The following is a 144179-nucleotide window of genomic DNA, read 5'->3' on the forward strand; positions in this document are numbered from 1 at the left end:
GGCATAGCATATGAATGGACGGTCCTGATTGATTCCCTGAGGATAACATTGAACATCTAGCTCAATTTGCTTGTACTGCCAATGCAAGACTTGTGGGGCAAGAGTAAAATCAATGCACGTTGATTGATAAAACAGAGGGGCAAGGAGCCAAAGTCACAAGATGTTTAATGATTAATTTTTAACCTCTTTTACCAATTGGTGAAAAGTTTTCAAAGCTCTAAATGGAATTTGAGGATTATAAAAGTATTATTAGAGTTGAATGGTGTAGTTGATATCATAGAGTGAACGACCAAGTTTCAAAATGCGCTATTTTCAAGGTACACTCATTTAACGTCTCTCACCCATTAAAGTAATGTTTTGAAGTTCAATAATTTCCCTTTATTTTTGGGTTTGACCATAATCCTTAATGTCCATGAACAGTAAAAAATTCAAGATCACCAAAGAAAAGGAGAATTATATAACTAACGGGAAAATAGTGAACAAGAGCAGTGATTTAAAAAATGTCGGATCGATACGGAATCGCTTGGTCCGCCCCGTGCCGATTATGACCATGTATAGGAAATCGTCTGGATCTAGAAGAGAACCAGCGATTTGCTATAGTAAAAATGTAGATCCATCAATTCAAACCAGTTTTTGGCCAGTTCGAGCTTTTTTTTACAGGTTCACTATTTTTTTCTCACAGTAAAATAGCGATCTGGACCGCCGATTCATACGGTTTTTTTGATGCCCGATCCAGTTTTTAAATTATCGGACAGGAGTAATAATGTGATGATTGTCCGAGAGCTCAAGGAATAAAGGAAAAAGGAGAGGTTTGTATAAGGTTGTTGCCTTGCACACCATGAATTGATGCCAAAAGATGCTATTTAAGTCCTAAAAATCCCTATGGTTCTCATATCTGTTTTCATATCTAATTATATCTAAGTATGAAATTTAAAGCTTTAAATATTTTACAGATTAAGCATATCTATAAACACTTGAAAATTTTAAAAATAGACGATCTTGATAATACATTACAAGATACACTGTTCGAGGACTTGAAATCTTTTTTTTTACATAGCATTAGGACAGCCTTTTCTACTAAGATTTTGAGGTGCGCCTTATTTCTATAGTAAAATGTTGACACCTCATATAAACTTTTCCCCAAGAAAACATATGGAGAAAAGATAGGCATTGAGATGGTATTACCCCATCACTGGAACAGGCTTTTCAGCTTGCCTGGCAGCTCTCTCTTAAGAGAGAAATTTATAAGGGAAATAAATTGCATTAGTAGCCGATGATACATATTTTCAACCATAGATACTAATTGCACTTATAAGTTAACCAGCCAAAATGTTAAAAAATGATATATTTAGGTAATTCAAAAGTGGCACTTGGAAAGTTCAACTCTCAAACCGCCAAAAATACAACAAAGATATATTTAAGTAATTCAAAAGTTGGACTTTAGAAACACCTATAACACACACAAAAGACACTAAATGTTGGGCCATTCAAAAGTAGGTGCAATTCAAAAGTCAAAATTTCAAACCGCCAAAAAAACAAAAAAAGCGTTAGACGGAAGTTCAATTTTCAACCACCTATTACATTCATTTTTTCTTTTTCTTTTTTTTTCTTGTCTTTTCATGGCTTTAAAATTGGACTTTCAAAATGTACAATACATATTTGGGGCAATCAAATATTTGAGCCACTACATTTATAACCCATTCCAAGTTAGTGGGCTATCACCAGAACTTGCACAAGCAAAGCTTTCTCCAAAAATTTGGAGATGGATTCTGCCTAAACAAAATTAAGAGAAAAAGAAAATTAATTCTCAGGCCCATTAAATTTCCATACTCAGCTTCATGGTTTTTAGATGAATACTGTTCAGGTAATGGCAATGCAGATTCACCTCAATAATTTTTAATGGCAAATACACTTGGTTTCAGACAGTTCGGTTCCCCTCTTGTTGTAAACTTCAAGCCTTAGCAATTCAGATTACAAAACTTAGAGAGATCAGCAAACGTGGACTCCCCTCAATAAAAATGAACTAGGGTTACATTTGGTGCAGTCTGTATGATGTAGTTTCTCACTGTAGCCAGTTTGAAATACCAAACAAAGTCATCAATCTCATTTCCGAATGGTTGCATCTCTCCAAGCAAATTCTCCACATCTTCAAAGCCCGAGTCCTGGTTCTTTTTCATAATGAGTTCATTCACCGCAGTTTCCAAATCTCTATCCAAGTGTAAAGCTTACTCTTATTCATTCTTCTGTGAGAGAAGGGGGTGTGATCAGACCAGTTGGATCTCTCTCTGTTTGTCTTGTTTCCAGTTTGAAATGACTAAATTAAATCATCAATCCCATGCCCAATCAGCATCATCTCGCCAAGCAATCCCTCCAAGACTTCATAGATTGAGTTAGAGTCTGGGTGTCTTCTATCTTCCATAATGAACTCATGAACACAAGAGTTCACCTCTATCCAACTGCAACCACGATTTTTCCTCACTCCCCGTTCCCTTCTCATTGCTCTCAATTTAGATACATTCTCCCATTGGTTCTTGGCTGCATAGACATTGGATAAAAGCACATAGTTCCCTGAGTTATCAGGCTCAATCTTAAAGAGATGCTTTGCTGCAACTTCAGCCAATTCCACATTGCAATGAACTCGACAGGCAGCTAGCATGGCCCCCCAAATACTCGAACCAGGCTCAAAAGGCATGGTTTCTATAAGCTCCAGAACTTCACGAAGGCAACCAGCTCTACCAAGAAGATCAACCATACAAGCATAGTGCCTCTCTGATGGCCTGATGCCATAGTCTTTGCTCATAGATTCAAACTGCTTCTTTCCTTCTTCTATGAGGGCAGAATGACTACAAGCACTCAAAACGCCCATAAAAGTAACACCATCTGGTCTGAACCCATTCTCCAACATCCTATAAAATAACCCTAGAGCTTCCTCACCCTTGCCATGGTTAGCGAAAGCTGTAATCATGGCACTGTAACAAACAACATCTTTATCCCGAGCTTCTTTGAATATTCTATAAGCTTTATCCACAGCCCCACACTTTGCGTACATATCTATCATGCTAGTAACCATCTGAGGAGAAAGTTCTGTTTTAGCTATTTGATTTATGTGTTTTTGTATGATCTTCTCACCTGTTTCAAGAATTCCAAGCTGTGAACACGCAGAGATGGCCCCCAAAATGCAGGTCTCATCTGGTTCAATACCCATTTGCTCAAATCTCCAAAACAAATCCAAAGCCTGAATTGGTGCGCCATTGTGTGCAAAACCAGAGATCATGACTGTCCATGAAATCAAATTCTTTTCAGGCATTTGCTCAAAAAACAACACTGCAGAACCTAAGTCCCCAATCTTCATGAAACCATCAACCATCATGGTCCACGAGGCCACATTCTTCTTAGGCATCTGATCAAAGAGCACTCGAGCTCGACACATCTCTCCAAACTGACAAAGCCCACGAATCATGAGATTCCATGACCCAATATCCTTTTGGGGCATCAGTTCAAATAGATATTGAGCGGCCACGATCTCTCCATAAGCCAAATACCCCTCAATCATGACCCTCCATGATGCTGGGTCCCTCTCCCCCATCCGATCAAACAAAGTCCGTGCCTCCACCAAGTCTCCAACCCTCAAATACCCACCAATTATAGATGTCCAAGAGATTGAATTCCTCTCTGGCATCTCCTCGAAGAGCTTCCGAGCAATCCCTACCTCCCCTTGACCACTGTACCCAGCTATAATGGAATTCCATGAAACCAAATCTCTTTCATCCATTTCATCAAACACTTCTCTAGCCAAATCCAAACGCCCACACTTGGCATACGCATCAACGAGCCCATTTTGCAAGAGGATCCAAGACTCAAAACCCAATTTCTCAACATGGGTGTGGAGGGACAGGCACGATCGAGGGTCCAAATTTAGGGCAGAGGCCTTTAGCAGAGATGAAAGGGTAAATTCAAGGGGTCGGGCTTGGTGGGCCAGCATTGATTGAAAGAGGACAAAGGCATGTTTAGGTAGGTTGGAGCAGACTTGGGCATGGATTGCAGAGGTCCAAAGGAAGGCATTAGGATTTGGGTCATGGCTGAGGGCCCTTTCGGCATGTTGGGCTAGACCAAGGCGAGCACAGGTGCGAATTAGGGCATTAAGAAGGTGAGGAAGAGAGAGTAGCCCTGAGATAAGGAGGTGGGCATGGGCTTGGTGGAGTTGTTTGGGGTGGCAGCAATGGTGGAGAAGGTCAAGGCAACGGTTGACTACCATTGGAGGGAGAACCCAACGGCTAGTTACTTTGGGTTTGAAAACTGTGAAGGGTCAGTTCTAGAAATGCCCGGAGTTTTCTTGGAAGTATCTAAAATGTCCTTTGGCCAAGAGGACTTCCGTGTGGGGGAGATATTTGGAGGGAGATCACAGTGGGAGCTTTTCTAGTTTGAATCAAATATTTTAGTGGTGGGAGATCCCAACGGCTAGTCATTTTCAGTTTGAATTTCGAAAAGGGACACCTTTGGAAATGCCCTTGTTGTTTAGGAAGTATCTGAAATGCCCCTGGACTGAAGCACCTGACCAAAGTTTGTGGCAATAGAGAAGAGAGATGCGTGTGAAGGGGGTGGTTTGAAGATAAGGTAGTTTTGGAAATGACACTCTTTTCCATGAATTTTCTGAAATGTCCTCTAAAGAGGTGGTTTTGGAAATGCCACTGGTTTTTGCAAAAAAATTGTAAATAACGTGACATGTGATGTGTACGAAAGCACAGCTCTAGGCTTGGTGGTTAGAGTGGTTGAAACCACAACATCACGCCAAGGGTTCCAAACCACCGTTCCTTTCCTTTTTTTGGGAAAAAAAAGAAAGGTAAAAAACAGTAACATGTAAGACAGTCAAACAGCCAGAATCAGAACCATCATATACATTAAGGTAAATTGATCTTAAATAAACAATCTCAACTTAAAATTGGTGTGCAAAGCGTTGAATAACCAAGAATAGATGAAGTATGGGAGAGAAATTAAGGGTCACTGGTCTCCCTTGCTTTTTAGAAGGATGAATGACATTTATTCACGATAAAACATTTCCGAGCATCTTTAACCCCACCTTTGGTCCCCATTTTGCTCGCTGTTCATACTGAAGCGAAGATACATAAAACCTCATTGGCACAGTTCAATAATCCCCAAATTGTGAACTGACGTAGAAAAGACAAATCTTTCCTTCTGATGCTGCTCAAAATAAAGTCGGTATCACAATTGAAGTCAAGAAAATAAATATATAAAGAGCATCTCAACAAAAGAAAAGCAACTAAAGTGTAAACTCATGAAACATATGATAAGAAACATGACACCATCAAATATAAAGTATTTTGATGAAGTGAAATGTATGCCATCAATTTGTACGTATCAGTAACTTAATTAAATGTTTGACAGTGTCATCCATGATATAAGAAAAACGCATAACCACATAAGAGAGAAGTACAGTAACTTATGAGTAAATGCAGCTGGATCTAATGGTTCTTGAAATGTCACGTACATCTTCATCTCTCCAAAAAATTGGTAAGGCCTCCATTACCCACACCATAAGAATATTCAGCAATTCCTCGTTTTATTGAACGCAAACAAATATAGGGCCATTTGAAGTTTATTTACTTAAAATAAAAATCAATTAAGTAATTTAGGTAAACATATGCACATGGGCAATGTTACATAGACATGCACATTGGTGTCTGACATGGACAAAGGCCCCCCAAAAGGAAATCATGCATCCACTATGAGCACTTCCTCAAGATATATATATATATATATATATATATATATATATATATATATATATATATATATATATAACACACACACACACATACATACACACTAAAATTCATTGACAATTCTATAGATGATTCCAATGTCTGTGTGCACGCATCTAAATTTTAGATCAACCTGAATGTACAGCTAATGACCACTCTTCACCCCATAAATTACATCAGTTAACCTTGTGCAGGCTTCATCCATGAGGAGGTGTACACTCATTCTTACCACTAAAGCAATGGACAATCATAGAACAAGGATTCATGAAGACTCAATTCCCAAAGACTCAATTCCCAAAGACATCAACAAATCCTCAAGCATTTAAGTAAGAAATAAACAATAACTTTTAAAAGAGGATTTTGTACTGGAAATTCAACCTGGAGAAGAAACACATAGTCACATAGAAAAAGGTGATGCTTAGACCTCATAAGGCACTGCAGATAAAAGCTCAGTTGGTTCGAAGGTCTCGGTTCAATATTACTCTATTGACCAAATTCTTAAACTTCGTTAAGCTGTTCTTCTTCTTCTTCTTCTATTTTTTTTTTTTTTTTATCAGTTACGTGTTTATTTTTAGGGGAATGTTTTCATGCAACGATTGTATAATAATATAATGCAACCACACTTCTAAACAACCATGTTTGTAGTATTTGTATCACCCCAAAAATTGCATATACCATCTCTTCATCCCAATAGTCAATTTCCAAAAAAAAAAAAATTGAATTTGCATCATAGATATGGTTAAAATGAGTCTCCTCCAATAATGAATCTAGACCATCCATTTGATCAATTTCAAAATCTAGGCCTTTACGAACTCAAAGCCTTTTTTTTTCTTTTTCAACATTGTTCATCTAATGATAACAAAGCTATTTAAAAAATCTGAAAAGAAAAAAAATCCTTCTAAGGCCTAGATCTAACCACCTTAACAAAATGGACGGCTTATGCTGAATGGGCTAAACTAACACTTTCTAGGGAGCATTTTCGAATTTTTTTTTTTTGGTGATTGTTCAATGGAATGAAAAGAGTGTATATTTAAAAATTGGGATCAAACAAATGGCACTAAGATGGGTTTTGAAGGTCGTTGCATTATATTACTATACAACCGTTGCATGAAATCACTCCCCTTATTTTTATAACTTAAAAGAGTAAAAGTGGTAACAATATTGAGGACATGATCGGGATGTCACAAAATTTCTGTGGACAAAATATTCAAGCTTTCCTGATTAAGAAATGCTTAAGAAAGGTATGACTTCCCTTGGGAAGTTAAAGGTTGCATTGTCAATTTATCTTAGTGGCCACCAAAAAACCCTTGTAAAGATAAGGCTAATATTTTGTCTTCACACTATAAATCGAGAATAATTGTTCAAAATATCTAAGGGGATTACAATGCCAGTCCTCCAACCCTCCACCCCCAAAAAATAACAAGAACGAAAAATGATGAAATCACAAAACAGATCAAAATGCTTCTTTGTCAGGATATGTGTTGATCTGTGAATGGAAAGAAAAAAGTAACTTTGTTAAATGGATAGATACTCAGAGGGCATAATCAAGCGCTTCCACACTTGATTAACAACTAAACATCATATCCTTGCACCTTATTGTTGTCTTAAATAGCAAAACCAGAACATATTGTTACTTCTCAAGTTTGTCATAAAGATTTCTTACTCTTTGTCAACCAACGTCACCCATGGTTCTCTATGTTAATATGCCGTTTATAGCTCCCAATGTCCATGAGTGAAGCCCCAAAAAGGTTCAGTCCAATTAAGTCAATCTAACATCAACAATTTGATCATGTGGAAAAAAAGTAAAAGATAACATTTCACAATTCGAACAAAATAAAGATGAAAGGCAAATGCACCAATTGAATTAAATTCAATAGCTCCCTTTGAAGAAAACTAGATCGAAGCCAACAATTCAATTAAAGTAAATAGTGATACGAAATGTGAGTTCCATTAAACCGAGTTGAAATCTAATTCAGTAATTCCAGAATATGTAACGATCCCATGTGGGTTAAGGGCCTAACTTTCCTCGTTCCCATCACCCAAGGTTTTTGGGGCATATTAGTTAGGTACCTAAAATCGCAATAAAGACTAAAAAGATATCGACAAATTTAATTTGTCTGAGAGTAAAATAATTCATGTCAATATCTGGATACAACCCCATATCAAGCCAAAAGTATCCAAAATCAAAATGAAGTTGGGGTGTTTAAGGGGTGAGGCTCAAGTACAAATACTAAGTAAGAGGCTCAAGTATAAATACAAGGTAAATACAAATAATGAGAACAAATGCTAACTAAAAGGTGGGTTTAAAATAAATAAGAGGATTTACAGCATGAGGAAACAAAAAGGAGAACGGGAACACTTGCCTCTCCTCCATTGCCAAAATCACCGGGCCGTATCCTTTTGATCTACTTCACATCTTCTAAGCGCAAACAATGACAAATTTTGCACGCAATAGGTACAATACAGTACCTGAGAATTAGGGTTATCGATCAGAACAAACATTTTGTTCTCAAAAGGGCTTTTTGAATAGAAATACAGATTAAATGACCTGAAACTAACTTCATAATAAAACATTGAGATTTTAGGGCTAATTCAGAGAACAAACTCACCATGATATGCAGAACCAACCTTCTGTATACCGAAAACCCTAATGTCTTGTTTCCAACTTGATATTCTATTCAAAGACTAGTAAAACCCCAGAGTTTGGCCTGCAAAACCAAATAAAGGAGTTCATGGAAAACAAACCTGGAAATCCATTTGGTAGGCAAAAACCATAAAATTATGAGAGCAGAAACGCAAGCATTTAAATTTTAGAAGGCGCCACGAAGCGCAGGTGCGCGCCCGCCCATGTCACGCTCCAGACTGTAGCGAGATGCGTTAGTAAAGCCAATGTCCAATATGTACCCGCGGGAGCATATAAACTTTAATGTAGAGATGATGGCGGGATCATAGAGCGAGAGATGGATGGCGTGGCAGAAACAAAAGGAAGTTCCATACGAAATCTTTTCTTAAAAAAAAAAAAAAAAAAAAAACTGTTAATCTTATACTATTGTACCAACTTGTACCTCAAAACTATGTCGAAAATAAAGTTTTCGAGTCATAAAGCCTTAGGATAATATGGAAATCTATTGTTGTTTGTAATTATGAATTTTAAAGTAATAAAAATAGTGCCAATCAAGCAGACCTACACACTTGAAGATCTTGAAAATGAATAATCTAGATAATGTATTAGAAGACGAAATATTTTTAAGATTAAAAATTCTATTTTTTCATGTCTATGAATCTCAAAGTCGAGATGATCGATTTGAGAGTTTTTTAACATAAAAACAACCTTTTCTAGTGGCTTTTTTAGGTGCACCATACCGTGTTGACTGACACCTTATGTAAACTTTTTGTTTTGTTTAAGGGTAACAAATATGCCTACATTGTAAACTATTTAATATTTTACTCTTTAGTAACCGTTCCAATTTTCAAGTGATGAGCATGGGTACGAGTATTTCGAAGTCAAATGAAAATAGACCTCTTTATAATAGAGATGAATGGTGTACAATGCCATAACATAAGCCCTAGGTTGGGGTTATTATGTGGAAGTCTTTCCAACAATTCGGACCTTCATAAAAAAACAAAAGCCCTAGGTTGGGGTTATTATCCGTGTTTTTTTTATAATTTTTTTCATAATAAAATATATATGTTTTGAGTACAAGAACACGAAGATTTAAATGGTACCAGTGCAATCCTTAGGCCTGATTTCTTTCGTGAAGTTCTAGAGTATGTGCCAAAGATTTCTTCTTTTCTAGGTAGGTCTTTAAGATGGGTAGGTCATGTCCCCAAAATTTCAAACCCTAACAACGCCAACAGCTAGGGCTTTGCCTGATGGAGCTAATGCACATTTTGCTCATGTGAGAGCACTCTAACATTTGAGTTTATGGAAGTAGAGACATGCCGGCGAATAATTTTCTTAAAAACTACCTCGTAATTAAATTTGGAAAGAGGGGCAAAATTGAAAAGTACTCCTCATAAATTCTAAGTGACATTCGATAGAATTTCTCAAATGAATATGAACCCTTTGAAATTAAATTTAAATAGTGACTAAATGTTGGGTAGTTCATCATTTAGGTGGGTTTGGATAAAATTCGCTTCTTTTTTCTTTGTTTATTAGTTGCAAAGATTTTAAGGGAATTTTTATTCATAGTATTATGTTTGGTACTTTGTGATCATGAATTTTAATGAGAAGATGCCATCTCCTTTCTCAATTTCTTTCACTTTTTTCTTTTCATTTTTTGAAGATATATCCACCCCAACAATTGATTAATGGTGAAAATTCAAACCTAGAATCAATTTACACTCCCATCCCATTGCTTTTATTTGAGTACCTTAAATTTGGTATTTGAAACTCCTTTGAAGTTTCAAATTAGCATTCAATTTAAGGGTCCTTTTGGTCGACTCCAAGATGTGATTATGGAAATGCTACTTTTATCTTCTTTACATATTAGGATTCAAATGTGCAACCCTATGCTTAATTGGTTAGCGTTTGATGATTTGCAACACTACGTCCTGGCTTCCTACAAAAGGTAAAGGCCCTCTCCCCACTAACTCACCTAAAAAACAGGAATATGTTTCATCGAGAAAGGGGTTGGGGCATGGTGGTACCAACCACACACACTAGTCTAACACCTTAAAAAGAATTAACTCTTAAATTATTTGAAAAAATGGGTAAACGTCGGTATTCCTCATTGAATTACCCAAAAAAAAAAATATGCATGATCGATCTCAAAGGAATTTCAGATATTTATATTTCCATTTCTGTTCAAGTGAAAACCCAACTCGTAATGCAAATGTCTAATAAAAATTTGTGTTCCCCAAATTGAGTAATCCAATTGATCGAACATAATCTTTGTATTCTAAAATAACGGTAAGAGAGGTAAACAATGAAGGTAATAAACAAACAACGAAATTTATGGCCATGATTTCCTGAACACTAGTTTCTCACACATCAAAATGGGGATTGTCATTTTGCCAATAGGGCAGGTCCGGGCCACACTTTAAGGCTTGCATGTTGAGTTCGAGCCGGATTCAAGAGGCCTAAATAGTTAGGTCCGGGCTGGACTAGCAATTGCCCGAGCCCAAAAATAATTTGCGTATTATATTATAGGAAAACCATACATCTTTGGCACAAGATCATCAAACCACCTTTGCAAAATCATCACGCCTGTATAATAATCTCATTTACTAGTAGAATGTTTAGTTATGAAATCTCATTTCTTAAACAATCATGGGCACTTGAGCAAATTTTCAAGTGTAAAGGAGCATACATGGCTAAACCATCAATCTTTCAGCTTTTCTCTGCAAATTCTGGCTCCCGCTTTTCTCTGCAAATTCTTGCTTTCAAATTGTTTGATCTCCCAAATTGAATCTAACTTTAATTCCTTCTTTCAAATATTTTCTGTCTTCTTTCAAATTGTATGCCTTTCGTTAGGGCGCATAGGTTTTTAAATGAACCAGAGAGGGAGAGATGGTAGCAAATTGTATGATTTTGGTAGTGGTAGAGAGAGAGGGGCGTACATTAGAATACGCAGACGATCCACAGGAGAGAAATTTTATGCTCTTGAAAAAAATGAAAATTTAAAATATTTTTTTCTTTGAAAATAGAAAATTTTAAATTTTTAGTTTTTCAAAAGCTTAAATTGGCCTCATTTCGATTGTTGAAAAACCGAAAATGGGTAGTTTTTTTTTTTTTAAAAAAAAAATGTTATGAAGTCCAAAAAACAGACATAATAGTAATAATATAAAGTATTAAGTATTTTGGTAATAGCGGAAACTAAAACATATATTTATGTAATTTTTTCAAAAATATATTTTCATATTTATTAATAAAGTTAAAGCATAAAAAATAATGTAGATCGGCATATCTATGATAACTTTATAATCTTGAAAATTAATGGTCCAAAAATGCATTACAAAATACACTATTTTCAAAACTTGAAATCTATTTTTTTTCATGTCTACACTTTTTGATGTCGAGATAATCAATTTGAAGATATTTGGGCATCAAAACAACCTCTTCTAGTGAAATTTATGAGGTAGGCTCAAATTTGATTGTTTAGAGCATTGACTCTGTATAAACTTTTCCCTTTAAGTTATACTTTCCCTTGGGGTTGAGAGTTTACCTGGTTTGGACCCGAAAGCTGAGTTTTGGATCCTATCTAGATTCGGATTTGAATCCAAGATTTAGACCCAAATAGTAATTCAGATTGGATAGATATAGGTGGATTCGATATGGATCCAACCTAGTTATTAATATGCTAGATATTATTTTATATATACATCTATGTTGTACAGAATTTGTTTTGTTATATATTATTTCATAAATATAAAATAATTTTATTGATCCGATCGGTTTGTACCTCGATCCAAATCTCATGTACTTATTGATTTTGGATCTAGATCCAAATATTCTAGATCCAAATCCGAATATCGATCCTATGTACACTTTACGAATCCAAATCCAAATCCTAGTGGATCCAGACCTGATCCGATCCATTCTCTGCTCAAAAGCGCTAGCTTGGTGGTTAGTCTTCTTATGCCTAACCATTCATAGGCTCCGATGGTGAGTTGCAAGGAATCCCAAAATGGAAAGGATTATCAAAGAAGCTTTTGTGTATTTTCCAATGGCTGTAATGTTTTTCAATTAGAAAGTCTTTGTTCAGCATTATCATCATTAGAGCCTTTTTTCAACTCTCAACCCTAGTAGTACGACTTTATTTCGGATAAGTTGGTCGGGGTCTAGGGTCGATTTGCATATGGCTTTACCCATTTGCACCTCTCCCATTTATCTTGTCCTTGGAGATATACAGAGAAAGAGACATGGGGAGAGAGGTGGATTATTTCAGAAACCTACTCTCTAGGGTGTCTTGACTCCAAAACATTATTAAACCTGTGTCTGGGAAAAAGAGTGAAGGTGCCAAATATCCTTCTCATGGAACTGGATTTTATGAACCCAACTGAAAAACTCACCCCATTCCCTCATGGTAGACAGAGTATTACACTACACGCATCGAGGGCATTTCCGGATTTTTATAGTAGATATATAAGGTGTCGATGGCATACTGTAGAAGCAAGGTGTACCTCAAAAGATCATTAAAATAGTTGTTATGGAGCTAAAAAATTTCATCAATTGATCATTTTGACCTCGACATATATAAATATTATTTTTGAAATTTTTAATTTCATACTCAAAAAATAATTTTTTTAAAAAAGCTCATACTTACAGATAAAAATAGATTTCTAAGTTATCACAATAATTATTAATATTGAAATAACACCTTGGAAGATCGTTTGTAGCCTTTTACAAACTTCACCCAAAAATTTTCTTGCTCTAAAAAACAATGGCCACAAAGGGGTTATTGCATTTCAACAAAGATGCGGATTGATCATAATTTTTAGAGAATATATAATCTATTACATGAAGATCATGACTATAAAAAAAAAAAACAATTTAAAAAATTAAAAATAGTAACTATATTAAAAAAAAATTTAAATAGTTAATTACAAATGTATTTAGATAGACCACCTATTTGCATCCATCTTTAAAATCGGTGCTTTAGACCTCTTGACCGCATATTGTACAAATACGGTCCAGCCGTTCTTTCGGTGAAATTTTAAAGGGATCGAATGGGAAGAGCATGTTGTCCTAGTCAATAAACCCTTATAAAAAGGGTCCCTTTCACTGCATTGAGCAGAAAGAGAAAGAGGAGAGAGCAAACCGACTCCAACGAGAAAACCCAACCCCACAGAGATCCTCTCTCTCTACAAATTCTTCGAACCCTGACCTCACCTCTCATTTCCCGCGATTCCTCTTGTTTTCCGTCATGATTACGGCCAAATAGAATCGAGCCGTCACCGGGAAAGCAATACTTTGCCGGAAATGGCTGATTTAGGGCAACAGACCGTTGAGTTCTCAGCCGTAGTTCGAAGAGCGGCTGAGGAGTCGTTTCTCTCTCTAAAAGAGCTTGTTGAGAAATCACCAAACCAGAATGATTCTGAGAAAAAGATACGTCTCCTCAAATATATACTCAACACAAGGCAGCGAATGCTTCGCCTCCATGTTCTTGCCAAGTGGTGCCGCCAGGTCTGTAGCTTCGGAGGCCCTTTTATTGGATTCAAATTGCTTGGAAATTATTGGAATTGTTGTTTCTGACAGTGTTACGGTTTCCTGTTCTACCCACTTGAGGTATTGGTAAGGGATTTTATGAGGTTGGGCGTTGTGGATTTGGTGTTTCTGAAATTAGGGTTCAAAACTTTCCCGAGAGAGAGAAATCGGGGCTTGCATTGTGTTTGGTGACTGCGAATTTTAGTGCAATATAATTTGGGTCTTGAAAGAATGGAGGTAGCCTTTAAAAGAGAAGGGAGTTTGGTTCTATGTGTTGGTTCAGCAATTGTTAATGTGGGATATGGAATTCATCTAATCTTGTTATGCCATTTTATGCTATTAAACTAGATACAGTTAGTATAGTGTTGACTAATAAATGTTATTTTCGAGCTAGGCACTCATTGAGAAATGAATTTTGAGCTAGGGCACATACGAAGTATCTGCTGAGCTAATAAGTGGTATTGATGAGCTGGGCACTCAATAAGAAATGAATTTTGAGCTAGGGCATGCATATATTAGGTCTCTGTTGAATCTTTTGAGAGGAGCTTATTTATTTATTTATTTTTTCTTCTCCAACTTCAGAACTTTGAATTGTTAAATTTAGTCTTCTTGGTAATTATTATTATTATTATTATTATTGATTCTTTGTTGATACTTTGGAGGAATCTACATGGGGCGTTATTTAACCTTGCTGTGTCATTATGCTGTTCAAATTAGATACGGTTAGTGGACTGCTGACTAAGAGTTGGGGATTTTCAAGCTAGGGCCTCAAGAAAAATGAATGTTAAAGCTAGGGCCCAAATGAATTCTATGTTGATACTTTTGAGCAGTCTTTCCTCTCTCTTATTTTTCTTTATCAGAGCTTCGATGGATTTAGTTGAGTGTATTTCTATATGTTTCGTCTAATCTTGGGGCGTCATTTTGCCGTTAAAATTTGACACAGTCAGTGTAGCACTGACTATCAATTGGGAATTTTCGAGTGAGAACTGAATGCTGGATGGTACAGTATAATTCTCTGCTGAGCAGTTTTTTTTTTCCTTTTCTTTCTCAGAACTTTGAAAGAACTACGTAAATGTCTGTTGATAGTTTGGAGGAATCTACTTTTCACAAAAACAAAAAAAAAAGGAAAGAAAGAAAGAAATAAATAAATAAAGAAACTGTGGAGGAATCTACATGCCTGAAGATATTGTAGTTATTCTGTGAGAAAGAATGTCTCATCTGAGCATCTCAATTCATATGCTTGATTATCCTTTGACTAAGTTGCTTGAACACGTTATTTTTCTTTATCAGAGCTTCGATGAATTCATATAAGAATATTTCTATATGTTTCGTCTAATCTTGGAGTGCCATTTTGCGGTTAAAATTTGATACAGTCAGTGCAGCATTGATTATCAATTGGGAATTTTCGAGTGAGAACTGAATGCTGGACTAGGGTACAGTAGAATTCTCTGCTGAGCAGTTTTTTTTTTCTTTTTCTCTCTCAGAACTTTGAAAGAACTATGTTAATGTCTGTTGATAGTTTGGAGGAATCTACATGTCCCAAAAAAAAAAAAAAAAAAAGAAAGAAAGAAAGATACTGTGGAGGAATCTACATTCTTGAAGATTTTATAGTTATTCTGTGAGAAAGAATGTCTCATCTGATCATCTCAATTCGCATTCTTATTGTACTTTGGCTAAGTTGCTTGAACACATTAGACCCGAATATTTGAATTTTCCTCTTTTTTTTTTTTGACAAGAGTAGTGATGATGAGCATGACTGGTTGTTGTTGATGTCACTACTCTCTCTCTCTCTCTCTCTCTCTCTCAAATGCTCAAATTCTTTTTCTTGTTAAAATCCCAAAGGTCTAGATTAGTCTGAAAGAGTAAAGTTTATATTAAAAGAAGTAGATAATATGAAAGAGTAACTAGATCAGTAAATTGCACTTCCACCTTGTCATAGTGATCTTTACAATTCTTTCGTTGATAGTATCATAATTGTGTCATTAGATTTGACGAGGAACGAATGTTGGGTTGCAAAAAAATAATTAGTTTGAAGGGATTTCATTTCTCGGAAGAATCTCAGATACAGTATCTTATCAGAAAAAGCAAGAGAATTTGGAGTGCACTAGAAATAGCCATTCTTTCTGCTACCAATTTCCATTAATTTATGCTGCATTTAATTTCATGCTCTTTTAGTTTTCTGCTAAAAATACTTTGCATCAAATTGCTCTGTTTTTACTTTTTTGCAGTAATTGTCTTTGAAGATTCTTTTTACAATAATTTATGAGTTTTGTTCTTTGATAAGTGTACTGTATTTCAGACTATTCTCTGTTTTCTTTTTTTATTTTTTAAGTAATTACTGAACTTTTGGTTTTTACAGAATCCCCTGGTTCAGTACTGTCAGCAACTTTCAGGAACTCTGTCAAGCCATGATACTTGTTTCAGCCAAGCTGCAGATTCTCTATTCTTCTCCCATGAAGGACTACAACAAGCACGTGCACCCATCTATGATGTGCCCTCTGCTATTGAAATTCTTCAGACTGGAACTTATAAGCGCCTACCGAAGTGTATAGAAGACATGGGTTTGCTGTCCTTGCTTTCTGAAGATGAGAGGAAGGAAGCTTTTGAAAAATTAAACCCACTTATGTGGTCAAGGCTTCTCGAAGTGGTGGATCAAAAAGAATTTAGTCATGTTGATGTATCAGAGGGCACTGCAAGGTTCAGTGTAGATGGTGAATTCAGGGTTCAGCTCACTCTGGGCTATCGAGGACATCTATCCATGTGGAGGATACTCCATTTGGAGTTACTTGTGGGTGAAAAGAATGGGCCTGTGAAGTTAGAGGAAATGCGAAGGCATGCTCTTGGGGAGGAGCTAGAACGCAGAATGGCTGCTGCAGAGAAACCATTTGTAATTCTGAAATCGGTTCTCCATGAATTTTGCATTGCCCTTGTCGTGGACACTGTGATAAGACAGCTTAAAACATTACAACAAGGCAGGTGGAAAGATGCCATACGTTTTGAGGTTATAGCAGATGGCAGTGCAGGGCAAGGAGTTCATACTCAGTTACCTCAAGATGGGGACAGTGATCCATCTTCATCAAGAACTCCTGGAATAAAGCTTATGTATTGGTTGGAAGGTGACAAGAACATGGGAGGGTCTGATTTGGGTTCGGTTCCTTTTATCAAAATTGAGCGAGGACCTGACCAACAAATAACGTGTTCCCATAGCACATTCATAATTGACCCATTAACCGGCAATGAGGCCGAACTTTCCCTAGATCTGAGTTGTATTGATGTTGAGAAATTGCTGTTGAGGGTTATTGCCTGCAATAGGCATACTCGCCTGCTTGAAGTTCATCGTGAGCTGCGCAGTAATAGCCAAATATGTCAAGCTGCAGGTGATGTTGTTCTCAGATGCCACATACTAGATAAAAGTGAAGCAGCTTCAGGGAAGGTTGGTTCTGGTTTAGTACTGCTTCAGAAGTTCATAACAATTTATTTGATGTAATAAGATTCATTACTCTATTGATTTTATTTTCCTATTGTGCTAATTTACATGATCTGAACTAGAAAAACACGTGTATTACCACATATTATGCTGTAGATTTATGGAATATACTCTTTGGACTGTCTACATGTTTTTTTACTAACATTTGGTAAATAGTGTAAAGGTGGAAATTTTGTTCTATTTACGGGGAATTTTTGTTGCAGATTTCTGGCAAATTGCATGAAAGTGATTTTTCATCACTTCTTGCCCTCCCAAAAGAAATGAAATATAGATAAAAGAAGACAGGTTTTTGGGTTTCTTATATTGCATCTGATGCCATGTAAATTGCCTTCTGTTTCATATAGAGAGTGAAGCAACTGGCACTCTGGATATTACTCATACATGGTTTTTTATTACAGTTTTTTTTGAAATGTTGACGAGGTATTTGTGTTATCACGTCTTGTTCTGATGAATATCCATTTATTTTCTGCAGGAAAGTTTCTTTGGGGGTTTCGACGGACAATGGGAAGAAGCATTATCTGTCCGGGCTTTTAGTACATCATACATATCTCTTGGGATCAATATCAGGTTTCCTTGTTTTTTTTGAAGATGTTAACATTGTATTAAATAAAGATAGATTACATAATTACAAGAACTTCAGGTCAAAGCAGAGGGATGGTTTGCATATTCCTTGTTCTGTATTCAGTTTATCAATATGTCTTTTGTGATGATAATCTATGCTTGCTCTTGGCTGTTCTCTCTGACATGTTATTGATGTCACATTTTCATAGACACTTTTCTTCCTTTGGTAAATTATCATATATTGAAGTGATCAGCATAATACTTTATGTTCTATTCTAAGAGTACTTCTATTTTTGGTTCTAAGTATTTGATGTATGTATGCTAATCTTAAAATATGTTACGCATTAGGAAGTGACTAAGTATGCTGGGAAGGGAAAATGGGAAAGAAAATGTATGTAGCTCTATTATACAAGTTCCTGAGCAAATCTTCTCTTATGCTTTTTTCCATAGTATCCAGCGTATTTCATTTTTAGTTTCTTTGCAGAATATATATATCTTTAAAATAAATTTTGTTTTAAACATGAATTTTGTGGAACTTGCCGTCCCCTCACTTTGGGATTTCCTGCTCCCTTACTCTCTTTCTCTCGTGCTAATTTTTGTTACTTTTCTTATATAATCTTCACATATCAGACTAAAGGAAAATAACTTTTTATATCCTGAAGTCTTGTGAATTTTAACCTGCTCGATACATTTGTATACTGAATTGCATGCAAGAACATGACGTAATGTGCTATGAGTTGATATTTTTTCATTCCATAATAAACACATGCTAAGCTTAGGATATTTGCTTCTGATTTCTCTTACATGAGCATAATAGTATTTAATATGAAGATCTGAATGTTTATCCCTTATGAGCCTTGAGATCTTGTTATGGTCCACTGGGGCTTTGGTTGGGGTTGGCAATGATTTTTTGTCCAATCCAGCCCTCGAAATCTTGTTTACTGTCTAAACTGTTTATTATAAACTATCTGTATTCTGGGCAGTTTTAGATATTTTCTTTTGAATTGCAGGAATGGACGTTTTCTTTTCCAGTCATCCAGGAATGTGGTTGTGCCATCGGCATTAGCGGAATGTGAAGAAGCATTGAATCAGGGAACCATGACAGCAGCTGAAGTATTTATAAGTTTACGAAACAAAAGTTTATTGCACTTGTTTTCATCAATTGGAAGATTTTTTGGTTTAAAGGTGAATGATTTAAATGATATATTGGGTTTATTGAGATTTGACTTCTGTTTCTAATGCTATTTGACTGGTTATTACATCAGCGTCGGAAAACTCGGTGGAGTCCAATCAGAATTGCTCAGGTCTCTCAGGCTTGGCAGTCTGCCAAACCCGGAATTAAACATGGGAACCTGTATTTCAAATAATCTGTGCAGTGTGTAATTAGTTATCAGGTCTCTTTTTAATGGTTTTGGTACCAAATTGGCCGAGTTTGGCCTGTTCGCTATATTTTATTTTATTTTCTCAGTTTTTTATTTTGGTCTGGACTCGGCCGAGTCTTTGACATACTCAGTTGAGTCTGTCAGACCTGAGCTGTCAAAAGTGACTTAGGATTGGGACCCCAGCGAGTTTCGACCCATGTCCTTGTTATCCAATGTCGTTCCAAATCAATGAATGTGCATTTGGTACGTGTTCAAGATTTCCTAGTTATTAAACCAAGGAAATTCGTCTTTAGGGTGTGTCTGCAAACAAGGTCAGGATGGGATGAATTCCATTGATTTGTAATATGTGCATCGCAGATTGAATGTGGCCTGGGATTTGGTCAGACCCAATTCCAAGTCTTACCTAAAAAGGTGGGAATCTTTATGGGCGATTTATATATAGTAGGATCTATCCAAGTGCTATAAAAAGCTATCTTCCTTTTACTGTTGGGTGTGTTGTTATATTGGGGGAAACCTGGTTTGACCCCAATACAGCAAGCCATTCAAAGAGGCCCTTAGATGGTCCATTTATATGGATGCATTTCTCTTATCATCCCAGTGCTTCCTTCGTGTATTGCTTATATTAGGAAATGTTTATGCGCGTACATGTATACATGCATGTACATATGCATCATGAATGCACATGTAAGAAACAGTCACTTGTACATATGAACTGTTTGTGTTAACGTATATACACCATGAGTTTGGTCTCTTATCTGATCTCTGAGTCCAATGTTCCATTTTTGCATAGAAAGTGGGAAAATATCAGGAGAACACCTGGAACACCTGCAAAAATCATGGCGATTGTCCAGAAATTTGAAATATTAGTCCAACACTTGGACCTTTTAATTTTCTTAGAAATGATCATTTTATTTTTGGTTTCACACATGGTTGTTCGATATTTTAAATACCAGACCAATGCCCAAATTTTTCATGTTTCCGGACTGCCTATATGATCTTTGCAGTTGTCCTAAGTACTGTCCTGATATTTTTCCGAGAAAATGCAACCGCATTTGTGTGCGTGCATGTCTGGGGTCTCTTTACTGATGTGAATTTTTCTAATGTTGAGTAAACAGTTTGAGCAACTGAGGGCTGACAAATGATCTGTTGTAGGTCTATGACCAAGATAGTACTGCACTCAAGATTCCTAAAGAGCTTATGAATGGATCAGATCTGTTGCTTATGGGGTTTCCTCAGTGTGGGAACTCCTATTATTTGCTGATGCAGCTGGACAGGGATTTCAAACCTCTTTTTACACTACTGGAATCAGAAGCAGATCCAAATGGAAAATCCAGCTTGCTTGGCGATGCCAACCATGTGATACGCATCAATAAGATTGATATTGGGGAGATGCAAATGGTTGAAGATGAAGTGAACTTGAGTGTTCTTGACCTTAAAAAGTTGCTCTCTCCATTAAAAGAAAGTGGTTCTGCTAATCAAATTTTAGAATCAGGATTGCATTCTAGCCTTAACAATGATGCTTCTGTACAGTTTCCTGGTTGCCCCCAATCCTGTTTTTCATCTCTTGCTGACGATGTTTTTGATTTTGAGAAGGCAGCATCATTACCTCAGCACCTATCCGTTAACAACCATGTCCCTTTGCTGGTAGACAGTGCTCCTCTTTCGCATCTTAGTTCTCCTCAAACAAGTCATCAACGAATAACTGCAGGATTTATCTCTCCTCGATGGGAGGCCAATTCACAGTTTTCTCAGAACAGTAAAATTTCAAAAGTTACCATCAGTGGCCCCCAATTTAGTAATAATCCATCATTTTCCTCACATAGTTCCAAAGGTCTACTTGAAACTTGTCCGAACAATTCTCTCTCTCCCTTTGGCACTGTGAGGAGTCCATCCATGCAAAGGCTGTCTATTTCCAAATCTGATCAGGATCTGACTTCTCTTAAATCTGTTCCACATCCGGTTCAGGTAAGTTCAGCTTCTGGAATTGATGAGTCTTCTGAAGAGGCACATGTGATGGTTTCTGGAAATAGGCCTACTCACCCACTTCGAACAAATGACCCTCGAGTTCTTTCGTCATCTTCAAGGACTGGTCTACTCAGAAGTTCACCTACTAGGCATATTGGTTGTCCTTTGAGAAATCCAATGTCTAGCGTGTGGGCTACCTCTCCCGTATGTAAGATTCATATTTAAAATGCCGGCATTGGTTTGAGTGGGTTTGTATGAAATTGTTCAATCATTCTTAAAAAAGTAATATTCAAAGGAATATGATATAGCCATAGGCCATTGGAGTGTCATCGCCCATCAAATTAAATGATGGATAGGGATGGACAGTAGCTAGGACCAACCATCAGTCAGTATCGACTCTCTCTCCATCACTGTCCTTTCATTTGATTGTGATGATCGCGGTGATCACAGTTTCCACAATGCATTGGATAATACTATCTATTTCCCTTACATTATATCTTTAATTTCTTACTTCAATAAGCTGGCCCCAATTAATTGGGAAAAGGCTAAAATGATGATGATGATCTCTTACTTCAATATTGGTTAATGTTTTTATTCAGGTCAAACTTCGGAAACTGGGATTCCTGATAGCATGTCGGATGCAGTTAAAAAACCTGAGAAAACTCAAAGGAAGCGTTCCCTTTCTGATATAATTAAATTAGTTCCCTCTTTGCAAGAAATAGAGGCTACTACAGCAATGCGAAAGAGAAGGAAAATGTCAGAATCAGAAATAGTTCCTTTTCGTATTGCAGAAGCATCTACTCTGCCGGCATCAATATGTAAAACTAGGGTTCTCACATATGGGGATATCTTGGATGAAGCAAATCATGGGCTAGCACCTTCCAGTATATATGCTACAGTCCTCCTCCATGTTGTTAGGCACTGTTCCCTCTGTATTAAGCACGCTAGGCTAACCAGCCAGATGGATGCCCTTGACATTCCTTATGTTGAAGAAGTGGGTTTACGAAAACCATCCTCAAACTTGTGGTTTCGCCTGCCAAGGTCTGGAAATGATTCTTGGCAACATATATGTTTGCGTCTTGGTCGTCCAGGAAGCATGTATTGGGATGTCAAAGTAAGTGACCAGCATTTTAGGGACCTTTGGGAGCTTCAAAGGGAAAGTAACAATACCCAATGGGGCCCCGGTGTTCGAATTGCAAATACCTCTGATGTTGATTCTCATATACGATATGACCCAGATGGAGTAGTCCTAAGTTATAGGACAGTGGAGGTAAATAGCATTGTAAAACTGGTGGCTGATTTACAGAGGCTTTCAAATGCTCTGACATTTGCTCTTGGAATGCGAAAATTGCTGGGTGCAAGAGCAGAGGATGGACCCCATGAAAGCAGAGGAAGTAATGAAAGTAGAGCAGTGGTTGGTGCCAAAAGTGTTGGCGAGGTTGGAGATAAGGTGGCAGAACAGATGAGGAAGACATTCAGGATAGAAGCTGTTGGTCTCATGAGTCTGTGGTTTAGTTATCTTGGTTCAATGCCTGGAATTATGGCTCGCTTTGTTGTTGAGTGGGAGGCGGGCAAAGAGGGCTGCACCATGCATATTTCCCCAGATCAACTATGGCCTCATTCTAAGGTTCTCTTTTCTTATACCAGTTTGATGTGCTTCTTATTATGATTTCAAGTGTGATATGCATTCAATGCTATAGTTTCAACTTGGAATCATTCTACAATGTTCTGTCCTGTGTCTCCTGGCCTTAAAATGAGATGCCTTTAAATTTTCTTCAGGCTAGAAATTAGTATGCATTAGTGTACCAATGTTTGAAAACCTGGATGGGTGGAGTGGATTGGCCGTCTTGTAAACCGGTCTGGATTGGCGAATCAGCACTCCAGATCGGCTGTCTTGGAAACCTGGATTGGCCGTCTTGCTAAAATTTCTTCTAGTTTCTTAGGTTTCCAAACATAATTTGGGCATTGCATTATGGTTTTTCATTATTTTACCGAAAATAAGTAAATACTAAGAACCTATTTTATGTCTTAAGTATTTGTTGACCATTACATTCATTTCACAAGTATTAATTCATCTTTCTCTCTTTGTTATTGTAGGCTTTTCCCTAATCTTCCTATATTACACAGTTGGATAAAAAGCAATCTCTCTTTCTCCCTCTTTTAATAGGATTTGTTGTAATCTCTAGCGTGATTTAAAGATTTGGAATGAAAATTGAGCTGACTATATGTGATGATACATATAACTTTTTTGTTGAATTTATGGATTACCAAAACAATCACATTTATTGTTGGATTTCTGGTGTATGGTTACTCATCTTTGCTTGTTTTTTAGGTTTTGAATTTAGATAATGGCCTTTCAAGTTAATTTTTTGTGAATTTTATTGAATTGCAGCTACCCAGAAAGCTCTATTCTTGGTCGCTGTTGTTGGATTCTCTAATTTAATTGGCTTGATTTCATTTTCTTTTGTTAATAGGACGACTTTCCTTTGCAATCATTTCTAATTTACTCGTTCTCACTCTCTCTCTAGCAACTTTACATCAATCTACCAAATATATATTAATGGAAAATTTACATACTATTCCCCAAGGTGAACTCACTCCACATTAAGCCCCCGACCGAAGCAGCACTCTCATTCAATATCTTATTACTCTAGTAAACACTTCATGTTTTTGTGTATTTTTTAGGATAAAAATACCCCTGCTCTGCCCCCTCTCTCTTTCTAGTCTCTTTCCCTAGTACTTACCCATTTTCTCTCCTGATCTTCTCTCTTTTCACTCAAATCTGTTTCCTCAACCCCTTCTCGGATACTTACGTCCTTCCTCTTCCCTGGAATCTCTCCCTCTCTTTCTCTCTCTCTCTCTCTCTAGAAGTTAGGTTTCTGTTTCGCTAAGGCCCATCAATCTCTCACACAGATCTCACTCCTCTCACTCTGAACTTTTACTCCTTCCTCTGTGGACTCTCTATGTTAAAAGGTAATAATAATGCTCATTTGTTTTTTTTTTTTCTCAAACTTTCAAACTTTTATGAAATGGGAATGGATTTGCTTTTGCAATGAAGGATTTCTTCTCAATACACCAACTTGAACCAGAAGACGATGATGATGAGAGTCATTCAAAATGAGTATCAAGCTTCTCAATACGCTAACTTGAACCAGAAGAAGAAGATTATTAGTGTCCTTCAAGATGAGTATCAAGTTCTGCATAGAGTTCCTCTTCACGAAAATTGGTTAAAGAGTTTTCTTCTCTAATTGCCAAGAAGCTTGGGGACGTTTAATGGCGCATTTCTTCCTCTTCTTTCTTCTTCCCAATGGGCAACTGAAAATGGGAGTTTTGATAAAGGCTGTGATTTCAGTTGGGAAATGAAAGAGGGTACAGCGAATAGAGATGAATGAGAAGAGGTTCTTTGAAGGAGCTTGTACTTTCAGCTTGTCTTTGAGAAAGAGAAACTTTTGCCCCTTGGAGGAGTAAGATATGTGAGAGAGAGAGAGAGAGAGAGAGAGAGAGAGAGAGAGAGAGAGAAACCCTTGCTTCTTGAGGAGAGAGAGAGAGTAGGAGAAAGAGAGGGGAAAGAGATTTACAGGCAGAGAGAAGACGAGAGAGAATAGTTTCAAAAAGTACAATTGCAAAGAGCAGTCTAAGGGACCCACAAGATGGGTGCCCTGTACAAAAACCCCAACAGGTCCAAAAAAATGGTATCGATCCCCCTACAGGTTGTCAAAAATATCTGAATCTGGAAATACAAGTGTACAGAAAGTTCAAGCACAATAAGTTGCTAAATAGGTCCGCCTAGGATATTTCTCAAAAAAAAAAAATAGGTCCCCCTAGGATACTTCCGTTCACGAGGCACCCTTCCTAGCGAGGGAGTCGGCTGCCACATTGGCCTCCCTCCAGGTGTCTCCGAGAGACGAGTAAATCCTTACAAATGTGAAAGTTTTCGTTGAAAACATTGTCTCCAAGGGCAAGGTGAGGCTTTAGAAGCCCACGAGAGAACATTTCTTGAGTCCCCCTCTACAATGGGAGTAGTGTTCCAGGCAGGGTTGATGTTTCTGAGTCCTTCGAGTAGGACTAAGGCCTCTGCCATGTTAGAGTCGGCATGGCCAATAGGCCACGAATAATAGAAAAGGATGGTACCTGTCTAATTGCTTAAAATTTTGTTTTAATAAGCAGTTTTTAGAAGATTTTTGGTTCATGTGTTAATTTTTGTGTATTTTCTCTGTAGTTCTTGGAAGATTTTATCAATGGGGGAGAAGTGGCATCACTCTTGGACTGTATCCGTCTCACTGCAGGGCCATTGCTTGCTCTGGCTGGTGCGATTCGCCCTGCTCGGATGTCTGGCCCTGGCTCTGCAATGCCAAACATCACCATGGGTGGGAGTGTTCAAGCAGGTAATAAACCCAACACTTTTGTTGCATCTCAGGGCCAAGTCCAAAGCAATAATACATCACATCCCCATCAAAACCCATTGAATATCACAACTGGAAACGCCACTGCTTTGGGTCCTATCGGGAATCATATTACACAAAGTGCTGCTATGCTATCGGTTGCAGGTAGAGGAGGGCCTGGTATTGTTCCTAGCACCTTGCTACCTATTGATGTCTCTGTTGTTCTTAGGAGCCCCTACTGGATTCGCATAATTTATCGTAAAAATTTTGCGGTTGATATGAGATGCTTTGCGGGAGACCATGTTTGGCTACAACCAGCTACACCCCCAAAGGGTGGGCCAGAGGCAGGGGGCTCATTACCTTGCCCTCAGTTTAGGCCCTTTATAATGGAGCATGTAGCTCAGGGTTTGAACACTTTGGATGCTAATCTCATTGGTGGTGCCGCTTCAAGTACTTCTGTAAACTCAAGCAGTGGAAACCCTACTTTGACTTCGATTACTTCACAAGCTCCACCACCAACAACTGGGGCTCGACCCAACCCTGCAAGTTCGGCTGGAATACCTAGAGCAATTGGGCCAAGTGGGGCTGTTTTAAATAGAGTGAACCCAAATTTGGTGGGGCCTTCGGGTTCAGGTGCTGTGAATCCAGGGCTTCCTATGCGTATATCTCCAGGTTCGGGCCTTCCTGTTCATGTGAGAGGAGAACTGAACACTGCTTTTATTGGACTCGGTGATGATGGAGGTTATGGGGGGGGATGGGTGCCCCTTGCTGCTCTTAAGAAGGTCCTTCGTGGTATTCTCAAGTACCTCGGAGTGTTGTGGCTGTTTGCACAGTTACCCAATCTGTTGAAAGATATCCTTGGTTCGATTTTGAAGGATAATGAAGGGGCGCTTTTGAACTTGGACCAGGAGCAGCCTGCACTGCGCTTCTTTGTTGGGTACAGTACCATCTCTTGAAATTTTATGAACCAATAGGTTTATGCATTGGCCTTATTTGTTGGGTATGGTACCATCTCCTGATTTTCATATGAACGAATAGGTCTACATGAACCAAAAAGCTATACATCACCAAAAAGATATGCTTGCTGGACCCACTTTCTATTGTTTTGGAGTGATTATTGGTTTTGAGGAATTGGGCTTCTTAAGATTTTTAAATTAAAAAATATAGTTACTTCTATATTTTACGTTAAGGTGGCCTATTAAGCTTTACTTTTTTTAAAAAAAATCTAAACTAAGGATATTGATGATACAAATTTAAATATCTTAGTCTTTTTCAAAAATGCCTATTCAAGTCAACATTTTAGCCATGACTCTTTTTGTGGAATTGTTTAGAAAGTTTTGGTTACCTTATTTTTTGCTTAAAATTTGATTAGGGGCTGCCCCTTACAAGTCCATGTGATATAATATATGTATTCCGTCTTAAAGCTGATTCTGTTTGTGTTTTTTATAAATTTTGTATTAGTTATGACATTTGAGAGGTTTTGTACATGCAATGGAGGGAAAGGATTTATATCATATTAGCCAGTATATCTGTTTTGACAGGATCTGTTTTGTGTGGTTTTATTATGTTTCACTTTTCCTTTTCATAGAAGGGTTAGGTGACTTCTTGAATTACTGAAAATTTGTAGAGGGAACTGAGGGGGGGATGGCTTTGCATATTCTTATTCTCCCTGTCTGATGAATGCACACTATGCCCTTTGATTATTGTTTTGCAGTGGCTACGTCTTTGCAGTGAGTGTGCACAGGGTTCAGCTCTTACTTCAAGTCTTGAGTGTGAAACGCTTCCACCAGCAGCCTCAACAGCAACAACAGCAACAACCAAACCAGAACCAAACTGTCTCAACACAGGAGGAGCTCACGCAATCCGAAATCGCTGAGATATGTGACTACTTCAGTCGACGAGTAGCTTCCGAACCCTACGACGCCTCTCGAGTTGCATCTTTCATCACTTTGCTCACTCTGCCCATACCTGTTCTCCGAGAATTCCTCAAGCTCATAGCTTGGAAGAAAGGGTTATTATCTCAAGCACAGGGGCAGCAACAACCGGGTGGTGGGGCTGGAGGTGAAGCTGCAGGTCCCACACAGAGGCCTCGGGTCGAGCTCTGCCTTGAAAACCATGGAAGTTGGTCACCTGAAGAAGTTCCAGGTTCGAACGAAAAGCCTCTGAATTCACGATTGGGCACCTCCAAAAGCAACATAAGGTACAATCGCCTTAACAATTCTGTTGACTTCGGCCTCACCATTGTGCTTGATCCAACCCATATCCCTCACGTGAATGCGGCTGGAGGGGCAGCCTGGCTTCCCCATTGTGTTTTGGTGAGGTTGAGATATTCGTTTGGAGAGAGTAATCATGTTACTTTGATTGGTGTTGAGGGGAGCCATGGGGGAAGGGCCTGTTGGCCTAGGGTTGAGGATTGGGACAGGTGTAGGCAAAGGGTGGTTAGGGCTGTGGACTTATATGGGAGTGGGGCTGCTCCTCCCGGTGCTGACTTGAGCCAAGGGAGGTTGAGAATGGTGGCTGAGACCCTTCAGCGTGCACTCTTGGCCTCGCTGCAGCAGCCTAGGGATGGAGGATCTTAGGGTGCTTCTTCGGCCACAGCTGGGTTTAGAACTTCATGATAGGTCATTTAAAGCATAAGGTGATTGAGATTTGTTTTGGTTAGTATTTCGAAGTTTTCTGAAGCTTGTGACAAGAAGAATGGCCCCTCATGTTTCAGTGCTCCAATTGTGATTCCATTGAGGCATTTGCATAGTGGAGATTGATTGTTTGGAGATCTTGAAATTTTTATGGATATTGTGGATTGTTTGTCTATGAGGGCAGGTGGAGAGTTTGTGCAGGAAATGAAAGGAGAGGAAGTTGGACCTAAAGGAGCTGTACTTTCAATTGATTTCCAGGGGTGGGGCATTGGTGTATTTTGGTGTGAATGGGGGTGGGGCTCCTGTAAAATGGTTGTAGTGGAAGGTTATCTCTTGTACAGATTGTAGTGCTAATTGAGCTTTGGTTTATTGGTGGGGCAGTGCGGGGTATCTGCACGATAGGTTTGGTTTATTCTCACAATTGAGTGTAACTGCTTTGACTCCTTTGAGAGAGAATCAGGGTCTGGGCTGACAAATTTTCTTCAATTTGACCTTCAGCTTTGTGAAAATTTTGTTTCTTATTGTGATTGACGATAATGTGTACTGCAGCAAGGGTAAAGTTACTGAAACTGCCGTCATGTGGCATTGGCCTCTATGTCTGAACTTTTGAGTTTTGGTTTCATGTGTCAGCTCAACGTGTCGTAAGACATTAATAAATAAGCAATCAATGGAACGCACTTTGGTCACTGATTACATAATAAGGGACTTCATTCATTTTTTCCATAATCAATGGAACGCATTTTGGTCACTGAATTCAGAAAAAGGGACTTTTTATTCATTTTTTCCATAATCAGGGTACTTGGTTATTATTTTTTATTTTTTTTAAGAGATTTGAACCCATTTGTGATGCATGCAGCATCTTGTAACATAGCACAGGATTGCATCTGAACCGTCCATTCAAACGCATGCCAATTTGATGAATTATTTGAACATGGAGAAATGGAACAAAAGAATGGAAGGGTGGCATCTCGGTCTCAATGATGAAGAGAAAATCGAGGGTGATGAGTCTCTGACATAATTGGCTGCCCGCCCTCCCTCCCTCCTCCCTCCCTCCCTCCCTCTGCGCCCTACAAGGCTATAGGAGCTCTTGAAAAATACCTATTTTCATTCGGCTTTGGCTTGTTAAGGACTGCTCCTGCCTGATTTGGAAAAAGGCTGCCTCACCCTTGAAATTTTGCCCATTTTCCTTATGGTTGCAGAAGCTGAGTACAACTCACCAGAAGTCCTTGCATGAGCATGAACCATCTTTGAAGTGGTGGAATCGAGTCCGATCCCTCACAACAATCTCTCTACCAAATGCCCTCGAAACTGCCTTTGAAAACTCATGACAATCCTCACACACCCTTAAATTCTTCACCATTCGAATAACCTCCCCTTTTACAGTATTGATCAGCCCAAAAGCTATTGCCAGCTTCTCGCTGTGCACCCCTAGTGCTCGTTCCTTCTCTTCCTCATCCAAGTCAAGCACCACAACCGAGGTGTTGGGTATGTAGCCCAACTCATCTAGTCGGTTCCTTATCTCACCCAACATCTCATGTATTTCCTTGGCGTTCTTGTGCACATAATCTCCAGCAACAAACTCATGAACCAAGCCGCCCATTTCTATTATAGTGCACCCTGGTGGCTTCTTGACCCCAATCTCCCTCATCTTCTTCCTTAGTTTGGCTGCCAAATCCCATTGACCAACTTCTGAGTACATATTGGAGCCCAAAACATAAACCCCACCATTATGTGGATTAAGGGTCACAAGTTGAGCCATGGCTTCTTCGGCTAAAGCTATGTTCCCATGAATCCTACACCCACCTAAGAGAGCACCCCACACAAACTCGTCTGGCTCTACTGGCATGCTTTCTATTAGAGCTCTTGCTTCATCGAGCCGACCCACTCGTCCAAGAAGGTCCACCATGCATGCATAGTGTTCCACTTTGGGCTTGATTCCATAGTCTTGAGCCATAGCCTTGAATAGATAGCGTGCCTCATTTACAAGTCCAGAGTGGGTGCATGCACACAAGACTCCCACAAATGTGACCGCATTTGGTTTTACACCCTCTCTTTGCATCTCCTCAAAGAGGTCAAGGGCCTCTCTCCCCTGACCATGAGTGGCAAGACCCTGGATCATGGCCGTCCACACTGACACATCCCTACGCTCGGCTCTCTTGAAAACCGACCTTGCATTCTCTATGCTCCCACACTTTGCGTACATGTCTATCAAAGCCGTCATCACAAACTCATCCAAAACCACTCCATACCTCTCTATATATTTGTGGACCCACTGTCCTTGTTTGAGAGCACCAAGATTAGCACAAGCTGAGAGTACACTAAGCATGGTAATTGCATTAGGCCAGACCTCATTTGAACCCAGTAAGCTTTCAAATAGGCTCAATGTCTCCTTGCTCTCTCGACCCCGAGCGTAACCAGCCATTATTGTGTTCCAGGTGACTACAGTTTTCTGAGGCATTGAATCAAAGAGCTTCCTGCTAAGCCTTAATTGCCCACATTTCGCATACATATCGATGAGTGCAGTGTTCAATACAACCCCAATTTTGAGGTCTTGACGTATGACATGTGCGTGCAACGCCCTGCCTATTGTTAGGGCGCCCATCTGACCACATGCCGAGAGCAAACCTACCATTGTTACTTCATCAGCCTGGAAGTTCTCCAACCCCATCTTACTAAATTGCTGGAAGGCTTCTCTAAATTGCGCATTTTCTACATACCCATTTATCAATGCATTCCAAGAAACCATATCTCTCATAGGCATCTCATCAAACACCTTATTGGCATCATCTACTTCACCAAAGCTGGCATAAGCATGCACCAGGGCATTCCCGATGTAAAGGTCAGATTCCAGCCCCGTCTTGACTGCTCTCCCATGTATCGCATGGCCAAGCGTGGCAGACCCCATGCGTGAACATGCCTTCAACAGAAAGGTAGGGGCATGATGGTCGGTTTCGAGGCCCTCAGCCTGTAAATTTCGGTAGAATTCGAGGGCAAGATGGGGATTTGAGGAGTTGGAGAGGCCTCTGATCATGGTGTTGGTTATGAAGGAGTTGATGAGAGAGAAAGGGAGTTGAGAGAAGAGGAGGCGAGCGTAGTCGAGACTGCCTTTGGGAGAGAGAGCGCAAAAGGCAACGAGGCGGCTTACGCAGAAGGTATCAGATACGAGATGGAGGCGAAGCATATGGGCATGGATTTGTTTGAGGGTCCTCATGTTTGGGCATGTTTGTAGCATGGTGAGGCAGGGGTGGACGGACATGGAGGCTGCTTTGGCGTGCCATTTTGGGGTGAGCTCAGGCGGGGGTGGAGGGAGGTTGGTGTGGTGTATGGTGGGTGAGGTGGGAAGCATGGTGTATGTGTGTGTCATGTATGGTTTGAGGATTGGTCTAGGAGGAAGGGAGGGAGAAAGATGGTACGCTGGCTTGAAATTTAGGAGCTCTCTTGGGGTGGGTTTGGTGCTTTTGCTCTCTCTCCCCCACACCCACACCCCTTGCTACAAAATAATAATTTTGGTTAGACCTACACTCTTTTTTCTTTTTATTTATTTTTTAACAGACCCTACACTGTTTTAGGTGATAAATTTGTTCGCTTAGCAGCAGTTGTTAAACAGGGCTCCCCTCCCCTTGGGCGAATCCTTTTAGGTGTTAGCCGAACTTTTCCACATTGAAAGCCTTAGGGACAGCCTTTTATTAAAGAATTTCCTCCGACCCTCAGGATTTTGTGGCGTTATAATAAGCATTTTTTAACAATATAAATGTCACTAACTGTTGTATAAGTTTATACATACTCCAAATAAGATAATTTGACAATTTGTAGGGTGAGGGTCACCTAAAAAGCATTTACGCCTTAAAGGGAGGCAGAGCTATTGTAAAGACGCTAGCTGCGTTATCAGGAAAGACGCACATAAACAAGCGCTTCAAAGACAGAGAGAGAGAGAGAGAGAGAGAGAGAGAGAGAGAGATCATAAAATACTACTCTAAGGCAAGGCATACATTGCAAATTGAAGCAACAGGCCTCATTCCAAAATTGTCTCCATCCATAGCTCTTGGAACCCACAAACATATACAGCAGACTTCATCTCTCTACTAATATCAAGCAAAACACTATATATCTCATCACTCAATGGATGCCTCTTATCTGAAGCAATAAAATTATGAACGACCCCATCAACAATTATGCTACTAAACCCAGCCACCTTCCTCACCCCTCTTCTATCCATGGCTTCTCTGACTCTACGAGCTTCTCCCCATCTCTGAGAAGCTGAGTACACATTCGACAAAAGCACATAAGCCCCTTCTCTCTCTGGCTCAAGCTTAACCAGCTCCCTCATAGAAACCTCTGCAAATTCCACCTCTCCATGCACTCTGCATGCACTAAGAATGGTACCCCAAATTGAGCTGCTTGGCTTCATAGGCATCTTCTCAATCAAAGCACTTGCCTCTTTTAACATTCCTGCTCGACCAAGAAGGTCTACAACACATCCATAGTGTGCAACCCCCGGTTCAATGCCATAAAGTTGGCTCATATCAGCAAAAAGCCCAAGGCCTTCAGATACCATTCCACTGTGACTGCAAGCTGCAAGGACTCCAATAAATGTCACCTCATTAGGTTTTAAACCCACATTCTGCATTTGTGAGAATAGTCCAAGAGCATCAGTTCCATATCCATGAAATGCGAGGCCTGAAATCATGGCGGTCCATATTAAAACATCCCTCTCTCTAGCAAGTTTGAACACTTTTTTGGCATGTTCTACACTACCGCATTTACAATACATGGTTATAAGAGCTGAACATAGAAATGGGTCCATGTCAATATGGGCTCGTTGCACCCACCCATGAACCCATCTCCCTTGGTCCAAAGCTCCTGCCTCCCCTGCTGCAGCGACAAGGCTCAGGATTGTGGCTCTGTCCGGTACTGCATTTTGAGCCAGCATTTCAACAAAGAGTTCCATAACAACCCCAAAATTCCCTTTCTGTGCATACCCATCAATGATCGAGTTCCAGGAGACTTGATCCCGACTTGGCATCTCATAAAAGAGCCTCAGAGCAAGACCTAATTCTCCAATTTTTGCATAACCTGCAATCATGGTGTTCCACGAGAATATGTCCTTCTCCATAAGCCCATTGAACACCCTTTTGGCAAAACCCAATTCTCCACACTTCACATACATATCAATGAAGGCATTGCTCATAGTCATGTTGATATTACTTGGACCCCAATGACATATGGTCCATGCATGGATGGACTTCCCCATGGATGCATCCTCAATACGCCCACATGCTACGAGTGAACCCACCAAGGTGAACTCATCAGCTATGATGCCAGCAACTCCCATGTCATGAAATAGCCACAGAGCCTTGTAAGGGCATCCATGGCGTGCATGACCCATGATCATGGAATTCCATGAGACAACATCTTGAGAATCATGCATCTGATTGAATACCTGGCTTGCCAAATCTACCCTTTGGCGATCCGAATAGACCTTGATGAAAGCGTTCTGGAGATAGGGATACGAGGGGAAAAAGCCGGTCGCTATGGCATGGCTGTGTATCTGCCTCACCTCAGATAGGCATGGGGAGGCCTTGAGTAGGGCAAGGAGTGTGTGCTTATCAGGAGCGATGTCTGCCAAAAGCATGGACTTGTAGAGAGATAGGGAGGGATTATAGGTTTTGTAGAGAGGGTGGGACAGACTACAAGATTTGTAAAAAGAGAGGGAGGGTTGAGAAGTTCTGTAGAGAGAGAGGAAGCTGTGAGAGGAGAGAGAGGAGATCATGGTGTTATAGATGAAGAGGTTGGGTTGGGGAGTGAGGTGTTGGAAGAGGAGGAAAGCCATGTCTTGGTTCTCAGGGTGAGAGACAGCAGAGAAGAAGAGGAGCCTACTCATCGGGAAAGTTTGGAAGGCTAGATGGAGCCTAATCATATGGGCAAGGATTTGCTTAAACTGTTTCCTTGTTCTGCATTTCTCTAGAAATACAAGGGCAGGGTGTTTTAGGGAAAGGGAAGTGAATGGGTCCCAGGTGCTGCTCGTTGAAGCTGAGGCAGCAACGGTGGGAGGTCCAAAATAGTGACTGCAAGATGACATGGGTGCTCACAAGTAGCACTATCATCAATTTGGAATTCCTGTATACATTAAAAGCCAGCATAATATGGTGTTTACATTTAAAGGATGAGAAGCTAAATAATATGGTGTCTACAGCAAGTCACAACCTTGAACTAATGGAGCATGCAAAACTACTGCAGCCTTGTTCTTGATGCGAAAGGATAGAAACACCCCAATTTTCATTAAAATTTACCTTATACAAAACCACACAGAGTATAAGTAACAATCTCATGTGGTGACACACAAGTAAAACCTCGCTGTACCAAAAATAAGAGAGCCTCGCTTACAAAATCCACAAGTGCCCACCTTGCATCTGAGACTCGACAAAAAGCTCTAAAAGGGAGACCCTCAGAGAACTGGGAAACTCATCAATGGAAGATCAACAAGTAATAACCAGGAACCCAAAATTTCTTTCAAACTAGATACATGGCAGCCCTTTCTAAGTAAAAGGTATAGTGAACAGATTCAGAAAGGCCTCGCATCATCACCAGAAATGAAGGACGAAGCCATGGTTGCCTCATTGGCACGGAGCATTTCCATCCTTGAGTCCAGTATGGCTAGCTGTGATTTCACCCATGAGGGATTGTATTTTCCCTCAACCCATAGAGCTTCACCAGTATGCTTGTGCTTGAAATCTGGATACTTCGGGTTCTTCTGTCAAATCATAGATGTGGGGCAAAACAAACACTAATAAGCAACCCACTACTCTATGGGGGGCCTTCAAATGACCAACATAAGACGGAAAATCAAATTAAAAATAAAATAAAATTCGTGGAGACGATCATCTGCCTGGATTTTGAATGTTTTAAAATAATAATAATAATGAAGTTAATTACGTCGGTCAATTACATGTGACCATATATAGCATACAAACGTAGGAGCTAAATCTCAGAAAATGGCCAGAGAGAAACTGTGCAGCCTCAAAAAATTACTGCATAGTTTTCTAGTGACCCTTTATTGTGAAAGAAATGAATCTAGCGTGGATTTACCTTGTTCTTCCTGTTATCCCACCAATCCACAGGGTTAGCAAAGAATGCTTGCCATAACTCTTCAATTGAGCCACCAAGATTTCCAAACTTAGAACCTGATATACCATGCAATAAGAACACAAAGATCACTTTTAAAACTAGTTAGCCAAGAGATTTAAGAAAAAACAGAAGAAATGGGTTTTGAGCAAAGAAAGAGAATCACCAGAACTGGCAAAGTTTCCCTCTGATTCATAAAGTGTAGATGGCGAGAAGCTTTTCTCAATAAAATTAATTTGACTCACAACAACCTGCACCGAAGGAAAAGCTTATCATCAACTGAACAAAAAGTTACAGAATGGTTTATAGGATTTCATGGAGTATCAAAACTATATTAAGAATAAAGCAACATTATTAATACAAGATAAGAAAATAAAATTTCGACCTTGTAATATGTCTGCCTCTTCTCGTCCTCACCCTCAACGGTGTCTGCCACAAGACGACCAGACACGTAAATCTGCTGGCCTTTCTCTATGTGCTGAAATGCAACATTTGCCAACTCATTCCAGAATGTTAAATTTACCCTGAAATAATGCCCATAATTTATATTCTCAATAGACCTAACTCCAAGTAACCTATCAAAACCAGTTAAAAAGTACTTAAATTTAAATAAATAAAAAAACCAGCTAAAAAGTGCTGCTTCCTTTTTTTTTCTTTGGCTAGGCAGCAAGAAAATTACTTCAACAGACCAAACTCAAAGAAAGTTGCAAGTCCATGTCGAGAAAATCTTCAACAGATCAAGCTCTAAAAAATTCCAGAAACCCAATTGAAACCACTTCAAATTCCCCAACCAAGATTTATCAATTCATCTCAACCAAAGTCACAAAAACCTCACAAACCCAGTTACAAAGGCAAGCTTGTGCTGGCTTCCATACGTCAAAACAAACTAAGTTAAAACACCAAGTACCAAGTAGAGACATGAAGGCTGAGCACAAAACCACTATAAAATCAATAACAGATCATTAAAAAATGGGGAAAAAAATTGAACCATACTTTCAACCCAACAAACAAACCAAATAAAAAAGGAGTAATATAAACAGTATAAAAAATAAAAAAAGAAAGAAATATGCTACTGCAATTTAATGAGAGATGGGATAATAAACCAGTATAAAAATAGCCAAGAGTCCCACAAAGAGTTAAAAAAAGCATCAAAATGCATTCTTTGACAACAGATACTGAAACCTTTTCACTAGGAAACCAAAACCCAGAAAGAAATCACACTAATAATACGAACCAGAAGGTCTCAGAGGCCGATTTCTTGACACCGAGTCGAGTCCAAGCCAGGATCTTACCAGAGTTCAGGTACTTGACCTCAACTGGTGCGCCCACGATTCCAATGAGGTTCACGGAATTGGCGAGCTCCTTTTTCCATTGAATCTCTGAAGGTCTGGGATAAACCACATGGCCTTGCTCCTCTCTATAGTCCCCATAGCCACTGGTGCATTTGATGTGAGAGAGGTGGAGTTGAGGAGAAAGTGGGTTGGAGGAAAACCCTAGTTTTTTTGGTTGAGAGAAGCGATTTTTGATGGGGGGGTTGAAGTGGAGGTGGGTATTAAAGGAGGTCTCGACGAGAGTTGAAGATGTTAGTAGAGCCATTGAAGGAGACCGAGGACCGTTCTTTCTATTTCCTCCCAATAAATATGGAAATTGGAAAGGGTAAAAGGGGATAAGCAAATAGATTGTATGCTCCGGCGGGAACGTATAATCCATTCACTTTCTTCGAAAACACTGTTTATTTAAAAAAGAAAAGAATTTTACATGGACTTTCTCGTGCCTGAAAAAAAAACATATTTTAAGGGTTAACAGAGGTCATCCAATTTATTGACGATCCAGGATATTACAGCACGCATTAGATTTTATTTTATTTTTAAATACTCGTTGTCGTAATTTTAAAGTGAATTTTAAATTCTATCGCTAACAAACTTGGTGTTATTGACGATCCAGGATATTATAGCGCGCATTAGATTTTATTTTATTTTTTAAATGCTCATTGTGGTAATTTTAAAGTGAATTTTAAACTCTATCGCTAACAAAGTTAATGTTATTGACGATCCAGGATATTATTGTACGCATTAGATTTTATTTTATTTTTTAAATACTCGTTGTGGTAATTTTAAAGTGAATTTTAAATTCTATCGCTAACAAACTTAGTATTAACTCATGCCGTTAGCCTTAGTAAGGATCTGTTTCAACTTATCTAGAGCATTTTTAAGCTAATTTTAAGTGTGTATAATCTATGGCATGGATAAAAAGAAAAAAAGAAGAACTAGCTTTTAATAAAAAATTGACATCCATTAACATTTTAGTAAAGAACGAATGATGGATCATATTTCCAAACTCAAATAGAGGAAAACTTAAAATAATGTTCGGATGATGATGATGAAGAATAAATTGGTTTATAAATAAATTAATTTCAAATTATGACTCACAACACCTAAGTACTTCATTTTCCTCAATGACATCTCTTTTTGCACTCAAATAGTGGAAAACTTAAAATAATGTTCGGATGATGATGTTGAAGAATAAATTGGTTTATAAATAAATTAATTTTAAAATGTGTCTCACAACAACTACTTCATTCTCCTCAATGACATCTCTTTTTGCTATTTGAAGGGTGAGAATGGGCTTTGAAAAGGGAGACTCCAACCACCTGGGTTCCCAATAATACTCTCTCCCATCTTCCCTATGCCGTGGGCCTTCTCATCTTTGAGAGATCATAAGGCTGGCAACGGCCCGTGCTAGGCCTTAGCCCGGCTCTAATCCTGGCAAGGTCAGCCCAAGCCGGCATGGCTCTAACCAGGGTGAAGTGGTCTCGGCCTTAGCCTGAGCTTGGTCCTGACAGAGCTGGGCCTGTCCAAATACAATCCAATAAAAAATAAAAAGTAAGTAAATAAGGGCCAGCCAACAAGGCTGCCTTGCCCTACCCTGGGTTGTGGTGGCCTGGCCGTCAGCCACATCTTCTGGCATAGGCCATAGTTTTTTGGGCTCAGCCTGACCGAGCCGAATCAGACCGCCGGCCCATTGCCAGGCCTAATAGAACAAAGGCACAATCATAAACAACCCAAAGAAGTCATTTTTTGAAATGCAATATCTTAGATTTACCCTCTTCACATATAGATTTGTCATTGTTTCAAAGTAGACTAACCCCAAAACTTTAGAAACGTCTTATTGGTCAATCATATCCAAACTTAAAGGAGGTAAGCTCGAAGCTCTCTCTCATCCAGGGAGACTCACCTTACATCCTATCTCACCCTCATCCCAAACCACTTAGTTTGCTATTTTTAAATTCCTTGGAAACATAAATAAATACTCTAGAGTAGGTTCAAAAGAATTTGTATGAAGAAATCACCATAACCTAAAAATTTCATCAAATGGTGCATCATTTGTCCACCAAAAATGAAGATGGATTTTTTAAAAAATATTAAGTTTTGTTGAGAGTATGACACCTTAATAATTGTGAAAACTGAAGAAACATGATTCATGTAGCCATCTCAAAATAATTCGGATAAAACTTGAATGATGGTAATGAACTCGTATTCTAGATTTAGAATAATGAACTCGTATTCTATTTTTATATATTTCCTACTTATAGCTCAAGTCAAATACATAAAAAACCCTGCCTATTTTGGTTTCCAAACTAAAGCTAGGGGTTCAAGCAACTAGGCTTAGCAAAGACGTGTAGAGCCTGATCTGATGAGCCCAATCCATGCCAAACGAAACCTTCAAGGCCGGTTTCCAAGCCGACCTGTTTGCATCCATTTTCAACTTGAAAAGTCAAATAACGAGGCTACATAGAGCCTTTATTCCAAGGCTTAGGCTCATTCATTGAGCAACCAGGCCCTAATTTCAAGCCCTGGTAGCCCCATTTGCACCCCTCCATACAACATCTTTTTCATTGAAACCTCTTGTACAAGGATTGGAACACACATCAATCAAAGGTTGTTACGTCATTCGACTCAGACTTAAGTAATCGAGCCACGTAGTGAAACTACCCCCGCTTGTACCAAGTACCAAACACGTCTATTTTATCATTGAAGTATCTTATTCCAGGCTTCAAATCTAGAACAGGCAAAGGCATTTTAATAATTTGATCCCACTCTGTTTTGGATATCCCATGGTGTAGACAAACAGAAACAAAAGTAATACACCAAGTCTTGGGAATGGGGTTGGTGCATCCGTGGTCAAAGGGGTTTGGGATGCCTCAACATAACGTCCCACCCTCCATTCCCGCATTAACATATCCAAAAAAAAGGCATACACGAAATCCAGTGGAAGAAGATTAGAAAGAAAAAACGAAGCACGATAACATCAATGTCAATGGAGGAGATATTCAATGTTAAAACTATTAATCTGCACTCATGATTTTGGAAGAGAATTGAACTCCCTCAAAATATGGTTCAGAGACTGATTAATATTAATATTATCAACATCATCTTTTTGAATCTTAAAATGTTGACTTCATCTATCAAGCAAGAATGAATTCTTTCAGTTAGTCTGCCACATGTGAGACATACATCACAAGAAATTGAAAGCAAAATTCATAGAACAATTATATCTTTTTTTGGGTGATAAAGAGAACAATTATATGAATTTAAAGCAACCTCAAATTTCTAAATCAAGAAAGAATTAGTGTGATGCTTCAAGGCATGGTAATCAGATTAGTATAGACTTCTTAACCCTGTTCCGTCGCAGTTTAATCATTGAGGTCCATTTCACATTCTCTTCCAAGTTACTCTATCTCACTGCAAAATCAGGAAAGACGAAGCAAAGTTGGTCAACAAATATATAGTGTGGACAAATGTCAAATTAGGGATGGTTTCAACACAAAGTAATAGCAAATTGTGGCTCAATCACCGTTAAAATGAAGCTGTAATCACAGAATCATACTTGTAACTCAATGCAGTTATCATTCAACTTGTCCAGTCAGTTTTATAGCATACCTGAACCCAATAATGAAGGTTTTTCATGGAAAACTTGAGCTTTAATTCAATACAATGGACAACTCGAAAGATTCCCAGTTCATTGATGATGATACCCCAATCAAATTGGGTATTCACTAGAAAGCCGCAATAGTTCTTGCAGGCAGGGAATCATCACTTGAATTAGGCACCGTATCTCCCCTATCCATGTCATGGCCATCAGTCGAGGCCACTTGATTTGAAGTATCTGTTTTCCTCTCATCACCCTCATTATATAATACTACATATTTGTGTTTCAGACTAGAAATTCGAATCGAGGAAGGCCTTTGCAAATCCTGAAAATGGTGGGAATGTCTAGAGTCATCGATGTGCATTTTCTTCATTTGTTTCCCTTCATCTGTTGAATAGGTTATGCCAAGCTTCCTCCTATGGGACACCCCTGGGCAGAGCCCCTGAAAGATGCAACACCCAATATGAGATAAGCATTCAGATATAGGCCTTAATTTAGGGGTTTTCTTATAAAGTACAAAGCATAGTATAATCCAGTGGACCATGGGTCGGTACCACCCATTATAATGATCGACTGTGATGGAGAGAATGTGCGGCACACCATTTGAGACGGCACACCATTTGGGTTCATCACTTGCTCTGGTTGGTCCGACACTCCCATCATTGTCCATTTCAATGGGTGTTGACAATCCAACAGCAGTGGGTTTCCCGTAGTCTGATGGATTATAATAATTTCACTTCAATAAGCCGCATGTGGATACAAACTGAGAGCAACCTTGATAAACCCAGAGGTAGAAATTGAAGTCTCTGATTGGAGTGAAACACTTTGACCCCCATCTGAATATATTCTGGTTTTGTTTGTCTCAAGATGATCATAGGCATCAGATTTTTTATGTGTATGCCTCTCCTTGCCCTTGCAAAATGCCCCAAAATATGAACAGTGCTCTTCTACCAGAGATATCTCAGGAGATATGGGAAATAAGTGGCCTTCTGTGCTGAATATATACCTATACGTGTAACATCTCCCACATGAAGTCAGTTAGAAAACAAAATAAAAAGCATTTTAATTGTAATACTGCTTGCAGGTTTTTTGTACCTATAAGGACCATTTTCGACCATGTTGTCTGCACTCACAGCCAAATCAAAAAGAAGCCACAGATATTTAACCTGAAATCATTTTCAATTAGAGGACATTATAGACTACTCAAAAGTACTTCACAAAGCTTCGAAAGAAAGCATTTAAAAAAGAACTTTCGACAGAGACAGAACTAGAATCTGCTATATTACATGACCCGTACTGTTTCAGCAAGAAAAAAGCTTTCCATATGGTCCTCTTGTTTGTGAGACTCCACATCTGTGATATGGCAATATCCACACGGGCACCTGGCACCATATTGCAAGCTAGCAACCATGTCACGTCCAGCATCAAGATACCTGCATATGCGGAGTATAAATATTAATTGATGGGAGTCAATAACCAAATAAAGATGATGGAAGAAAATACTCAATCAGAAGGACAACATAATATATCCCATGCACTATGGAAAATTTTAGTCCATTGGAGTCATCACTGTCCAATGCAATGATGGATGGCGAAGGAGGGAGGAAGGCCCCACCAGAAGAGAAGACAGCCCTGATGGTGGCTTCCTTTTCTCCACAGAAGTCAATCATTTCATGGGGCAATGGTGACTGCTACAATATAGTTTTCTATAGTCTATGGGATTAGTGTATCCTTTCCCTCTAGAAAATGCTGAAGCACAAGGTCATCGGTATTATTATTGGGCATGGGCATTTTTGAAAATGGAGAGCCATCAGTCCTCCGAACATAGCTAACCAGCACAAATACTTTACGTTTTTTTTTTTTTTGAAGTCTCAACTGTATTGTATTAAAGGATGGGGTCATCACTATCCAATGCAATGATGGATGGTGATGGAGGGAGGGGGCCCCACCAGAATAGAAGATAGCCCTGATGGTAGCTTCCCCTTCTCCACAGAAGTCAAATCATTTCATGGGGCAGTGCTAGCTGCAACAAATTATAGTTTTCTATAGTCTATGAGATTAGTGTATCCTTTCCCTCAGAAAAATGGTGAAGCACAAATGGTCATCGGTACTATTTATTGGCCATTTTTGAAAATGGGGAGCCATCAGTCCTCCGAACATAGTTAACCAGCACAAATATATATATATATATTGAAAGTGTATTGTATTAAAGGACATCGAGTACAAAAATGTGATTCTGCAAAGGAAGCTATGTACATCGAAAATTGGCTCCCCCTGAGAGGGACGCTTCGTACAACACCTCAAAGGGTGGGAGAAGACAAGAGAGGGGATTCTAAAGAAGAGGAGGGCTGGGGAGGGCGGTGGGGGGAGGGGCTGCAATCTAAGAAATGACTGAGACTTAAAAAAATCCACTCAATCGCTAGCTGAGGTAGCACCAGCCTTGGCAAGGGCATCTGCGTCTGTGTTGCTCTCTCGCCAAACATGATTCCAGAAGTAAGGGAGGGAGCTTGTCAGGTCGAAATTTCATCGAAGATGTGCAGCAGGTACCAAGGGCAAGCAGTGGAGCCTGAAGCCCAGGCAATAGTATTCCGAGAGTCACCTTCGATTATCAGTCCAGGGCTCCAGGAAGGTTTGTGCGCTTCAAGGAGGGCCAGCACCTTTGCTGATTGGGTACCAGCATGGCCAATGGGTTTCGAGAAAGAGGCCAGGATAGAACCTTGGTGATTTTGGAAAAGGCCTACAATCCCAGCAGGGCCTGGGTACCTAAGGAGCAGCCACCAAAATTCAGTTTAACTAGGCCATACTCAAGGGGTCTCCAGAGTGACGCACGAGAAGGTTGCTGATGTTCGAGGTGAAGCAAGGCCTGCCAGTTCTGATGGAATGCCGAGGACGGGAAGCCTTTGAATAGGGGGTGATTGGAGGCCCAAAATATCACCTGGGTTGTCAAAGCGGGCCATTGGGGATAATGAATCACCCTGAAATATCCTATTGTTGTGCTCGATCCAAACGGTCAAAGTGAGGCTGCCTTTGAGGTCTTCCAAAGCACGATTCCAGAATTTGCCCAAGGAAGAGGGCGGAGGGAGGGAAACGAGCAAGGAGTCACCCATTGCCAAAGTGTCGAAGCAGGGCACCCCACAATTCATATGCGAAAGGGCAGTGGAGAAAGAGGTGTGCGTTGGTTTCTTCCACAGCGTGGCATAGGGTGCAACAGTTGGGGATAGGTATACCTCTTCTTTGCAGTTGGTCTACCATGAGGACCCTCTCAGCAAGGGCTATCCACGTGAATACCTTGATCTTTGTGGAAGGGGGAGGGGTGCACCAAGCTTTTGCTTTGATTGGGGTAGGGGCATGTGGGAAAGCAGGTAGTTCAAGAAGCTTTTTGTAGAAAGGAGAGTGTGAATTCATCAGCAGGTGATGGGCACCAAATGATCTATAGTCTGGTCCAAAGAGAGGGAGAAAGGTGGAGCGAAGTAGGGAGGAAAGTTCTAAATATTCCTGCAACTCTTCAACTGAGGGTGAGCGTCTCCAGGTTCTTGAGGATCCATGGGGAGGGAGATAGTCCGCTACGGTGGCTTGGCAATTGAGTGCAAGAAGGCAGAGAGAGGGGAAGAGGTCTTTAAGAGGGGACTGGCCAATCCAAAGATTGAGCCAGAACCTAATGTTTGTGCTGGCTCTTGGATGGAAGCGGGTAAAGTTTTTGAAAGGATGGAGAATGCTGAGGATTGATCGCCAAATGCCAGAGGATCTACTGGTAGCTCTGCAGTTTGGCACCCAAGAGGATTGGTTGTGGAGGTGATATTTGTGGCGAATCACATTCCTCCACAGGTGGTTTTCTTGGGTGGTGTATCACCACCACCACTTTCCCAGCAAAGCTATGTTTGCCTTCCTAAGAACCTGAATGCCAAGCTCCCTTGTGTGATGTGGTGAGCAGATTTTCTCCCAAGAGACAAGGTGAATTTTTCGGTGATGATCATCTCTGGCCCATACGAAATTTCTCATGAGTTGTTCAAGCCAAGAACAGATGGATGCTAGCATAAGAAAAAGGGGGGTCTGGTATATGGGCACATTGGACAGAGTGGCCTTTATAAGGGTGGCTTGACCAGCAAAAGAGAGATACCAGGCCTTCCATAAAGCAAACTTACGGTCAAATTTGCCAATTATGTGGGCCAACAGTCTATGTTTAGGTTTACCAAGACAGAGGGGAAGGCCTAAATAGGTGGAGGGGAGGTTCTTGGCTAGAGAGCCCATTGGTCATTAAGGGCCTGGGTAGAAGGGAGGTCCAGGGCCACCCCTATCATTTTTGTCTTGTTCATGGTGACTTTAAAACCGGTAGCCCATTCAAATCACTCGAGGAAGAGGAGAAGGGTGTCAACCTCCTGGGGGGAGACTTTGCAAATGACTAACATCTCATCTGCATATTGGAGATGGCTAATAAGTGGGCCGTGAGCTGAGATATTGAACCCATGCAAGAGACCCAAATGGAAGAGTCTCTGAATTGAGCGGGTGAAAACTTCTGCCACTATTGCAAGGAGGAAGACTACGAGAAGAGGGGAAGAACCCCTTGGGGGATCCATTGATTAGGACAGAGAAGTGGGGGTTGCTAATATAACTGTGAATCCAAAGCCTCCACCGCGAGCCGGACCCATGCAAGATAGGGTATCGTCAAGGATCTCCCAGTCAACATGATCGTATGCCCTTTCCCAATCAAGTTTAAGATGATACAAGGGGTTTTGGAGATGTCTTGAGTGTAAACACTCATGGGCTACTTGGGCTCCATCAAGTATTTGGCGATCCTTAGCAAAAGCCCATGCCCCTTGCTGGGGTAATACCTCTCTGAGCAAGGAGGCGAGGACCTTGGAGAGGATTTTGTAAGTGCTGCTGATGAGGCTTATGGGATGGAAGTCTTTGAGTTCCTCAGCCCGTTCGACTTTGGGAACAAGGGCTATGAACGTTGCATTGAGAGCCTTGTGTAGGGCCTCCTTCTTGTAGAATTCCTCAAAGAAAGCGAGGAAGAACAGATAAATTTTTACCGGCACATAAGAAATCTCACAGATGTGGTGGGGAGGCTATGAAGAAAAAGAAACTTCATGTACCTCAAAAGCAGTTTCAAAATGTCTAGTAAGCACAAAGCAATAATAAAAAATTTGGGCTGCATTGGTGTCATAGAAACTGATTTCCCAAAAATCTCATGCTATACATTTAAACATAGCTTGTTCATCATACGATTTGAGAAGGAAGATTTATTGCTCTATGGAAACAAGCTGGTAAAGCTCGTGCAAAATTGAGATGCATTGTCATCAATTTTAAAAATTGAATTTCGAGAACTCGATTTTCAAGATGTATGGTCCCATAACCAAAGAAGAAGCGCATCTTCTGCATTTTGCAGAACTGGAGCGTGATAGCATTTCTTACAATAGGAAAAACACGTGTATAAATTACGGATGCAGCAAACAATGGAGCAGTACAGCATGTAATTATTGAAAACAGTTTAATTGGATTTAATACTAACATTGGATCTCTTGTGGCTTTGAATAGCCAATATGTGCTCTCAATTAACTCTGGTCGCAACGGATAGCTCTTCTGACCATTCTGGAATACATAATGTATCACATAAATATCATGGTTTAATTGATTAAACTTTAAACTTAAGTGTACGGCTGAGTGTTATACCTGAACACTGAATGTCGCAAGATTAAAACCCTCAGGGGTAAAACCGTACCTCTTCCAAACACTGAAGAAGGCCTTGTGTGTACGTGCGGCAGGTTCAACGTCCCCAGCTAAAACCTTTTCAAAAAGAAACAGTATGTCAGTTATTTATTCTTTTAAACATATAAGTTGCACACTATAAAATAAATCCATAGCTTCATATTTACGCATTGAGGATGTAAGTACCTGAAGACCAGGCCAGAATGCCTGTAAACTGTTGAATAACGGCCACACTACAGCAGCAGAATTCATATTGACCTCCACATACCTACAGATATGGCCCTAATAATACTTTGAACTCTGTACAAAAATATAATGACTTCCAAGAAACAGTAGTTCAAACTACAGAATATAGAACAAAGCAGGTTACCAAGGATCATTATGCAGGTAGTGCATTACAGCCCTGTAGGCTTCCTGGAACATGTACAGGTACTCTTCATCTCCAAATAATAAATAGGCCTGCTTAATAATAAACATGAAAACAATAATGGACACAATAATGCATAAGTATCTAGAAGCTAAACTCAAATAAAACATGTCGATGTTTTCTCGAGTAATCTTTAGGATTGTAGAGCTCAATGACTTGGTCAGCTGGGAACACACTTTTATAATGATCAACCAGCAAGTATGAACCGTTGAGAGTACTTTTACATTCGTATTTTGCATAATTAGTAGCAGTTGTCATTTTTATGCCTGTTGCACATCCATCATAAGGAGTAGTATGGTCATTTGTGCACTCATATGTTTGAACTTTACCCATTCTTGGTATACTTTCTCCTAGGATTAGAGACCACTTGTACCCGTACAATCAATTTCTATCAAATTAAGAGGAAGAGTCATATGGGCAATTAACAACAGGAATATCACTTGGGAGAATTTATTGAGAGTATGGTTGTTGAACTAATCTGATAACTATTTCCACATCCAATGTATACAGGGCTGAGGTATGCCAATATTGTGAAAAATTAGTTTGGTAACTATTTCACTTTGTATCCAGCATATATTCCAAGCCCACTACTTCTGATACACATTGCAAATACATAGTATCCAAGAACAGTACAATACTTGCATTTCTTTATTTAAATTTGGGTTATAAGAACTTACTTTCAGAAGATACTCGTAGAAGGAGTCAATACTTGTCCCTATTCCAGCATCCTACAGAAAAAGATGTGAGAATAATTAAAAATAGAGCAGGAACGGTAAGTTTCATACTCCCAATGTATTTCCCATTTATTTTAATCCATGATACAACCATATGGAATGCAAGTTTAATAATAATAGAACTAGAAATGAGGAAGTAGTTAAGATGATGGCTAAGAAATACCTAAAAGATAATATTTTCAATATATATATATATAGGAAAATACTACAAAACGCCTATAGGCGGAAATTTACAGTTATTTCGCCTAACCTCATCACCATCCAAACTTTAGCGCACGGTCACAGTTGTCCGGTAGTGTTTCAATTTTCATTTTTTTTTTACTAATCGGAATGATCTGAAATTTGGATCGTGTGTACATCTTAGTAAGGCGCAACTAATAAAAATATGAAAAAAACAATTCGCAAAATTTAAATTGACCAAAATACCCCCGTAAATTTTTGAGGGTATTTTGGTCAATGTATATTTTACAAATTATTTTTTTCATATTTTTATTAGGTGTACCTCACTAAGATGTACACACGCTCCAAATTTCAAGTAATATGAATTTGTAGAAAAATAAATAAAAATTGAAACACTACTAGACAACTGTGACCGTGGGATGAAGTTTGCACGGTGATGAGGGTAGACGAAATCATTGTTCATTTTCGCCACGTTGGGAAGAGTTTTCCATATATATATTGAAATTGTTAACATTGTATTACGTATAAGAGTTTACAATATATAAAAACTGCCTACTCCTGGGCCAAAAACAGTCACTGAGGATGTGGCATTAAACCAAAATCTGCAATACAAGCGGATACAATAAATACAAAAAAGAGATAATGGTAATACAAAAATGGGGCGTAAGATGCATAACAACATAGATTAGGTCACTTCCATTGAAGCGCCTTGCTTGGCCAGAGTGTCGGCCACTTGGTTGGCCTCCCCCTAGATATGCATCCATGAGACCTGTATATGCCTGGAAATGTAGTAAATCTCATTAAAGATGGTCAATAGACTCCAGAGTGGGGCAGCCTCACGAGAGGCCCAGGAAATTACATTTCTTGAGTCACCCTCTACAATCAAAACAGTGCTTCAGGAAGGGTGAAGTGTTTGAGGCCTTCCAGAAAGGCACGGGATTCCGCCAAGGTGGAATCCGCAATGCCGATAGGGGAGGGGAAGGTAAGAAGGGAGAGGCCCATGTGGTTTCTAAAGATGCCCTCGATGCCCACTGAGCCAGGATTACCAAGGGAGCAACCGTCAAAATTGAGTTTGGAGTGGTCTTGGTCCGAGGGTGTCTCCAGAGGGGAAGCACGGGTCACTTGTCTAGGCCTGTGATGAAGAATGGTGGTCCAATTGAGGTGACAGTCAAAGGCTGAGAGAAGCTTGAAGTGGATATGGTTGGTGGCCTAGAAGATCACCAAGGACTTGATGGATTCCAACACTTTTTGATGGTGAGACTGCTGCCCCCGAAAGATTCTATTGTTGCGTTTCTTCCAGATCGACAAGAGAATGGCTGCCACGGCTGTCTTCCAAAGCATAGCACCTGAATTGGGCCATGGTAGAAACAATATTTGCTGGAAAAGCTGCGGAACTGATTCCGGTGTGACCCATGACCAGCCAAATTGTTGAAGCAAGTGCTTCAAGAGCTGGCTCGCAAATGTGCAATGGATGAATAAGTGGGAGTTTGTTTCCTCCTCCAATAGGCACATAGCGCATCTGTTAGGGATCTGCAGGCCTTTTCTTTGTAGTTGGTTCACGGAGAGAATTCTTTCCCAAAGCCCGACCCAATTAAAGACCTGTAGTCTAGGAGAAATAAATTTGATCCAAGCTTTGGCAATAGCTGACCGTCACAAGGACAGTATAGTAAGGGGGGAGATAAGGCGATGAAAGGAGGATACTGAGACGATGCTTGTAGAAGCTGGGATCCATATGAGGAAGGCAGATAGAAGAGAGAGAAGAGGAATGGAGAAGGGAGGAGAGTTTTGAGGACGGTAGGGATCTCTTAGTCACTTAGAGCCCTGAGAAAGTAAGGATTCCATGATATGGTGTTCCCACTTATCCAATTGGGTTGATAGTCCAAGAGTACATAGAGAAGATGTCGCGTATAGAATTACAGCTAGGTGGGTGAAATGGAGATGTGCATCCAGAGTTTTATGTGATCGCAGCATACCAATAAAATTGATGGTGAAGTTTTATAGGACGGCTATAAAACCAGCTATGCCTTATTGGATGGAATGTTGGGCAGTCACGAAATAACATATCCATAGGATGAGTGTAGCTAAGATGAAGATGTTGAGATAGATGAGTGGCATGACAAGAAAAGATAGAATTCAAAATGAATACATATCAGGGAAATTAAGGTGGCTCCAAAAGTCAATAAGATGAGGGAATGTAGACTTAAGTGGGCCGGCTATGTGCAACATGGCCCTAATACAACACTGGTTCAAAGGAGCGATTTGGTTCAAGTGGAAGGCTCTTAAAAAGCAAAAGGAAGGCCCAAAAGGACATGGTGGAAGTAATGAGAATAGAAATGGTGACTTATAGTCTGACTCATTGTATGGCCCTTGATAGAGCAGAATGGTGAATCATGATTATGTAGCCAACCCCAAATGATGATGATGATGAATCCGTATCCAGGCATTTGATAATAGTTACTAACTAAAACTAATAACAGAAACCACCGATGATATGCCTTGATTGCTTAAAATCTCATTACCAGTGCTCACTAAAATTTCTTCATCCTAATACATGGTTCATCGTCACCTAGTAGATATTTTATAGAAGTCACTATAACTGCAGAATGATAAAGTTAAAACATTTGGATTATTAAAGCCAAAGAAAAAGCTTCGAAAGTGGATTGGAAAGAGGACAGTTCATTAAGTAAATTCAAATATTCAATTATGAGATCTTCCTACATAAAAGAAACATTCTAATATGCACAGTAATTACACATGTCAAATTGACCATGAAGTTCCAGAGGCCATACAATTCACATATCATAATAACAATATAAAGTACGCCCCAAAGCTATGGTCTTCAGTTTACATTTCAATATTAGAATTGAGAAAGTGAAGTACAGAACTACTGATTCAGTACAAAATAAATTTTGCAACAATTTGTCACGCAGAAGTAGATTACCTTCACAGAAGAGTCATGCTCACTTATGCATAGAGCGTACCGGAAACAAACATATGTACTACTTTTAAATAAGATTAAAAAGTAATTGTTGAAAAGTTTTGAGATGCAACTCCCTTTGACTGCCGAAGAAACTGAAAAATCACCTTTTGTGTCCATTCCCCAGTAAAAACATTTATGTGGGCACCAACAAGATCAATTTCAGAGCGTCGAACCCATATTCCACGAACTGCGTTCTTCGTCACTTTCTCAAATACTGTATATTTGAGTTAAGAGCTTAATCAGCAAAGGCTGCCAGAAATCAAGAATGGATAACTAAATTTTAATGGGTTTTACAAACTTACATCTAGTTACCATTGTAATTTTATTTGGAGTAATGGAACAAATGTGCTTTGGACATGTTTTGAGAGCATTATGCAATAAATGAAAATTGCAGCATTGCTCACAATCCGATAATACAAAAATTAGCAAATAAGTTTAGATATAGCATGATTGTTGCCATTTATGACATCAAATCAATTGTTACAAAAGAAAAGTAATCATAACAAAGTTCTTAACACGAAAGTAATAGAAAATTCTAGCTTGTGAATTTCTTTTTTATTTTTAAAAATATCAACTTACTTTTATAGAGGAATAAAAGGAGGAATAGGCCCATCATATGATAAAATAATATGATGTAAAAAATTCCTTGTGGAGACCCCAAACCATTGTAAACCTTCCTCTACATGCTGCTTCTGTGATCTGATATAAACCCTCCTCTACATAATGCTTTGATATAGCATGAGGTGAGAGGCTGATATTATGGAATAGAAAAATGATTAGAGAGAGATTATGAAATTGTACGATGAGATGTTTTCCCCAAAAACTTTGTGTAGGTTTACAAGAGAATAGCTGGGTGGAAGACTTTTTTCCTGCCAACTTACCAAAAAAGGTAGGAAGAGATACTTAGATAAGATTTTTGTAAATATGGTGGGAGATAGGGAGAGAGAGCGAGAGAGAGAGACGGGAAACTGGGAAAGAGAGGGGGGATACTTAGATAAGTTTGCTTTCAGCATGGAGAGAGAGAGAGAGAGAGAGAGAGAGAGAGAAAGATGGAAATCAGGCCACCCAATATTCATTCAACATGAATTAGGTAGAACCTAGAGCGATTTGAATTGGGTTTTTTAAAATTCACGAAAGGGTCTAGAAAGGAATTGGATTCGGCTTAGATTGGATTGGATTTACACTTCTTATTAGAAAGTACAATCTCTCATGTCTCTATGTCCTCTAAAATCTGTCTCTCTCTCACTCAAAATCTCTCAAGGTAGGGACCTGACTTGATTCAACTGTAGGTAGTTTCTTAATAGCTAATTTCGATTGGAGAGAATGACAGAGATGAGAGATTGCCTGATTTGATTAGATTATAGGTAGTTTCCTGATATATCCTCTTTTCAACTAGAGAGATGGAGAGAGATGAGACATCGCTTACGCAAAAATTTTAGGCATAGAAAAAGACCGAATGCCTACCCTAATCTCTCTCTAAATACCTTAGTCTTGAATCTTAATCTCTCTTTCTAGGGTACATACACTACATTCCCTCATACATTAGGGCTTCCATCCAATTGAATGCCACACATCCACCCCTTAACTATGGTTTAATATATGTAGAATAAATATTTCAGCCTGCTATTTCAAGAGGCCAAATGGAGTTGCCTCCACTTCAAGGTCCAACTTTATCAGGCACTTGAATTTCTAAGGAGATAGGATCCAGGCTTGGGCTTTACAGATTGGTGGCTGATGATTGTGAACACTTTGCCCCAAGTCTGATTCCTACCGCTGAAATACCAAAAACAAGAATTTCTAAGGAATGTGTTACTTCTAGTCAGAGCATATGCATGTACAAGTGTATATTCACACCCTTTCAAGTATGTACAAATGTCCATACATATGCATGTGTATTATAATAATATAAAGAAAATGACCCAATGAACTAGGCATATAGGTGTTCTGATGGTCCAGACGGTGGTTTTAAAATTAAGGGAAAATTATAGATACCCCCCCCTCCCCCCCCCCCCCCAAATTCAACTTTCTAGACATCCCTACTTCTATCTATAATTTAAGGAAATATTTTCTTGAATTTTCATCAACGATTTCATGCAAAAATCAGACTTATTGCAGCCTTGCCACCTTTTGTGCGAGTAACATCTCCAGAGGAAGAGAAAGGGCATACTTTATATCTACCGGGCTTTTTTTTCAAAAGGAATGAGACGAATAAAGAAGGGACAACCTAAAACTGGTTTCCCAGATAAATTACTTCCTCATAGTCAGCCTAAGTGCAGTAGCAATACAAGCTTCTCAAATTATTTCCTTCGGAATTTGGTTTAAGAATTTTTAGGGTTTAATGTTTTACCTTGGGCTATCATCAGATTTTAGAAAAGTTCCGGGAATATAGTTAGAGATTTTTAGCACATAATGTTAAGTATAAAGCCTAAATTTATATGGACAATATGTCCTACAATTTTGGGATCTCTCAATAAAATAAGTTATTCTCCTACACTAAACTCTCTCTACCTATAGGATCCTCCTAGTTGAATGACGTGTCCTGCCCTTAGATGTGGCTTATACATAAAGAATAGAGATGCAATAATGCTTCAAAGAGTTCCCACTAAATCCATACTTCCAGAAGAATATACATTGACATAAATGTCAAATACAACCATAGTTTCTAATGACAATGCAATAGCGCTTCAAAGAGCTCCCACTAAATCCATACTTCCAGCAGAATATACATAGACATATATGTCTAATACAACCATAGCTTCAAGTAATTCAAAACAGAAAATAGCTAAAAATTTCTTGCCACTGGTCAAAAGGAACAAAATGGAGTTTCAGTTATTTTCCGACTTTAAGCAACAAAAACACAGGGACAATGATAAATAAAATAAAATAAAATAATTACGAGGGGCAAATAGTTACCAGGATTGCCTGTCAGGCGACTCAGTACTCCAAATTCTATTGTTAGAGTGCCACCACCAGCTGTTGATGTTATCTGTATGAAACATTAATATTGACCATATGATTCAATTACAAATAAATGTGGGAGGAACACTTGTCCGTGACTTTTAAATGATTTACTTCAAAATAAACATATCCTCATCATAATCCAAGCCTCATCCAACAATTTTAAAAGATACATATATAGAGGTATATCATATGAAACCCTTGATGGGGACTTTAATAGGAAAAAACAAACATGGATACCAGAAACACTCTTATAAAATTGAGCACACAAGCCTATCAAACCTTGCCTTGCTTTCATGTTCATCAACTCCATATAATAGATTGACGGAACCAAAAGGAATCCCTGCAGTGACATTTAATCAGAAATCACAAAAAGAAAGTTGCACTGGAAAACATTCCTTATCCAGATATCGTCCCAATGACTTGATGGGATACATAAACCATATCAAGTCCCAAAGAACAGGATTATTTTGCGAAACAAGGATTCACAGTTATGGTCAAAACCCGAGTAGCCAAAATTTGAATGTCAGAAACAATTTATAAAGCGAGTTTTGAAAAATATTGCAACTGAAGTTTGTTATAGATGCACCTCCATCAGTGATGTGCCCATTTTGCAACTAAACCTAAATTTCAGAAGTAACCAAATTTCACATGACTGAGTGAGAGTCAAAGTCAAAGTCAAAATCTCTTAGCAATAATCAATTTCAGAAACATTAAAATAACAGATTTACATTGCATAAATATTTATTTTATAATAATCATTTATATTAGGTAAATAGTGCAGCATCGACCAAGAACAACCAAGTTAGGAGGGGTGATTTGGCTCAAATTGAAGGATGTAAAAGGCAAGGGGAAAGCCCCAAAGAACAGGGATGGGAGTAAAGAGAAAAGATATGATGACCTACGGTCTAACTAAGGGTATGAGCCTTGATAGAGCGGAATGGTGGAACAGGATTTATATAGCAGACCCCAAATAGTTCGGTTAAAGCTCAAATGAGGATGATAATGATGATGATGATGATCTATATTAGGAAAATAATACAAACATTAACATCACAAATGTGTTGTATTATCATCTTGTCCTAGGTTATGAACTAATCATACTCTTAATCAGTGTCTCCTCACTACATTCCAGAGATGATAACAATGAAAATACCTGTTGGATGATAACAATGAAAATACCTGTTGGAGTTTCAAATGCAGGAAGTAATCTTTGACCCAAATCCTCAGCCACATGAAGTAACTGATCATCATACGAATCAACTTTCATACCCTGCAAAGAAATAGTTGATGGCATAATGTAACACCATACGCAGCCAGCAAATACAAAAAACCAGGTTGGCAAAACAAATGATGATCCAAATAGCCACGCAAGCACACATCGTCCTACATATTTCATGTAACTTGCTCAAAGAGAAATTCATTTAAACCTTCCACAACAATGGATATCCACAAATTTGGCCAAGATGCTAGAGTTATATAATCAATGAAGTCAAACAAATAAACACCAATAACATACTGTAGCATAGTCACTTGCAATAAGATGGGCCGAGAGCAAACCCCCAAGAACACGGATTGTGGTCTCAAAAAGAGACACTGTTTTATTCTGCAAGACCAGTGAAAGTTCGATTGAAGTTATTGGTTTTTGCACGAAGATATCAATCCATTACTAGAAATATAAGTAAGCTCAAATGCATTTTGCAAGATCATGAGTAAAATAATGTTAGCAATGTCCCTGCTCTTGAGAAAATTGCAAAAACTCAAAGAAGAAGGATATACAAGATTAACACTTTGTCTAGATCTATTCACTGTCAATCTTCAAATTGATTGAAATGTGCATAGTGGAGAAAAAGAAAAAATCAAAGTTCAAACAGATCAATTTGTTTCAAATGCAATATATGAAACGGTATATTTATCCATCTATACTTTTTCTAGCCGATGACAACTAGATGTTGTGAAAGCAAGTCTTTTTCTGCCATCTTCCTTTTTATGATTGTAAGAGTAATGGTCAAATTCATCAGATATATTCAATCATTAACTCAGAAACCATAAAAAAACACAAAATACCCACTATATCAAAACTCAAGTTTTGACCAATCCATTCAACAGCAGCAGTAAAGCGTGAACTGTCTCCCAATAAGGCCAATGTGTCCAATGAGTCAATCTGTTTCATACCATCAGAGTTTAATTTAGCTCTTATTGCAAGAGTGAATGGAATGTTATATAGGGAAATTTATCAAAACAAACCTCAGTAATCAAACATTTTAGCCATTTTCAACTATTCCACCTCATAATTATACATATTTCGATGAGCTTTTTGAAATTAAACCAAAATAAATGGGTAAAATGCTAAGTAGTAAGGTGTACTTTGATAGTTTTCCCTATTAAAAAAAAACATTAATAAACATATATCAAATGGGAGAGAGAGAACCCTAGAAAATGAAGGATCAGACTTACAAGAGTGAGAGCATAAGAACCAAGTGAGTCTTCTCCAGAGCAGGTTAATGGTCTTAATTCATCCAAGGGAAAAGCATGTTCCATGTATCCATCAAATGCATGATAAAACATTTGTTGAACCTAAAAATTTAAAGGATTAACAAAAATACCAACTATTGAAGGATTAACAGAACAACGCAGTAAAATTTAAGTGTTTTTCTCATTCAAGACAACAATACCAGGAATATGGATTGAGAAAACTGAAAATTGATTGATGAAAAAGGAAAAAGTATATCATATCATTTAGTTCCCAACATTCGCCATTTCAGTTAATAAAAAATTGGAAGGTAAATTCAACAAAATTACAGGTTTTGTGATGATCTTGGTACTGAAGAAAGTAAATTAAAAATCTACCAAAAAAAAGAAGAAGAAGAAAATGATAAGTATCTGAAAAAAACAATGTCGAGAACAGTTGGGTTGCTTACCTCGTCTCTGAGCTGCTTTGCCTCCAGGGGACTGACCCCTTCTGCATCGGATGGCCGAAACACGGTGGAAAGGATCAGGATGCAAATCAAACCCTTCATCTCCTCTCTCTCTCTCTCTAAATCAGATAAGACACAGCTATTCCTCTAATAGGTTTCTCTCTCTTTCTAATGCAAAACACAAGTTTAGTACTCCCTCTCTCGCTCGCTCTCTCTCTCTCTGTACAGTAATCGGTGAGCTCGTTAATGTTGCCGAACCCGGCCAAATGAACAATTTGCCTCACCTGGGTGTGAAATGAAATTATGAAATGACGGAAAAAAAGCCCTCCATATTACGTTGTGCTACATTGACCACAACGGCGCTTATCTTTTCTCAAAGGCCATAGATGGTCCCTTGCTCTTTGAAACGGTGGAGGCCAATTTTCACTTTAGTTTTTTGGGATTTAATTTTTTGGGATTTAATGTAAGGAAATGATTTTTAATTTAGTACAAAAAAATCACAATCATATGTAATCAAATATGAAATCTAACAACGTAAAATTTATCATAAAAATAAATAAATAATTCTCGAAATTTTGAAGATACATCCTTACCTACCCAATCTCAGATCTATTGGCCAATGATGATATTGATCCCCTTTTTTGCAGTGGAAAAAACGGGCCCCTACCCATTTTTTAAAAGTATTAACGAATGGTGTTCGTGGAAATAAAAACCACAACATAATGACTACTGCCACCACAACCACAACTACAACCCCAACCCCAACCCCCAATCCCCCTTACCACATATTGATTTCCTCGATAATAAATGATCTTATCTAGTTCTTTCTTATTTCATAATGAAAAATTAGAGCAAGTTCTGACCGATGCATAAAACCTAGTGTTACGCCCACCTCAAAAACTACTTTTGAAGTGCCAAGAGTGAGATTAAGATATTCTAAAGGATTATTTCCTACCTTGTTGTGGAGAAAAACAAAAAGAAGATTTGAAGCTTCAAAAATGCCCTAAATTCAACATGACCCTACTATAAAATTTACAGTCAATTTAATGCACATATACAGGGAATCTGAAGTTTTTTTTTAAAAAAAAACTTTAGAATCTGAAGGTTGTTTTGGAGCTCTAGAAAATAAAACTTGGAATAGATTGATATTGTGGATGTTTTGCGAACTCAAAAGTAGTTTTTGAGCTGGGTGAAGCACAAAGTTTGATGTGCAAGATAAAACATCTTTCATAACTATAATCAACCCACTTAGTCATTCAAGCCATTGCATAGGTAATCACAAGCATTCGAATGCCTCCGCACAAAAGTCATCAACCCACTTAGTCATTCAAGCCTATGCATCGGTAATCACAAGCATTCGAATGCCTCCACACACGCAGGCACACACACAAAAAAAGTGCCTCCACCATTCGATGATAATGACGGTTGTCCCCAAGCTCACCAACTGTTGTTTGGTGTCAATCTGACACACTCAGAGCTGAGAAATGATACCCCTAACCATCCACTGGATACTTCAAGGACCTGTCTAAATCCATGCGTACAAAGCTATCATGGTATGATATGCATTTTTGTGTAGCTAAATAGTAGGAATCAAGCTCAAGACGTCGTGTTGCAATTGTCAGTACCAAACTAATCAAGCCCTAGTAAGAAATATTTTCCCTAAATAAACAACATACTCGTAATCTTTAAAGTTCTCCCTGCTATCTCGAATACTTTTCATTACTTAATAACATTTTCCTAATTGTATGAAGTCCTCCGAGCAATCTCAAACAAGAATATTAGTCATCCAAACAAGAAATAAAAATGCACAAAATAACACGCCACCAAAATAACATGAACATAATTCATATATGGTTTTCCACCAACAAGGCATTAATATCTCTTAAGAAAAGTCTGCACATTTGAGACAGAACACAGCTGATAAAGCACATTGTATGGAACAAATGGTGCAGTACTCCAAGAAAAAACCTGTACTCCAAATCTGGAGCTGTATATCCAAATGATTAATAAAGAAGGGACCATTAAATATGATCCGTCAGTTCATAAAAACCTCATGACCATGACATTAACACCGACCATTCAATGGGTTCGATAGGGTTGGCGGAAGTGGATCTCACCCCACACACACACACACAAAATAATAATAATAATAAGGATCCACAATATTCATCAATAATGGATAGATGGCCTTATATTCCTAGTCAAAACTTGGTTCTTCAAATGATGGTCAGGCATCCAAATACAAACGACAAATAGATATTTTTATCAGAACTTTTAAAAGTTACAATACTTGACACTATGGTTTTGGCACATCAACCTTAATATTACATTACGCAGATGGAACTACTTTGCTTCCAATGACCTAAAGATACTCTTGTAATCACATCGAAAATAACACAGAAAAAAACCCATTAACTAGAAACCTAGTATGCTTTGAAGAATGATAACCCATAGACCATCTGATTTCAGTTGCTCTGTGCTTCTTTAAAACTAGTGGATGGCCCTGCAAGTAGTAGTGTCACAAAACTCAACCACAAGCTTGTAGTTTGGCCAACAGCAGTAAAACATGTATCACAATACACATTCCGCCAGCCACAGTCTAAATGGAGTCTCTAGTTAAAATGACTTGAGCTGAGCAGAATCATGGTTTACTCACGATACCTGTAATACACAGATAAATATAGGATAAATCAGTCGAAAACAAAAAATAACTTTTCTGAGTTGCTAGTATTTTAAACAAATGATCATTTTAGAAAAACAGAAGGTATGCTTTTATAGAGCTCATTCCCGAAGTATGCAATGTTACTCTCTCTCTCTCTCTCTCTCTCTCTCTCTCTCTCTCTCTGTGCACTCATGTTTGTTTTGGGTGCATGCATCACCACTTACCTTTGGTACAAGGTGATCACAAGTAATCTTGACCATTGGATGTAAAATTGAGTGGTTGCATTTATTCTATTGATCAACTTCAAAGTTCAAAAGAAATTTTCTCGAATTTTGTGACACATCTAAGCCATAAGCAATTGTATTTCACATCAGAGGGTTACAAGTAATTGTGACCTCTTTGTACCAAAGATAAATGGTCTCATTGTATACAAACCCTACAAATAAAACAGAGAGAGAGAGAGAGATCAATAATATAAGTGAGTTCCACAGAGATCACATTATGTGCCAGAAAACAGGCAAGACGTGCGATTTGGAGCATACCCAGACCTTGTACCACACGAGAAAATCAGGCCTGCTTTTTCTTCTTTGGTCGGCGTTTTCTCCGAGGCTTGTGGGCATCGGAATTTGAACTCAGGTTACTGCTATGACCAGTACGTGCCTTTGAAGAACTCCTACTTGCAGAAGGCTCGCTTCTGCCCGGTGAAGAGTTGCTCGATGTGGAAAAGTTGTTAAACTTTGCCGTTGGTGGGTTCCTGCTACTTGATGGGCGTGAAAACCTTGCAACACCAGCACCTCTACTTTTAGATGAGTTAGTTAATGAGCGAGGAGGAGGCATAAGAACCCTTGCACACATTTGCCTCTGCAAAAACAGTAAAAAAGAATGTCAAGAAAAGTTGACAAATATTGCTTGCATTTTATTAGTGTACAACCCTAGTCCTAGATGCTACCATAACCTGATTCTTTTCATCACTTGACATGCCCGATGCTGCTTTACCAGAAGTACTTGAAGCTTGCTCTCTGATTAAACCCACATAAACAAAGACCTAAAGTATTAGCAGTCAGAAGATACCCATTAACACATGCATAAAATTATGCCCAATTGCAAGTACATATTCACTATAGATGTATCAATCATTTGGAAAAGGTTTACACAAATATAAGGAAAATAAAAAAAATAATCTGGCTACTGAATAGTCTAACAGAACCTGTCAGTTCCTTTTACAGGAAACATCATCTTCTTAAATCATAAACAAATTTCCAGGGAAATGGTCGTTCTACTGAATCACAAAATTAAATTTTGTCAGTTTGGGATGGAACTGGGTTAATTAGTCTGACCACTGACGCCCATATATTTGTCACTAAAGCACTATATTTGTTATAATTGATGTTTTTCATGGACTGTGTAACGTTTGCAAAATTATCTGCCCCTGAAGAGGGGTAATCTCAGATTTTAATTAACCGTGTGATGTTGAGCATCACAAATAATGAAATCTGGGGCATGGGAGGGTTGCATTGATGAGAGTTGCTGGGAGTTCAGACCCTTATTTGGCCAATGTGTCTGTAGCTCTGTTTGCCTCTCTCTGCACATAATCTGCACAAATGGATATATTGTTCAAAGATTTGTTCTAGTCTCCAGGGTTATTGGGATGCCCCATAAGAGCAGACATGTCCCACAATTTCTATCAGTCTGGAGACCAACAAGAAGGCCTTGGGCCCTAAGTAGGTGAGCAGAAATTGCCCCTGAGGGTTTCTATAGAGACCACCAAACGAGCAGGGCAGGATTTCCCCTTCGAGATGACATCAAAATTATGATGAGACCGACTGGTGGCGCCATCAAAAACAAGTATTTCGGGGTATGCTGAGGTACCGAATGATAATGCTTTTCCATTGGGTGGCAAAGACTGTACCTTGAAATCATTCAGGGTATACGTCCTGTCCACGATAGGATGAGATCTTTGGTCTTGTTAACTAGGGCTGGTAGTCTAGGGATCTTGCCTTTGAAGGTGCGAGCATTCATTTGCAACCAGGCTGTCCTTTTGTGTGTGTGTTTGTGGTTTTCTTTTATTTTTTTATTTTAGTTTTTTTTTTTTGGGGGGGTGGGGGGGAAGAAAGGGGGGCCCAACATTTGAGCAGGTCCCTGTGAGATCACGAGCATACCCAACGGATACAGAACAGAATTCTGAGGGTGTACTGCAGAGCAAGAATACGTGCCCGTTCATTTCCTCCTCTTCCAGGCACATAATACAGCACTTTGGGATTTGGATGCCCCAGAGCTGAGCACCTTGTTAAGGGCCACTAACCAACTAAAAGGCTTGGACTTTATGTGAGCAGGTATTGGCTAAACTTGGCAAGCTATACTGGGCCAAAGAATGCCAGATGTAATGGTCTTAAAGAAGAAACCGAGAACTTATCCAAAGTATCAGAGCACCAGACATTTTATCATCACCATGGAATGAAAAGAAGTAGGAGCTGGGGAAAGCAGTGTTTGCAGGTCCTGAGCTTCGTTGTCATCGCAGTTGTGCCAAAAAGAGGTGTCAAGATGCTCTGACCACCCAAGTTGTCCTTTAGATCAAGAGAATAGGACTTCTAGGTTAGACGCCAATTGAAACAATAACGGAAAAGCCATTTCCAGGGTATCTGTTTGAACCGTAGGTTACACCAAAATCTAACCTAATTCCCCTATTCACTGAGAATCTGATGTGCTTGATGAATTGTTGGTGAGTGTGGCTGATTGCTTTCCAAGCTCCAGAGGAGTTCGAGCTTGAAGATCTAGAGGGGCCTTGATGTAGTTAAGAGTTTTTTTTAATTTTTTATTTTATTATTCTTAGAACATTGAAACTTAGGTTTAGCATTATTTTGGGTTTCTAGTTTTCGTTAGAGGTATTCATCATTAGAGGTATTCTAGTTTTCATAAGAAGTTTAGCATTATTTTGGGTTTCTAGTTTTCATTAGAGAATTGAGGGGTAAAATTGGAGCTTTATTTACTTATTACTTTTTTTCTAAAGATGAAGGGTTAAGATTTAGTTAGGGTTTCTTAAGGACTAAGTTAGATTTTAGGGTTGTTTTCTTTTACAAATATGTAACTCTTAGAACATAAAAAACAAAGAGGAAAATAAGAGCTTATTTGGATCTTGTGAAGAAATTGTTTAGGGGTGGACACCTTTGTAGATCTTGAGAGGGTACAATCTCTCATCCTTTAATGTTATTTTTATTTTTCTGTTTGTTTATTTTATTTTGTCTTTCTCCTTACATCAGGCCTCTTGGCAGCCACCCCTTGGTTTCTACCACATACCTATGTGATCACCTTGCACAATAGATGTTCCCGGTGTGTGGTGAACCGCTACCACCATTTACTGTGAAGTGTACTAAAGATCCAAAATGGCCAAAATCAACAGGATCTCAATGGGAAATTCAGATAAGATTAACAAAAACACTAAATTTCTTTTACAATCACTTCAAATATAATATTTGTAGTCATTAGACTTTTGAGTCCTTTTTTAAGTACTCCTGACAGTAAAATCCCTGAAAACCTATCTGATAATGATTATATTATACCACAGTTACATAAAAAGTCACTAGCCAACTGAGACAAATTCACCTGGTACTTTTATCTGTCCACTCATCGTCAGCATCAGCTTCGTCACTGGAACTCCCAGTCAAAAAGAAATCATCCTCGCTGACATCCAAGGGACCATCATCATCACTTCCAGTCTCTATAAAAGAGCCAAAAATCCAAAAAATGGTCATGTTAGTGAAGTAAAAACTCAGCATCGGCAATAAAAAGATTCTTGGTTTGAAAGGGCTAGTGTATCCAGGAGCAAACTAGACCAAAAATCTAAAATAATTGGAAATGACAGTAATCTTGAGAACATGCCATTCCAAAGGAAGAAACACAACCTTCTAAATCTTTTCCACTTGCTGCCGCAGCCATGAGATTTGCTTTAATCTGTTCTCTGATTCGATTTCTCCTGTCAATTACGTCTGCATCATCACCTCCTACAAATAAAGAAAGGTACTTTTCTGTCTTTGGAAAGAACTGCAGTTCAGGGAGACACATTGAAAGTATTAGGTTCAGTCATTTTTTTCCTGTTCTTTTTGCGATGATGTTCATCAACAATTTCGATATGAATGTGCCACTTAAAGCAAGAAGGCAAACCTGCAATGGAGGAAAACATTGTATCTTTTCGTAGCACCAATTTATTGAGAGTATCGGTCTTAGAAAGAAAACTGACCACAACTAATGATCAGAAGTAGTCACTGGATTCCTTTTATGAACCATCCTAATTATTACATTATGTGCTTTTGCGGTTTTAAAAATGGAATGTGGACAAAAACCATGAATGTGATTTTACAAGTCCAAGTTGGTTGGGTCAGCCAATGTTTCAAAAAACACTAGGCGGTGCCTAGGCCACGGGGGGGTCCAAGCCGCCCAACGGCTACTAGGCGGGCGCCCAGAAACTGAGCAGCCTAATAGCAAAAAAATGTCTCTATAGTCTAAGAGTATAACTATATAACACATAAGAGTTAAGGATTTAGAGCACATCAAATGTATAGTATACAAGTCCACATAACACACACTCCTCCATACTCCATAAGTCCACAGTCAGATAGTCCACTAAATCTAGTATCAATGGGTGATGCTTAGGTCAATTTTCTCGTAACTTTGAGAAACCCTTCAATCTTATGGAAATCACCAAAAACTAGTTTTTTGGGGTTTTTCTCTCCCTAAAATAGGCTCTAATGGGGTTTAGTTTTTAAATGAACCTAAAACCCTAAAACCCACAATTTTGCCCCGTTAGTATTAAAAAAAGACCAAAAAAAGCCCTCAACGAGGGGCATTTCCACTCCTGGGTGGCCACCCAAGGGCCCACCTAATTTGGCCGCCTAGGCCTGGGCGAGGCGCCCAAGCCTTCTGGACCGCCTAGGCATTGGGCAGTCCGCTTTTCAAAAAACTGGGGTCAGCAAATCAAAACAAAGTTCAACAAGAATATATGAAAATCAAATATTTGAGAAAAACATGTTTTTATATACATATGCCAGCATGGGTCTTTATGTGTTATCAACAGCAGGCAGTTCCCATTTCACATGGCTACAAACTTTATTCTAAAGTTTTAATTTGCAATATTAGACAACAACAATGATAGATTGGGCCTCAGGCGAGACCCCCTGCCCCTGGAGGCTGCAATTCAATGAATTCTTTTTTCGTTGCTCATCCCTTCATATTTCGCAGAGCCACATCCCCAGAGAAGCAAACTCCAAAGCTGACACACTCGCCAAATATGGATCCTCATCACCCACCCTAGCAGCTGCAGGCCCTCAAATACTATAACACCCCCCCCCCCCCCCCCTCTCGCTCTCTCTCTCCCCCTCTCTTTCTCCCCTATATCTCATTGTATTTACCACGTAGAGGGACCCATTTTTTGGAACCCATGAGGTTCTTCTGCAGGGCCCCAAATTGTTAGGGGTTTTTCTCTTTTGTACCATATTTTCATCAATACAAAGGTTCACTTTATCAAAAATATTAGACAAGAACAAGAAAAGGTGAAATTCATCTGCTCCATACTGTATAAATGATGGAACCCATCGTTAAGTGGAATGACTATCGTATGGTTTTATTGAAATTTGGGAAACAATATAAAATATTAAAATATACTACCATAGTGCCGATAAAAGGTTATCGACATTTCAATGAAACAAACACTAATTACATTTCTATTTACTAAAAAATATCCTTACCCACTGCTAACCAAGTAAATTTTCAAAATTCTGTTATCATCCACATATTTTCCATTCCTAAAAGAATTTTTGGTTTTCCACATCTCACGTAAATTATAGTTTGAAGTAAGAATTATTGTGAGTGTTTTCATCGATGTTTTTATTACACATTTATAAATGAGGATTTCCGACTATTAACCCAGAGCATAACAGAGTGAAAGTCATTGAAAGCCTCCATGAGCAGAGCCTTCAAGAAACTTGATTAAGAATCTATCAATGCTGTAAGACCACCTAAAATCATGTTGATGCTGACAGGCAACATGACCATGAAACTAAAAAATATTTGACAGAATTGAGCCACCTTGCCGTCCTTAATATCCTCCTAAATATGCGCGTTGCATGACTTAGCTTCCCATTTCTCAGAACAGTCCCTCACAAAACTGAAAGCTAGTAACAGTTGGGGTTTGGGAATTTATCGAATATAGAACACTCGTATCGATAAAATAATTGTGAACCATTCACGGTTAAAAAGAAAAAAAAAAAGGACACTCCAACTTTTTTATCCAATGCTGAATTGACAACCTATGTAGAATAAAAATTCTTTGGATCTAAAGATAATCAATACTTGGATTTAAAGATAATCAAATTAAAGAAGTGACTTGCCTGACAGTTACAGATCAATGTTTGAAAATTCTACTGCCCGACGCGCTTGCTAGGAGGGGCCATTATGCGGCTTGCGTCTAGGCACCGCCTCGTGACAGGTTGGAAAAAGACGGAAAATGGGTATCGTTGAGGGTTAAAAAAGGTCATTCTTCCCCCCTAAAAAGGGGGGGGAAAGGGTTTTGGGGGGTATTCTAAACCCCCAAAACCATGGCTTTTAGGGTGAAAAAAACTCCCCAAAAACCACTCCTTTAAGATTTATCGAAAGATCGATAACTTTAAATAGATAGTTATATTTGTTTAAATATTATTAAAATATTTTATATCAAGTATTATTTAAATAAAAATACTATTCGGATCAGATCCGGTTCAGGTCCAAATGGACCCGGACCCAACACACCGGGCCCAATTCTTTTACCCATACGCGGACACAGGTCGGGTCAGGTTCCGTCCAGTCCGGTCGTCGGGTCCAGGGTTGGGTCCAAGTCCATTGCCACCCCTAGACACCACTTATCCTCCAATCCACCTATCATGAAAATCACCATGACGGCATGATTCCTTATCACTTCACTTGATGCAACGCTCATCTGTTGATATGGTTGCTAAAGGAACTAGTGTTCAATTAACTCTTCACAAGCTAAGATTAGAGCCTCCACAAACTACTCACTCCTTTCTCACCATCATAAAGGCAAAATACGATAACTAGATCAGAGAGTCTTTAGTTCTCATAAGTTAAGAATCCCACAGTGCAACTCGCGGGATAATGCAAGATTGGTGATAGGCACTCAGGCAGCATTCTAGATGCATGAGAATAACAAGCCTTAACAACAAAAATCAGAGTAAGTAGGTCTTTTGGTTATCACAAATAAGAAGGATGCAGCTTGTAGGAAATTAATTTAGAAAAACCACTACGTCCTAAAGCATGCAGACTTCCCTCCACTTCACTTGATGCACCCCACATCCTTTGATATGCCTTGATAAATGAACTACTGTTGAATTAGTTCTTCACAAGATGAGATAAGAGCCTTCATTAGTACCCTCTCACTCCTTTTTCCCACTGTCATAAAAGCCAAAATATGATAACTAGCTCAGAAAGAGTTAAGGTCTCATAGATTAAGAATCTCACAGTGCAACTCTTTGAATTGCATGTGCACGATTGCCTTAGACACTTACGAGTGTTCTAAATATATGAGTACAATAACAAGCCACAACAACAAAAATTGGGGTAGGTAGATCTTTTGGTTATCACAAATATAAAGAAAGGATGCAGCATATAAGAAACTAATTTTAGATGAAAAAAGGATTTTCTTATGCATATGCATTCATTATCAACAATGAATGAATGTTGATATCTACTTGAGGTATCGTTTTTTCCATGGATTGTCCAAGACCTCAGATCAACGAAAAAAACTATGACTCAATGTACCATGTTTATTTGGCTCTTCGAAACTGCTATTTTCTATGCTATGATATCATTAATCACAATAAAATAATAAGTGCTTTCCCAGGTTGAGAAACCAAGTAAGGGTTTTGAGTGCACAAGGGAAAATAATAGAAAATATTGATTCGTATTCTTCCTTTTTTTTTAAAAATGAGAACTTCCAGTTGATGCAGAGTGAATTTGTGACCCCCTCTCCCACCCCTAGACAAACCAAAACACAAACAAAGGGAAAAAATCGAAAATAGAAAAGACAAACACTGATTGTGTTCAAGGGGGGTCCTTGGTATTCAAGGGGACCAGGAAACTTTAGTTTTTACCGTGCATTGTTCAATACATCCAGCCATAACTTAATCACTCATAATTGTCGCTGAAAAACTTACTCTGAGATATTCAAGATCTTCTCTTAACTTAGACAGTTGACGAGCAATTTGTTCTTCCGAGTGAGGATCAGTAGTTGTCCTTTGTAATTTCTCCAGACGTCTTATTCTTCTTTCCATCTTTCTTCGCTCTATTTGATAAAAGAAATATCAATGGACAGAAAGAATCCTTTTGACAAAACTGGATAATCACAATAAATTTACAGATTCAATCCTCAATAATAGAAATATATTCCAGATGTTTGTCAGAAACAAGAAAAAGAAAAACGTCAATGTACATGATAATAAATAAAGTAAACCTACCAAAAAATTTAATTCTTCGATATCGTAGGGACATTTTACGTTCTAGAGCCAAACGAGTTTCAATTTCTTTCTGTTTCTTCAGTTCTTCCAGCCTTGCTTCCTGTGCGTTCTTGACTTCATGTGGAAGATTCTAAAGAATTATCAACATTAGAAGACATTTTTGGTGGTTTGAATTCAAGGATCAAAGAAGATAAGAAGTGCATAAAGCTTGCTGAGCTCACAATTACTGAGAATAAAGTGAACCAAACTTCAACTCTTTTTATCAGATCATGCAATTACTGAGTTAAACATACCTATGAACTATCCAAAGGAAGAAGTTCAAGATGAGAGACTTTGCAAGATCAGACAAGTTTCAGTACTTAAGCTTGATGAAACAGTTAGAAAATACATAATATCGTCAAAAGTAAAACAGCAGAAAAAGCATGCAAACGAAATGGGACTGTGTTGGCATCTGAAAATCAGGTTTCCTGGTTAGCATACATATTAACAATAAAGAAAGTTTTGCCATAATTTAGACTCAAATTAGCAACTATGATGTATCATAATTGACTACTATCAAAGCATGGGAAGGAAGAGTTATTAAAATGAGGCATCAAAAATCAATCAGCATTTGGGTTCATGAACAATATTCTAGCAAACAGTTATAAATTATAACGAAATGGGACTGTGTTGGCATCTGAAAATCAGGTTTCCTGGTTACCATACAGATTAACAATAAAGAAAGCTTTGCCATACTTTAGACTCAAATTAGCAACTACGATGTATCATAATTGACTACTATCAAAGCATGGGAAGGAAGTGTTATTAAAATGAGGCATCAAAACTCAATCACCATTTGGGTTCATGAGCAATATTCTAGCAAACAGTTATAAATTATACAAATATGAGGAAAGAAAATGTAGATTTATCCACATCCTTACAATGCAAGATAAAGACCAGCACCCTCTTTCAAGCTTGTTACAGTTCATAATCGAGTTCACTAAAGGTCCCCACATTTCTAGTGCACTTAAAGTAACAAATAACCCACAACTGGAATCACAGTCTAAGGCACTATGCACTAGCGCACCTGGACTCCAAAATTTATGTATCATGAGGGGTAAACAAATACCACTTTTTTCTTTTCCTTTTTCCTTTTCTTTTAAAAATTTTAACTTTGGAATGGATGAGAATGAAACTCTAGACTAAACATTGTGGCACCCGCTACACTACTCTAAAATTTTCTGCTTTTTTTTATGAGTAAGCAATTCAAATCATCATGAAACCATTATCACTCTCAGAACTAAGATTAATTAATTTCGCATTACATCTACGAAATTCCCAGCATTGATCAAATAAGTGGCATTAATCAAATAAATTCATCACAATAGCACTACCCTTATCAACCTGATTGCAATGAAAAACATATCATTGCCAAGTTCCCAATGACAATAACAATAACGACAACAACAGCAACAACAACCAGAAAAATAGGCAAACCTTTCTCAGAAGCATTCTCTCAATCGATCGTATCTGGTTCTTAAGAGAAACAGACTTGGCTTTCTTCTCAACGCCAGGCTTTGCTTTCTTCTCAACACCAGGCCCTCTCGTCCTCCTACCAACCGGCCCACGTTCTGCAACTCTCCTCCTTCCATAACCACCGTGAGCCATTTTTTAACTTAATTTTCCACACTGAGAGAGTCAAAGCATGCCTTAAGACTCTGCTATGATAGACATGCAATGAGAAAGAAACAAAGCAGAGAATGAGGGTAAAGCAACAATTTTAGCCCTAGATTTCTCTCTGAAAGTTCAATGATGATAAGAAGAACTAGGATCCGGTCACAGCTCTCTGCCAAGGTTTTTCAACAACCTGCAACTCCAATCGCTCCTTAGCAAAATAGGGGCTAGGGCGCTCTTTCTTTTGAGAATAACTTAGGTTAGGGCACAGTTTAAAGCATTTTTGTTTTGTTTCTCTGCAACTCGATGCCTCTCTCGCATGAGCCGCGCTTTTCGTGCCACAAGGAAAGCTCCCCAAGAGAATTGACCTTAGGCACGTGCGTTGTCTTGATCGACGGAGGAGATTTGGAGAAGAGCTGACCGCGAGGTTTATATCGACCGTCCATACAACCTACTCTTTTGCAACTTCGCGAGGTTGAAGTGATTTAGAAGTTTTCCAGATAAGGCTTCAGCCCTATCAAAATAACTAAACCCTCTTTTCATAAAAGGGTGTGGTTTTTATTTATAAAGTTTAAAGCTTCAAAAATAGTGGGGATCGATAGATCTATGAAAACTTGAAAATTGACGGTCCAAAATGTATTATAAAATACACTATTTCCGAAATTTGAAATCCGTTTTTTTTCTCATGCCCATGCATCTTGATATCGAGATGATCAATTTGATGATATTTAGGCATCAAAACAACCTCTTCTAATGAAATTTTTGACGTAGCCTCTAATTTGATGGTTTAGAGCCTCGGCTCTATATAAACTTTTCCCTATCATAAATCATCGACCTTTACAATTCCAGCGAAAACGTTTGCATCCATCATTTTTGGCTGAACATTATGTTTGTGAAAAACAAACTTAAGATTTCAACTTTAAAAGCATTATATGTTGTAATAAATTATCTAGACCGTCTATTTCGTCTTAAAAATAAATTTTCATTATCTATAATATTTTTTTGTTTCAAAATTTATTGTCAATGTTAGAATTTGATTTTAGAGCTGTCATGAAGATTTATTTGCAGAAAATACTTTTCAAATGAGGATTTGAGATAAAACTTTATTTTGTTTTCATAAAGTGTAGGCCTTATGGACATCCTTAAGGAAGTGATTGATACGAAAATAGTTTTATAGGTCCTATCAAAATAAGTAAAACCCCACCTCGTAACTCATGAAAAATTGTAATTCAAGCAATACAAAACATTTACATTGATCATCCTGGCTTTCAACATTATGGTTTTAAACAAAAAAAAATAGATTTTCAAGCTCTAAAAATGATGTGTATTATAACAAAATATCTAAACCATCCATTTTCACCCTATAGATAAGTGTTCAAAGATCCGCAACATCTGTATCATTTCATGAGTTTCAATTTTTATTGTTGGTCTTCAAAATTGATTTTGAAGCCATCATAAAGATTTTTGTTGCCGAAAATGATTTCCATGCGAGGATTTGAGGTTGTGTCCATAAAACATAGCATTATGGATACCTCATCCAAGATTATATATGCTCCCATGGGTTTATACGTTCTCTTTGGGTAAAAACCCAATCTAGTGCATCAGGTCATCAAATCTAGGAATATAACCCCCTTGATACAATTACCATCTCGAATTTTTAGAAATATAAAAGGAAAACTATAAAAAATATCTCATAGTTCTTTAAAAATTGGAGATATCTTTTTCAAATCTACAGCAACCTATTTTTTGACATTTTTTTTAGCATGGATTCTATAAGGTTGCAACCCTAAACAATCCAATTAAGGCTTTTGGTGAAAAAAATTATTAGGAATATGTCAAAATCTATTTTTATCTCTAATTATAAAATTTTAAACTCCAAAAATGGTTAAAATCAAGTAGATCTATAAACATATGAAAATCTTAAAAATGGACGGTCTAGACAATGTATTGCAATATGCACTATTGTTGGGACTCAAATTTTTATTTTTATTTTATATTCATACATTTGGATGTCGAGATGATCAATTAGAAGTTTCTTCAACAATAAAACAACATTTTTCGATGGATTTTTGAGGTGCATCTGTAATTCTACATTTTAATGTTGCAACCTTATACAAACTTTTTTTTTTTTTTTAATCGTTAAAATGCCATTTATGGACCTATTGGACCCATTATGTTCATCACTTATTGAATAGGTCTATTAAATGGGTGCCTATTTGTTGGAAGCAGTGTTTAGAAAAAGGAATAAATGACTCGAATTTGTCATATCCATACCCGTGTTGGCTCGGGGGGTCGGATAGAAAGAATCGGCGGAATCATTATTTTTTGTCCCAAATTTTTAAAAGAATTAATTCAAGAAAAAAACTGTTCATCTTTTTTTTCTCGCTTGAATAGGTTGGAATCAATGAAGAATCGTCGAAATCAACAGTTCCACGAAAAAATCCGCAAATGTACTATTCGGGACAGTCATGACGATTTCCGATCCAAATCGCCCGATTCTAAATCAGGTCATTGATTTTTAAATCATCACTTGTTGGAAGAGTTACCGAGGGTTTCATATATCAATTAGATTACTACAGACCAAATAGGTATGTGATGCCAAGTTGGTGCTTGAGTTTCATAGGCTTATTAGAGCCGTGAAGCACCATCACGGGCATATTAAAGGCTATAATGGTTACAAGGGAGAATAACAGAGCTTTAGGAAAAGGGAGAAAGAGGGGAGGCGAGGGCAGGGTTGCATAGGCCAGTGACACTAGTTCATCATCGACACTAGTTTATAAAAAAAACATAAGAACAATGGTTAGAATGTCTACCAACGGATTTGAGCCGAGTCAGGGAATTAGCTTGCGCAAACTTCAAAACATAATGTACATAAAATTTAAAGAGTTTGAAATATTCAACAAGATTTAGGAACTTCAATTCTTCTGAAAAATATTATTTTCAATATAAATAAACCTTGAGAAATTTATATACGGACCATATTGGAACTGTCAATCCCAAAATGGGATCACGTTTGTCTCAAATTACAGGTGGCACCCCTCTCACGGGTTTTTTTTTTCCAAGTTACCTCCCTGTCCGATAATGCGAACACCGGACATGTGAGATTTATACCTTGCAAAAAAATACCGGACAACTATATGTTAGCCCTAAAATCAGGAAGCCCTTTATCTCTCCAAAAATCATGAATCTCTCTCAACCATTTTCTCTCACGTGCTCTCTCCCCCATGCCATCTCTCTCTTGTAACCCATCTCTCCCCCCAACATTACAATAGAAACTCAAAAAGTCTGCATAGAAACCTCCAAGAGCTCTCCACATTAATGCCTTGCACTGTCCTCCCACAACAAGGGCAACACCTAGGGGCCACATTACCTGCCCACCATGCGCTCTTCCTCATCACACACAAACACCAGGCACATCTCTCTTCTTCTCCTGAAATGAAATCTACAGAAATTTCGTTGGGTTTTGGGCTTAGTTAAGGGAAGCTAAAACGAAATCAACCGATATTCTTGTGAATAAACAAAATCAACTAAATTTTTTTCGGAGGTTTTGGGGATGAGTTATACAAGGCCAGGAGGTTGAGAAACGAAATCAGTCCAGTTTTATGTGAGGTCTACTTTGTTGGATCCTTAGTTTCTCCTTTGGGATGGGGTCATGGGCTTTGGAAACAAAATCAACTGAAATTTTGGTGGGTTTAGGATTGTGATCTATGTTGGGGTCCTTGCATTCTTCTTCTCTTTATTTGGATGAGGAGCTTTTGGTCCATGGCCATTCTTGTATATCTCTTTCTGCCTCTTTTTCTCTCTCTAATTGCCATCTTTAAAAACAACGAAAGAATAGCCCATGTTTGGTGTTTGTATTACCAGACAGGGGAGACAACTTAAAGAGCTATTTGGTAATTTGAACACTGGATATGTACTTTTCGTTTAAACGTAAAAAACGTTCCTCTCTCCCCTCCCCCCCCCCCCCCAACCCTATATTGCCCCTACTTAAATTTCTCCCCCACCCTATGTTGCCCCTACTTAAATTTCTCTAAAACCTTTTCAATGTTAGTTTTACACCCATAACTTTGAGGCCCTATTTAGGGAGGGACTCAAATCATGGGTTCACCAGTCTGTTCAAAGTCAAATCAGTGATTTTTTTTGAAGTGTCCCCAAGTACTCACAAACTCTCAAAATCCAATTTTTTATTTTTTGGAAATAATAATTTCATAATGGATCTCGAAATTATAGATGGTAGAAGACACACTTCTCCCAATATATTTTATCTAGGGAAAATTTCGTATAGAATTTTAATTCATCATATTATTTTACTGTAGACCCTCATCCCATTTTTTTTTCAAGCGGTATAAGGAAACCCTACAGATTTCAGCATACACCTTCATCTCTTATCTCTCTCTTTTATTGACTTTTGATCATAAAAATTAACCCCAAAAAATCTTTTTATATCATTTCAACTCAAAAACGTTTTTAATGGTGGAAAGGGAAACAAAGGTTAAAAAGGTTTTTGGGTTGAAATGATATAAAAAGATTTATTGAAGCTAATTTTTATGGCCAAAAGTTAATTAAAAAGAGAGATAAGAGATGATGGGGTAAATGAAATCTTTAGAAGTTTTTTTAAAAAAAAACATAAGGAGGGTCTGCCATGAAATAATGTGAAAAATAAAGGTTCTATATGAAAATTTCCCTTTTATTGGGGGAAAAAGAATCCCGACATACCTTGAAAGGGACGCCAATGCATGTCTTTCAAAGTGCAGGAATTCATGCATGTGCATCCATCCCACTCAGTAAAACGTGAATAAAATCAATAAAACAAGAATAAAAGGATGAGAGTTTTTATTGTTTCAATGTTGAACAGAAGGACGTGAAATCTAGCTTTAAATAGTGGGCACATGAAACAAGAGTTTTTTTGTTAGCTTTATTTGCCTTAGCTTTAAATAGTGGGCACATGAAACAAGAGTTTTTTTGTTAGCTTTATTTGCCTTATTTTTCCTTTTTTCACTTCCGCTCTCTCAATAGAATAATAGGGAAAAGAGTGGAATTGTAGCTCTTAGTAAGTACATGAAAGTAATGTGACCATATTCACTTTGGGCTTTGGAATTTTGACCGGGGTAAAGGTTTGGCTCTTTGGCCAATTCTGGGTTATTAATGCTACAATTAAAAAATTTAGGATATGTACTAATTTATGTTTTTAAGCTTTAGCAATATGTAAAGGGTGCGGTTTGTATACAGCCGAGGCTCTAAACAATCAAAATAAAGTATACTTTCAAATATTGTGATAACTTTAAAATACTTTCAAATACTTTCAAATCTTTGTGATAACTTTAAAATATATTTTTATCTTTAATCATAAATTTTAAAGCTGACAAAACAGTGTAAATCAAGCAGGCATATGAAAACTTAAACATCTTGAAAATTGCCGGTTTAAAAATGCATTACAAGATGCACTATTTTTAAAAATTGAAATATGTCTTGATGTCGATATGATCAATTTGAGGATATTTAGGCACCAACACAACCTCTTCTAGTGAAATTTTTGAGGTGGGCTCCAATTTGAGCAATTATTTAGAGCCTCAACTCTATACAAACTTTTTGAAAAATTATCGTTAATAGACCCATATTTTAAAGAAATTGAAAAAAAAAACCACAACTTTCCAAAACCTTGCCCCCACCTTTTTTTCACAAATTTTGGTTTTTTTTTTTACAAAACTATCCTTTTACGGTTGTCTTTGTACCGCAAAAATATTACGATATTAAGAGTACCGTAATGAGCATTACGGTATTAAGAGTATTGTAATGAGCATTACGATAGTACCGTAATGCTCTTTTTGGTATGGAGGAAATGTTCTATGACATCGTTGCTTGAAATAAGTGCCCATGAGAGGGGTGTCTTCATAGAGGCATCGTAGAGAGAGTAGGGATGGGTCCTTTTGCATCAACAATTCTACATTTTTTCTACTAAACTCTGCACAGTGAAGTGGAACCAAAATCATTCTTATCTTCCAGCTTCCATTAATGAAAAATATTTATTCTAGTGGAACATAAACTCAGTGGCAATGTGATCCCTCAAGGATCATACTAAGCAAATGATGTTTGCAGGTACCGGATTGTGCTTGACAATCTAGGCTAGTCGGTTGAAAAACCTAAGGTACCTAGGCATAGAGAATAAACCGAGAAGGTTTATGGGTTATCTCTTGTTGAGATCGGAGCTTATGCTTGGATGAGTGAGCCGAGGGACTGTATGACGCATATCTGTGATGGTAGGCTTACAAAAACGGGGGCCAAAACCTCATCCATGATCCATCACATGGCAAGCATATCGATAGATTGTTTGGAAAAGCCAAATATCCACCTTTGGGTGAAACATATGCATGTGAGATAGATACTCATATGCACCATAGAGCTGTGGTCGCATCAGATCGTGGTGACCTTGATTCGTCTCTATGGGAGGACCTATAATCCACAGACTAGGATTGTGACCCCTTGGCTCATCGGCCAGACTTTGGTGACTCGTTAATAAGCCCCTGCTTGGACTGTAGGTCATGGAAAATACTAGGTTGGTTCGATAAAGCAAGTGTGGTATGTAGTCCACAGTTGAAGGTGTAGTGCCCCATTTCCCTTCATATTAATATAATTGTGTTCATTTTATTATAGAAATTGTTTTAGATTTATTATTTGAATTTTTATGAGTCTTTTAATATTATATTTATATTTTTTTGGACTTATAAAAATGAAGGTATTCATTTTACAAAGTTATAAAAATTCAAATAAACTTTTAAAATTATTTTTTTAATTTTAAAAATTTTATAAAATCTCATGGGGGCCTATAGTGCACATGGGCCCGCCATGTGGCAAGAGGTGGGGCCTACACGTGCCACATATGCGTGGCACGCCCCACCCCTTTGGATCCCTTTTTGGTTGCTTTGTGATAAGTTTTAAAAGTTTGGAAAGTGTATCTTATGACATGTGGTCAATTTGTAATGTAGTAAATATTGACCATATCTTATTTAAATGAGATCGCATATATTAAATTGATATATTCTTATGGAATATATGAGATGGATTAAGTAATTTTATGGAATGTATGATATTTTATTATATTTAATTTATTTAAATATATTGATGAGAAAATGGTTTAAGAAAAAAGGGATAATGGTCCATACACCTTCTATAATGTTGATGGCTCATCTATGGAATTGATGGCTCGGATATCTCACCCCACAAGTCACCCTGATCAACGGTTCATGTTCAATATCAATAAAGATGCAAACTATGAGAAACCTTAAAAAACCCTATACTTAACTTTGTACTATAAATAGGGGTGTACCCTCCCCTATTCTCTACACCTTTATTCCACAGCTCTCTCTCTCATCTCTCTCCTCAAGGGGCACGCCTCACTCTCTCTCTTAAGACCCATAAGGGCACGCCCCAACCTTAGGCCTCCTACTCTCTCTCTTTTGACCTAAAGATACTATCCTTAGGCCTCCTACTCTTTCTCTTTTGACCTAAAGATACTATCCCTAGGCCTCCTACTCTCTCTCTCTTTTGACCTAAAGATACTAAGGGTTGGGAAATTAGGGTTACCCCTAAATTATTTTGGGGTAAGGGTTTTGTAAAGATTTAATGGTGCTTACTCAGTTTGGCTGAAAATAGCTTTCTTGGTTCGAAATTGAAGCTAGATCGCTGATCTCGCACTATCGGATGTTGGTGACTCGATGTGGAATGTAATAAGCCCGATTGAAGTAATATCCGGCATCTTCTTTTATTTCATGCAAATTTATTTTTATTATCAAGCATAGTGTTTAGTTGTATAAATGACATCAAGTAGTTGAGTTTTATTTTATTGTTAAGTTGTTTTTATTTTGAAATATTTATTGTTTGTAATACGACCATCGTAAGTGATTTTTTTTGCCAAAGCAAAAGGGTTGATTATATATATATATATATATATATATATATATATATATATATATATATATATATATATATATATATATATATATATATATATATATATATATACATATTCACCGACAAAAGGTCACATAAGTCTTTCTTTCATTCTTAGTACCGCAATGATACATAGAACATCTCCTCCATACCAAAAAGAGCGTTATGATACTCTTAGTATCGTAATGATATTCAATTCCACTACGGTCTTCTTATGATCGTAAAGTATTTAAAGAGCATTACGGTACTAAAAATACCGTAATGCTCATTACGGTACTCTTAATATCGTAATGCTTTTTACGGTACAAAGACTATCATAAAGGGTAGTTTCATCCAAAAAAAAAAGCCAAAATTCGTAAAAAATGGTCTGGGCGAGGTTTTGAAAAGTTGGGATTTTTTTTTCCAATTTTCTTAAAATATGGGTATATTAGTGATAAATTTCCAAACCTTTTCCATATGTTGAATATATTTCCTAACTCCAAATACCACATTGGTTCTACGTAGTCCCCTTGAGCTCCAGCTTAATGGTAGATATATCAGTTGCAAAGGGAATGATTCCTTCACCTCAATTTCAACATAAAACCCCAAGGCACTGACGAGGCCATAGTTAAGAGAAACAAATCATCATCATCACAACTTCTTCGGCTAGATAAATAAAACAAATACTAGACTAAAGAAACATCTCTCTCTCACCCCCTCTCGCTCCACAGCCCACCCCCACACAAAAAAAGCAAGCTATTTATGTGTCTTTTTGGGAACCCTTTTTCTGATTTCCAGTAACCCAATTATTCAATAAATGATTGTTTTTTCCTCCAATTTTTATCTAAATTTGTGAATTCCTTAATTAGATTTTCTTCGTCTTTTCATGGATTTTGCTTCTTTTATGTTTTAGTCGAGGTACCGTATGACATTGCCGTGCTTAGGGGATTGTATTAGTGTAACAAACTCAACACTACTGAATCATATTTTGGCAGTTTTTGCAAAGCTAGGACCTTTCAAAAAATCGAGGACAACAAGAATTTATTCATTAATTTTTGAATTTTGATATCCAAACGGGTGGAAAATGACCAAAACAGCATTGAAAAGCAACTCCTAACTTCTCAGCCGTGACTTTTTTTAAGGGCACAATGGCCATTCATGAGGACACTCTAATGTTTGTTTCGCATGAAAATATTTTCATATGGTTAAATGTGAGAATATTTGTACACTAGTTGGGTGCGTCTTTTCACACCAATTGACAACTGATTCGTGTGAAAATTTCCCGGGAAATATTTTTAGATAAACCTAATATACTTTTGGCAAAATTATAAATAACCTCAAAGATTAGACTTTCTATGCAAGTTACACCCAATCAAACTTTTTTAATCACTTTTTTCCCCAAATTACACTTTTCTAGCAAATAACCCCTAGATAAAAAAATATAAAATTTTTTTTGACAAAAATACGCTTTTTCGTACACAAAAATTTAATTTTGGCCGGACATTCACAGCAGCTTACATGGGCTTCCGAACCGCTCTTTGACATTGTCGGACCCCATTAAACTAAAAATGTGCTGGACCGCTCTTTGACATTGTCGGACTGTACTGTGGGCCTATTGTCGGACCGCATGGGCCTATTGTCGGACCATTATTTGTCAGTGCCGGACCGCCACTATTATTTACTAGACCGACATCACCCTGCCGGACCACCCTAAGAAAACACTGGACCGCCTAGGTAAAAATAAGTGAGGGAAGTTTAGACCTTTTTTTTTTTTTTTTTAGTTGGGGGTATTTGCCAAGAAAGTCTACTTTTTGGTAAAAAGTGAGAAAAAAATTTGGTTGGCGGTAACTTGCATAGAAAGTCTAGTCTTGGGGGTTATTTATAATTTTTCCTATACTTTTCTCACCCCCAAAATCAAGCAAAATATGTAAAACATCCCACCACCTTGAATTACACTAGGACACGATTTCTATGAGTCCATATAGAAATGAGTCACCCATTAAAAATCTATTTTTGAGATGTATTTTTGGACTTAATTTTTAAGGACATGTAATCTCTAACATGGAGATCATAAAAATGAAAATGAATAAATAAATAAAATTTTAAAATTAAAAAAAATAATTCTATTAAGAAAACATTTGGACCGGTAGTTAATAATTCTATTAAAAAAACATTTGGAGCGTTAGTTTCAATTGTTTTTAGATGGACCTATTTGCATCCATCTTTAAGATGGATGCTTTATACTTTGGGACTAGAAATGCGGTCCCGCCCACATGTAACAAATTTCCATTACATTAACATCCCTCCATTTTTTAAAAAATCATCAATTATTGGAGCATCACTATTGTCACACACGTTAAAGACGGAAAAACACCCTTTAACTGATAATCAGCATTAGCGCGACACTTCACCTTTTTGTTAGGTAGTCATATATATACACATGTAAACACTAAGGTGGTCCAATGCAAGATTCAAACTTAAGCCTGAGGATACCTAGGTATAGAAAAATAGATAATTTTTGTGGAGGTCCAATGCAATGTTCAAACTCAAGTTATTTTAGTATACCATGCTCTGCTCCACCACCTTTCCATCTACTTTTTATGTTGTATACAAAGGGAAATGATATTATATATACTAAATATACTGATATTTTATTTGTATTATTTATAAATAACAATTGTGGAGACATGCCCAGCTGTACCGGCTTTTTAAACCATTGTAATAGACACCTTGGGTTCTTGTAGACATTGACACCAATGATACTTCCTCAACAGCAAGCACTACCCTTAACTTAGGTTTCTTTTGCTAATTGACTATGCTTCGTCACTAGCACTTGTAAGTTGTAACTGTCAAAGTTGAGTGGTCTTTCGAATAAAGGACAATGGAACTCTTTTCGCCATAGGCATTCTAATGATGTGGACTAATTCAGCAGGTATTCTAGTGTTCTATTAGTCCAATGATATTGTATAAGGATATGTTTTCATGTTCATCCTAAAGGAAACAAATTTTTGAAATTTTACCTTAGTTTCTTGCTCTATCGATGCATGAAATTGGTCTACTGGACCTTCCTCTGCAAGTTTTACCTCGGACAGAGAAAATAATATGAGGGGAGAACTACAGAGAAGGAAGCAAACCACCCACAAGTATTGCTTGAAAGGACCTAGTGCCTTTAGGCCACAATGCGCGAATAGGAAACAAAGGGGCCTGCAAAAAAGTGTGCTTCAATGGCCACCTCTACCTTTAGGTCATACTAATCTGATAAGTAGCAATGAGATTCAATAGTCACCTTTGCATTATAAACATAAATTGTACATTCCATGATAACATATGGTGAAGGAATGCACCTTCAATGCTCTAATAGTACAAAATCAGCAAATTCAGGTTGTTGATATTTCGTATTCGGAGATGACAATCAGTGAATCTTCCATCCCAAGGGACAGTGGTTCTGATTTATTTGGTGGGTTTATAACCTGTCATCATTAATAAAGAAATATGGTGTCAATCTACGGCATGTTAACCTCTTCAGCAGCAGTGCAAAATTTAGAGACATTAATGTTACCTTCTTGTTGTCCTTCATATAACCAATAGCAACTTCCTGACGCAATATTGCCCTTTCTGAAAGCTCGGAAAATGATGGCTTCTCACCATCTTTCATATAATTGCTTATGTCCTGACAAAAATCACCTATATTCATAATGGTTGTGAAACAACTAATACCAAACCAGAGACTAAGCTTGAAAATCTAAAATTGCACTTGCAATGAAAGCAAAATGCCTCACGGAACCACAGATAGTCATATATAGAATTGACTCATGAAATTAGATCTAATAAATTTAAGGGATTCTATTAACAAGTTTAAAGCGAATATCTGGGTTGAAAAGAGCCTTGGTAGAAAGATACATCATCTGTCCTTTAGATATGGAAGCAGATAAAATAATCAAGAAACAATGAAACATGCTTTGAATAATAACAAAAAATAAAATAAAATATAAATATATAAAGGAAAACACAAGTACAAAACATGCATATTACAGAAATTCAGGTCTATCTCCTCATAGAGGACCGCAGGGGATGAGATATAAGAAAATGAAGAAGTCAGAACCAAAAATGATACAAGAAAATGGCAAAAAGGAACTGAAAACCTATATAAATGGCATAGACTAAAGAATAGTAATTGCTCTAATGGATAAGTGCATATAACATTCCACAAATGGACATTCTTTAAGCGAAGACTATTCAAATGTTGCACTCTTTTTTACTGTTTTTATCATTGAGAATCAAGAGTTGTGCTCTCTAGTTTCTCTTCTTGACTTTATTTTTCTCTGTTCTTTTCAAAATTTAGGAGTTTGATATTATGTCTTGCTCAATTAATACAAAAGGACAAGATGTACACTAAACTCGAACTCGCAAAAAACACAAATATCGAACGCACAAATCCCACTGAATTTTGGTGAACACTTAATCCAGATCTCCTCTTATTAGGGTCAATCGTATGACAGACAGGTCACTAGTAATGACGTACAGTTACTTTATACCTTCACATATATTTCGTCTCCACATGAGTTGAGTAAATCTGTCCACACCTGATTCAATTCATCATCCTTGGCCACTATCATCCATGCAATAGACATACATCAAAACCATTTTCTAATTAGTTCGTATAAAAGAAGACTTTAGAAAAGTAAAAGAGCATTAGATAAAGGAACCTTGAGCTGTTACAAGTCCCATTATTTCCTCTGCACCAACATATGTCAAAGATGGTTTTATTTTCACAATCTGCAAGAAATATGAATTAGTCGCTATAGAAAGTTGGAGACCATTATAATATACTAAACATACACAAAAACACACCAACATGTGTATGCACACATGCCTCACCCTGCACACATACGGCTACATATTCACACGTGTGGTCATGCACGTGTGCATGCAAGTGCATATACTCTCACAATTTGTAAATGAACAAAATATTTGAAATATGACAGGGAAATGTTACATACTTGTTTTCCCAATTTAATATCGACGATCTCTGCAACGAGGTTTTCTACCTACAAATCACAAAACACATGGAACTAAAACATTTTGTAATCTTAACTGGTTTAAAAAGCCTGAACAACTCAAAGGGTTATGCTCAGATTCTACACATAAAAGCAAATTCATAGTGGATAAGAAGATGGTGCACAGCCTTCTTTATGTTCCTTAAAATACATAAAAGATTCAGAGCCCTGTGGAATTGAATAAAATATATTTATCATACCTTGTTGCTTCTTGGCATCATGTGAAGCAGATACTTTTTCTCAGCCTCAAGATAGTTGACATGTAAATGTATTATATGGAAGAATCATTCTAGATATGCGTGCTTCTTCATACTAACTTATTATTGACAGCCATTAGGTTTACATATCATGAGATTATTCTAGATTTCTGGGAAATCTAAAAGCATATTTAAGTAATTCAGTAATTGGGTCTATTCCATCACATAGGGTACCTAAGTGTGTCAAGTGCTGCATATCATCTGTCTTGGAGCACACAATGCTATATCATGGTTTATGTCTTGCAGAAAGCACTCTTAGCCATTAGATTTTTACAAGTCCAATATTTGATTTTCAGCATATCCAATATTAGATGCACAAGGTTCTCATTCTCAAGTAACTTTTAATATTTAAAAAAAAAAGAAAAGAAAAAAACCATAAAAATTCAAATCTTACCATGTTAAATATTCTAGCCCATCTTTGGGGTTTAGAATTTCAAAATTCATTTTTACATAATGAGGAGCCTGGATACAAACAAGATAGTCACCTTAACATTGTAATCTCTACAAAGCTTTTCTGCCAGAAGGAGAGTATAAGCGGAATCTTTGTCAGCTCTGGCAGGATCTGTAAAATATTGAGGTCAGTTCACACAGAAAGGATATAAAAGCTCTTCATCAAAAAGAGCTCATAGGAAAATCTTCTTGATCTAAAGAGGATCTAAGGAGTAATGAGGTCCCCACATAGCACATAATTGGTTTATTTAGTTGTAAATATATTAAGATACCTCCTGCAAACCACCCTTTATCAGACACCACAACGATTGATAGATTCATCTTCTCGCCTTTCTGAACTGAGTTGTTGATAGTCAATATGGCATCCTTTAAGGCTTCATAATTCATAGGATTTCCCATCTAAAACAAAATAAAATAAAATAAAACCATTTAATTTTGTCATGCATGTTTACATGTGCCAGATCACATTTTCAGGGAATAAAAAAACAGAAAAAAAAGGGGTAAATAAAATATTAACGATCACAGCTTGACAAGTGACAAAGAATGAGAGAGACAGATCAATGAGAATATACCCTATGAGAAACTTTGACATTTTGTATCTTCTTCTGACCCAGGAATTTCATTACATGGTTTCTTTCATCGATTGGAGACTCCGCTAATATTTCCTGGAAATTGTGAAAGGACCTCACTAAAGGAAAATCAATAAGGAAGATGACTATGCAAGATACAGCCACTAAATTTGTTTCCAGATGCCCATAGTTCCATAAAAGAGAACATGCCAATCTAGAATATCTTATTGTAATTCTTTAAAAAGCATCCTGTATTACGAAAGACAAAAGAAGCATTGGCAAAGGAAATAACATATCCAGAACGAAATAATCATCCATAGATCTAGTCTCAAAAACATAAAACTCTTTTGCATGGTAGAGAGTGAGAATTGGCAAAAACATTTTGTATAAGAACTGAATCATCTGCTGACATATCTTTGTTACCATTCTATTCAGTCATTCTAAGTATTGAACAAAGAGTTTGCTCTTTGGGACTGTAGCTATAGATTCAGGTCTCATCAGAAACTAAAAGATCTTGGTGGTAAATTAGTTTGAAAGCTGAATCTCCTCAACAACAATGAGTCCAGATATCACATCGATGTGGTTCACCCAAATGGGCCATTTAATAATTAGTATACTCACAACTTTATATAATTATATAAATCCCTCATTTTCAATTAGTTAAAATTAATCTATATTCATTCTAACGTACAACAGCATTAACATATACCATGATAATTGTGGTCTCTTTCATTTTTAATGCCAGACAATTCATGGAACTTGACAGATTTAGCTTGCATAGTTTCTACCATAGTATACTAATATACAACAGACCAAATTTTAATTGGGTGAAGAAACATAAAATAGCAAAGTAGGGAGTGATCATACTAGCTCTAGAATAGTGCATACCAGAACGCTGCCAGGACCAAGATAATTATTGTACTCAAGAATCATATCAACAATATTTGGCCGCCATCCGAGCATAAGTATGTGCTCTTTTGGTCCGAAGTTCCAATCTGAGCTCTGCATGTTCAAATTACTATGAATAATAAACCTAAGATTGAGGTAACACTGTTCACAAGAAAAAATTACCTTCGAACCAAATTTCTTGGGACGTTTTACAATTTTATCAACACGCGACTTTCTCGTACTCAACTCAACATTGCTACCTGAATCATTGCTTTCCAGTACTCCCTTTTCAGAAGTCCCATTTTCTTCCTTCCAATTCACTAATCCACTAGGAGGATTCTTGTGCACATTGACAGGAGCAACAAGAAGCAGCTACATGGACAATGGAAAGAAATATTAGCATAAGGAAATCAAGAAGACAAGATACCCTACACATTTTTAACTTAATACACTAAATTATCAGTCATTGGTACCAATATAGTTGCCATTTGGTGAAGGATATTGATCAATAGCAATCATCAATTCAAGAAGATATAATGTAAAGACTCCATGGCATGATCAATATATTCTGCCCGAAAATTTGTGTAGAGATTTGGCCAAAAAAGCCTAGTGCCAAGTCAATGAAATGGCAACTAGAGAAGAACAGCTGATATAGTACGAAGACTCAGTTCTGGATCTCGTATCCTTGTTCTACAAATAACTGTCTCAATCATTGGAGTGGATTTAAATGCATGAAAACTGGGGTAAACATTAAAAATAAATAAAAAGAAAGCCTTTATTTTCCCTGTTGTAAATAGTTCACTATCACTGGTAGAGTTTTTTCCTTGGTTGAAAATATCAAAATATCATATGTGCCATAAAACACCTTTGGCCGAGGAACAAATTTCCCATGAACACATATGCGCCATCTGTATAACCTTCCCAACCAAATCCACAGACAATTCCATAATCATTGAGAGTTCCTCAAGAACTCCAACTAAGGGAAACAACATATCCTTTTGAGTTAACGTTCTTCCCCACCTCGTCTTTGTTATATATGCCCATTGGGACGATATCAACATTTAAGAGTGTCTAACCCATGCTGAATCACGCATGCAAAATGTATTCTCTAGAATATTTATGATCATCCATACCACATTAACTTGGTGGCTTCCTCCCTTGTTCCACTTTGCAACTGGAACAGATGGTGAAAAAACAAGGCAGCAGAGTATGCACTCACTTAGTTTAACTAACATCTATGCCTGTCTATGTACATTTCATTCAAAACAGGCTAGAGTCCACTATATGGCCTAGGGTTCACATTATAAAAAGAGCTCAGCATACTTTCTCGATGCCCTTTTCCAATGCTTTATGATTCCATTTAAATGTTGCTTCAAGGATCCTAGGGTTTTAACGAAAACACAAAGATGTAGCATTTTACGTCAACTAGAAACCTGTCCTATGACCGGGAAAAGGAGGTGGGTTGTGTTAAGTAGGCAGCCAACATAAAACTTTGCCAAAACTTTCCATGAATCCTGAAACTAGAAACCCAATAAAATAACTAAATAAAATTGACCACAGTGTTGACCTTCAGTGTTATATTATTTTCTATTGTTCTTTTCTTCCTAGGGCTGGTATGGACAAAAGTTCTGATTATATATTATCAAGCATTTGTGATAGCTAACAGAAAAAGTCAGGGTGGAAGTAGCCTAAGAGATCCAGAAAAATGCAAATTTCAATTCATTATAATTCAACTTCATAAACTGGTAAATAAAGTGGTGGCAGTTCAGATTATCTATTGCTGCAGTATTAGGGAATTACAGGAAGGGTGAAATCATGCTTTCTTCACAATTTTTCTCTTACCTTGTCAGTTTTCTCTAGAATCAGGTCATCACTAGGATTTGTGATGGTCAACTGACAAAATCAGGATGGAAGGAGACCAAAAGATCCAGAAAAAGTGAAAATTTCAATTCATTATACTCAACTTCATAAACTAGTATATAAATCGTGGTTCAGCAGTTCCGCACATCTATTGCTGCAGGAAGGTTGAAATCATGCTTTCTTCGCGATTTTTCTCTTACCTTGTCAGTTTTCTCGAGAATCACATCATCACTAGGATGGAAGTTTATTTTCCCATTTCTGAAAAGCCCACAAACTACTGCCTGCAATCAAATGAACAATAAAGTAAAGGACTGACTTCCTTAGAAACTTAAGTTGAACCATGATTGGAGTTCAAAGAGAATTTTCACCTTTAAAAATCCACGTCTTACACGCTTATAAGTGAAACCTTCAAGGCTAGGAAAGTTACAAACATTAAACACATCTTCTGCAGAAAAGAAGGCAGCACCACATCAAAATAATTCACAGCACATATCAAAATAACCTCCAGCAAAGAAAGAAACTCAGAACAATATAGTCGTATGCTAAATTTCTAATGGTGCATATAAAGGACACTATCATGCATATTAAAGAAAAGGAAACCACAAATTCCAGTCGCCAAAATCACTGGAGCATGATATATCAATAGCAGAGAATATGCCACAGACTAGAGATCACAAGGCATGCTAGGAAGTCAAGGGGATAATATCTATACTCCCAAACGACAAATCAAGAACAAGGAGATTGAACAAACTTGAAAATTGCAACTAGTAGTATCTTCCTCTCATCTGCAAAAGAGTAAGGGCAATACTTCGATAATCAAGCAAGTGCCTATAAATTTTGATAAGGCCCCGCTGGCGAGAACACTGAACAAATAATTTGGATGCCACATTCTGAATAGGCTCCACTTTTATGCCCGAGACTGATTTCAAGAGATCGCAGGTGCTTGAGTTTGTAACCTATGAAATAATGACATAAAGATAGTCAAGTATTTCTGATACAAAATATGGAAAGCTCCCAACTTTCTTTAAAAAAATATGGAAAACATGTTGCACGACCACTTATTTGGGTGGACATGCGCCAACTGGTACGGTATCTATTGTGCCAAATTGTACAATATCTTGAAAAAAAATAGAATAAAGGAAAAGAAATGCAACTTGGTAACAAATATGTCATTCTACCAACTATGCCCCCCTAGGACGCTACTAATCTATGAACATTCAACTAGTTTGTCCCTTCAAAAAGAAGATTTGAAGTTATACAGCTAGCTTCAACAAATCATATTGAAAAATCCTTTTTCAGAGGTATCAATAGTACCCTAAACCATAGGCAAGATTCGGAACATAACAAATAAACTGGGTACACCAAGCTCCACTTTAAGGCTCTAGGCAGAGTGGCCACGGTGGTGGATGCCACAACCTGACCTCTAGAGTTCCATTTTCAAAAGGTACTGATAAACATTCAAAAGAAAAAAGAAAAAAAGAAAGCAAATCATTCCTCTTCTAAAACTATTTTACTGCACCAAGGTTTCATTGATAGATATATAATTTCTATTGAACATTTTCTCATCAGAAAAACTTTTATCTGGCCCATACCTCTATGACAGTTGGCACATTTGACATTTTAGGAAGAGGTTGTAGAGCAAGAGCAGAGAGGAATGCATCCGCATCAACTTCATACCTGAATTCATTGTAAGGCCAAGAAAAAAGTTTGAACATAAACTCTCAATAATCAAATAGCAATAGAAAATTGAATAGAGCAAAACAGCAATATTTGAGTTTATTCTATAATGAATACATGAAGTTTCTTAGCCATACATTATTTTCACAAAAATAAAAATACCATAAATATTCTGATTTCAGTAACATAGCAAAGCAGTAATGACCATTTCAAGAAATACAGCTTTTAAAGCAGCACCAGAAATCTATTGCTAAGGGAAAAAACAACTATTATAATATCAGTGGCACAAACCTCCAAATTTCCATGTCCTTCAAATAATTTTTGAACTTTAATATTTCACTCAAATGATATCAAATTTCAAACTCCAAAACTTTTCTTCATAAATAGCTTTGTGTTTGATATCTATATCTCAGTGTCCTTCGCATAGGTTTGAAATTCCATACAGTACATAGTTGTCAAGCAATGTGAAGTGCAGGTCCCATTCAAAGAAATTGGAGTCTTGAATCACTTAACCCATTGGAAATTAATTATTGCAATCCTTTTGGTTTTAGTGTTCTTAACACTCAAAACTCACACCAGGTCTCAAAGAACTAGTGCACCAGTGAACCACGTCATAGACCTCTAAGAAATGAACTAGTCATACCAGCAACATTCTTCTCCAGTTCAGCAAATATCTCAATTGGGAACCTACTGAAACTCATGAGATACCACCAATCCATACATCATCATGTATAACCAGTGTTGACAAGGAGAGTAAGTATTCCTCGCACCCCTTAGGGATTGGAAAATGGTATACAGCATAAGTTTTTATCACCATAACATAGATAAGAGCACAACTAAGAGCTCCCTCAGCTCCTCTTGGATGTTGTTTTACTCCTCTATCCAATTCATTTAATAGAAAAAACAAGCTGTAAAAGCATCTCAACTCAACTTCCTTTCTTGTAAAGGCATCAAAATAAAGTGGAAATGCTTCAAACCATGAAGCACACCATAACCAACAATAAGAATGCCAAAGGTTAAATGCTTCACAAAAAATAATTACAAACCAATCACAAGTCAATTAACATAAATTATCAGAAAATAAGAAACAGCTAACGCATACCAAACATTCAATCATTAGCAATTTTTAGAGAAATCTTCGGCGAAGATAGCTAGTGGCACCCAAAAGAATCTAATAAAAGTAGAAGCAAACAACATAAGCCTCAAAACTCATACGGGTCACCCTTTGCTGATAGCATTATAATGGAACGTGCTTGAGGGGCTGCGGCTCTTTCAAAGGATCCTGATAGGCTAAGACTGCAGCTGCATAAATTATAATACATAGTGTAAGAGAAAAGTATAAGAAAATGTTTGCCTTATGAGAAAAATATGGAAGAAGCTGGTCAACATTGATGCATCATAATAGTAAAAATATTGAGGACAACCTTTTTCCAAAGTGAAGCATAAGCTTAAATTTGGAAGACTTGTTGCACATAAACATGTATGCATGCTTTGGAGCCTGGGGTGAAGATCCCCATAGTTCTAGGCAACTAGAAAGAACCAAAATGCAAATCACAACTAATCAGCATGTACATCAATTGATAACACTGGGCTTGAGTATGAAGTATTCCACAAGAAATTCTAAAACTTTGAGTTGTATTTAGCAGTGATCGAACAATAGCCAATCTGGGTTGGAAATCATTCAAGACCATGTTGATTCTTGGTCACAATTAGCGATTTAGCTATATATTCTTGATTCTTGGTTGGAACTAGCGATTTAGCTATATATAGTATAGTATATATTTTCCATATCACCTAAGCAGGATAGCTTAGGTGGATATAGCTTGAGTGTAGTAGGAGAAAGATGGGAGGTTCGATCCCTCCAAGCAGGCTCTTTATTTAACATCACACCACACATGCACACACACACACATGCATGCACGCATGCACGTGCACACACACAAACACACAACATACTGGTTTTGAGATCTTTCTTAAGTGCCCATAAAAATATATACACTATTTATATAATTTTTTGAACGTTAAGAAAAAAGCGGGAGGATTCAAACCTCCATCATTATGGTTAACAACAAGAAGTTTAGCCCACTGAGCTATTTAAATTTATGATATAATTAATATTTATACCATAGATTTATTTGTATTTTTTTCTTTTTAGATTTGCTGGATTGCTGATCCAGATCAAGATCGGTGGTTGGTTGCTCCACCCTAGAAATCCCTCTTTTAGAACACTGGAATTTAGCAAGAGAACTTAAATCCAATAGTCGAATAAAGGATTAAAACCCCCTCTCCCAATCTCCCTCATATAAGTCAATGAAGGATATAGAATTAACTGTCACCGAAGTGGTCCCTATCCACCTATATTTGTTCAAATATCTAGGACAGGCAACATCCTGTTCTATCAACAAGGGAAATTTAAATCAAGGCCTAAACATCAAACATTTAGACCAAGTGGAGGCCATTGAAGTTTTTCAATGCATGTGGAGAGCTTCAAAGTTCAGCAACAACAAGACCAAAAATGCACCCCAACCTAAAAATCAATACTAGAAAACATCCCAGTGACCATAAATACAAAAGCAAGTTCGACCAATGCATAGCAAACAAGCAAACATACTTGGCAATGTTAGGTTGTCCATAGGGCCTTGCAATTCTTGTGATAGCAATGTTGAGTCTAGAATTTAACTTTGTTTGTACATCTGTTCGAAATTCTTCGATTCCTCGGGTTGGACCCTCAATTAACAAATTAGAGGACCCAATATAGATCTTAACCTGGATGAGATCAATTCTGTTTTGAATCCACAGCTCATTGAGAAGGTGATAGGCACAGTTATTTGCCAAATAGATCTGTATTACACAACCACATCCACCTCTCTCTCTTTTTATTCCAAGGAAACTCAATCTTTTTCGACACATTTCATTCGGAATAAACCATCTAGTATGCACAGGCTTTTGATGGCCGATATAAGTACATTCCAATAGAATAAAAATAATAGATTCTACCAATTTATTAATAATTACCAGTTTAAACCAGCAGTTTATATTACCTTCTAGTAAGAACATCAATGTGATGCAGATCTTTGGCGACATTATCTGCAATCCTCTCAATCTGCTTTCTCGGTAGTTCAGATAAAAGAACAACACGTTGCTTCCTGATTAAGAAAAATGAAAACTTCGCAAGCTTATAAATTTAATGGAAATGTTAGTAGAACAAACTAGATCAATGAAGATACACTGTAAGAAATCATAACTGATTTGAGAAGTAATTACCTGGCTGTAGCAGTACCTAAGCGAACTGAGTATTCATGATACTGGTTAAGCTGTTTAAGTATAAAAGTGAGATGACTGTTTACTCCACAAATAATGATATGATCGGATTCCAATAATTGGGATTGTGCACCATCTCTCAGCTTTTGCATATGACTCTGCGAGGATAGGTATTAGAATTGTCTTCAAGTAAGACTCACTAATAAATGTTCAAGACCAGTGGAAGAAGCACAGCACATACCCTAAATTGTTCTGTCATTGTACTAGTCAAGCGAGAATAAAACAATAATCCTCCAATAGCTAGCAAGAGGCCTATAATACGTTCAGAGAACGTTTTTTCCTGCAAGCAAACACTAATGAAGTCAAACCAAGCCCACAAGGCAAAATCTTACTAGCAGCAATATAGAAGCATAAACCAGGATCAATCTAAATATGGACATGAAATTATTAAATGTGCTTTAAAATAGTCAGTGGTTCACAAGGCATACCCGAAGGTGAGAAGATGATGAACAGAGGCAGGCCCAAGAATCCCAAAAGCAGTCTTCCAAAGGTTTTTTGCGCTGCCTGAATTTCTTAAAAAATAATATCTAATTATAAATTTACCTGTTCCAGATAAATCTGCCTAAAATGTGAAAAATCCAGAAGCAGAGAGCAAAATAACTGGAAGTGTCATATTCCTCAAGGGCCACGGTGCAATGAAAGCTACTAGCAACACAATAGAAAAAAAGACCTGAATAGCAACTACCTGTACTTAAAGAAAAGGAAACCGCCAACAATAGTGAAGAAGCAACACGCTAACATGAGCAAAATAAGATACCTGAAAATCAAGAACAGGAAATTTAACATCAAATAAATATTTTATTCACAGTATCGTACCTGAATAAGATCACAAACCATGAATTAACAGAGAATCTAATATAGCAGTGTCAGACAAGATCTAGATGATGTCCCCCTTTATTATTAAAGAAAAAAGAGGACTAAATTTTTTTTAATCTACGCTTTCCAAACAAATAATCAAATTATCAATAAAGTTTATGAGATCAAGGGTATCCCCTTGTCGCCCTGTTATTTCTTACAGGCCAATTTGTAGTAGTATCAGGGAATGATGTAAGCTATGAATAAATTTGTACTAATTCAACTCATCAATGTAAGCATTCATTGAAAGGAAATCATATAGGAAGCAAATTGCATCTAGAATTTGGATGCATAAATTGCATCTAGAATTTGGATGCATAATTTGCATCTAGAATTTAGACACAGTGCCCAAAATTTCAGAATCATTGGGTGTAGATATGAGCATCCAACAGCAGTATTAACTAGAAATATTAACCCCAGAAAATTGGTTCATATTCGTTTGCAAAACTGAAGCTCATTTGTGTCAATACTTTGGCAGTGTAGATGGTCCAATGCAAAAATATAAGTTACCGAAAGAAATAACGAATGATGGAGAATTATGGCAAAGTACATATTTACAGTTATTCTCAAGATGCAAGAAGATAATTCCTTTGAAATGAAATAACCGATCTAATGACATCATTCATGTAAGCATTTACACTGTAATATTTCGTTCCAATTGTATGTTCAACAAATAGAAAAGGCGTGAAAAGCTCCAGCTAATATCATTGAGAGATGGAAGAGAAATGTCGAGCTTAAGTGGTTGGGGTTTGTTGATGGAGTCTGAGAGACAAGCAAAACATGGTTTTGCTGAATCAATGGCCTTCACCAGAAATGGAAATGAATCCCACACTTTTCTTTTCCACACATTCTTAGAGCTCAACCACATCAATCTTGCTAAGTATGCTGGAATAGACCGTAAAAAAACTTCAAGAACAATGACCTGCGAATTCAAAAACGTGGAATCAGACCCAAATATGCATCTCTATTTATAAACCCGTGACATGGCAATGTAGACGTAGTTTCTTCTTATACATACGGTGCTGCTATTGGAACATAAGAAGCTTAATCAAAGGCAAACAAAATGAAAATCTGCAATTCAATAGAAGTTTCAGTAGAGAGAACGCTAAAGCATAAAAAGGTAGTTGCACTCAGTAAGGATCAATTTCCCACAGCAAATGCTATTCAAATTGAAATGATGGGATTCCAGTATGTTACATGTACATAGAGGCAAATATCATGGTTAACTTAAAAAAGAATGAATGCATTAATGGAGGTTTTTCCTGTGCATGACTTGAAATTGACAAAGATTGTGCATGATTATCTAAAAAGGAATTATTACTGCAAAGACTCCATATACCCAACCACTCCAGAGGAGTGCATCCACGATCATCTTAGGATCACTTCCAATTTTGAGCCTCTTCACACCCATATTTTTGGTGAGCTTCATCCTGTCAATAAAAGTATGGAATTCAGCTGCCGTGTTGCTCACTGTAAGCAAAAGGAAGTATCGAGGCTCCCTGTTCATCTTTCTAATGACCCTCCCTCATCCAGCTCAGCTTGGATTATTCTTTGATGCTAAACTGACGTTCAGTTCCATGAAACCAGGCTCAAGAGTAAACAAACTCTTTTATGAACTTTTGAAACCTTTACTACCATAGAGATGCAACCAATGTCTTGAGTGAACAGCTTCTCTGAAGCCAACAAATAAAGATCAATGGGTGCTAATATTTTACAAGTATGCACAGATTTTTTTGCTTTTGTTACTAATCAGTAAGTATGTGAAGCATTATAATTTTTTGATTTGCGTATATAACTGTGGGTGTCTCAGTCTTTTGCACGCTGAGTCATCTTGCCACTTGAATGAGTTGCATTAAGCCACTTCGGTTTCATGCATAATTTGATAAGACTTAAAATTCTGATATCAAGATGTAACGTCTTTGCCTTTTCTTCATCATCTCTTTTTCTGTGATCCCAATCCATGTCACTTTAACTCACTTTCCATCACGACTTTCCTCCACCAAAACATGGCTTGCACCCACTCGTGAGCCCCTGCACCAAATTAACTGATTTGCTCATACCCTGTTGAACTACAAACAGAGGCTAACAATCCTCTGACTTCTATTTTTCATTGATCTTTCTTTCCATTATTCTTTCCATTCATATTCTCATTTGGCCATGTACTGTGTAGGCCACAATACAATATCACAATCTACGAAGTAAGAAAGTGGGAGTCATTGGGCACTTACAAGTAGTTACTGTGTAGGCCACAACACAATATCTCAACTACACATGGAATATTGTTCACTACCTCCCACTAGAATGGCACTTATTGGGCACTTACAAGTAGTTAATGCTATCATACTTATGTCATGGTTCACTTTTACAGTTCTTCTATTTCCAAGCACCCAGTACCCTCGCGCATCTTCTGTTAAAACTGACAGAGCAGAATCTACCAAATAAGAAACACTAGGGCATAGACATCTTTGCCTAGGTCAAAATGGAAGTACAAGCACAAAAAAGTGGATACCTAAAACAGCTTGATAGTCCAGTAGATATGAACTAAGGACACGGTTTCTATGAGTCCATGTAGAAATGATTCCACTCGTAAAAATATATTTTTGAGATGGATATTCAGACCCAAATTTCAAGGACATGTAATCTCTAACATGGAGATCATGAATATTAAAAAATAAATAAATTTTTCAAAAATAAAAATAATAATTTTATGAAGAAAAAATTTGGACCATTAGTTTCAATTGTTTTTAGATGGACCACCCATTTGCATCCATCTTTAAGATGGATGCTTTATAATGCAGGGGAGCAAATGTAGAAATGCAGGACCCAACACATGAAACAATTTTCCATGAACTAATCAATCTGTAGATGCTACAGTGTAATAGAACATACTCTTTTGGACAGTGAAAAAGGATGCTCAATTGGAGACTCAATGTTATCGAACACAGTTAGGGCTGGGGTACAATCAGTGGTCTTCTCCATAGTGTCACTTTCACCCATTTTAAAGGGTGTCACATCAATGATGTCTGAAGAAGTAGTGGTATCCATGCTATCCCCAGAACCCTGAGATCTTGCCTGGCATGATCCTGAGAACACATAACTCTAGTTGGTAAGGGTGAAAAGAACAAAGAAGAGGGCCCAGTACAAATTATCAATAATATATGAAGTAGGAATATACCATACTTCAATGGACTATGGAAAAACCATAGTCGAGCAGGTAATCGCTGTCCAACGAAATGACGTACTGTGATGGAGCAAGAGTGGGACTGACCATCAGGGTCATGCCCTGCTCTGGTGAGTCTCACTCTCTCTCCATTATCAACCATCCAGCTCCATTATTTCAGTAAACGGAGATGACCCAAAGGGTAAAGGTCCATTGAATTATAGTATGCTATCCCATACAGAAAGCCCAAATGATGTAATCTTCTAGAGAAAAAATGCTAATTTATGAGATGAGTGTGCCAGCCATACACAATTTATTTATTTATTTATTTTTTTGAAGAAAGGCCATACACATAAACATGCAACCATGTTTCCTTGAAAACCAAAACAAAACCATATAAGCAGTTGGTAAAGTTCAACGCGGTTCTAGTTTAAACAGTGATACCAAGGCGATGCAGATCAAAATCAGATGGATTATTCGCCAGTAAATTTTATACTGCGTCACAAGGATAAGTAGGAATATGCAACAGTCAAGTCAGTGTTTATTTGAATCATATCTTTAACCATGCTGAAATGCTCCAGTAGTCTTGTACTTTATTAAAAGCAAGGTCTTCAAAGAAGCCAATACTAAAGGAAACAGCAAGTCCCAAACCTATCAGCATCAATTCATCTTTTTGTATGTGATTGAGATTGACAAAATATATAGCAAATGACCACTTAATAACCCATGATACCCACATTATGGGCTAAAATCACATATAAATACCAAAACAGCACACATTGTTGTTCTACGACAAAGATATGAGTTTGATATCGAAGATGTTGAATTGTCAGCGTTTTCTCAAAAGATATCTGAAATCTCAAGTTAGTAATAAACTTAAACAGCTTAAAACATGTGAAAATCAAGCTATTGTGTACTAAAACAATTATATGTTAGTTTCTAGACTATTTATCTAACTAACTAAGAAACTTAAACAGCTTAAAACATGTGAAAATCAAGCTAATGCGTACAGAATCAATTATATGTTAGTTTCTAGACTATCTAACTTCAAAGGATAGTTGTAGTTTGAATCTCACCTCCATGGAGGCCTGACGGAAACTGAGTATGTGAGAGAGTAGAACGAATCCAAAGACCTCGAAATAATTGAGGCTTCCTGAAATTTATTGGCGTCGAGCAATGATCACGATCAAATACAATATGCCATTAAAACTAGTCCATTAACTATTACATTGAACGACAGATTGAAAATAGCACTTTTGTGCGTGTGGGTGGGGGGGGGGGGGGGGGGGGGGGGGGGAAGGGGGGGGAGGGGCAGAGAGAGAGAGAGAGAGAGAGAGTATGATCCATTGAGAGGGAGAGAGGAGCGACATTGTAAAAGAGATACAGAGGGTTGAATTTGAAAGTGAGAGGAGGGATAACCATAAACAGAGAAGGGGAGATAAAGAGAACGGAGATGGAGATAGAGGAACACACATGCTTAGACTAATGATTTGACGCAATCAGAGAGAAATATACAATTCATTGGTCTTATAGTATTGAGAAGAAGAGGAAAGAGGGAAGCTTAACGTTAAGCAGTGACGGAGAAGAGAGAATAAGAGAGGACGAGAGTGAAGCAATACGAGAAACAGAGCAAGATACAGTGGGGATGAAGTAATTTCGTGATTTCCAGAGAAGAGAAAGATGCAAAAAGTATGAAGAGAGAGAGAGAGAACCTTTTGGGCAATGAGCCCCGGCCCAACAACTGAACCCGAGGAGCCATATAAGCTCCAGATAACTGAAACTGAACTGCCATCACCTTTGTGTCAGTAACAAAAACCACTCTTCCTCCGGCTTATAATCCCGACAATTCAATAGCACTTGGAAACCCCAAAAATCATTCCCCTCACTACTCCTCCCACCTCAATCCAGACTTATCCTAAATATGCGATCCCCATTAAACATAAACAGCATCTCTCTCTCTCCAAAGTATTGGGGACCGCTTTCGTTTGGCCTGAGTCACTGTCTTGCATCTGCGTGCCTGAAAGCTTACTTCCACGTTCTAAAATGGAGCGTGCCGTCACACCTCGTGCTGGCATTGCGACAAGAAGTGAGCCCCCACATAATACAGAAAGGATGCCTCCCTCCCTTGGTTTATTCGCGTGTGCATGTACGAACTCCAAGTTGCAGGCTTCCTCGTTCTGACAAAATAAAGTCTTAATCGACCGGATTTTTATGGGGGCAAGTAACCAAACCACGTAGTGAGCAGTTTTTCCAAATTAAGAAACCTTTATATAGAGCCGAGGCCCTAAACAATCAAGTTGGAACCTACCTCAAAAATTTTACTAGAACATCTTGTTTTGATGTTCAAATATCCTTCAATTGATCATCTCTACCTTAAGATGCCTAGATATGAGAAAAAAATGGATTTCAATTTTTGGAAGTAGTGCATCTTATAGAGCCTTTTTTTACCATCAATTTTCAAGTTTTCATAGATATCTTTGATCTACTCTGTTTTTAAAGCTTTAAATTTTATATTAAACTGAAAATATATTTTAGGACTATCTCATTTCCAATATTAAAACCACATTTCTCGATACTAGTTGGAGGTGTGTTTTACTTTGATTGTTTAAAACCTCATACTATTTGGGTAGTGTATCAAAACCCTGGGTTTTGTTACCTACATCTACATATGGAATATGTATTTAATGTGTTCTAACATTTTTTGATATTTCTTAATAAAATGAAAGTCTTTATTAACTATGGTGGATAATGATATGATATATAATGTCACTCATATAGAGTGTTAATTGTTTTTTAAGCACTAATGAAATGCTATTAATTTCTTATCCAAATATCCATTCTACTTCTCTAATTACTATAAATACATTTGCTTGAAAAATTTTGTATTGTAAATCAAAGTATCTAAATGTCCATAAATGTTGAGCTTGAGCACATGGGCAAATTAGTCATTTGGCCACCCTGTAAACCCCACATGGGATCGAAACAAATATTGGAGAGAGTTACCTTAAGAAAACTATGGCCGCATTTGGCCTTTTACATAAGGGTGCGGTTATTATAGAGCTAAGGCTCCGAACAATCAAAGTAGTGCTTCTTTAAATAGTGTCGAGAAATCTCGTTTCAATACTGATTTTTTTTTGTGTTAGCCTTAAAATATATATTTATCTTTAATTATAAAATTTTAAACTTAAAAAATAGTGTAGATCAAGTAGATCTATGAAAACTTGCAAATCTTGAAAATTGATGATCCAAAAATCCATGACAAAATGCACTATTTTCAAAACTTCAAATCTATTTTTTTTCTCATGTCTATGCATCTTGATGTCGAGATGATCAATTTGAGGATGATTGGGCATCGAAACAACCTTTTCTAGTGAAATTTATTTGGTGGGCTCTAATTTGATTGTTTAGAGCCTTGGCTTTATATAAACTTTTTCTTTTACATAAAGGATGAGGCCCTAAAGCATCAAAGTAAAGGGCACCTTCAAATAGTGCCAAAATTTGTTTCAATATTATAAATCTTTGTGATGGTTTGAAATTTTATTTTTATATCTAATTATAAAATTTAAAGCTTCAAAATAGCATAGATCAAGTAGGTCTATAAATACTTGAAAACCTTAAAATTTGATAGTCCATAATTTGCATCATAAGATGCACTATTTCCATGCCTTGAAATCTATTTTTTCACATGTCCATACATCTTGAGATCGGCATAAATGATTTGAGTTAAGCTTTAAAACAACCTCTTCTAATGAATTTTTAAGGTGCGCCTTAATTAGATTGTTTAGGGCCTCACCCTTGTGTTCCACAACTTAAAATCTATTTTTTCTCCTGTCCATACATATTGAGATCGAGATAAACGATTTGAGGATTTTTAAGCTTTGAAAAAACCTCTTCTAATGATTTTTTGAGGTGGGTTTTAATTTGTTTGTTTAAGGCTTTAACCTTGTGTAAACTTTTTTCCTTACATAAAAAAGACTCTCTTCGCTTCCTTTTTTTTTTGGATAATTTTCAGTGGGGAAGATATGCCCCCCTACCGTGTTTTTAATGGTTTGAAGAGTTACATTTCGAAGGTTAACGTGTTAATTGGGGGCCTCACTCCCTCGTCTCTCTATATATATATTTATTTGGGTAATTTTCAGTGGGGAAGACTAACCCCTTACCTATTTTCTTAATAGATTGAGGAGTTACATTTTGAAGGTTAAAGTGTTAATTGGGTAAAAATGAATACTATGATGTAGTAACTTGGCGTGGGAATGCTGCTACTAAGACAGGATGCTATCACCACGACCCCACCCCCTTTTTTTTTTTCTTTTCATCTATCTCTATTTGTTAGAGCATTATGTACTCTTCATTTTTTTGTCTTCTATCTCTATTTGTTATAGCATTATCTACTCTCTTTTATTTTTTATTTTTTGCCTTCTATCTCTATTTGTTCTAGCATTATCTACTCTCTTTTATTTTTTATTTTTTGCCTTCTATCTACCTTCTCACACAATGAAATTCTGATATTCCTAGACAAGGTTTGTGCTGGTTAGACCGGAACCGGCCGGTTAGATCGCTACCGGTAGGAGTGGCGATTCAAGTTAGGGCCGATTATAAGGTACACCAGATAAGACGACACTCTCCAAAAAAAATCGAGACCAAAACCGGCCGGTTCAATGTCGAACCAACGGTTTTTCTTCAAAATCAGCCGGTTTTTCTAACCAGTCCGGTTTGCCATTGTTTTCGTCCGTTATAACACTGTTTTAACACATAAAATACCGGCTGTTATTTGACACATGCCCGTTATTTTTAATAGAACAAGATTTTGTAGCTTTTTTTTTCTTCCATTTTGTAGTTTTTTTTTTTTTTTCGGTCAAATATTGATGTTATACACCGTAAAGTTTCTATATATCATCGATTATTCAATCAAAAGTCGAAAAACAAAGAGTTCTCAACGGATTGAAATGGAGATTTTTAAAAAATATAAATTTTCGTCATTCTACCAAATGCAGATTTAATACCTCATATATTTTCATAAAAATGGAGGGCTTTGATTGATTTTTGAAGGATTTAACGTTTACATATTTCAATTTTTCCAAAATGATGAAGATTTGAGGGCTTTTTTGGCTTGAAGTACTGCTGCTCGAAGAACTGTTTTTATCCAAACAAATTGATTTCTGATCGATCAGTTGATCGATATTTATCGAATTGATCACTTAAGTTTGACCATAAAGGCATTATCTATCAAATAAACTAGTTATTTTTATTTAATATTGATTAAATGTTTTTATATTGATTTTTTTTGCTGCTTTTCTTCCTGAAATTTTCGTGAAGTGAAAAATCCGTAATTTTTTTAATAAAGATCTCAATAGTGAATAAATTTTCACGACATTTGGGGCATTTGAATCTTAATTGAAGTATCTACCATATCCCCATGTCAATTTGTTCAAAAAAATGAAAGATTTGGAGTTGATTTCGACTCTAAAGTTTTTGTGTTCTTTGGCTCGATGTTAGGGTTCTTAAAAAAAAATATATATATTTTTAATAAAATTACTTTTTGTTTTTATTAAAATATGTAATTTGTGATGAATATGAGAAAAAAATAATATTTTTTTTTTGGTGAGCTTGTTGGATTGTTTTTAATGTTATATATTTTTTTACAAAAATCTGTTTTTTTGTGATGAATATGAGAATAAAATATTTGCTTCTTTTTAATGTTATATATTTTTGGTGAACTTGTTGGATTGTTTTTAATGTTATATTCTTTTTTTATAAAAATATTTTTTTGTGATGAATATGAGAAAAAAATTATTTCTTTTTAAGGTTATTTTTTATGTATGTTACTGGTGTCTGTGTTCTCAACTTCTTGTTTAGTTGTGACATGTTCTTCTAATTTGTTTTTTTATTTTTTACAAGCTATCCATCATTTATTGCAACTTCACACTCCTTAAATCTGTTTATTACCCTCTATGAAAAAAAGAGGTAGAACTAAAAAGTGTTTTACTCATCTCTCATGTTTCCACATGCTAAAATGGATAAAAACTTAACCTGTTTTTTTTTAAAAAAATATACATCTTAATTTTACATTTTAAAGTTGTCATCTTATATATATATATATATATATATATATATATTCATGTTAAAACCCGACTCAAAAGTTTAGTGAGTAAACGAGAGGTTTGGCCATTTCAAAATCGATTTGGCCGTTTGAAAATCGACTTGGCCATATTTTTTTAAAATATGTTATTTGACCATTTGAAGCAGCTCTTAACACCTTGACCGAGACATTGCATTTGACAAACAAGTTACTAAGTAAATGAGATGATCTCTCTTACTTCCTTGACTCACAACCCTTCGAAAAATTGGGAACATCATGCTACAAAAAAATACGCTCTCAAACCCAATTCTAAACCTTATTAAAGAGTTTTTCAACATTAAAACAAAATTTTTCAACATCAACATGAAAACAATATAGAAGCATATATTGTTGCATCATCCATTGTTAGTTGGACCTTGTAACTTCACCGATTGAATTTATGTAAAATTATAAATTGTTTTGTATAATTTCATAATATTCAAATATTAAATTAAATAAAGAGTCGTTTTAAATTTTTTTTAAGATAAATGCAATGTAATATGATGGTGTATACTTAATCTAAGTTTTTCTTTTTTAATTATAATTTTTTTTTGAGGATTTTGACTCTTTTTTTTAAAAAAAAAAAATCTACTTGACTAATTAATCCGGTTAACTGCTCTGATTAGTTCCGTTTCAATTCGAACCGCTCCCAACATCATGACCGGTTAACCGTTCCGGTTTGATTTTAGGAACATTGGATGTTCGTGGCATTTGTATGGTTGCGTACAGTCACGGGTGATAAGCTTCGGTTATGTACAATGACATTGGTGAGAGACGACGTTGGCTATCCATTTATTGGATGGACAGTAGATGTCACTCATCAGAGTAGGAAAACAAACTTTGTTATTTTTATTTCAATTTCATTGGAGTTGAAGAATCTAAAGAATTGTCTCTATAACCCGAGAAGTTTTTTTATCCAACTCGACCGGAAAAAAAATGTTTTTATCCCTTCAACCTCTGAAGGAAGATATTTTCTTGACTGAAAATTTTTATTTTTTAATAATTAGAATATTATAGTTCTATGATGTCACTGCATTGTACCATCAGCTTAAGTGTATATCGAGAGTAGAAAAACAAACTGAAGAGGCTACTTTGTGCTAGTAGTTATTCTCGTTTCAGTTATCACTTTCCAAGGTCTTAATCGCTATTGGGATGTTATCGAGGAGGATTTCATTGAGATGTTATTAATTTTATCTTTTGAAGTGAAAGATGACAGTCACCAATCAAGATTCATGTAGTCAATCAACCCCAATAAATGAAAAAAGACTTTTATGATGATGATGATGGTCTTTTTAATTGAAAATTTACTAGATGATTTTGAAGTGAAAGAGGACAGTTACCAATCAAGATTCATATAGTCAATCAACCCCAATAGATGAAAAAAGACTTTGATGATGATAATGATGGTCTTTTTAATTGAAAATTTACTAGATGATTATTGGAACTCTAAAATTAGGGATGCTATTTATGTGTTAGATAAGTTTTATTTGAGATTCATAAATATGTATTTATTCCACATTAATTACATAAATATATTAAGCTTTGATGTTACTATAAGCACACCTACAACCCGAGCTTCTTCTTATTGAAGGGGTTTCTCATGGGTGTGGTATGGGAGAGAAGGCTCGTATTTAGTAGAAAGAGAAAGGGCTTTGGCTTTACAAAAATGCCACCTAGGACTGTCAGGGCCTGAGCTTATCTGGTTTTTACAACCCGAGCTTCTAAGAGAAGGGGCTTCCCATGGCTGTAGTATGAGAGAAAAGACTTGCCTTTTGTAGAGAGAAAAAATGCTATGGATTTGCAAAGATGCCATGGATGGGCCTTGAGCTTATTTAGTTTTTTACAACCCGAGCCCATGGGTGTGGTTTGAGAAAAAATGCTCATCTTTTGTAGAGAAAGAAATAACATTGGCTTTACAAATATGCCGCCTAGGGTTGCTATAGATGGGGCTTGAGCTTTTCTAGTTTTTTGAAACCCGAGCTTCCCCTTATTTATGAAGAAAATGGGCTTCCATGGGTGTGGTGTGAGAGAATTCTCGTTGTTTATTAAGAGAATGAGCTTCCCATGGGCGTGATATGAGAGAAAAAGCTCACCTTTTATAGAGAGAGACAGGGTTCTCGCTTTACAAAGACATGCCAATAGCTGCCAGGGCTTGAGCTTCTCTGGTTTTTTTAGAGAGAGAAAATGAAAATGCTATGTTTATTAAGAGAGAATAGATTTGGGGTTTGTAAGGTTTGTACCGGGTGAGAGAGTTGCACTTTCATAAAAATAAATTCAAGTATGATTTGAATTGTTTTTGAGATATCTTAAAATTTCATGATAAGTTTCATTGTACTAGAATATTATAAATTGTGATAAAATACATTGTGATAAAATACAGATTATTTCCATTTTACTAGAGATAATTCTCACTAAGGACGCAAGGAACACGTGGGAGCTTAACAACAAATGGTCAGTTTCCAATTCCTAAATGAGGAAAATTAATTTTTTGATTCCTCACAACAACGTTTTAAAAAGACATGTCGTTGGTGGTACATCGACCAATTCGGATCCAGATTGGTTAGAGTGGCAATTTGAATCGGGAGAGTTAGCATTTCATGAAAAAAAAAAAAAAGCAGGGGAAAAAAATTACGTATACTCAACTTTTTTTAATTTAATTTTTAGGAATTAACAAATAAAAAGAAAATTATTTTTGCTAACCGAGAAAAAGTTCCTAGACTTTTACATATAAAGGCCCGAATAAGCCGATTCTAAGTGAGAAATTGGACGGTGCCCACCACTTCCAAATCCAAATCCAAATCCAAATTGGCGCGTTTTAAATCAAAGTGGAATGACTATCGCTTGATGACAGGTGGTGAGAAAATTGCATAAATATTAGTGAGCATGGATAGTGCTTCTATGGTAGCAGCTTATGTATTTATTTCTTGGGGCAAAATAGCTGCTTACAGTACTTTTTGAAGTGAAAATTTGAGATCCACTCTAGATCATCGAGCATTTTTTAGGTAAAAATAGGGATATTAAGTTTTTAAACACTTAGATGTGATAGGACATGTAGTGCCATAAATATACATTTTGAATTCTATTCCTACCATAGGTTGGAAATCCCTTGCCCACTTATCTAACCTACAAAAAGTTTAAATTGTGAGAGTATGTGTTTAATCTTAAAATGTTAGTTTTAAAGATTTGAGGACTTTTTTTTAGGTAATTTAATGGGGAAGACAGGCCCCTACCTGTTTTTTCCAGTAGATTAGGAGTTGGCTTTTTGAAGGTATCAATGGCATCGTATTAACTAGGGTGTGGGGTGCTACCACCACGACTTAAGCCCCTTTCCCAAAAAAAGTGGTAAAGTCAGTAGTGAGGAATTTGGGCGAAGGCCCCAGGGGAGCCCCTACCCTTTGGTGGGCTCAACATTATTACCGCCAAGGCCCCAGATTATTCTCAATGGTAAAAAGTTAATGGGGATTTATGCCCTTACCATTTGGTGAGAATGGAGTCAAAGACCTCACCATGGGGGCTCAACAATATTACCGCCAAGGCCCCGGGTCATTCTAAATGGTAAAACCAATGGAGGTTTGTACCTCTACTGTTTGGTGAGAATAGAGTCAAAGACATCACCATGAAGCTCAACAATACGCTGCTAAGACCATTCTTCTTTTGCATTTGAGGATTTTCTTCATATTTATCACGTGGGGTGGCTTAATTAAGAAGCTTACATCCTTCAAATTTGATATACTACAAATACTCTTCTTATGGAAGGGAATTAAGCACGTGCTCTATTGACAATATTAATAAATAGAGGGGCACATGCCCTTGTATAACGGTATCATCCTGTATATCAGTCATAAAAACAGGCAAAAACAAACGCGTACAAACGTCTTTTATGGGTGAACTTCTTTGATTCATACTTCATAGAATTAACACTCTCAAAGTATTACAGATGCACTTAAAAAATCCATCGAATAATGTTGTTTTAATATTGAAAAACTTCTAATTGGTAATCTCGACATCGAAATGTATGAATATGAAAAAAAAAAAAAAAAGATTTTGAGTCTAAAAAACAGTGCATTTTACGATACATTATCTAGACCATCCATTTTCTAGATTTTCATATTTTATATATCTACTTGATTTTAACTATTTTTGAAGATTAAAATTTTATAATTAGGTATGAAAATAGATTTTAAGATAATCCTAATAATTTTTTCACCAAAATTACATGTTATGATACAATTTGGAGGTGTGCCTTAATTGGATTCGTTTAAAAATTGCAACCTTATAGAAATCATTTTTAAATTATCGCTTGGAATCAGTAATATATCCCTCATAAGCCCATGTACTCTAAACCATGGATGCGTGGCAAATGTAGGTTTTGAGCCCCACATTCATTCTCAGGTTTATTCAATGGATGGGGGATTGAGCAATTCCTAAAGGGAAAATTATTCCGCTGACTAGTCAATGTCCATTTCTAAGATGGACGTTTTAAAAAACCCACAAGGCTAAAATGAATTTAGACGGTGTAGAATTTTATTTAATTCTCTACTTTGTAACTCCTAGAAACCACATCCACATTTTTTGCATTTTGGAAGTTGGTGCTAAAATTTAAAGGGAAAATATCTCTATACTTTTTATTTTTAAGTTTTATATCTCAACAGATTCAATGTTTTAAAACATATATTGGGTCATAAAAATTCTAAATTTTATATCTTTTAACCCTCTAACTAACTTTACCTCATTTAATCCTATTTTTTTGCCCCTCCTTTAATCCTATTTTTTTGCCCCAAACAAATATTAAAAAGATATATATTTTCTAAACATCATCCTTTCTCTCTCTTCATGTGATTTTTCCATAAATTTTTCTCTCTCTCTACCTATTTTTCTACTCTCTCTCCTCATGTGTCTCTCACTCTCTCTCCCTCGTTAGAGAGACAAAGAGAGTGAATGTTAGGGAGAGAAATTTGAGGGGAATGTATCACGTTAAGAGAGGAAGGGTTTAAAACGAGCATGTATTTTTTATATTTATTAATACTAAAAAAATAATTAAAAATAAATAAAGTTAGTAAAAGGGTTAGGAACTATATTTTGAATCATTAAGTCTATTGAGATATGAAAAAAAAGAAGAAAAGAGGTGCGGGGATATTTCCTCAAACTTCAATTCCTCCTACCTCTATCTCCTCTATCTATCTATTAGAGATCCCTAACAAATATCTAGGGCTGGCAGGCCTAGTGGGGCCAAGGCAGGCACAGCCGGCCTGGCTTTGGGCTTGGGCTTGGTTCAGGCAGGGCCGAGCTCAATCAAAATTAAGAGAACGAACAGAAGAATAAGAGCCTAGAGTGAGCTGATCGGCTCATTGCCGGTCCTAATAGTATCTGTTTTCTTGATATCTAAATCGATTGTTTGGCTCTGTTTAGAATCATTTTCGGCAGTGACGGTGACTAAAGAGGTATGGGGGACCTTGCATAAATAGATATCCTTCATATTTATTTTTTGTTGCAAGGGTCAAATTTTGCCATTTGGATGACTTCAGGCAGCGATACAAGGGACCATTTCATTATATACTAAATTATCTATCATCGATATGAATGGCCCACCCACCAAAGAAAAGAAAGAAAACGAAGTATGAGAGCATGTCAAAAGGTCTTTAGACTCGTGCGCCCCATTGGTCCTATGCACTAGGTGGTTTTGTAGTCAACTCACCAAATTTTTAAGAAAAGGTCTACAAAAAAAGCATTTACTTTTAGTATAAAAAGGTTATAAATACTCGGGCATCATATTTCAAACTGGGTGGTCACAAGGGTGTCATTGATTGGACTCAAAGTTAAAAAAAAAAAGATCTCAAACTTCGTGACACACCCTAAATAATCCAATTTGACATCTAATAACTAGAAATAATTATAACAAAGGTAAATGATCTCATAGTATAAAATCCCGTTTTTAAATACTATCATTAATTGCATACGCACCAATAGATGTGCATGTGCATGTGCATGTGCAAAACCGTGTTTTGAAAGAGAGAGGGGGACTCACTGGCATCTTTGTAGTTAAGGGTGGTAGCAAGTTGGGCTTGGGCCTGGGTCTGGGCTGACTATTGTTCCCATAGGGCCAACTCAGACTAGGCCCGATTCTATAAGGCTAGGGTTGGGCCAAAAATAAGTGAAGAAAAATAAAAGAAAAAACACGAAAAAAAAGTTCGCCCTTCCCATTGAAGCCCTATTTGACAAACTCCTTGAACCAACAAACGGCTCCCAATTTTACAACTCACGAGCCCATCCAACCAATCAAGGAAAATGTTTGGATACTTCCCCTACAGCATAGAAGATCTATGCTTCCTCTACCATCTAGCTTGATCTTAGATCCAACGTCTCAAAGTATTTTATTTTTATTTTTTTATACAAATTAAAGAAATATAAAATTTGGTACGTGCCATCTTCTCATTGGAGTGCACCTATAAAAAATATTAAAAATAATTTTTTGATAAAATATAATGACCAAAATACCCCTTGAAATTTTTAGGGGTATTTTGGTCATTTTATTTTATTTAAAATATTATATATATATATTTTTCGCTAGTGCAAGTTTAGTAGAGGATTGGACATCCAAAATTTGGTGTCAAAATAGTTTATAGAAAAAAAAATTAAAAATAAAATAGTGTAGAGACGTGACATTGTGATTGGGGCCATCTTAGCCCTCCGTTCAAAATGGAAGGTTGAATAAGGGGAAATATATAAATTTTATGCTGTAGGGGAATCATAGAAAGCTTGCCCGTGGGTCAAAGCCTGGTAACTGCTTTTTCTTTTTCATTGGAAAAGCATAGACCCCTTCTTGAGGCGATTGTAGGCAAGAGGTAACAACGAGCTACACGAACACCAGCTACTACTTACCCACATTATAGAGCGAAATATTTGAAGAGGATATGGCTTATAGGAGAACACCAGCCACTACTAACACCAGCTGCTACTCAGTTCCAGTTCAAACCTGACCAGGACCCAAGCCCAAGGGGTTCCAACTAGACTCAAACCGACCCAGACTCAATTCAGGTATTGGTCATTGGACTTGGACCTAATCCTGCCGGGTTCTGGTTGCCGTCAACCTTGACCTAGACCCAAGTACCACCCCTAGGGGCTTGCTTTTTTTACCACATGAGTAACTATTAACATGTGAGGTTTGTGTGCTAAAAAATTTCCAATAATTTATTCAACAATATATTTTTCAAAGGAAAAAGTTTATATATAGAGCTTACGCTCTAAACAATCAAATTTAAACCTATCTCAAAAATTTCAGTAGAAAAAGTTGTTTCGTTACCCAAATAGCCTCAAATTGATCATCTCAACATCAAGATGCATGGACATAAGAAAAAAATGGATTTCAAGTTTTGGAAATAGTGTATTTTGTAATGCATTTTTGGACTGTCAATATTCAAGATTTTCAAGTTTTCATAGATATGTCGATCTACACTATTTTTGAAACATTAAACTTTATAAATAAAGATAAAAATATATTTAAAGGCTATCATAAAGAGTTATAGCATTGAAATCACTTTTCTCGACACTATTTGAAGGTAGGCTCTAATTTGATTGTTTAGAGCTTAAGCTGTATACAAACCACACTCCGTTTTCAAATATTTTGAGGGTAGGGTACAGGTGCACTCTATTGGTATTTTTTTGTTTTGAAAAATACTTTGGTGTATTTCAAACTAACATAATATTTTGTGTGATTTTTTTAAGTTTTAAATAATGTTGAGATAAAGAAGTGGGTTTTAGTCCCACGTTGAAGAAGAGAGTGTGGATTTAGTGGTATTTATGTATGGGCATTCTCATATTTATGTTTAAGCATTTTCATACTTGTAAAAAAAAAAAAAACAACCTAAATTTTTTTGAATCGCACCATAAAAAAATGTCAAAAAATATGGACTATTTTTTACACCAACGCTATATCTTGGATCATTTACCGTTTGACTTCTAACTTAAAACTTTAAGAAAAATTGATGTTTAATAAAGTGGAGACCGTCATTTCCTTTTAACTTTTAACTTAAAACTTTTAAGAAAATTTGATGTTTCTAAAGTGGAGACGCTTGCCTGACTAAACCCCACCTTGAATGTGGGTAAGGGACCTAGCATCTCAACGGGAGTATGAAATGGGCCTCCGTGACTCTTCCTTGCCTTTGGGTGTTTTTTTTTTGTTTTTTTTCATATTTATTTACAAGGTCAAATAACTTTTATTTATAGGAGTTGTAACAACATAGAGTTACACGGAAGAAATTAAATCATCGGAGACATACAAAGTCGTCAAAGAACACCTAAGTTTAGTAAGTTGGGCTGCTAGGTCATGATCAAATGAAAGGTGAAGGCCAACAGTCGAAGAGATGTCCAAGATTTTCAACTAAATAGAAGGAAGAGACTAAGGGATCCTTTGTTCATTTTTACAACACTTAATGACATTGAGGGAATCTCCTTTTACCAAAATAGCCCCCATTACACCTTTACTCCGAATGATTTCCAGGCCTCATAAGAAAATTTGCAGTTCTAGAATAGGCCCACAAAGATCAAAATATGAGCATACAATATGTCCTTCATGATTCTCGAGAATCTCCCTATACCACTTCTCCTTGAGTTCCCGAAAGAACTTCCATCAAAGTTGGGTTTTAAAAAGCCATATAGCATAGGTTTTTTAAGTACCCTCTTTAGTAACCAAGTACCAATCCCACAGAGTTTGAAGAAATTTATCCTCTAAAGATCTTCCACAAGAGAACCCCTTTGGATGGAAGCCCATTAAGATGCAAATGATTGACAATATTGGCGAAACCCTCTAGTAGCATAAGAGAAAAATCTAGCAACCAAATTGCCCAAGCCCAAAGTTGTGTGGCAAAAGAGCAATGCAAAAATAAGTGCCTACTTGTTTCTTTATCCTACTGCTTGCGAAGGTGTCATCAACAGTGAGGTATTTATCTTGAAGAGCAACCCAAAGGAAAACTTGCACTTTAAGGGGAATAGGCCATTTCCTGACAGCATGCAGATATTCATTAGTCCATCTGATACGATTAAAAAAGAGCAACTTATAGGTTGACTTAACTTAAAAAGTCCATCATTCTCACTTTCCCATACAACTTCATCACAACCATGAGGTGATATATAAACATTTTCCTGGACAATAGATTTATATAATATGGACAATAGATTTATATAATATGGAATCTATACCCTAGAAGTAAGGTATACTTTTAAATTTTGTCTACAAATGAAGTTTTGGTTGATAACTTACTTGAAAACGTATTTCTCTCTCAAATTATGAAATTTAAATTTTTTAAAATCGTACAAATCGAGTAAATCTATAAACACTTAAAAATAGACGATTTATATAATTTGTTATAAAATGCACTATTTTTAAAACTTGTAATCCTTTTTTTTTTTTAAGATTTATAATCTTCAAAATAGACGGTCAATATAATTAGATCATTTCCCATATATATATACATCATCTCAAGATTGAAACGATGGATTGGAGGTTCTCCAACATAAAAATGGTGAGGGGATTTTTGAGGTTCAACTTACATCTCCCTGCCTTATATACATTTATTGTCTTTCAACATGGATGCAATTTTTACAAGGCCTAGGTTTTATGAAAACAAACTAAAATCTCACCTCAAATCCTTGTCCAGAAAGGATTATGGGTATCAAATTGTCCATGATGGTTCTAAAATCGATTTTTCAAACTTGAAGCGTCGTAAATATTTAATTTTAGGGTGAAATAGATGGTCTAGATAATATGTTATAATATACGCTAGTTTTAAAATTTGAAATCCTATATTTTTTTTTTTAACCAAAATGATGAAAGCCCATAAAATTTTCCGAGACAGAAGTGCAATTTTGATGAGTTTTGAGATAAGGCTTTACTTATTTTTGTAGGACCGCAGCGCTGTCAAAACATTTTCCAACAATCCAGGTCGCCCACTAAGTGCACCCATCTGGCGTGGTAGTGGAAACCTCTTACTGTTCACTCTATCTCTCTCTCTCTCTCTCTCTCTAAAATAATATTCACTGCGAAACGATTGAGGGGCAGGGAGAGAGGCCCCTTTCGCCATGTTGTCGAAGGTAGCAAGAAACGCCGGAAAACACCTTGCCGGGTTCCGCCAAATTCTCCGGCAGCCTTTTCAGGTCTCTCCCTCTTCTCTCTGTTCTCTCCGCATTTTCTCTCTCTTATTTCTTCATGCTCCTCTCTCTCGCTCTCTCTCTCTCTCTCTCTCGCTCTTTCCTGTTTCTTTAATTATGCAATTTCACTCTCCCTCTCTCAAGTCTTCACCTTTTCCAATCTCCCGATTTCTCCAGAACTCCCTATCTCTCTCTATCAATTTATTGAAATCTCCTAATCTCGTCCCTACTGAACGCCCTCTCTTCCCCCTCAAATTTCTTTCTCTCACCACAGAGTTTTCAATTTTTAAATGCTAGGAACCTGACTGGTTAAATGATCTGATCAAATACTTATCTGTCTCTCTCTCTATCACTCATTTTGGTTTCAGGTTAACTTGCAGGCTCGCTCCTTCTCCACAGCCTTGAACTATGTGAGTGAGTTTGATACATTGTGGCAATTTTCTCTGTCTAATATTCTAGTTCCTTCTGATCTAGGTTTTGCAATATTTAAATTTTATGATGCTTACTTGCTTTTGGTGTCTCCCAGCACCTTGATTCACCAGACAACAAGCCCGATATGCCATGGGATTTCACAGATGCAAACAAGGAGAGGGTGAGTTATACTAGGCTTCATCGTTTTCTCTCATGTAGTCCTTGGAAGAATTTATGTTCTTGATCTGGTCATGGTTTTAAGCAGCAAATCCTTAGTTTTGATACTCCATAATCAGTAGTTGTTGTTTGTTTTGTAGAACTTTTTGACGCTTACCTTTTATTTTTGATAGAATTTAGAACTTCCATTGCCTTTCGTAGCTTTTTCTTCTTGTTTTCTTCATTTCATCAATACCATTATTTTCATATTTCCTTGGTGCGGCATTGCATAATGGATGTTGGTCTGACAAAATCATTGCAAGAGACTGAATATGCAGCAGTTATGAGTGGGATCAAAGCTATAGGTTATGGAACTTCCATGTCAATTACAAATGTAAATTGCACCCTTCATTTCAAGAAAAATGACAAAATTTACTAGGTGTTGGAATATGGATATTTTCATCTCAACTGGTGGAATATTTGGTTGGAGGGTGCCACCAAGATTGGTGAGAGTTCGGAGTGCTCCATGCCAATCCTCATTTGGTGCATGTTGCAACTTTGTGCTACATAGTTGGCTTCCTATTTAGGAGCTTTTGACATGGTGTGCTTTTTTTGGGTGTGGGTGTGGGTGGGGGTGGGGGTGGGGGTGGGAGGGGTTAAGTAAGTCTTGAGAAGGTGGAGGGGAAAAGAAATAGTGTGCAGGCTTATTCATTCCGTATTAAAGACTCATTACTTAGTGTGGGGGGCTACCATGTTGTGGTGGTCGTTATGTATAAAGCTACAAAAGGTGATACAGTTAGGGCAAATTGAGAAAGGCTGGTTAGTGGGTAGTTCTATAGTTATTCTTTTAATTTTATAAACAACTGTAGAATGGAACATTTATTTTTCTTTAAAGAAAAGAATTGTAGCATGGAAGTGCTTTTTTTGCATGCATGATGGCATAGAGATATAGTATACTCTATACATATAAGAAGTTTTTGCTGTTTTTGATTTCCCTAGTCAGAATATCTATAAGTTCAGCTTAAGATGATCAGAACAAGGCATTGTGTGGTTGCAGTTTTCATTTACTTATGTAATTGAATACGTTGAGAAGTAGAAATAATTACCTGTTGCTCCAAAGTTTAAACATTTTCAAGATTAGCAGTTATTTTCTGATGGCATTAGATGGTCACCATTTTCACCAAAGTCTCCTATATGTTTGCCATACTTCTAAATTTGATATATTGCATTAATGATAAGAAAAAGAAAATTTAAAGTTCTAAACTAGGTTGTTTAAAAAAAGTTCTCAACCGCGTTTAAATTTGTAGACATTATGATTTATGACAAACAAAATATTTCCTAGACTACACTTGGTCACTGGAGGATGGGAGACATGAAATTCATTTGGCAGGGCTAAAGACGTAAATTCAATGTATATTCATTTGTCTCAGTAACAAAAACGAAGATTTTTTGATGGAATTCACAGCAAATGATGGAAGCCTAACATGTGGTTTATGTCTATTAAAGGTTAAGGAGCTTTTGTCTCACTACCCATCCAACTACAAGCAATCAGCTGTCATTCCCCTGTTGGATCTTGCACAACAGCAACATGGAGGCTGGATCCCAGTATCTGCCATGAATACAGTAAGTCATAGTTAGGAAAATGTGGTAAGTCATAGTTAGGAACATGTGATTTGGACTCTGTTTCCTTGACTTAATTCTTTACCGATTCATTTGAATGTTCGCAAAATGTGTCAGATCAAATATTCCAGTTTATATAAAGTTTGAGCAAAGACTAAATTAGCAAACCTTTTATGATGGTATATATTTAGGGATTACTATGCAGCTCTCTCTCTCTCTCTCTCTCTCTTGAGAGTTCTTCAAGCAAATTAGTTTCCTCGGGTTCTGGAGATTTTCGTGTTGGATGAATGGGGATTTAGAATGGTCTTAGCATGGTGGTCAAGTAAGGAGGTGCTGACACAGGAATGTCTAAGGGCATTGTATCTATAATGAATGCTGAAAACACGGTGAAAGGGCATATCAACTTGGAAGGAGTCTATTGGAGGGAAATTTGACGAGACTGGCACTGATAATGAGCCTATTGTTGGAGAGGAATTAGCTAAGAAAATGAACTTGCTGGTCTTGGGGAAAGATGACAAAAGCAATGAAGTCATACTTGGTTCTAATTAATAATCGGGCTGGGGGCCAAGAGGCCGTGCCAAGGAGGCTGGATGGGGGCTGCAAGGCTAATCTAAATTGGGAGGAATATTGGGAAAGGAATGAAAAATTACAATGACGTGATGGAGTAGGTAAGTGTGCTAGGTTTGATATTCTATGGTTGAAAGTGGGTCTGACGGTGATGAAAAACAATCTAGGAGTTCCCTTCTGATGTTAGATCGGGGCCTTTCAGGAATTTCAAGAAATGTTGAATTTCAAGCTGGATTTGGTTTTCTGTACATAGTTGGGGAAAAGGTAGGTATCAATTGATGTCGATAAAAAAACAAATCCTAGTGTTGGAATTGGAGCAGAAGGTGATCATCTGTTGTTCAGATTATAGCGGTCTAGTGACTTGGAATGGTGATTATGGGGTTATTTGGGTGCAAGATATCTCATCTAAGAAATGCATGGATGTATTGTGGACATGATTCTAACAGTTAACATTCAAAAGAGAATGGCCATGGCTAGTGGAAGGATGTATTGTGGACATGATTCTAAAAATTAACATTCAAAAGAGAAGGGCCATTGGTAGTGTTCTAGAGTGGGCATTCTTGGGCATAGAGCCAAGATGGATTAGATATTCAACCGTCCTGTGAGATGCTGGAAGCTTATTATTGTTGGGGTGGTTGCAGGGTTCGGAAAGCGCATGGGGCATATTGCGAGGTTGTATGCATTATAGGCAGAGTGTTCCTACTATATGTGAAAGAACTGTTTAAGATAAGAGAGAGAATGAGTATGAGGAAAACCAATTTGGACCAGAAATCATGAAGAAAAGAAGAGACAAAGGAGTTTGCTGTGAGATATGCAAAACTGAATCAACGGCATAAGGAAGTCGGAGTAAGAGTAACTCGTAGATAGATGAAGAGTTTATAGTTGGATGACTGGGTCTTGTCAAGCCAACCTTAAACAATCATAAGGCACGCCTTCAAACTCCAAACCTTGACAGAAGGTGCAGTTCCGGTGCCGAAAACCCCTTTGATGGCCTGAAAATATATTTCTACCCCTAATTATGAAATTTAAAGATAAAAAAATGTTGCAGATCAAGCAAATTTGTAAACACTTAAAAATCTTGAAAATGGATGGTTCAGATAATGTGTTACAAGATGGACTATTTTTAAGACTTGAAATCCCTTTTTTCATAGCCATACATTTTGAGGTGGAGATGGCTATGGCCCTTAATAAGAAGAACGGAGGAACAAGATTTTAGCCGACCCCAAATAATTGGCATAAGGATTGGATGATGACATCTTGAGGTGGATATAATCAATTGGAGCGTTTTCCAGTGTTGAAGCAACCTTTTCCGATAGGTTTTTTGATGTGCGCCTTATTTTTATATCGCGCTTGTGTGTGAGCGCAGGCGTGCATGCTCAAAATTTTTTCTTGAAGTTTGTAACTCTTTCCTAGCTCCCTGATTTTACATTTGACTCATAGGAGTGATTGTGACCTTCCTACCCAAACATACACACATGCAAAAGTGCATCAATACCTTTGAAGGGTGCGTAGAGCATCAATATGTGGTTAGATGAAGATAATTTGAAGGGGTGTCTGAAGAAACTGAATGCTGATGTTTGTTGGGGGAAGGTATGTTTCCTGGAGCATGATGGCAGAAAGTATTATCCAAATCCACCTTTGGCTTTAGAATTTGGTAGAGAGATTATGTTAGATGCTATTCTGTGTATGGGGTCCTGAGCCCCTCAGATATGAGATCATGTGGCCTCGACTTCTGAAAAGAAAATCAAATTATGTGGCTTAGTTCTTGGGCATTGAGTATTGGCGGAATTCTGGTGGGATTTGTTGACTAAAAATTAGAAGTTTGGTCAATTTTCCTTAATTTGGTAAGTCAGGTTACATGGGAAGTCTTCTAATCTAAATGCTTAGCTAAATGATGAAACAAGATGGTGTTAAATGTGGGATGAGGAAGGCTTGCACAATAGAGCAATTTAGAGATGGTTTTAGATTGGAAGAGAATCGAGCTTAAGCTTTGAATCTCTCCAGCAACCCCAATTCACAGACCAACTTAGAGGCTTCCTTGCAGGTCTTCCTAACCCTGGGACACCACATCAATTTCCACCCCCAAGAAAACCACATCTTTCAAGATACCTCAAACCTGGGGCATTCCTTCTCATTGCGACCTTAAACAACTAAAGGCCGCAGATTATGGCACTCGTCCCCATGTCATATATTCTCCCAATAGGAGATACTAACCATGCCCCCAAACACTTAATGTAGTAACACACTTTTTTGATCTCTTACCCTGCACTTTTTGGATCTCGTTCTCTTGTCCTATCAATAGCTGCCCATGCTCCTAGCTACATAGAACAACCCTAGGTTCACTCTCAAAGAGCTACAATCTTCTAGGGTTGCTCAACATGGTTAAATTAGTGTGAAATTTTTTCTCATTTTTGATAGGTCAGCTTTCGTACCGAGGGTGGCTTGGGCTTAAGACCTCTGTCAATTCTAACCTTGTGTTCAAGCCAAAGGCTTGGTCGACTATTATAGGTCTTCTCATTTCTACTTTCTTTCCTATTTTTGCTGTGTTATCATCTACATGGAAAGGCATTGAAATCACATAGGATGACATGCTCATGTAAAAATATAGAAAAAATTGTGATAAGTCGTAAAATGGATCGAGCTGGACGAAAGTGACTTTCACTCTGTATTTTATAGGACTCTATTGAGGATATGATGGTCTATATGAATCATTACAGAAGCAATCATCTAACTTACATTCTATGACTAGGGAATGGGGGTGGGGCACAGGTGGTTAGGGGGACGGATGCCTCAACATAATGTCTCGCTCTCCATTCCCACAGTTAACATATATATATATATATATATATATATATATATATATATATATATATAAACTTATATTCTATGACTTGCTGTCTTTAAATGTGATGCCAAATATTCACGGAATTTGGTTGCCATCTACTTCTTTTTCCAGATGAAAATGTTTAAATGTAGTCTGTGTTGATGTGATGGTGCGAATATTTCTTATTTCTTGAAATTTTGGAAAGAATTATTATGATGAATGTGTTGATTGATATGTTCTGTTGGGTAACTTTTGGTCTTCTTTCTTTGCATTATATCTGCTTGATAAAGCTTCCTTCTGTAATAGATTTTGTGCTACAATAACATTTACTGTTGAGATGTTGGATCAACTTGTTCACTCATAATTATTTTGATTATTCAGATAGCTAAGATCATAGAAGTTGCTCCAATTCGTGTGTATGAAGTGGCAACATTTTATTCTATGTTCAACCGAATGAAGGTGAGTTTATCAGGTATTGTAGACGAGGTAAAAAAAAGGAAAGAAAAAAAGAGCAAACTTCTTTAGGCTCAGCTTTAGACAAAATCTAAGACCCAGCCGCCTCAAGTATTTTCTAAATCCTCTCCAAATACGCTCAAATTGGAACAAGCGGACTCTTGAGACTTAAAACCTCGCAGTATTACGGTCTTGGAGAAGGGATGGGGCAGAGGGTGGGAGGGTGGCACAGAGTATTACCAGTGAAATGAATGAAATGAAAATACTATCACTCTTATGTGCAGGTTGGCAAATATCACCTTCAAGTTTGTGGCACAACTCCTTGTATGATACGTGGTTCACGTGAAATAGAAGAGGCCTTGCTCAAACACCTTGGAGTGAAACGCAATGGTGGGTGTCAGAATGCTTCTTTTGTCTATTGTCATCCAAAAGATTTTGAGGTTTATAAGTCGTCATTGAGATGCTTTTTCACCCTCATTAACACAATATCTTTAGTCTAACGGTCAGGATGGTTATTTATCAACCTAAGAATTCCTGTTTGATACTGCTGACAATTTAGAAGCCCGACTCCAATTGATATCCTTCTACATTTGCTTATATCAATTAAACGTCATGAATGCCCAATCATGTATTCAAATTCATTAATGTGTCTTCTATTGCAGAAGTGACAAAAGATGGTTTATTCTCCGTTGGGGAAATGGAGTGCATGGTAACACATATTTCGTGTTATTTCATCTGATACATTCTTATGCAGTCATTCTGAAAGAATGATTTGAAGTGTATTGTCAAATAGGCTGTTGAGTCTTTTTATGCTTTGGCAGGGTTCCTGTGTCAATGCTCCAATGATTGCTGTGGCTGATTACTCAAAGGGCTCAGAGGGATACACGTACAATTACTATGTCAGTTTTCACTTTCCCAGTCCACTAATACTGTTACTGACGAGAAGAAAAATGTATAGCATTATTAATCAGTTGGTGTTTATTTGTTTGTTATGATTATACAGGAAGACCTTACTCCAAAGCGAGTTATTGAGATTGTAGAAATGCTGAGAAGAGGAGAAATCCCTCCTGTAAGTATCCGATATGTTTGATTCGAATGATGGTAAAGTATCCTATAATCCTATTAGCCAGTGTTTTATGACCTGGATCGGGAGGCCAGATTGGTCACTTGCTCGACCTATCTGGAATGCCTATCCGGCCTGGATGGGACTGATTCTCTAGTGTGGATTCTCTGTTGTGGGAATGAACTAAAATAACACTTCTAAGTTTGAAAAATTTAAAATATTGAGAATATAAAAAAAGAAATGGGTTGGTGCTGAGTGATATGGTCCGTCCAGGTCCCCCAGTTCCCTGACATACTTGCCCGGTTCTCTAACAGATTTCCCGATCCTGATCACTATTCTTGATCCAGATCAACGGTTTTTAAAAGACTATAGAGTATACTCATCGATGATGGACGACAGAGAGTAGGGCCCAGGGGTGGTGCCCACTCTCTACCATCCATCAGTTCTTTGGACAGTGATATCTGATGGACTGTTTTTTCTGTAGCTTACTGGATTATGGTATACTTCTGTTCAATTATATGGAAACTTATTGTTACTAAAGAACTGTAATAACGGCAGCCTTCCCATCCAACAGTAAAGAGTAATGGAAATAGAGAAAAAAAGAACTCTTCTTGGGAATTTTGAGAGAGAAATTTGTGAAAATAATACCAACTTATAATACTTTTGCTGACTACCTTCATGTTTTGTCACGCAGGTTGGAACCCAAAACCCTGATCGCATAAGGAGCGGTCCACAAGGGGGAAATACCACTTTGCTACGAGAGCCGAAGCCACCTCCGTGCCGGGATCTGGATGCCTGTTAATTTGGCTCCATTCAAATCTCCAATAATGTGAAAGCTGTTCTTGAGTTTCTCATATTATGTTTTTACTTTTGATTTTTTGAGGCCATGAATGACGACGCCTGTTGTTTCAATAACATATTGCTTTTGTTGTCTATTGGTAACTGTTGTTTTTCTTTGTATTTAGGAGATTGGCTTTTCTATGAATTATGTATTGGCTCCAAAGTTGTCATGCATCTTCAGAAATGTGATTCAGAGCCGGTTTACAGTTCCAATGCTCAGAACTTAGTCAAATGGGCAGTTCAGAACCTCAGAACGATAGAACATCAATTACTCGAAAATGGACTCTTATGTTTTGTGAAGTAATGCTACATAGAAAAGTGATTTTTCCAAGCAGCGCGCACAAAGGAGAGTTTGTACAAGGTGTAAGCCATATACTAGCTTGAATGCACATAAAGAATTCGTAGAAAAATGTTTTTTCAATGTTGAAAACCTTTTGAATGATCATTTTGACTTTGAGATGGATGTATAGTAAAAAAAAAATTAGCAATTTTTAAAAATAATAGTTTCTGTAATGCATTATTTGAACTGTACATTTTCAAGATTTTCAAGTATTTATAGTGTGTTAGAGCTGTATTATTTTTGAAGCTTTAAAGATGAAAATAAAATTTTTAAAATTTCCTAGTTAGGGATTAAAATAAGGTTTTTTGCATTCAAAACACATCTTTTTAAGATGCGCTTTACTTTGGTTGTTTAAAGCATCAACGTTATATGCATGTGAAAATATTTTATGCTCCTATGGAGTGTATATAGTAATTTGTTCCCTCAGGAAAACCCAGGCTAGGAATATTTTTTGAATCCTAAAATTTTAAGGATGTAATCTTTAGAGCCCAGGGACCAACCTCAAAGGAAAAAGAAAATTTGATTCACACTCTTTAGGACCAACCTCAAAGAAAAAAGAAAAATTAATTCGCACTCTCTAGGACCAACCTCAAAGAAAACACAAAAATTAATTCCCACTCTCTATGCATCCAAATAAAGTGACGTTTCACGATTGAACAAGAACCATCCAATTTTGGAGGGAAAAATCTAGATGTTTAGCAACTCAAAATCCATTTCTGTTTTTTTGGAAAAAAAAAAAAAAAACTCAAAATCCATTTGTTTTCTTGAAAAAAAAATAAAATAAAAATAATCTAGTGATGGATAGATTCCAGAAATTTTGGATAAAAGAAGTCATGTCTATTTTGCCTGAGGGAGTTGTTATACAATATGGTCCTGCTTTGAGCATACGAAAAACAATGATATAAAGTGCTACTGTAAAATTAAGGCATACCTTCCAATTCATCATCTCAACCTCAAAATGCATGAATATGAAAAAAAAAAAAAAAAAAAGATTTCAAGTTCCATAAATAGAGCATCATGTAACACATTATCCGTTCATTTTTAAGATTTTCAAGTATTTATAAATTTGTTCAGTATGCGCCATTTTTAGAATTTTAAATTTTATAATTAATAGTAAAAATATATTTTCATGCTATCCTAGGAATTTTAACACTAACGGGTCATTTGGATATCTGGAAATCCATTACAAGGAAACATATTATAAGGAAATCTAGTATTTTCAGTATTTGGGTACACCCAATGAGCAAGTCATTTCTCCAAATAATGTCAAAACTATTACGCGTGCGAAACTAAGAAATCAATTACGGGTGCAACGATAATTTTTACGAGCCATTTCCCCAAATCTCTTCGTTACTAACTCAACCTCTCTTCTCTCTCCCTTCTTTGCTCTCTCTACACCCATCCCTTCTCTCTCCCTCTTCGAGCCTCCCTTCTTTGCTCTCTACACGCATCCCTTCTCTGCTCTTTGTACACGCAAATTGTGCGGGTAACCACTGCGAGCAAATTTACTACCTCTCTTGGAGCAACAAACTTGGAGCATCCTCTAGCAAAATTGTTGCCTTTCTCTCTTGGAGCAACCTCTCTCACCCTATTAGCAACAAACTTGGAACAACCTCAAGCAAAACTGTTATGTTTCTCTCTGTTAGACCAACCTCTTTCATCTTATTCGAAGTCAGCATCTGTCTCTCTTATTTCTCTCTCTTAGAGCAACCTCTCTCACCTTATTCTTTATTCAAAATTAGCATCTGTCTTTTTTATTTCTCTCTCTTAGAGCAACCACTCTCACCTTATTTGAAGTCAGCGTCTTTTTTATTTCTCTCTCTTAGAGCAACCACTCTCACCTTATTTGAAGTCAGCATCTGTCTCTCTTATGTGTCAAGTAAGAGTAATTTCTCCCTCTCTGTTAAAAAATTAAGGTTTTACCTATTTTTTATGACATAAATCTGTCCTAAATTTTTTAAGGCTTTCATTTTTTATGAGGCCCTATAAAAATAGGGTTTGATGGGTAAAAGATTCTTGCAACAGTAAACATTTTATACCCCAAAGGGGTTGATTTGAGCAGGTTACATTAAATTATTTTGGTTCGTTCTTTGTTACTCTAGTTTCCATAAAATCAATAAAGTTACATGTTGATTGGGCTCGTTCTTGTTATTTTAGTTTCCATAAAATCAATAATTATGAAAGGTTTTAGAAATCTTGATCATGCGGTTATAAGGTTATAGTCAAGTGCCTAGTTTCCATAAAATCAATAATTATGAAAGGTGTCAGAAATCTTGATTATGGGGTTATAGTCGAGTGCTACTAAAAATGTTGTAATGCATTTCCTATATTTCTTTAAGGCATAGTCAAACAACAGTAATGTATTTCCCAAGTTGCATCTAAAGAGAAAGCTTTCTATGTCCCCCCTATAACATAGAAGTTCTATCCTCCTCCTACCATCCAGCCATCTATTTTTTATCAAGAGAGCCACTCACCATTCGATCTTAGATCTGACGTCTCAAAGTATTTTATTTTTAGTTTTTTTAATACAATTTTTTTTAATATGAAATTTGGTGCGTGCCATTTTCTCATTGGGGCACACCTATAAAAAAATATTAACAATAATTTTTCGATAAAAAATAATGACCAAAATACCCCTTGAAACTTGCAGAGGTATTTTGGTCATTTTATTTTATTAAAAATATTTCTTTTTTATATTTTTCGTTAGTGCGAGTTTAATAGAGGAATGGAGGTCTAAATTTGGTGTCAAAATAGTTCAAAGAAAAAAAATTAAAAATAAAATAGTGTAGAGACATGACATTGTGATTGGGACATTCTTAGCGCTCCATTCAAAATGGAAGGTTGGATAAGGTGGAGGATAGAACTTCTATATTGTAGTGGGAACATAAAAAACTTTTCCGCATTTAAATACTATCTAAACAGTAACAATCGATTGATATATTTCACGGACAATATATTTTCAGGTATCCAAACGACCCCTAAAATAACGAAAAAGGGGCCAAGCAATTGAGAGACTGAAACGACAGCCAAACAAAAGGAAAAAGAGAGTGAAAGTGACAATGCTGGCAGGATGAAACTTCCAAGTTACAAACAATTAGAAGATAGGAGTTCGGGGAGCAGGTGCAAACAAATGGTCACATTGGCCATTATGTACTGGCTAAAGCACATATTGCATCTCTCTCTCTCTCTCTCTCTATAGCAAATGTAGTGACTGCAACACAGTGGACCTTTCACTCTCATTGAGAGTACTACTCCAAGGTCATCTATCCTATTACTACTTCACAAAATTCGTTTCCTTTCTCTTGTTAATTGTTTGCACAATATTCCATTGTAATTGCACCATAAATACAAATACTTTGATGAGTTTGATCCCAATCCACTTGAGACCGTGTGTGAAGGCCACAAAACCAGTAATCACTTCAAAGGCATATGATATAAGTTACCAGGAAATCCCTCAGTCATGTTTCATCCTTATATTGTAGTGTCGTTCCAGCCGATTCACGGAGCCATCTGAAATTATGGCTTCAATCATCTCATATTTCTTATAGAATGCTCTCAGTCTCTCCTCTTGGTGCTGCGCAAGCTGCTTCTCTTCTTTCATTTGTTCCTACAAGGCGAGAGAAATGAAATGCAATGCTTATTACTCAATTTAGTGGCTACAAACATGCATTTCAGCATTTGGGTAAGTTCAGGTTTTGTCATTCTCCAAGGACCATGTGAGACTAGACTACCCTCGAGGAGGGGAAGAAATACAGTCCAATGGACCATGGGAAACCATGATCTATTGGGTCCTACTCTCTTCCCAACATACAGTGATAGAAAGAGAGTAGGATTCTGCATAAGAGAGTAGGACTCTGCATAAAATGGTATGACCGATATGGAGGGTTCCAAACTCTCTTTTTCATGGTCTATCATTTTATTAGATGGTCATGATCAGGGTCATGACCCGAGTGGACTATGCCTTTCCATAGTCCGTCCAACTAATGTATACTTCCTTACCACCATATTGAGAGTATCTGAAAGGGAGGCACCTAGAGCAAAAAAGAAGCCTCAGCTTCATGCCTCCTTATCATATGTTTCAGCCTCTTCACTACCATGAAATTGGGTTCAAAGCGTGAGACCCACCGTGACTTAGTGCTTTGACCTGGATGATTTGGCCGATCGCTAAACATCTCAGCCTGTGCTATCCTTGCTCTCACAGGCCTTGGCATCCCAGTCATCATGAAGGGAAAATCGGACAATCCAGTGATTACGCCTTGTGCTTGCTTCTCATTCTCCATCTCCACTAAAGCACACTGATCGTTGTCCCTTGGTTGTGTATAGTTTGGTAAGAATTCTATAGAGATGACTTTACCGAACTGCCCAAGTGCCTTTGTTAACACTGAAATTGTATCCTTTGGTAAAAGATTGTCGAGGAAAACAGTCCTCTTCACTTTATCCTCAAATTCAATGTATTTGCCTTGTGAGGAGGTGGTGGTCTCCATATGAGTTTGTTGAGAGAAATTCCTTTAGCTCTAAATGCACAACACAGATAAACATGCATTCATATAACAGAGAGAGAGAGAGAGAGAGAGAGAGAGAGAGAGAGGCAAACCCGGATAGTATTAAAAAGCATGCTTATGACTGAGAAATTTATTCCTGCCTAGCATCAATGTTATATAGTTCACCATCATAGGTACCAATGTGAATATAATTGATTATGGTAGGTGTTTGTGTCTACTTCAAATTTTGCTTGCATGCTTCATTTCAGGTATATCTCCTAAGTCCTAATTTTGTAAATTGTGACATTCCCTGTATATCATGATTCTCCAATATCCAGCCATTGATTCATGTTGCTTCTAGCAAAGATACCACACTTCAACACTGTCCTATGAATTACCAAACACAATGTTAGAAGTGATTAAGTGTCTCCAATATCCAGCCATTGAGTCATGCTGCATCTTGCAAAGATACCACACTTCAATACTGTCCTATGAATTACCAAACACTGATTTTAGAAGTGATGAAGTGATAAAATCTAGGTGAATGAAAACCCAAATAACTTAAAGGCAGGATCATAATTCATAAGACGACTTTTGCAAAGATACCACACTTCAACACTTCTGTTTATTATTACCACTTTTGTAGTCCTTACTCCCTCATATATGGCAAGAGACTACAAATTCATAGCCCGCCCTTCCCACTAATTCAGCTCAAATTTCTTAGCGAATAATAAACCATATTATCATATTAAGCACATCTTCGATTTTGGACAATGTGAAATGTGTTTTTTTTTCTTGATAATGTAACAACGTGAAATGTGTTCGACATAAGGTTGAAAACTGTGACCCATCATGGCAACCACCATCGCCAAAAAAATCCATCAATATATCTGAACAGTCACCGACATAGTTTTACAAACACTGCCATTAAAACTAGAGTGTTCAGGCAACAGAGGAATATAAGAATTTTTCAATGTATAAAAACTTTTGAGTTTTGACAACAAAAAGAGAACTTCACTTATGTACTTTTTTTTTTCAGGATAGTTAATTGGTGTATTAAGAGTGGGAAGGGGAATACATCGTATCTGCGAGATCGCCCACCGGCCGGGCTTCTTGTCAAAAAAATGAGCTAGACCAAAAAGGGCCAATACAAAAAATGAGTGGGGCTTATAAAAGTGCCCATTACAGAAGAAATACATAAGTAGCCAGTGGTTCCCAAAAGTCAGTGACCACAAAAAAAAAAAAGTGTGGGACCCAAAGGAATATCCAATTGTTTCCCAGACGAGTATATAACTTTATGGGCAGCAGGTACAGATTTGGTCTGGGACTTGGGGGCCAGACCCTGTGATATATCCCATGAAATAGAAACCTAAGTTAAGTGCAACTGCAGGGCCAATTGCACTAAATTTTGACTTGAGTTCCCTCGCAAAACAAGGTTCCCTCAAGCATGTATTTGTCACTAGAAACAATGTAAGCTTACTGTTGAGAGCATAATTAGGGCATTGCGACAGTGCCAAGGTCAAAGTCCATCATATTGGATGGAGGCTTTCCAAATTAATTTATGACCATTCTCATGATCGAAGTGGTTTCATCTGAAGGAGTAAGTGGATGAGACATGAGGCACTGAAGCCATGGAGAATTGATGGTTTCCTTTTTGTCAGCTTCTTAGAGAGACAAATGTGATTCTTGAACTTGTTCATATGGTTGTGGCGTCCAAAGATGAGTTTTATGTAGGGAATAATACCACTCCTAGTACAATTTCACACTTGCATATCCACTGAATCACATATTCTGCCTGATTATACTAAATGTTTTCTCATGAATAAATATGCCGTTGCTTATCTAAGTGAAATTTCCAGGGCAAATATTATTACTATTGTCTGTTTGCTGTAATTCTGAGCAGACTTACATGACCACAAAACAACCAATCTACTGAAGCAGCTGACCAAATAAAGGATAATAAAACAAAAGGACATGGTAGAAACCTATTATATGCACAAATGAAGTCAATATAAAACTTAGAAAAAAAAAGTTATTACACAATTGAAAAAGAAACAAAAAACAACAAAAAAGGAAAAATGTAGGCCTCATATATTGCAAAAGCACTCCTAATACCTCAGTTGCACGTTGTGGCTTCCATTCCTGACAACTTCAAAAACCACTAACCATTTCAAAAATGGGTAGGGGCTTGTATTCCCCAATTGAATTACCCCAAAAAAACATATATATATATATATATATATATATTGATTTCAAAACCAAAGCCAATACTGCTCGGGGAGCACTATAGTAAGCACAGAGCACACATTGAAGATGATGATAATAAGATGGTTACAAACATTAATCCAAATTAAAACTGGGAATATAATGAAGGAAATATGTGAATCCAAGCTGTTTGTTTCCCATTTAAGAATTCAGAGTTGAACGTCAATATTCGCATGATAAATGATTATCTTCAACTGTTTTGCACCAGATGATTATCAAGCAAAGAACTGCGAGTTGCACTTCAGTAGATCATATGATTATCTTCAACTGTTTTTACCAGTTGAAGATAATCCATTGTTTTTTAGCAGGTGATTTTCAAGATAAAAACTTAACCTCTAACTTCAATAGCTCTACGTGATTATCTTCAATTGTCTTTATCAGTAGATTCTTGAGACCAATGTTATCATTCCCATATTAACCGGACTCAATTGGGCAATTCCATCATAGCATTAAAAAGCAATCTTATCATTTAATAGTTAATTTTTTACTTAATTTCCACCTTAATATGACATCGTTGATTGCCAACATAGGCACCAATGCCAATATCATTGTTCACAATGTGTTTGTAAGTGTGAAAAAATTCTTGCTCACATGCTTCATTCAGGTATATCTCCCAACTTTCCCATGGCAACTGTGTATCATGAACAATCTTCGGCTATCATCATTTTCCAACATGAGACAATCGATTCATTAATTTAAAAAATTGGTCGAAGAACACAATAGTTCATCGATCTTCAATGATATAGCACTGGTAATTTTATAAGTGATGAACTAATACAATCTAAGTAAATGCAGAAGCAAATAACTAAAGGCAGGACCATAATTCATGAGATCATTTGGGTTATACCTGAAGTCTAAAACACAAGAGCAATGCATTTGGTATTTAGAGATTAAAATCCAATAATCAACAGAGAAATCACAAATGCATAACCATTTATCTGATGAAGCAAGGTATTTTGTTATTTAGAGATTAAAATCTCAATACTCAACAAATAAATCACAAATGCATAACCATTTCTTCGATGAATGTACTCGATTAGTTCAATTCGCAAAGGAAAGTATATTCTGCAGTGAAAACAATTTCTAACATCAATAACAATACTTCAATAACAATAAAATTTCTAACATCAATAACAATACTTCATCAATCATAGTCACGTCATAAAACTTCAATAAATAGGAATGCTGAACAGAAAGCTTTTGCATCTAATAGCAAATCCCATTGAAAATTCCTTTTGGTATCACTAAACATCGTACATTGTGTCGTAATAGCAAATGCCATTGAAAATACTCTCCAAAGTTTGAACAAACCAAATCCTCCCTTCTGAGAGCGAGAGAGTAAAAAGTACGTCAAGGAAACTCGGTTTAATGCGTGAATTGAGAGAGAAAGTATGGCACCTACGAGTGTAGAACAAGAACAGTATACGCTTGGGTTTACAATGGGTGTGGTTTGCATAAGGTTCAACCTTAATCAATCAAATGTTATTATAAATGTAATTTTGGTGTAAAAAATTGATAAGACTGATAATCTATGTTGATATCTAATTATAAAATTTTAAACTTCAAAAATAGTTAAAATCAAGTAGATTTATAAATACATAAAAATCTTGAAAATAGACGGTCGAGATAATTTGTGGCAAGATAGACTATTTATAAGACTCAAAATATTTTTCTTTTTTTTATATTCATACATATCGATGTTGAAATGATTAATTATATGGTTTCCAACATCAAACCAACCTTTTATGATGGATTTTTTAAATGTACTTTAATTCTATTTTAAAGTTGCAACTTTATAAAAAAAATTTCCTATTATAAAACAAATGCATGTAACAAGTGCTTAAAAATTTATTATCTTGATCTCGAAATGTATTGATATATTCATCATCGTCAGAGCTTTTTTTAACTCATTGGGATCGATTACACAAATCCTGATCAGTTTTATTAAGAGTTATGCCATCAATAAGGTCATAAATATTTGTATTTTCTAACTACTTCCAATCATGTCGTTTTGGCTCTATCATTTGCCCTTATTGAGCCTTCCACTTGAACTAACTCGTACCTCCTAACAAATGTTGTATTTAAGTCAAGCGTCACACATAACCAATCCACCTAAGTTTATTTTCTCTTATCTTATTACCAATTGATGCCACACTTAAATTCTCCTGAATGTATTCATCTCAAATTCTATCATTTCTTAATTTGCCACTCATCAATCTCAACATCTTCATATCAGCTACACTCATTCTACAGATATGTTATTTCTTGACAGTCCAACATTCCGCCTCATAAAAGCATAGCTGGTCTCACAACTGCCTTATAAAATTTGACATTCAGCTTCATTGGTATGGAACAATCATATAAAAATCTAGTTGCACATCTCCACTTTGCCCAACCAGTTTTAAATTTATGTGCGACATCTTCCTCAATATCTCAACTTTATTGAATTATCAACTTAAGATATTGCGAGTATGCTCTTTTTGGTATTTATTAGTAGTCAGTCTTAACTACTTACTCGTCTCTATTCCTATTCTCATTAAACTTGCATTTCATGTACTCTATCTTAGTCGGATTAATTTTAAAAACTTTAGACTTTAACTTTGTGTTGATGCCGTTTCGAGTCTTATCGAACAATATACACCACAAATACCTCATCTTGTAGGTGTTTAGTTAAGTTGTCCATAACTAAAATACAGAGGCATGGGCTCAATGATGACCCCTAAGTAGACCAATTGTTACTGAAAATTCACTCGTCTCTCCACTGGTTGTTCACACTGACGTACACTAGTTAGCACTCCCTTGTACATCTCTCACCAAGTTGATGTAGTATTTGGAGAATTCTTCCTTTTCCAACACTCACTAAATCAAATCTTGAGATACTCTATCATAAGCTTTATCTAGAAAATGTGTCTTATTTATCTAGACAAATGCTTAAAAATTGTCAAATTTATCATCTCGACCTCGACATGCATTGATATAAATAAAAAATTTTGAACTTTTGAAATTGAATAGTTTTAATGTATTATGTAGATTGTTTATTTTCCAAAAATGTACTGGTCATCTCAACCTCAAAAGGAGTGAGTTAGTTCAAGCAAAAGGTTAAAAAAGAGTAAGGGATAACGCCTAAAAAGATATGGAAGGAAGTAGTAGGAAAAAATATAAAGACTTATGGCCTCACTGAAGGTATGGTCCTTGATAGAGCAGAATGAATACGACTCATTTGATTATTGAATATCTACCATAAACCACGTCTTACAAATTTTTTTTTAATATATAAAGCAGCAACCTTTCTATAAAAAAGGTGTGGTAATCATAACTATTTATTTTAGTAAGATGGTATAGACTTTAATATTAATTTTTAAAATATATTTAATTGTGAGATTATTTATAAAATATGTTAAATACTGATATTATCTCAAGACAAAGGATGCGGTATGTATGAGGTGATAATGTTATACAATCGAAGTAAGGTGCACCTCTAAATCTTGTAAAAAATGTAATTTTGGTGTTAGAAAAACCCTTATGATATCTAAAAGTGTGTTTGTCACTGCTTATAAAATTTAAAATCCCAAAAATAGTGTACATCAATTAAAAAATTTGAAAATGGATGGTCTACATAATTTGTTACAGGCATTATTTTTAATGACTTCAAATATTTTTCTCATATATATACATCTCGAGATTGAGATGATCATAGGGTTTCTAGTGTTGGAATGTGGATTTCTAAGGTGCACCCTATTTCTATATTACACCCTATGTAAACTTTTTCTATACACAAAAATATTTAAAATGTGAGTAAGATGAGATACAAGCTGCCTAGGCCAAGCAATGGACCTGGCCACGGCTTGCTTCAGTACTTTGGAGGCCAAAGGCCAATCGCTAGATGGGCTGGCTTGTACTACTAATAAATTTTCAAGGCATATAAAAAAGGGAAAGTATACAAAGAGACCATTTATTTTTGGTATAAGGCAGGCATAATTAATCTTACCATTAGATATAAAATTAGATTGCTGCATTTATTCCATTGATCAAACTCAAATTTCATAATAAATTTTTTTGAATTTTTTGATACACTCATGCTATCAGATTTCACAACAGATAGTTGTAAATAATTGTGACATCCTTATATCAAAGGTAAATAGTCTCATTGCATGTAATTCCTGAAAATTTTGAAAAGAAGGATCCTATCCTAAGATTGTATATTTAGTTTCTCAAGCGTTAACCAACCAAGCCTGCTTGAGGACCTCATGATTCAATACTAGCATTTTTAGGAGAGAGGGACAGGGAGAGAGCATTCAGAGCACTGTTTTCATAGGATTTGATTGGTGCTCGAACCGGCTATGGGATTGGTCTATTTAAAATTGGTTTGACTAATGCTCTGACCGATCAAATCTTTTTTATATATAAATAATTAAAAATTCAATCAAAATAAGAGAACTATAGGTAAAACAATTGAGAGCTCGGTAAAAAATAGGAGATTATTAAAAAGATTATAATAAAAAATTCCAACTCGTGCAAGAAATTAAATATTAGAGGATTTTAAAATTTAGTAAATTAGATCCCAATTCCAACTTGAAATACGTAATCAAGAAGAACCAGGTGCGCCTTGTCCCCATTAAATAGAAAGAAAACGAGTGGTTCCAAAGAGAACAAAAGAAAATTTTAAATAAAAAAAGTATAGGAAAAAAATTGAAGAATGCACGGCAATATGGTAGGTAAGAAAAAAAATTCCTTTTGACATTTAGTGTAATGATTTCTGCGAAAATCTTGAGATCAGTTGCATTAAAGATTTTGCAAATAAAATATCCTGTGCAATCAAAAGGGAAACAGTGGGAAAAAAGGAAAAAAAATCAAACCAAAAAATCCAAAAGAAGCTACAAAACGGGCAGTTAAACCAGTTCAAGGTGTTAACCGCTGGTTTTGACCGGTTCTAAAAAACCGCCCAGTTTAGTGTCCATGCCAAACCGTACAGGATCTTATCACTGGTTCGATCCAGTTTTGATAACTTCAATTCATATAGAGAGAGTGAGAGAAAAGAGCAACACTTTGATGCATATGAAGTAACCAGATTCACACGCTTGAGATAACTGATAAAATGGCATGTGAGAGGGAGGGCTTGTGAGAAAGTCATTGAAATGGTAAGGGAAAGCACACTTGAAGCATGCATGCTCTTTGGACAAGACCAACTGACCCTAACACCTGCCTACACTACTATAAAAACGACCCACCCATAATTTTGTTGGTCAAGACTCTAGAGAGAAAGAGAGGGGTTGTATGTGAGAATCGCAGGAATTCGAACCAGCTCGAATACTAGTTCGGGTTTCCAAACTCCAAATGGTTCGATCTCCTCCGATGTCTCACCTCCAATCCGAAATTCTAGAGAGAGAGAGAGAGAGGTCTATCCCACATTCTAGAGAGAGAATCGCAGGAGATCAAACCTTTTGTGTAGGTTGGGATCCCAACTTCCAAAAGGTTTGGTCTCCTTGTATGTCTTTCTTTCATGCCAACTCCAATCCCAAAATGTTCAACCCATTGCTAGAGATTTTAGTGAATTTTATATTTTTTCGGAAGAGCTCCATTTTTTTTGTGCGTTGAAAGTGCAGAGACCCACAATAACAAATGTGTAGGATAATGTTGGGAAAAAATGAAAAAAGAAAACATATGTGCAACATCTTCAACTAGTTGTCTTCGATGAAAAAAAATAAAGAATACACAAATTTATGCATATTGTAAATTCTTTAATCGTAGTTGCACATATGAATGAATTTCCTAAGCTGAGAGTATCTATTAACAAATAAAGAGGCACTTTGATTATTCCATTATAAACGACCAGGGCCAAAAGAGATGGTTGAGGCCAATGTTCAAATAAGGGCTGTTACATGAACATAGAGGCCTCTGTGTTCACCAATGAGTTACAACCCATTACGATAACGGGGATCAGGATTCATGATACATGCAAAAATAGGGCCATACATGTAATAACGCCCGAAATTTATTTATTTTAGCTGAAAATGCCCTTCACAAAAACATTCTCACGTTGTGATATTGGTCTCGTTTCAGTTATTGGAAAAAGAAAACAACAGGATTAACAACTATTGTCCATTTTTCTTTTTCTTTTTTTTGGTAAAAAAAAACCTATTTTAAATAAAATTATATTTTTTCAATTATTTTCCCATGACTCTCATTGCTATTTTTCTTAAAAAAAATTGTTATTTTCCCATGAAATTTAATTGATTTAATTTGAAAATTGAAATTATGATTATCTAGTTATTTTCTATTATGATGTAAACCTTTAGGCATTTGCCACTGCCTACGGGAGAGGATAAGATTAAGATTTTGTGAGCAATCAGGCCTACGGAACACTGGTGCCAATGTCCCAATGCAAAATTTGAAAGAGCGACTATAGTTTGCTCCTGTTGGAACTCATTATACGGTTAGTCCCTCTAAACATCTCTTTCATTTGAGGCAGTAAGTTCACCATGTGCTCTAATAGACGAGCAGCACTATTATGCTGGCTCTTTTCTAAAAGGATAAAGTTTATATAAGCATGCAATCTTATAACGTAGAACTACGGATGTACTAAAAAATCCATCGAAAAAGGCAGCTTTAATGTTGAAAAATGCTTTGATTCATAATCTCGACATCGAGATGTATGACTATGAAAAATAAAAAGATTTTAAGTCTAAAAAATAGTTCATTTTATAACATATTATCTATACCGTATGCTAACTGCACCCATATTATAAAGGGAAAGCTTTCTATGCTTCCTCTACAATATAAAACTTATATACTTCTCCTTATCCAACCGTCCATTCTGAATGGAGGGCTAAGATTGCTCCAATCACAATGTCACGTCTCTACACTATTTTATTTTTAATTTTTTTTCTATAAACTATTTTGACATCAAAATTTGGACGTCCAATCCTCTATTAAATTCGTACTAGCAAAAAAATATAAAAAAAATATTTTCAATAAAATAAAATGACCAAAATACCCCTGAAAATTTCAAAGGGTATTTTGGTCTTTATATTTTATAGACAAACTATTTTTAATATTTTTTATAGGTGCAACCCAATGAAAATATGGCACGTACCAAATTTCATATTCATACAATTTTTATAAAAAAAATTAAAAATAAAATACTTTAAAACGTCGGATCTAAGATCAAACAGTGAGTGGCTTGCTTGATAAAAATTGGACCACTGAATAGTAGGGGAAGGATAGATCTTCTATGCTGTAAAGCAAGTATAGAAACCTTTCCCTACTATAATACCATACACTTTTCATACAAGGAGGTGAATACTCTTTGCCATTGGACGTGAAATCCGAACTCCACACCATCAAAATTTTGAAGTCCTCTTACTCGTATCTCTCTCTCTCTCTCTCTTTTCTTTTGCAAGAACAATACATTTCAAGAAAAGAGTGGGTACACTTGTGGTATAAAGTCGGTCATTCCTAGCCATCAAAGGTGAAATTGGATGCATTTATGTAACACAAATCAAATGGCACGCATTTATATACCAGACACTATTTGAATACTAAAAACACCACCTCTGTCAATTCTTTTTCATTTTTTGACTAATTTGTCCCATGCTCAACCCCAGTTTAAAATGTAAAGAATAAAGGATCTAACTATAAAAAGAATTCCACATAAGTAGGCCTCAATGTATTTCCAAATGTCTCTTTTTCAATATCCGAATTTTGGGAAGGTGGACGGTACAAAAGGTCGTCACATGAAGGCTTTTAAAAGTGCTATTAATTTCTTTTTCCTTTACACCAGCCGGGTAGAGGGCAGCCGTAGGTCGATGAATTGAGAAAGATAGGATCTCCCTTCTCACTTCTTATTTTTTTGATAATGGATCTCCTTTCTCATTATTTTAACCACCAAAACACAAAGGGCAGGATCCACTCTCATTACCAAACAGAGATGGTGCAAAATCATAGAAAAAGAAAAAAGACGTAGAGAAAATGGGGGAAAAATTAACAGAAAACATAACTAGGTTTTAAAATTTGTAAAACTTGTGGCAAGAAAGCATTAAGATGTGGTAATGGAAAACAAGTTGGACGCTCAGTAAGATATATTGATGTATCAAAACAAGTTGGAACATCAATAAGATATATTGAAGTATCAAATACTTAAAGAGAGGACCACCACCCGCGTGAGGGTAATATACAGATTAGATGGTATACAATGAGACTATTCACCATTGGCCCCGAGCACTCTTTTAAAATTGGGCAAACTGGGTTGTGGCATTGATTTTGCTCCGCCTGAGAAAAATTTCCCCCGGAATTTGTACAAAGAAATTACACACCCCAACCGTCCAATTTTATATTTGACAACTAGGGGGCATGGCATTTGTGATCTTTGGGCACAAAGGGTGGCAGTCTCAATGTAAAAAAATCCCTGTACGAATAACTAAATGAATCAGCATCAAGTGTAAAAATATGATAAAGGAAAAAATTAATTCTGAAGAGATGCAAAAGAACAATCAAGAAAAAAAAAATGCCCTACTTGTAGAATTGAAAATCAAGTTCTGGTGTCAATAGGTGAAGATGCAAACAAAAGGCGAAGTAGAAATGGGTGCATCACATACTCGTGTAAGTATACTCTCCCTCTTTCTCATTATGTAGGGGGTAGTGCCTCAAGAGGTCATCCATCCCCATTTTGGGGCACAAAATTCATTTACTTGCACTTCTTGCATGCACAATATTTCAATCTAATTGCAAAATAACTTGTATCAACATGAACATATACCTTCCACAAAAGGAGTCATTCAAACACATCCATCTCCATTGGAGTCTACCAAATGTGCGAAGACTGACGACCACCGAAATGATTTACAGTTACTTTCAGGGCATAAAAGAATTGTTACTAGAGATTAGAAAACTTAAGTCTTCATATTGATTCATGGTGTCGCATCTATTAGAGTATGATCTATTAAATAAAAAATGATCCATTCAATTAAAACTATTCAATTGAAACACATTTACAGGAGTCCTACATAAGTGAGGATCACATAAATTAATAAGTATTCTCAAGCATAAAAAAATTTATTGCCAGACATCCTCAGCCATCAACAGTCTTCATATTGTAATGTCGACCCAATCGACTCAAAGTACCATCCAAGATTATGCCATCTATCATATCATATTTCTTAGAACTCATTTTCAACGTCTCAGCTTGGTGCTCTGCAAGCTTCGTTTCTTCATCCGATTGATACTACATGCAAAGAGAGACAATGAGAGAGAAAATTAAAAGCAACCCTTATTGCTCAAATCAGTAAGCTACCAATATACAAATCCAAAGAACATTCCGGCATTTGTACATCACAAATGAGTGACATTACCCCGTCGATTAAGTCCATAGTTTCTCTGGTAAGATAACACCAATCACAAACAAGGATTTGCATTAAAATCCCTTGTTATAACCACATGTATGCTAGATGGATTATGGAAAACCATAAGGTATTCGGATCATGACTGTCTAATGAAATATGAAATACAATGATAGAGATTAGGATCCACTAGAACACTGCATGACAAAAGTAGATTCCACACTCTTCATCATCATCAAGCATTCATTGAATGATCCTAACCCCAAAGGATTGCACCTTTTGTCTTTTTTGTAATTAATCAGGCTATGGCAGTGATTCAAAAACATGGACTCGGGTTTGGAAATGGACAGGGCCTAAGCCTGAGTAAGCCAGTTCAGCTAAGTTGAGACTGCGCGACTTGGTTGACTATACATGAACTAACATGATAACGATAGGAACTGATGAGACTCAGCCGGTTCCATAGGTTCTTCAACAGGACCTGGCACCCAGTCAGGTCTTAGAGACTTGGGGAAGTCAGCCTGAGTCGGTAAGCTTTTCATCCATTGGGCTTTAGTATACTTCCCTTATCACCATAGAAAGGAAACAAGTATGAAGAATCACTATCCTAAAGGTAGGTACCTTGAGTAACAATGAAGCCTCAGCTGCATGTCTTTTTGTAAGATGCTTTAGCTTCTCTGCCACCATGAAATCAGGTTCTGAAGGTGGGACCCATCGTATCAGGATCTTTCGTTTTGGAGGACATGGCCTCTCACTGAACATCTCAGCCTTCGCTAGCCTTGCTCTCACAGGCCTCGGCATCCCCCCTATCATGAAATAGAATGAGCTCAATTCAGTAACTATGCTCTTTGCTTGCTTTTCGTTCTCCATCTCCACCAATGCACATTGGGTATCATCCTTCAACTTTGACTCTGTGTAATTTGGTAAAAAATCAGCATTGATCACTTTCCCAAATTGCCCGAGAGCCTTTGTTAGGACCGAAATAGTAATATCCGATGAAAGATTATCAACAAAAACCGTCCTCTTCACTTTCTCTTGGAATGCATCGTAATCCTTTTGAGAGGTGCTAGTGGTCCCCATAAAAATTTGACGATAGAACTTCAAAAGCATGAAGCAAATCAGCAAGTATCCATAGAAAACACAAACACACACAGCAACATATTGATCCATAGACATACAACACACATATAGATGCATTAAGATATGTGTATGCATTTGTGCCCAAATCAAGCTCATAATTCATTATAATTGACCATATATGGTAGAAGATGATACTTACTCTTCAGACATTATCACTCAAGTGCATAACAGATGTACTGAATTGTGATACTTTCATTAATGGAATATTCATTATTACCCTTAAGAACAAGAACTTTACAGAGGATATATCATGTGCTAGTTTTAGGGCCTGATCTATTTACCTTAAAGAATAGATTTGAACCCAAACCAAAACTGGACTTGTTGAGCCCAATTTCCTTTTTTTTATTGTTTTATGCAATGTATGATACAAGAACATGGAATTAGCTTCAGGTTCTTTGAGTTCAATTGCAATAATTGGGTCAATACCTACATTTGATCCAAACTTCCATAACTAATTATAATAACAGAGCATATAACATCCAGTCCAACATGGAAAAAACTTAAAAAAGAGGGAAAAAATGGAGCAGAAAAACAAAGCATGATTATCATAACCTCACTTAAAAGGGACCATTGATTAGAGCCGACATATCTGGACCAATTATAACTAATACAAATATATCTCCATCAGACTAAAAAGTTCAAAAGGTTAAAAAGAGAAAAAAATATATGAAGAAAAAACAAAAATGGAAAAACGTGAAAATGAACCACATAAATATTTCAAGGAAAACAAAACACATTCTAGACATATATCTTGCACTTCCTTGCCTGGGGCAAAGCATTGGCTTAGTTAGTGCCTCTCTCTCTGTATTGGCCTTGGCGCTCCTATTCTGATTTATTGCATAGCAATGTCACTCAGGGAATCATGGGACCAACGGAGTAGAAGCATTCGGATCCTACCTATTGCACCACCTAGGCCCACTGGTCGGATCCTATTGCATGCACCTATGATGGCCCACTGCTAACCGACCAAGAAGTTAGATTTCGTTCAGTAGGGTCAAAGATTGGCGACCAACTCGTTGGAGTCAGTCCCTTTCCATGGGAGGGCCAAAAGGAGTCCCCATAGAAGTTAGGTATAACGTTCAACTGGGCAGCACTACCAAAATAAAATACAACTTTCTTGCATTTACTATAAGACAACTGCATAACTACAATAAAATTAGCGACAGTGGGCAAAAGCAAATAAAAAAAAATTGATAAACATAAATTGACCCAAAAAAAAAAAAAGAAAACGATCCACTATAACGCAAACCCACAAAGAAAACATCAACCTGCTAGGATTTTTGTCATGCAAGAAATTCTTGTTTTTTTTTTTCTTGGGATGGGGGTGGGGGGGCGGGGTTTGGGTGGAGCCTCTAAGTAGTTGCTACGGTTTCTGAGAGAGAAGTGGTAGGAGAGGTACAGTCTTGGGTTTCTTTTAGAGAGAAAGGAGAGTTTCAATACATTGCATTTTTGTTTTTTGAGAGAGAAAGGAGTGACTTAGAAGGGGGCACATATGAGTCTAATAACCCAATATGCTAGTCTAAATAAATTATGAATATGATGTTATTTAAAATAATAAAAAAAAAGAGGGTTCCAGGACCTTGCACAATCACTTCACCTCCATCCCCAACCCCACTCAGCAGGCAGCTGGAGGTCTCTCTCGCTCTTTCTCTCTCTCTCTCTCTCTCTCACACACACTCGTGTGCGTGTGCATGCAAGCACGAACACACGCAAGCCTGCATGCCCACCCTCCCACATGCACGCACGCAGGCACCCACACACACACACACACATGCGAAATATGTTTATGAGCCAGCTGGCCTATGGAACAGCATAGGTCGGACGACCTAGACTCAATTTGAACACATCCAACAGCCACTGTATATGGTCAAGTGATTCATTTTTTTATTTCTATAAATTATATTGAAGTAAAATTTTGTAGAGAGGTGTGCTGAAGATACGTGCACATGGGGCAAGTACAAAAGAAGTCAAAGCTAAAGAAATAAACCAAAATGCCCCTGCCCCTATTACTGAACGTGACCTGTCCAGATCGTGGAATCTGGGCCACCTGGCCCATATTGTAGCATAGGCCGGCCGACCCATAAAATCCACACCACACAAACACAAGACACACCCCACAAACACACACACACACACAGAAACATACACATATAGAAACCGGATTGAAATTGGATAAAAACCTTTCTTCTTTTACATATTTGAAAACTAGATACATCCAACTTCAAGCTTATGGCCGATATATTACCTAAAAACATCAGGATTTGTCCATATTGTTCAATTGGACTTTATTCAATACACTGTAACAATATCAAAGCATATCGAGTTGGCCGAGGCCTCGAACAGAGATCTTGGTAGCTATATCCAATATTGTGACAGATTTTCAACCATGATGCTAACAAAATTGCTTCTATACCCTCATCTTTTAATGTTGAGAGTCTTCAGACAATTACTTGTGCACTGATAATGGTGCAACTAGAAAATCCAAACATATACTCGCCTTCTCTCATTTGGGAACTAAATTATCTTTAATGTCAGGCCCCCAACATATATAATTCAGGATTTCATCAATGCCAAAATTACATAAAATGTGACCATCACTGCATATGAACTTTTGCATATGAACTTAATCGGAACCAATTTCGAGAAATAACAGTAAAAGCATGATGAAAATAAAATTGCGGTTGTTTTAATTTTTTATTTTAGTATTCTTTTGTTTATTTTCCTCAAGAATAGGAAGAGAGATAGCATAAGTTAAAGTGGGGGGAGGGAAATTTTGGTGCATGACTTTGAGAGAGATAGGATAAGTTAAAGTGGGAGGAGGGAAATTTTGATGCGTGACTTTAAGTTAAGTAGGAGGAGAGAGAAAATAGGAGAAAGTATGTAGAAGAGAGAGAGAATTTTTTCTTCTAAAGTTTATTTAAAGGGAGATGTCCCTTCTTTATAAAGATCAGAGAATGATCAAAGAATGAAAATTCAGAAAAGTTGATCTTGTGAAAAGATGTGAACTGAGAAAAGTTGATCTTGTGAAAAGATCTGAATTGAGTAAAGTTGATCTTGTGAAAAGATCATTTTTGGGATGGATTCCCTTGCAGACCTTGAAAGAGGGCATATTCTTTAATCTTTTTTTGTTTTAGTTTTTCTCCCTGCATCAAAGTACCTGCACTCCTTCAATAAGGTTATATGCAATATAAAAATTTAATGTTCAATATACGATTAGAGCCTTCAAAATCAAAGCCCTTCCTTCCTGCAAATTCAGCTTCACTCGTCTACACTTAAGAATATCAGCATCTCACTATAATTATTAAGGGTGACACAAAGCTCTCTGAAGACAACTTTCACCTAGATGTCAATTTGCAGTGATTCAAAGCCTAAATCAAAGGTCAATTCGAGATCAAAGACCTTTATTTCTCTATTGCCTTTTCATAATTCAGATATTTCAGATTTCAAATCACGGATGAAAGCCAACAAGAAAAATCAATGACAAGTTTTATTTTCTGAAGTGCACTAGCTTTCTTTATTTCAATTATTGAGTCCTAGAAATCCTAAGGTAGGGAACCTAAGCAATCTTCTAGAAGTTTGTGGGCTCCATAAATTGTAAAGTTGAGAATCTTCAAATTTTAGTAGTTGTTTTCCTTGTTTTGCAAGTTAAGTTAGTTTCATAATTTTGTTTAGAGTCTAGAGAGTTTATTTCCATCAAAGGTTTAGTTTCTTAAAACTACAAAATAACTCGTTACCTAATTAAGCCGTAGAGGCCTATGGCCAAAACAATTCAAGTTTGATTAATAAAATTTGGGTTTCAATTGTGGTGAGAGCCTTTAGAGGAGAGATTCCTAAGCTCTTTTGTAGAGATAGGGGTGCCAATGGCCAGGGTTTGAACTTGGGACCTTAAATTCCCCATCCAATGGCAGATATGATCATATATATAATCTATGTTGTGTATGGAGTATGGACCATATAGTTATAGACCACAGTCCATATACCATGATTCTTCAAACTTCAAAATAAAAAATTAACTAAATATACTCTCTTCCGTGTTTTAACTTGGGAACTATTCCAATAAAAGGTGGTAAGCTCTACCACTATGAACATGATGCAGTGCGTTGAATAAATTGCATGATAAATCAACAAATCAAAACATAACAATCAAGAAAGCCACCAAAATCTGAAATTCTCTCCCTCACCTAAAATCTGCCCCCAGAATAATAACATTTTATAGTCCCCCAAAATTCTAAATTAAAAAAAAAAAAGGAAAAAAAAAAAGCCGACCTCAAATCCAACATTGTAAAACCTAACCTACATTGAACTCCCCCATTCCGCCATTGGAAACATATCAACATACACTTTGTCCCCTCCATCTGCTATTGGAAACCAATGTTTTGTAGCTCGCCCGAGTCGACTCGAACTCTGGCGAGTTACTCAAACTCACCGAGGCCGAGTAGGGGCAATTTCTGCAGGCAACTCACCCCACCCTTCTTAAGGAGGGAAAAATATAAAAAAACTGGAAATTTTTTTAAAAAATTGGAAACACCATCATATTAATTATAATTAGTTTTTTGGATGATTTTGATAGTTTTTAAGGTGATGGGGGAACTTTCATCATTTTTCCCTTTTTTTAGATTTTTAAGAAAAATTAAAGATCTAAATCAAAACTTTCAATAACCAATCTTCTATAGAGTGTTTTTCATCTTTTTAATCCTCCAATGTTTTTTACTACCCCTTTTACGTTTTTTATTATTTTAATTTTTTTTTTTTTGTCTTGTTTGGGGTTGTGCAGGACTTCGCCAAATCACTCGGCTTGGCCATGGGCCGAGTCAAGTTTCTGAACACCGTTGGAAACTATTTTCTCTCTCTAAAACTCCACTCAAACCTGGTCACTAAGCTCTCCCTCTCTAAACAACACCGACCCCCCCCCCCACAAAAAAAAGAAAAAAAGAAAAACACACCCTCTTTCACCCCTGCCTCAATGATGACAATTTTTAAATCTCCCACTTAGGGCTGGCAATGGGCTGGGCCAGCCCTGGCCCTATTAAGGTTAGGCCGGGTAAAACTTAGAAAACTAAATAAATAAAGGCTAGCCTGTGCTGGGCCGAGCCTGTCTTGGCCATGGTGCAGGCTCAGCCCAGCCCGACTGGCCCTCATATCACATGTTCTGGCCCAGGCCATAGTTTTTTAGGGCCAGAATACCAAGCCCATTGCCACCCCTTCTCCCACTCCCCATTTTTGTCGAACCCTCCCCTAAATTTTCTCCCACAAGAAGCTTTAAAAGAGAGAGAAAGAGCTAGAAATTAAATTTGCCTCACCTTCCTTCCTCTCTAAAATGTGAAGAAAGACAAAAAACGTGTCTACAAACTTCATTAAAATGAACCCTTTTGCAACTGCATCCTCTCCATGCTCCAACCACAAAAAAAAGATGCTTCAAAAACATCTCAACAATTTCCTTTGCACCCCAATTCATCCATATCCATTGTCCAGCTCCACAAAAACATCAAAGAATTCAAGCAAGTTCATATCCATCTCATCAAAACCATTTTTACAAAACAGAGTCATGCATCAACCCACCTTTATTCTCTGTCTAGATTTTGCAACCCCAGTGGCTTGGAGTACACCAACCTTCTTTTTCTCCAAAAAACCCCATTACTTTCACCTGCAACTACACCACGATTAGAGCTTACTCAAAGAGAGCCAACCCCAAATTGCTTTCTCTATAACCAAATTCTACAAAATGGGTTCTTCTCTCATGATAGTCACATGTTTCCCTTTGTTCTCACTGTATGTATCACAGTCATGGACATCTACCAAGGCAAGCAAGCTCAAGCTCATGCCATCAAGCCATTAATGGAGTCAAAAAGACCCTTTTATTACCCCTAAAACCCAATGGTGAAACCTTCTTAATCAGGGGTTGCTTGTTTTCCTCTTTTAGGAAATATGGCTGAAAAGTTCAGTCCCTCCTCCTTTACTGCCTCCTGCGATTTCCCCCACTCTGTTCCGTTAATTTTTAGAACAAATCATTAACATTCCCAATTTAAGATAGAAAGGAGTATCAAATGGAGTATGTAAGTTGCGTGTGCGTGTGCGTGTGTGTGTGTGGAGAGAGAGAGAGAGAGAGAGAGAGAGAGAGAGAGAAAAACAACTCGTGCCCTAAACTGGAGCATTCAATCTCACTATGTGCTCTATAGGCGTCTCAAAAACACATGTAGCAAGTAATAGGAGGCTCATTAGTCCCGCATCGAAGACCGCAAAGAGAATGGAACGGGTTAAGATTTATAGAAGCATAGGTGTTTAGTTTTAACAAGGCTATTAAACAAGAAAGAGTGTGGCTACATAAAGTTGGGTCAGGCTGGGCTCGGCTTTGGCTCCACCCAAAAGTTCAGGCCGAGCTTGGGAAAAAGGTTTGGGCCTGGGTAGGGCCCGGTCCTAGCTAAAAAAAATTGGGATGGGTTTAGCTGGGCATGGCCAGGCCAAAGCATGGCCTGTAGGCAGCCTTCTATAGATTGAGTGATTTGACACATTAGCCTACAATTTAGGCGAACCTCCCCTAAAGATTAGAACTCCTTTTCTTATTTTGGTAGAAAGATTCATTCTACAAGTCTAGCCTAGGATTATAAAGCCTCCCCTAAAGGTTAGAATACATTTTCTTCTTTTGGAGGAGAGATTCTACAAAATCCTAGCTTGTGGTTCGGAGATTCTCCCCATGCAAGCTTTGGCCTCTTCTTTCCCTCTTGTGGCAAAAATTCCCATCCAAGATTCCCTCAACCAAAATTGTCACCGTATTTGTACCACATCAAATCAACCCTTCCCAAGCCCTAATAACATAGCCCACCTCCTTGCCAAACTCGTTACCCATATCCCTCAGACCACCAACCCTAAATTAGCCCAAATCTTGGTTCATTGCTGACAAATCCGTCACTTACTTGCTGGACCAATTTCCCACCAACTTCAACCTCCTTAACATCCTATTAACCTAACCATAAGTGTTGCCCTGCTGAAGTCTATCCCTTCGTTAACACCTCCTTCCATCCTGCCCTATTTAGACCTTAAATCCTTAATACTCCTTAAGCAAAACCTTGCTCTCCCATATTTTTTGAAGTCCGCCTTGCTTGGTGCACTAATGTAGAAACCAAACCCCTTCGGTCCTACATTAAAGGGTATACTCCTCTTGAAGCCAAATCATCATATTAAGCAAATTCCCTTTTATTTCAAACAAGTATAATATGTTTTAAATGCAGGTTGAAACCATGACACATCTTTCTAAGCAACTTTCTCACCAAAAGAAATCGTCAACATCAATGTTCAATTG

General features: G+C 37.1%; 9 protein-coding genes and 1 non-coding gene across 31 annotated transcripts in view; 2 read left to right on the forward strand and 8 right to left on the reverse strand.

Annotated features, from left to right (window-relative positions):
- Positions 1-1865: 1865 nt before the first annotated feature.
- On the reverse strand, positions 1866-8751 carry LOC148782990 (pentatricopeptide repeat-containing protein At5g44230-like). Of its 2 annotated transcripts, none has more exons than XM_088861586.1 (3): positions 8390-8751; positions 8144-8249; positions 1866-5193 (listed from the first exon to the last, which is right to left on the reverse strand). In XM_088861586.1, the coding sequence occupies exon 3, from the start codon at positions 4253-4255 to the stop codon at positions 2315-2317; it is 1941 nt and encodes a 646-aa protein (XP_088717712.1). In that variant the 5' UTR covers positions 4256-5193; positions 8144-8249; positions 8390-8751; the 3' UTR covers positions 1866-2314. The 2 variants fall into 2 exon arrangements, with proteins under 2 accessions (XP_088717712.1, XP_088717711.1); XM_088861585.1 differs by having other exon boundaries at positions 1866-5199.
- A 4716-nt stretch (positions 8752-13467) lies between these two features.
- On the forward strand, positions 13468-29040 carry SWP (RNA polymerase II transcription mediator). 4 transcript variants are annotated; one of them, XM_020664223.2, is made up of 10 exons: positions 13468-13908; positions 16289-17362; positions 17889-17983; positions 18988-19162; positions 19717-19770; positions 20512-21532; positions 21924-22951; positions 25544-25709; positions 25872-26643; positions 27421-29040. In XM_020664223.2, the coding sequence occupies exons 1-10, from the start codon at positions 13705-13707 to the stop codon at positions 28283-28285; spliced, it is 5454 nt and encodes a 1817-aa protein (XP_020519882.1). In that variant the 5' UTR covers positions 13468-13704; the 3' UTR covers positions 28286-29040. The 4 variants fall into 4 exon arrangements, with proteins under 4 accessions (XP_020519882.1, XP_020519881.1, XP_088717713.1 ...); XM_020664222.2 differs by having other exon boundaries at positions 25544-26643; XM_088861587.1 differs by lacking the exon at positions 19717-19770.
- A 389-nt stretch (positions 29041-29429) lies between these two features.
- LOC18429524 (pentatricopeptide repeat-containing protein At4g33170) lies at positions 29430-34421 on the reverse strand. The gene is made up of 2 exons (XM_006838810.4): positions 32358-34421; positions 29430-31832 (listed from the first exon to the last, which is right to left on the reverse strand). Exons 1-2 carry the CDS (start codon positions 34419-34421, stop codon positions 29556-29558), a joined length of 4341 nt encoding a protein of 1446 aa, XP_006838873.3. The 3' UTR covers positions 29430-29555.
- Positions 34422-34587: 166 nt separating this feature from the next.
- On the reverse strand, positions 34588-37104 carry LOC18429525 (protein OSB1, mitochondrial). The gene is made up of 5 exons (XM_006838811.4): positions 36699-37104; positions 35850-35988; positions 35631-35715; positions 35429-35523; positions 34588-35093 (listed from the first exon to the last, which is right to left on the reverse strand). The coding sequence occupies exons 1-5, from the start codon at positions 37058-37060 to the stop codon at positions 34905-34907; spliced, it is 870 nt and encodes a 289-aa protein (XP_006838874.1). The 5' UTR covers positions 37061-37104; the 3' UTR covers positions 34588-34904.
- Positions 37105-39839: 2735 nt separating this feature from the next.
- LOC18429526 (Glycosyl hydrolase family 47 protein) lies at positions 39840-56399 on the reverse strand. 8 transcript variants are annotated; one of them, XM_088861594.1, is made up of 18 exons: positions 56300-56399; positions 55836-55955; positions 55450-55542; positions 54898-54984; positions 54561-54651; positions 53666-53721; positions 53334-53406; positions 50525-50634; positions 47204-47254; positions 46470-46558; positions 46286-46367; positions 46113-46177; positions 45903-45982; positions 41691-41826; positions 41489-41559; positions 41168-41399; positions 40405-40835; positions 39840-40206 (listed from the first exon to the last, which is right to left on the reverse strand). In XM_088861594.1, the coding sequence occupies exons 1-13, from the start codon at positions 56396-56398 to the stop codon at positions 45946-45948; spliced, it is 1053 nt and encodes a 350-aa protein (XP_088717720.1). In that variant the 5' UTR covers position 56399; the 3' UTR covers positions 39840-40206; positions 40405-40835; positions 41168-41399; positions 41489-41559; positions 41691-41826; positions 45903-45945. The 8 variants fall into 8 exon arrangements, with proteins under 8 accessions (XP_088717720.1, XP_088717719.1, XP_006838875.1 ...); XM_088861593.1 differs by having other exon boundaries at positions 41680-41826; XM_006838812.4 differs by having other exon boundaries at positions 46064-46177.
- A 2062-nt stretch (positions 56400-58461) lies between these two features.
- Positions 58462-69376, reverse strand: LOC18429527 (uncharacterized). Of its 2 annotated transcripts, none has more exons than XM_006838813.4 (8): positions 68933-69376; positions 67457-67586; positions 67157-67284; positions 62858-62996; positions 62559-62673; positions 59914-59977; positions 59507-59819; positions 58462-58957 (listed from the first exon to the last, which is right to left on the reverse strand). In XM_006838813.4, the coding sequence occupies exons 1-7, from the start codon at positions 69101-69103 to the stop codon at positions 59526-59528; spliced, it is 1041 nt and encodes a 346-aa protein (XP_006838876.1). In that variant the 5' UTR covers positions 69104-69376; the 3' UTR covers positions 58462-58957; positions 59507-59525. The 2 variants fall into 2 exon arrangements, with proteins under 2 accessions (XP_006838876.1, XP_011621606.1); XM_011623304.3 differs by having other exon boundaries at positions 59501-59819.
- A 2638-nt stretch (positions 69377-72014) lies between these two features.
- On the reverse strand, positions 72015-97041 carry LOC18429528 (ion channel POLLUX-like protein, putative (DUF1012)). Of its 8 annotated transcripts, XR_016051863.1 has the most exons (26): positions 96842-97041; positions 96206-96282; positions 94859-95052; positions 92608-92891; positions 91800-91871; positions 91543-91618; positions 91296-91394; positions 91058-91212; positions 90835-90939; positions 89009-89095; positions 87709-87793; positions 86925-87072; positions 86485-86561; positions 86317-86397; positions 84440-84628; positions 84257-84370; positions 83372-83464; positions 83072-83198; positions 82835-82911; positions 82036-82083; positions 81742-81811; positions 81571-81644; positions 80595-80705; positions 80380-80505; positions 80056-80239; positions 72015-72551 (listed from the first exon to the last, which is right to left on the reverse strand). XR_016051863.1 is itself a non-coding variant. In XM_011623305.3 (25 exons), the coding sequence occupies exons 1-24, from the start codon at positions 96919-96921 to the stop codon at positions 80413-80415; spliced, it is 2616 nt and encodes an 871-aa protein (XP_011621607.1). In that variant the 5' UTR covers positions 96922-97041; the 3' UTR covers positions 79668-80239; positions 80380-80412. The 8 variants fall into 8 exon arrangements, 4 of the variants coding, with proteins under 4 accessions (XP_011621607.1, XP_088717723.1, XP_088717721.1 ...); XR_016051865.1 differs by lacking the exon at positions 72015-72551 and having other exon boundaries at positions 79668-80239; positions 80595-80719; XM_011623305.3 differs by lacking the exon at positions 72015-72551 and having other exon boundaries at positions 79668-80239.
- A 14226-nt stretch (positions 97042-111267) lies between these two features.
- On the forward strand, positions 111268-119537 carry LOC18429529 (NADH-ubiquinone oxidoreductase 24 kDa subunit). The gene is made up of 10 exons (XM_006838815.4): positions 111268-111396; positions 111759-111800; positions 111917-111982; positions 113464-113580; positions 117350-117427; positions 117706-117811; positions 118084-118130; positions 118243-118320; positions 118425-118490; positions 119179-119537. Exons 1-10 carry the CDS (start codon positions 111322-111324, stop codon positions 119284-119286), a joined length of 783 nt encoding a protein of 260 aa, XP_006838878.1. The 5' UTR covers positions 111268-111321; the 3' UTR covers positions 119287-119537.
- A 3404-nt stretch (positions 119538-122941) lies between these two features.
- LOC18429530 (ASI1-immunoprecipitated protein 1) lies at positions 122942-127737 on the reverse strand. The gene is made up of 3 exons (XR_016051867.1): positions 127668-127737; positions 123696-124178; positions 122942-123271 (listed from the first exon to the last, which is right to left on the reverse strand). It is a non-coding gene; the product is annotated as an ASI1-immunoprecipitated protein 1 (transcript).
- Positions 127738-135289: 7552 nt separating this feature from the next.
- Positions 135290-144179, reverse strand: part of LOC18429531 (ASI1-immunoprecipitated protein 1) — an 11550-nt gene continuing 2660 nt past the window's right edge. For 2 of the 3 annotated variants that reach the window (XM_006838817.4, XM_011623306.3), the window contains exons 2-3: positions 136364-136840; positions 135290-135630 (exon numbers count right to left, since the gene is read on the reverse strand). In XM_006838817.4, the coding sequence (XP_006838880.1) occupies positions 135478-135630; positions 136364-136822 (612 nt within the window). In that variant the 5' untranslated portion in view covers positions 136823-136840 and the 3' untranslated portion in view covers positions 135290-135477. The remainder of the gene's footprint in view (positions 135631-136363; positions 136841-144179) is intronic. The other variant, XM_088861599.1, reaches the window with a different exon arrangement.

This window comes from Amborella trichopoda, chromosome 3 (genome assembly GCF_054954075.1).
Source record: "Amborella trichopoda isolate Santa Cruz 75 chromosome 3, AtrichopodaSantaCruz75HAP2 v2.0, whole genome shotgun sequence".
In the NCBI taxonomy this organism is placed as follows: domain Eukaryota; kingdom Viridiplantae; phylum Streptophyta; class Magnoliopsida; order Amborellales; family Amborellaceae; genus Amborella; species Amborella trichopoda.

Coding starts and splice junctions, on each gene's coding strand:
- LOC18429526 (XM_006838812.4), bottom strand. CDS start 56,398: ATGAAGGGTTTGATTTGCATCCTGATCCTTTCCACCGTGTTTCGGCCA. Junction 46,178..46,285: donor CATTCTGGCCTGGTCTTCAG/GTACTTACATCC, acceptor CTTTTTGAAAAG/GTTTTAGCTGGGGACGTTGA. Junction 41,560..41,690: donor GCTTTTTTCTTGCTGAAACA/GTACGGGTCATG, acceptor AAATGATTTCAG/GTTAAATATCTGTGGCTTCT.
- LOC18429525 (XM_006838811.4), bottom strand. CDS start 37,060: ATGGCTCTACTAACATCTTCAACTCTCGTCGAGACCTCCTTTAATACC. Junction 35,989..36,698: donor TCGGCCTCTGAGACCTTCTG/GTTCGTATTATT, acceptor GCATTATTTCAG/GGTAAATTTAACATTCTGGA. Junction 35,094..35,428: donor GGGATAACAGGAAGAACAAG/GTAAATCCACGC, acceptor ATGATTTGACAG/AAGAACCCGAAGTATCCAGA.
- SWP (XM_020664222.2), top strand. CDS start 13,705: ATGGCTGATTTAGGGCAACAGACCGTTGAGTTCTCAGCCGTAGTTCGA. Junction 17,363..17,888: donor GTGAAGCAGCTTCAGGGAAG/GTTGGTTCTGGT, acceptor TATTTTCTGCAG/GAAAGTTTCTTTGGGGGTTT. Junction 21,533..21,923: donor GTGGGCTACCTCTCCCGTAT/GTAAGATTCATA, acceptor GTTTTTATTCAG/GTCAAACTTCGGAAACTGGG.
- LOC18429527 (XM_006838813.4), bottom strand. CDS start 69,103: ATGGCTCACGGTGGTTATGGAAGGAGGAGAGTTGCAGAACGTGGGCCG. Junction 67,285..67,456: donor TCGAAGAATTAAATTTTTTG/GTAGGTTTACTT, acceptor TTTATCAAATAG/AGCGAAGAAAGATGGAAAGA. Junction 59,978..62,558: donor TGGACAGATAAAAGTACCAG/GTGAATTTGTCT, acceptor GGGTTTAATCAG/AGAGCAAGCTTCAAGTACTT.
- LOC148782990 (XM_088861586.1), bottom strand. CDS start 4,255: ATGGTAGTCAACCGTTGCCTTGACCTTCTCCACCATTGCTGCCACCCC.
- LOC18429529 (XM_006838815.4), top strand. CDS start 111,322: ATGTTGTCGAAGGTAGCAAGAAACGCCGGAAAACACCTTGCCGGGTTC. Junction 111,397..111,758: donor TTCTCCGGCAGCCTTTTCAG/GTCTCTCCCTCT, acceptor TTTTGGTTTCAG/GTTAACTTGCAGGCTCGCTC. Junction 118,131..118,242: donor TTGGGGAAATGGAGTGCATG/GTAACACATATT, acceptor ATGCTTTGGCAG/GGTTCCTGTGTCAATGCTCC.
- LOC18429528 (XM_011623305.3), bottom strand. CDS start 96,921: ATGGCAGTTCAGTTTCAGTTATCTGGAGCTTATATGGCTCCTCGGGTT. Junction 91,619..91,799: donor TTCCTTTTCTTTAAGTACAG/GTAGTTGCTATT, acceptor TAAGAAATTCAG/GCAGCGCAAAAAACCTTTGG. Junction 82,912..83,071: donor TAAAGGGTGGTTTGCAGGAG/GTATCTTAATAT, acceptor AATATTTTACAG/ATCCTGCCAGAGCTGACAAA.
- LOC18429524 (XM_006838810.4), bottom strand. CDS start 34,421: ATGTCATCTTGCAGTCACTATTTTGGACCTCCCACCGTTGCTGCCTCA. Junction 31,833..32,357: donor GGATGGAGACAATTTTGGAA/TGAGGCCTGTTG, acceptor ATTATTTTGTAG/CAAGGGGTGTGGGTGTGGGG.